General features: G+C 45.0%; 1 protein-coding gene and 1 pseudogene across 1 annotated transcript; one reads left to right on the forward strand and one right to left on the reverse strand.

The window, feature by feature from the left end:
• LAPTM4B (lysosomal protein transmembrane 4 beta) lies at positions 3,519 to 86,003 on the reverse strand. The gene is made up of 7 exons (XM_005655356.3): positions 85,643 to 86,003; positions 56,264 to 56,375; positions 38,213 to 38,286; positions 37,723 to 37,845; positions 32,775 to 32,873; positions 28,129 to 28,224; positions 3,519 to 4,675 (listed from the first exon to the last, which is right to left on the reverse strand). Exons 1-7 carry the CDS (start codon positions 85,739 to 85,741, stop codon positions 4,598 to 4,600), a joined length of 681 nt encoding a protein of 226 aa, XP_005655413.3. The 5' UTR covers positions 85,742 to 86,003; the 3' UTR covers positions 3,519 to 4,597.
• Positions 55,319 to 65,056, forward strand: LOC106507424 (annotated as a pseudogene).

The following is a 122,821-nucleotide window of genomic DNA, read 5'->3' on the forward strand; positions in this document are numbered from 1 at the left end:
GCAGGATCTGAGCCGCATCTGCAAACTACAGCACAGCTTACGGCAACGCCGGATCCTTAACCCACTGAGCAAGGCCAGGGATCCTTAACCCACTGAGCAAGACCAGGGATCGAACCCGAAACCTCTTGGTTCCTAGTCAGATTCGTTAACCACTGGCCCACGACGGGAACTCTGAGTTACTTTTTCAATAGCTTGGTAGAGTCACCTGCTCTCCCCGCTCCACAAGCAGGCTGCCTGCGTGACCTATAGCAATATTATTTAATGACGTTTTCAAGTTGGTTTCCAGACTGGCTGCAAAAGCTAACATGTCTTTTATGGGAAAATGGGGAAAAGTTAAGGTTTTCATAGCATAATATGTAAGCATGTCTTCATAGCCTTGTTGGTTTCCATCTATCACAAAAGGTGGGTTGAGCTGGCACAGGATTTTTATCTTCAATGATGACTATTTCCAATACAATACATTCTCTATAGAGGACACAACTTTAAAGGTTATATATAGTCTCTAAAGGTCTATTGAGATCATCTCTAAGAAGTACTGTTAGTTAACAAACAGGGTGGAAAGGAGTTCCCGTCGTGGTTCAGCACTGAAGAACCGGACTAGTATCCATGAGGATGTGGGTTCAATCCATGGCCTGACTCAGTGGGTTAAGGATCTGGCGTTACCATGAGCTGTGGTGTAGGTCGCAGGTGCAGCTCAGATCCCACATTGCTGTGGCTGTGATGTTGGCTGGCAGCTGCAGCTCCAATTCGACCCCAACCTGGGAACTTCCATAGGCTGAGGGTGCGGCTCTAAAAGACAAAACAAACAAATAAACAAAGACAAAACAAAACAAAAAAACAGGGTGGAAAGACAAATGCACGATGTGGTGTGGTTTGGTTAAGCAGTGAAACAAAACAAATGTTTAGAGCCCAAAGAGAGGGGAAAAAATTGGGAGGGGCAGAAAGGAAGGGAGAGGGAAAGTGTCTGGCCTTCTCCAAGATAATAAGAAAGGGAGGGGGTTGGGACAAGACGTCACTCAAGGGAGATGCTGCAGATGTGTTTATATAGGAAGGAGGTGGAGGAAGGGGAGGGAACTACTCTACTGGCTGGAGACCGCTTCCATATGACTTGGCATTCTAGAAACCCCACTGGCTCGCTCAATGGAAGCTTGGCTTCTAGGGTGAACAGGCCCCCATCTAAGCCAAAAGTTATGTTTTCCCCTCGCCTCTGTCCAGCAAGCAGACTTCCAACTCTTCCTCCGACAGGGGCTGCTTATTGGTGGGCCCACTTGCAGGTCTCGTGGTACTGGGCTGGGCGTTCAGGACTTGAAAATAGACTTTAGGGATTAAGATGAAAACCCTCGAGGAGGAGTTTCCATTGTGAATCAGCGGATTAAGAATCTGATTAGCATCCATGAGGGTGCACGGTTGACCCCTGGTCTCACTCAGTTAGTTGGCTAAGGATCTGGCGTTGCCCCAAGCTGGGAACTTCCATATGCCGTAGGCCGTTAAAAAAGAGAGAGAGAGAGAGAGAGAGAGAGAAATCTTGAGGAGCTCTCATCCGTCAAGGAACCAGGAAGCATACACACAGGAAAGCAACTGAGGAAATGACTCTTGTTTCTCTGCAGACAACAAAATAGGGGAGAAGAGCTAGATATTAAAGTGCGGGTGAAAACACACAACAGAGAGAGGTACGAGAGTTCCCATCGTGGCTCAGTGGTTAACAAATCTGACTAGGAACCATGAGGTTGAGGGTTCGATCCCTGGCTTTGCTCATTAGGTGTAGGATTCAGTGTTGCCATGAGCTGTGGTGTAGGTTGCAGATGCGGCTCGGATCCTGCATTGCTGTGGCTCTGGCGCAGGCCGTCAGCTACAGCTCTGATTAGATCCCTAGTCTGGGAACCTCCATATGCCATTGGAGCAGCCCTAGAAAAGGCAAAAGGACAAGAATAAATAAATAAAGTGCAGGTGAAAACATATTTAAAAGAGAGGTACGAGAGTTCCCGTTGTGGCTCAGTGGTTAACAAATCTGACTAACATACATGAGGACGCAGGTTCGATCCCTGGCCTTGCTCAGTGGGTGAAGGATTCGGTGTTGCCATGAGCTGTGGTGTAGGTTGCAGACGTGGCTCAGATCTGGCATTGCTGTGGTTGTGGTGTAGCCCCATGGCTATAGCTCTGATTCAACTCCTAGCCTGGGAACCTCCATATGCAGCTGGTGCAGCCCTAAAAAGCAAAAAAGAGGTATGTATGTGGGTTTGCAAGGAGACAAGGGCACAGTGAATTGCTGAGTGTGCTCTGGAGGATCACTTTAACCCAGGCATCACCTCCTCTCCATAGTGGAGACAGAGACAGTTCCTTACTTTGCAGAGGTTAAGTACAGGGGCAGCTTGGGCGCTCAGTCTGAGGTGATGTGTCAGCAAAGCCCTGGCATCAGCACCTGTGGGGTCTCTTGCCATTATGAGGTGATATCCTGGTGTCTGTGGTGCTATTCGTGTGTCACATGAACGAGATTGTCTCCGAGGACCCCGCAAAGTCTCAGATCAGCACTTCTCTCCACTTGACCACATGCCATTTTTTTTTTTTTTTTTTTTTTTTGGTCTTTTTCTAGGGACGTACTCTCGGGCTAGGGGTCTAATTGGAGCTGTAGCCGCCAGCCTACACCACAGCCACAGCAATGCCAGATGCGAGCCGTGTCTACAACCTACACCACAGCTCACAGCAACGCCAGATCCTGAACCCACTGAGCGAGGCCAGGGATCGAACCCTCAACCTCATGGTCCCTAGTTGGATTCGTTCACCACTGAGCCACAACGGTAAGTCCCCATTTTTCATATCATAAAAAAATTATTAAGCAAAGAGCTGGAAAATCCTGGGGAGCAACATAACCAAGAAGTGTGATTTCCTCTGTGCCTCCCACGGGGATCCATGCAACTACCTCATGGGCCTTTTCCGTCCCTAACAGCCCTTCAGGTGTTCAACTTTGTGTGACTCTCATGGGCAGAAAAAGCCTTGAGGATCAGCATTTCAGAGGCTGAGTTTATAAAGAATACTAGTGAGACACACCTAAAGGAAAAAAAAAAATGACTCGGGCTTACTGTCCGGGATCAAAATCACCCCCTTCACCTCATTTTATTTTCTGTACATTTCCAAGTTGTCTGAAATACCTGATCAGGAACAAGCCAAAACCGCTCCTTACATAGTAAAATCTGAACTGCGTATTAAGAGTGCACCGTGGACAGAAGCAGTCACACCCGAAGGAGCTGAGCTGGCAGAGCCTGGCAGAGGCAGGGTCAGGAGTGATGCAACCTTGTCTGTTCCTCTCCATTTCTCTTGGCCTAAGATGCTCAGATTTTATCAGCACTGCAATATTAAAAAACACACGTGTGTGAGACAAGCTATAACACCTCCTCCTCAGGCCCAACGGTATGTGTCTGTGCAGCCCCCCATGGGTGGGAGGGGGTGGGGGGTCGGGGGGAGAGTGAGAGGGGGAGTGGCAGGGGTGTCCCAGGCCCAATCACCACAGAGTCACAAGGCTGATTTCTTGGATGTGGCCAAATGTCATTTTTAATTGCAAAAGCCTTCATGTATATAGCACATTCAAAGATGAACCAACAGGAGAGCTGTGGCTTTTGAACACAGGAATATATAAAAGTCCCCCAAGATACAGGTAGTCCAGATAAGGGCATTTCACAAGGAAAGCACCCTCCCTCCCGTTATTCCGAGAACACTGTTTTATACTCATTGTAAAAGAAGACGAGGTGTAATTATTAGACGTGCAATGAGACGTGCCTTGCAGGAGAGAAGCCTCTCCTTATATTGCTAGGTAAATATGGACCAGAAATCCCGCTGAACAAAGGATGCCGGATGTCCTGAGTCAGGCTAGGGCAGAACGTTTAGTGAAAGGGGGCTCTGAAGGGGGATGGGAAACCAGAAAGGGGGGGGGAACCCCGACACCATGCACTACCAAACAAAAGAGTTGCCCCCCCAACACGCCATGCCACGACCCCAGACACAAGTGACAGGAGCGGCCACTGGGAAGGGGTGACTGCTGGCTCTCACTGCCCGGGATGGTCAAAGGGTCTCAATTTAGCCTGTGGCCAAAATACTCGACCAGCAAAATCAAACTGCCACCGAATTTAAATCATAAAGGGATCTGAGGAAATGCCTGTTTTATTAATGTATATACATGGCCTCCTTCCGTAATTAACATCCCTGGCTCTCCTCAGGGTTTGTTCTATGCACTGGAATGGCCTAAGAAAAGCACTGTCTAATTTTGGTTTTCTTTCACACTTGCAAAAGAGAAAGAGGGAACAGAGAGAAGGGACACAAATTCTTGGATGCTGGGGGTTCAGTGTGGATGCTGAGGGGACACCAGGGGAGCCCACCGCTCCCACCCCCCACAGGGAAAATGCTACAGTTACTCTAATACAGTGCTCTAGCTAAAAAGCATATGTTTCGAACTACAGATAGTTTCAACTTAACATCTAACATTTTAAACTGGAGCATCTCTGCAACAAAAAAGCTCAGAGAGCTCATCTCAGAAGTGAAATTAAAGAACTATTGCTCTGATGTCTGAGAGGCAAGCTGTCGCTCTCAGCTGTGCCCACTTCCAGGTCTAGGCAGACACGTAAGGTGGCGGCGGCTCCTTGGCAGCGCCATTCGCTGGGGCCTCATCATACGGAGGCAACAGCACCTGGGAAGAGAAAAGAAAGCAAGAGTTATCGTTTAAAGGGGCATATATGGAGTTCCCATCGTGGCTCAGTGGTTAACGAACCTGACTAGCATTCAAGAGGACGCGGGTTCGATCCCTGGCCTTGCTCATCAGGTTAAGGATCCAGCGTTGCTGTGGCTGTGGTGTGTAGGCTGGCGGCTACAGCTCTGATTTGACCTCTAGCCTAGGAAACTCCATAGGCTGCGGGTGCGGGCCTACAAAAAAAAAAAAAGATGCACAGACATTCCCCTGAGCTTTGACTTTAATTGAACTTTTCCCATAACATGTACTCATTTCAATTTTCCAGCAAGTGGCTGGACACTGATGAAGAGACTTCTTGAATGCTTAAAGAAGCAAAGAGAAGAGACTTTGGGGCCTTTCTGAGTTTTCCAAGCCCTGGCCATTTGCACCTGGATGTCACGGCGCCTGTGTGTCTCCAGGACTAGGAAGGAGGCAGGGGTGGCTCTGAAGAGGCAAAAAGGCTCCTGGGTGACGGGTATGTTAATACACATAAACAGGGCAGGTCTCTGATCGACGCAGAACACTCAGGGGCGAGATCTGGCCGTAGAGTGGGAAACATCAGGGCTTTGCTATCAACCTGGACGCCAAGGCAGGCTCAGCCCCATCTCACCAGCATCACCTTGGGTAGGTGAGCCAATCTCAATTTCTACATCTGCACAATAGGGACGCCTGAGAATCGGAGGTCTGTAAAATACCTAACCCACTGCATGGTGCACCCCTGACACGGCAAATGGTCTCTGTAAGTGTCTGGACAGGAACAAACAAGAATCAGCATCAAGTTCACCGATAACCTCTCTGTACACAGTAGACAAATAAGCGCATGTGACTGTTTATGAACTGTCAACATAAGAAAACACTGGCTGACTTTGACTCTCTGGAGTATATTAAAAAACAGCGAGAAGAGCAAGCTCCACAGCCTCACTGAAAAAATTATCTGATTCCTATCGGTCATTATCTTTGGAGGAATTACTTCCAAAACACAGGGGAGCTACTTAGAAGGGAGTGAAATCAATCACCAGATCCAATTTTTCCCCCTAAGCAAAATGCAACAGTCAAAGTCTCTAAAATGTTCCCAAGTGATGAAACACAACATTCTACCTATCTATCTATCTATTTATTTATTTATGTCTTTTTGCCTTTTCTGGGGCCGCTTCCTGCAGCATATGGAGGTTCCCAGGCTAGGGGTCTAATCAGAGCTATAGCCGCCGGTGTATGCCAGAGCCACAGCAACACCAGATCTGAGCCACGTCTGTGACCCACACCACAGCTCACGGCAACGCCAGATCCGCAACCCAATGAGCGAGGAGGCCAGGGATCAAACCCGCAACCTCATGGATCCTAGTCGGATTCGTTAACCACTGAGCCACAACGGGAACTCCACACAACACTCTCTTTAAAAAGGAAAAAAAAAAATTTGCCTTCTGCTTGTCAAAAATTTATTTGCACATTAGCTTCGGTGGCGGGCCACTATTTGTGGCTCTTTATTTTCAAACGTGTTTTAAAGTTTCATTTCACAAGATTAACATCCACATGGCTTTTCTCTCAAATGTCCTACTGCCTTGGACCCTTTCTCTAAAGTCAAGATGCCTGCTGAAGGGTGTCTCCTTCCACTGCAGTTCCTGACACCCTCACGCTTGTCTTCACCTCGCCATTCCCACATACTCAATAAATACTCTTCACACTCTGTGCTCCTGAACTACTTTCGATGAAAAGTTCTCCAGAGGGAATTGGTTTTACATTTGGAAAGGACGGTATCATCTTTTTTTTTTTTTTTTTTCATCTGAATGATGTTAACTTTGAGGATGATCTCCAGGATGGGTTGGCAAAGTGAGGCTCACCATACTGTTTCCATTACAGTCTGTTATTAGTAGCTAAAAGCACTTGCTATTGTCCTTTTCTAATAAGATCAAAGAAGGTCTTGGAAATCAGAGAAAACTACTGTAGGGTCAATTAAGACTGAAGATGCCAAACAACAAAACTGATGAAAAGGCAATTATTTTGATGTTTTCAGAAGCTGCTACGTGGCTAAGCAAACACTTTTTGATTTTAAAAAACTTAATCTTTCATAATGACCAAAAATGACCTCCAAGGACTGCAAATAAAGGTCAGTTCAATGTCTGGTAAACAGCTGCCAACCAATGAATAGATAAACACAAATCATTATATATCTCAGCCACACACCACTCTACTTCAAGCAATATTCAATACAAATTCTAATCTAAGTACGACTCTTGGGAGTTTGTCGATCTCAGTCACAGAGTGACTGTTTGATAGTGTAACTTCCCTTCCTCACAAATGGAAGATCCTTCTCGTCAATGACTCCAGAAGGCATCTGTTCATTAGGAAGATTAGCATCTATCTACATACAGTGTCTATCTAATCGGGAGCTTTCATGATAGGTGACTTGTGCTGGTGGGAATCCGACTAGGAACCATGAGGTTGCAGGTTCAATCCCTGGCCTTGCTCAGTGGGTTAACGTTCCGGCGTTGCCGTGAGCTGTGGTGTAGGTTGCAAACATGGCTCGGATCCCGTGTTGCCATGGCTCTGGTGTAGGTGGGCGGCTACAGCTCCAATTCGACCCCTAGCCTGGGAATCTCCATATGCCGCAGGAAGCGGCCCTAGAAAATAGCAAAAAGACCAAAAAAATTAAAAAGAAAAGAAAGAAAGGGAATGTCCATGACAGAGCTCTGCACTGAATGATACTCACCTAATCAAGGTAAACCCTACCTGGTGATGTAACTGAAAAACCTGACTGTATGCGGAGATGAAGGCAGTGGGGCAGATGGGGAAGAGGATGAAAGTTAAACTGGATTCAACAAGAAGTCAAAACTGACCTCAAACCGATCGTCGAAAAATTAGTAAGGTAGGAGTTCCCGCTGTGGCTCAGCAGGTTAAGAACCCGACTAGTATCCATAATGACTCAGGTTTGATCCCTGGCCTTGCTCAGTGGGTTCAGGATTCAGCGTTGCAGCAAGCTGTAGTGTAGGTCACAGACAAAGCTCGAATCCAGAATTGGCAGTTTTGAAGCAAGCCCCAGCCTGGGAACTTCCATGTGCCGTGGGTGTAGTCCTAAAAAGAAATAAACAAAAAACCAAAACCAGTAATGGAGATCTATTATTTACAATATGGAGGTAAACACCAAAAGAAACAAATAAAAGAGTTGACAGTGTTTACTACTAGGGTGAAGGGTGGGAAAGAGAAGAGAAGAGGACCACTGAGAAATAAATCTGTCACATGATTTTTAGCTATGCACATGTAATACTGTTTTACTTATGTATGTATTTTATTTTGCTTTTTAGGGCCATATCTGTGGCATATGGGAGTTCCCAGGCTAGGGGTCAAATAGGAGCTGCAGGGGCTGGCCACAGCCACAGCCACACCAGATGCTTGACCGACTGAGCCATGATGGGAACTCCTGCTACTTTGTTTTGTTTTTGTTTTTAAAGTAATGTTTAGGAGTTCCCGACGTGGCTCAGTGGTTAATGAATCCGACTAGAAACGATGAGGTTGTGGGTTCCATCCCTGGCCTCGCTCAGTGGGTTAAGGACCCAGCATTGCCATGAGCTGTGGTGTAGGTCGCAGACGTGGCTCGGATCCTGTGTTGCTGTGGCTGTGGTGTAGGCCGGCAGCTACAGCTCCGATTCGACCCCTAGCCTGGGAACCTCCATGTGCCACAGGAGAGGCCCTAGAAAAGGAGAAAAAAAAAAAAAGTAGTGTTTAAACAATAAAATAACCACTAAGGTCCTGAAGGAAAAGATGAAATGAATCATCAAGGGGCAACTTTCAACCTGGGGCGGTAGGCAGGGTCACAGCCACCTCACTGCTGGCAGGGGAGCTCTGTATAGGACACGAGCTTCTGCAGGGACCTGGAAAACCAGCCCAATCTGCCCGTGATGCATCTCTCTTTGCAAGGAAGGATGATGGGGGCTGGACATGTGCAGGAAAGACACTAACAAAGCTACCCACAAAACCACCAAGTAGATCTGAGATCACTGCCTAGAAGGTTGAAATGTGTTCTCATGGAGCAGCTGGTCAGGACCAGGCCCTCGCCTTCGGGAGACCCTCCTCCAGTCCTGTGAGACCCAACCTCCACATTAACACATGACCTAGGGTACCGCAAAGAGCAATGGGAACTGGAGAATCATGCTGCTGCGAGGGACCCCAGGAAACAGATATGAGCACTGGGAAACAAACACCCCCTCATTCATTCATTCATTCATTTAGCTTTTCAGGGCCAAACCAGCAATATATGGAGGTTCCCAGGCTAGGGGTCTAATCAGAGCTACAGCTGCCAGCCTACACCACAGCCACAGCAACAGCAGATCTGAGCCACATATGCAAACTATACCACAGCTCACGGCAACACCAGATCCTTAACCCACTGAGTGGGGCCAGGGATTGAACTTGCAACCTCATGGTTCCTAGTTGAATTCGTTTCCACTGCGCTGCAACAGGAACTCCTATCCTCACATTTAATACACAACCTTCTTCATGCCACTCAGGCCCAGGCCAACAGCAGCCCACTGTCCCACCTAATTTATTTCCATGACTCCCAGGCACGGCAAGCTCACTACCAATCAGCCTCCTTTTCCCTGAGATTTTCTCTCCTCAAATGTTTTCCTTTCTCAGGTCACTCCATGCAAAGCCCAAACAACCCTGGGCTCAAGTAAAAAAATCACTTTCAATGTGGAGATCTGAAATATTAGAGCCTCAATCATTCTCTTCTCTTAATTACGCTGTGCAGATGTAGTATAATAGATACATTTGTTTTGTTTTGTTTTGTTTTCTTGCCTTTAAGGCCCTTACTCTCGGCATATGGAAGTTCCCAGGCTAAGGGTCATATTGGAGCTGTAGCTGCTGGCCTACACCACAGTCACAGCAATGCTGGATCCGAGCCACGTCTGCAACCTACACCACAGCTTGTGGCAGTGCCAGGATCCTTAACCCACCGCGTGAGAGGGATTGAACCCGCATCATCATGGATATGAGTCAGGTTAGTAACCTGCTGTACCACAATAACGCCAATAAATACGTTTTTGAAATTAAAAATACAGTCAGCTATTTCCATATCCTTTATAGATAATATGAGGTCTTAAGAAGAACAGCTGAAATGGCAGTAATTACAGCACAGTGCTCTGAACTCAGACACCAAACCACTCCCCTGGGGCACTTAGGTAACTCGCTTATCAATTAAATTATATGCTGTCTTGAACTATTAACTGTCTTGCATACATTTACCTTTCTCCTCTCCACAAAGTTTCTAAGAGGCGAGGCGTCCACAGTCCTTTCTCAGTCCTGGTTCTAGAATCTGGTGCGCCCAAATTCTAGAGGCCATGCGGTGGGGGGGATAATCAAACGGTGACATGAGACGTGGGTTCAAATGCCAGCTCTGTGATGATCTCTGAGCCCTGAGGTCCTGAGAAAGTTGACAGATTGACCTGAACTTCAGCTCCCATACGTGTAAAATGGAGACCAGGATGGATATGAAACACTCCATAAAACACTGTTTAAAGACCTGAGGGAGGTGACACACCTAATGCACCAAGCTCGGGCTGGGTGCTTGGGTGCTTAACGAACAGCAGCAATTCCCCCACTGCAGCAAAACAACCGCACAGTGCTAGTCTGTCCCACTAGTTCAACCACACGCCTTCCTTAGGAAGTGACATGGACTAACACTCCACTCAAACTGACTCACATAGGTTAGACACGGAGTTCCTTTCCCCTCTTTGGCTCTGGTGGTTGTACGAAGTGGGAGAGGCTAATATGTTTAAGCTGCTCTGAGCCACCCGGGTTGAAGCAAGCAGATGGCAGGATAAAAGCCTACAAGGGCAGGTCACTGCACTACCTCCCTGTGTGACACAGACCGACTCTGACTCTCAGATCCTGAAAATATTTTGTTCTTGACTCTGACAGGTATGTCCTAAGATCCTGCTGAGCAAATGTGAGGAACCCCTCTGGAAAAAGCCTTTGAGGCTGCAATTCCTTGGACCTCAAAAGATGAGCGTGGAACACGACCTCTGTCTCCCCCATGGCTCACTTCCCAGCCTTCACCCCAACCTGAATATCATCCTTTACCAAACTTAACAAAAGGAACTGACTCACAAGAAAGGAGGCATCGTGGATGACTTTTTTTACTGCAGGCTGTGGAGGCACGGGCATCTCTTCTAAGGTATAATTTTATTTAGTTTTTTGTTTGTTTGTTTCCTTTTTAGGGTCATGCCTGCGGCATATGGAAGTTCCCAGTCAAGGGGTTGAATAAGAGCTGCAGCTGCAGGCCTACACCACAGCCACAGCCACGCAGGATCCGAGCCACATCTGCCAGCTATACTACAGCTCATGGCAACACTGGATCTTTAACCCACTGAGCGGGACCAGGGATCGAACCCTCAAACTCATGGTCACGAGTCAGATTCGTTTCCACTGCACCACGACAGGAACTCCCACAAGGTTACAATTTGAAATTCCAAAGTGAGTGTGGCCGAAACACCATGTCCGTTCGTTCACTCCTCACCCGGGACACCTAAGCACCCATCCGAGGCCAGCTGCTGAGGAGGCAGAGGTGAAGACTGAAATCTGGAGGGGGGTGCCCATCCCAGGACACGGGGAGTGCAGCGAACCGTCCCCCAAGACTAAGGCACACGTGCAAAGGTGTGGATGCTTTGCTGCAGCTGCAAAGCCGGGTGCGTGAGTCAGGATTACAACAGATGAGTCTGGGACAACGATCCCAACTGGCCCCGAGAGCAGTGCCAGGGAGTGGTACCTTCCTTGACTGTTAGCTCTCCTCCCATTTTAGGGAGTAATGTTGAGACTTGAGAGTCTCCTGTGGGCGTACACAGGTTTGTTCTCACAAAATCAACTGCGCTTCTCTCCCCTCAAAGAATGGAAAAATAAAACACCACCATCCATGGAGACTTCTTTTCCTTCCTATTTCCTGGCTCCTTTTGGGGGTGGCGGGTGGGAACCTGGGGCATGGTATTCATGAAAGCCCAACAGCTCAGGAGACCCAGAGCTGCTGATCACACATCCAGTAACAGTCTGAAAGCGGCTGCAAAAATGAGGTGGATTTGGCAGGAAGCAGTATCAGTCCATTCCCCCCACTGGCTTCAAGAAAGTACTAGAACACCAGCAGCTGAGACTGATGTAGTCATCTGTCTAAATCTAAATCCTAAATCTGTTCATATTTATTCAAAGGACAAAAAAAAAGAAAAAGAAAAAAAGGCAAACCCCCATCTCTCTCCCCATTTAGAAATGAGGAGGAATTCCCGTCGTGGCTCAGTGGTTAACGAATCCAACTAGGAACCATGAGGTTGCGGGTTTGATCCTTGGCCTTGCTCAGTGGGTTAAGGATCCAGCGTTGCCATGAGCTGTGGTGTAGGTTGCAGATGCAGCTCGGATCCTGCGTTGCTGTGGCTCTGGTGTAGGCTGGCGGCTACAGCTCTGATTTGACCCCTAGCCTAGGAATCTCCATATGCCGTGGAAACGGCCCAAGAAATGGCAAAAAGACCAAAAAAAAAAAAAAAAAAAAGTGAGGAAAGTGAGGCTTAAAGAGGGCTCAGAGTTGGGGAGTTGTCAGGCAAATGAGATTTAACTATCACCCCACAAGTCACAAGTGACTGTCTCACAGCAAACTGAAGTGACAGCACAGCTGAGAAATGCCACAGTCATAAACAGAAGAACCCCTGAAGACTTTTAAATCCAGGATGACAAAACCCGATTTATGTTGTAGATCAATCTGTCAGCAATAGAGGGAAAAAACTGAAGAGAAAGGAGAGTTCAAGACACGAGGCTGAAAAAAGTCTAACTCCAACGAGTTCAAAGATGACTCCTCAGTTATGGGCTCAGGTGGCTAAGGGGACATTGCTACCACTCCCTAGAATCTAAAAAAAAGCAGGTATGGAGATGTGGAGTGACCGCCCACTGGCCAGGGCTTGTGGGCATGGGGCTGACCTGGCTCACATACTCTGAGCTACTTCCTTCAAGTGAGATCCCAAAACAGAGCAAGACAGATGATTTATTAACTACTGTCCATTCATTTCATCCACAGCCGTACCGTGTACCAGGCACCGACGCTCACCTGAAAGGTCTGAGCCAGCAAACAGCTTAAGAATGTGTGGACGAGTCTGATACCCAGCTCTTATCTTCCAAGGCCAAGGGCAGAGGTTCTCAACCAGCGTCTCTTCACAACAGTGTGCTAGACAAATACTGCAATGTTGTGGGTTTACCACCACACTGAGAAGACTGGGGACCCTGGGTGGTGGCCGAGGGCATGGGCTGTGGAGTCGACCATCTGGGCTCACCAACTCCCCAACTCTGAGGCATCTTTAAAAGCCTCACTTTCCTCATCACTAAATGGGGACATTACTGGAGTTCCTGTCGTGGCTCAGGAGAAACGCATCAGACTAGCATCCCTGAGGATGCAGGTTCGATCCCTGGCCTCGCTCAGTGGCTCAGATCCTGCATTGCTGTGGCTGTGGTGCAGGCCAGTGGCTACAGCTCCGATTCAACCCCGAGCCTGGGAACCTCTGTATGCCACAGATGTGGCCCTAAATAAATAAATAAACAAATAGGGAGGATACTAGCCTATCTCACAAGGTCAAGGATACAAATAAGCCCAAGTAATGTGCTTATTTAGCACAGTACAGTGGCATGTGCTGAGGCACAGTAAAGCTTTATTTTTTTATTTTTTATAATTTTTTTGTCTTTTTGCCTTTTCTAGGGCTGCTCCTGTGGCACATGGAGGTTCCCAGGCTAGGGGTCTAGTCGGAGCTGTAGCCACCGGCCTACACCAAGCCACAGCAACTCGGGATCCGAGCTGCGTCTGCACAACGCCGGATCCTTAACCCACTGAGCAAGGGCAGGGACCGAACCCGTAACCTCATGGTTCTTAGTCAGATTCCTTAACCACTGAGCCACAATGGGAATGCCAGTAAAGCTTAGTTTTATTCCATACATTTGTGGAAGAATGAGATGGCTTGCAGTACTGAACATAACGCAAAATAAAACAAAGGAATGTTAAAATGATCCAGAAATAAGGCAAAATAGAAATGTATTGGGTCACCAAGTTGTTATTTCTTTTTTTTTTTTTTCCTTTTTACAGCCACACCTGCAGCATATGGAAGTTTCCAGGCTAGGGGTTGAATCTGAGCTGCAACTGCCGGCCTACACCACTGCCTCAGCAACGCCTGATCCCTAACCCACTGAGAGAGGCCGAGTAGCAAACCTGCATCCTCATAGACACTATCCTAGGTTCTTAACCTGCTGAGCCACAGCAGGAACTCCAAAGTTTTTATTTCTGTATTTGGATGGATGGACAGGTACATACCACATGGACAGACAGATATAGGGAAAGGAGAGGGAGGTGTGTGTTACTTTTTTCTGGTAGTAAACTAAAAGGGGACTTCATAGAATCAATCTTTGTATAAAAGATAGTTATCTTTGGAGTTCCCATTGTGGCGCTGTGGTTAACGAATCAACCAGGAACCATGAGGTTGCGGGTTCAATCCCTGGCCTTGCTCAGTGGGTTAACGATCCGGCGATGCCGTGAGCTGCGGTGTAGGTTGCAGATGCGGCTCGGATCCCGAATTGCTGTGGCTCTGGCGTAGGCTGGTGGCTCCAGCTCCGATTCAACCCCTAGCCTGGGAACATCCATATGCCGCAGGAGCAGCCCAGGAAATGGCAAAAAAAAAAAAAAAAAGATAGTTATCTTTGTGACTAAGAGTTTTGGCTGCTGTTTTCTCAACATGTTACCAACTATTTTGCAAGCAAATTGTTTTCTTACTGACTTCCATGACAGTTTAAGTATCAGCTTGATTTAGATCTATTGGCCGAATAATAATTATGGGAGAATTAACACTTTTTCAGGACAAAAATATCCTTAAAAAGATTAGATGCTGCTGTCTTTGCCATCCCACTTATTGGGGTGGGGGGTGGGGATGGGAGAGCTCTACCCAGGCCCTAAATGGGGGGCTACTAAATTCCCCGAGGTAGTTCAAATAGCTACTCTACAAATGCCCAGAAAATGTGGCTTAAATTTCCACAAAGTCAGGGATCCTATGAACCACATGGGCCAAATCTGGTTCGCCACCAGTTTTTTTACGGCCTGAAAGCTAAGAATTTTATCTTTAAGGGCCGCACCCATGGCATATGGAAGGTCCCGGGCTAGGGATCAAATAGGAGGTGCAGCTGCCAGCCTACACTGCAGCAAGGCCAGATTCGAGCCTAATCTGTGACCTCAGCTCAAGGCAACGCCAGATCCTTGAACCGTTGAGGCCAGAGATTGAACCTGAGGCCTCATGGGTACTAGTCGGGGCTTGTTACCACTGAGCCACAATGAGAACTCCCATTTTCTGTTTCTTAATACATTAAAATTATATAAAATTCAAATTTCTGTGCTCATAAGTAAAGTGCTGTTGGAACACAGCCACACTTGCTTATATGTATTAGCTACAGTTGCTTCTGTACTACAACAGCAGGGTTGAAGAGTTGTGACAGAGACCATATGGCCTACAAAGCCTAATATATGCTATCTGGCTTTTACAGAAAAAAAAAAATCTGCCTCCGCCTACACAAAGCAAAAGTATGGCTCTGAAATCCAACCTTGGAAGCTGTCCTAGTGTCAGATGTGAAAGTCCACATTCCTCAAACAACTGCACCATTCAGAGGCACTCAGATCTTCCAAAGGTCCATTTAAATGACTCCCAAGTAGCCAAAATATTTATACTTTTCTTCACCATTTGGGACACCCCTAATCATTTACAATGTACCTTGTTTAAAACAGGCAGCCTTTACATTAAAACTACACTTGCCGATTTATTTTTTATTTTATTTTTTTTATTTTTTATTTTTTGTCTTTTTGCCTTTTCTAGGGCTGCTCCCGCAGTGTAGGGAGGTTCCCAGGCTAGGGGTGCAATCGGAGCTGTAGCTGCCAACCTACGCCAGAGCCACAGCAATGCGGGATCCGAGCCGCATCTGCAACCTACATCCCAGCTCACGGTAATGCCGGATCCTTAACCCACCGAGCAAGGCCAGGGATCAAACCCGCAACCTCATGGTTCCTAGTAGGATTCGTTAACCACTGCGCCATGACAGGAACTCCTACATTTGCCGATTTAGATAGAAGCTTTCTTTACTCAGGCCAAACAGGAAAGGGGGTGGGTGACAGGTGAATTGTGAATCTCTGGGTGTGTGGTATAGGATCATCTCAAACAAAGTTTGGGCTTATCTTTAAGGCACCTAGAATAACCATTTCCAAACTTTTCAAACACCCTCAACTATTTTTCAGATGTATATGTATCTCACAAAACCACACACTTTTTATTCTAAGGTACACATTTTTGTGTAACTTGACATCTGAAGTTAGGCTGTGCCTTGCCACTGACAGCATGCCACCTATGCGGCACCTAAAATAATGGTGCGATTTACAACCAATGACGTCGTGTAGTTGATGAATGAAGCACACCAGGCGTCAGGGAGAACAAAAACGCATTCAGAGAAGTCTAGTGAGAAATGTTCCCCTGCCTACAGGAGGAATAATTCCCCCAAACAATTAAGATAGAAAGATGTGATTTTATCCTCAATTCACTGCAGGAGGAAGTCGTTATTTCCCCTTAATTCTCAGCAGAGAAGCTACTCAAATCCTTTCATAGATTATCTTCATAATATAGGATCATACTTCAAATCTTCCGAATTGGGTCAAAAATCCTCCCTGGTGAGATTATCTGGGCAGGAAACACCAAAATAATATAGTAGCCAAACTGAAAGTTAAAACAGTTTGGAGCACTTAAATAGCTAATGTTCAAATAAATGTATCTAAAATAACTATGTCTAAATTTATGGATATCGAACTTCATCAAAATAAATACATCTAAAGAACTCTATTTTCTCACTCTTGAGGAAGTGGAGGGCATGGACTGTGAGCTGTCACTGCAGTAACCCCATCGAAAGCATCCCAGCTGCTTCCTCTTAGTGCAGCCAAGCCTGAAAACGTTACGCCACCTACTGTGCACATCCCCTGGGGTGGGATTCTACTGCATGTGCTGTGGCTCAAAGGACGTCTCAGAACCTCAGATCTCAGGTCCCCCCCACACTTCCCTCCCTCCCTCCCCCCAATTAATAGGAAGAAATATCTCCCACTTTGCTTTCTAGTATCCAACAAGTAGACTGCTTGATTTTCTATTACAAGCTGATGTGTCTACAAGCTTTGATACAAACATCTATATTCGTCCTTTTAAAACATCATAAGCCTGTCTTCTGCTGTTGTACCGCTCATAATTTTTATGGCAATAAGGAAAATTTATCAAGTGGACATACCTTTCATCAAACCAGTTCCCAATTAGACAATGAGAACGGACACTTTTGCTACTGAAGAGCAATGCTGGGAGCTCCTGCTGTGGCACAGTGGGTTAAGAATTCAACTCGTGGATGGAGTTCCCCGTTGCGGCTCAGTGGTTAACAAATCCGACTAGGAACCATGAGGTTGCGGGTTCGATCCCTAGCCTCTCTCAGTGGGTTAAGGACCCAGCGTTGCCGTGAGCTGTGATGTAGGTTGCAGATGCAGCCTGGATCCCGCATTGCTGTGGCTCTGGTGTAGGCCAGCAGCTACAGCTCCTATAGCTCTGATTAGCCCTCCAGCCTGGGAACCTCCATATGCTGTGGGAGCGGCTTTAGAAAAGACAAAAAAAAAAAAAAAAAAAAGAATTCAACTAGTGGTGGCTCCAGTCACTGCAGGGGCTAGGGTTCAATCCCTGGCCTAGCACAGCAGGTTAAAGAATCCAGAGTTGCCACAACTGCAGCATAGGTCACAGCTATGGCTAGGATTCAGTCTCTGGGCCAGGAATGTCCATATACCAAGAGCACAGCCATTAAAAAAGAAAGGAAAAAAAAGAAAAACAATGCTGCACAAACATCTTATACCTTCTTAGGTACCTCCTTAAGATATAGTCCCAGAAACCTCAGAATGTTAAAAAATAAAAAATAAAATTCAATGTCTCCGTTGTCTCTTGAGTAAAATCAATAAGGATTCTATTCTGGACACATGGGATAAAATAAGTCAAGTTCTGAGTGTGTTTTAAAGTAAAACATTAATAAGAATAAGAGGGTGGTTTTATTCTTGGTTCACTGCAAAGCTACCATAAATTTCTCTTATTTGCTGTTATAGGAGGATTAAAATTTAACAATTGATTAATCAGTTTCACAATAAAAACTGAGTTTATTTGAACTGTTCTTCCAGAACTTTTAGGTGTCAAATATCTATGTGTTGATTTGCTCCAGATGTTCTCTGGATGAAATAACTGGAAAGTGATACGGGTGAGAGATAATTTCCAGCAGATTAGGAACATTTTTTTCAAATGCTATATTTTACTGAAGGAAGGAAAGAAATACGAGCTGAGTTAATGTCACGCACTGTCAGCTTGAAGCACGAAAATACATTAAAGCAGGGGAAACGCTTTCCAGAGGAAATCTCAGCAGGCAGCCAGTCCAATCATATCCACAAGACTTTTTTATTTGAACCAATAGACAAGTCCAGCTGAAGCCATGTGCACACATGAAGATAGGAGGAAAATGCGTGGGGTTGAGTTAGAGGAAGCAGGGCTGTTTAGCACAACTTTAAATAAGGCAGCTGCCTTGGTGTTACCAAGTGGAACTTTCCTTCCACCTCTTTCTTTAAGCCACCCTCTCATTCTTTCTGTTTTGCTACAGAACAAAAATAAGTAAACAGGAGTTCCTGTGGTGGCTCAGCAGGTTACAAACCTGACTAGTATCCACAAGGATGCAGGTTCGATCCCTGGCCAGTGTTCAGTGGGTCGGGGGTCTGGCATTGCGTTGAGCTGTGGCAGTAGCTCATATTCAACCCCTAGCCTCTGATACAACTCCATATGCCACAGGTGCTGCCCTAAAAAAAAAAAAAAAGAAAGTAAACAAAAGTCCCACTGCTTTGAAAGTATGTAACTTGACTTGAGAATTGTCTGAGTTGCTTTCCTACGTCACTCCTTGTCCTGGTCAAACCCCCGCCAGGCAGCTGCAGCAAGGAGAACACAGGCCCTGACTGCAGTCTACACGGACGGCAGTCTAGACGGAAGGTGGTGGGTAAAAGGACAGACTGGATGGAGCCAGGCTTCGGGGGTTGTGATGTCCCTGCTGCTGCCTACCGGCCATGTGATGTCAGGAGGTTACCTGCTAGGTGCCTCGATTTCATCTGCTGTGTGCAGGGATCTAGTTCAAGGACACTTGTGAGACTAAGTGAGTTCAGAGTAAAAGCACTTGGCACAGAGCCTGGCAGATGGAGACTTAGTGCCTGGGGAGAAACCCACACAGCAAAAGCCACAGAGCAGGAGACGGGACAGAAGAGTGGCTTGTCACAGGAACTCTTCAGCCCTCAGCCAGATGTGGGAAGATGAGAGCTGGCCGGTTGCCTCGCTGGGTCTGGACCCACCCTTCAGGTAAGTGATTTGACATGTTCAGTTACAGGCATAGACTGGAGACATCCTGGAAAATCCAGCCCAGTCCACGTCCCCTCATCATCCACTATCTCCCTACCTCCAACAGCGCTCTAACCCTCCCCCCTTCCTCACAGTGTGTGCTGCCGCCCTGCATCCAAACTGCGTCACTGTCCCCATCATTGTTCCATCTTGACTGTGGACATGGTCTCCTGGCTGCCCTCTCTGCTCATCTGGAGTGTTGCCAAGTTTGTATCAACCTCTTTTTTTTTTTTTTTTTTGGCTGGGGTGTGCAGCAGCTTGATGTGAACCCAGGCTACAGTGGTAGAAACACAGAGTCCTCACCCCTAGACCACCAGGGAATTCCCAACCTCTCCCATTTTTTTTTTTTTTAATTAAAAAGGAAACAGAGAGCTTAGAGAGATCATACAAGATTACAAGAGAAAAGAGATGCCTAGGAGTTCCCATCGTGGCTCAATGGTGAACGAATCTGACTAGGAACCATGAGATTACGGGTTCAATCCCTGGCCTCGCTCAGCGGGTTAAGGATCCGGTGTTGCTGTGAGCTGTTGTATAGGTTGCAGACTCCGCGTGGATCCCAAGTTGCTGTGGCTCTGGCGCAGGCCAGCGGCTACAGCTCCGATTACACCCCTAGCCTGGGAACTTCCATATGCTGCGGGAGTGGCCCTAGAAAAGGCAAAAGACCGAAGAAAAAAAGAGATTCTTGAACTGCAAGAGAAAAAAGATGCCTAAAATTGAGCCATTACAAACAAGACCTCCCTTTTGTTTTCCAGCACTTAGTAGTTGGAGTTTCAAACCCTCCAGAAGTCCTATTAGGGAGAACCTTCTTCTTCCCCGCCCCCCACCGCCCCCACCGCCTCCTGGACCCTTTGGTTCATACAGACAGATGACAGCAGTCAAAGGTCTGTTTCATCTGTGAGCTATGTCTAATGTACATGCATCTGAAATGCCCAGGACTGAAAGAAATCTTAAGAGCCAGCCTGGTAACGAGCCTTCAAACGAAGCCTTCTTCACACCATTCCAGAAAGTCAGTTATGACTTTTCTGAAGCATCTGCAAGATGATGGCGGCACAAGCATCTTGGTAACAGTCTCTCAGGTATGAAGAATTCTGAAGTCTAAGGAAAAAATCTCTCCTGCTGTCAAGTTAGTTCATTTCCTCCTCACCCCCCCCTTTTTTTGGTCTTTTTGCCTTTTCTAGGGCCACTCCCACGGCATATGGAGGTTCCCAGGCTAGGGGTCGAATTGGAGCTGTAGCCGCTGGCCTACGCCAGAGCCACAGCAATGCAGGATCAGAGCCGCATCTGTGACCCACACCACAGCTTAGGGCAATGCCAGATCCTTAACCCACAGAGCGAGGCCAGGGATCAAACCTGCAACCTCATGGTTCCTAGTCAGATTCGTTAACCACTGCGCCACAATGGGAACTCCCACATCCTCCCCTTCTGTCTCTCTGGGAGTGGGATGTGGGAAAAGAGTAAGAAGCACAATTCATGTTACCTGGTCAAGAACTTGTTTCTAACCACACCCAACCTATACCTAGGACGTAGCAAACAACATAATTGTTATAAACAACAAAAGGGGGAAAAAATGGCATCAGTTTTGCACAATTTTTGAAAGTCACTGGGACCACTACTAAATCCACCCTACGTCCAAGAATTTGTTTTGTGGCTTTTTTGACAGCCCACAGTCAGCCTTAACTAATTTCAGTCCCTCAAGGAGTATCTACTGGGAAATGACTGCTGGGGAGATAATCTGGCGTTCGCCAGGTCACTGACTTTTCTCTTAACTGAAATTTTTCAAGCTATTGGGCTCAAAAGGCAGTTCCACACAGCAAAACGCTTTTTGAAGATCAAAACAGCAAAGCCCATATATAATGTTAACCAAGACCAGCAGACATGGCCTAACAGACTCCCTAGAGAACAAAGTGTTCCTATGAAACCCTAAATCGTTACGAATGTTCCTACAATGCCCAAGACTATGATTCTTGCATCCAGAATCACAATTTCAGATACTATTTTGTGTTAATATTCATCCCACTGCTTTGAAAGTGCCTCTGTTCTAAAGAACTTTGGTTCCCTGCTCATGGATTTAACAAAATCCTAGGTACTGCCACAATGCAAGTCTTCGCAGCTATCAGCACAGTAAGAGCTTTTTAAAACCTCCACTTGCAAAAATTTTAATGTGAAAGCCATCTATAATCCACATGTTTAGTATTTTAATAGAGGGTGTGGTAATATGTAATATGTATCCAGAATGGGATTTCCACAACAATATTCTAAAGGGAAGGTTTAGGTACCTATGACCATCTACCCCAGTGACTCAAATGGACACACCGGGATATTTTTAAGGAAAACCCAAGGAAACCTGTTAGATACGACACTAACTACTACTCTTAAGTTGTCTGGACCTGACTGCTGGGTATTTCGTTTGTCCTAAGGGCATCAAGAAAAAAAATACTATGACCTTACAGCATAATAACTAACAGTTTGTGACCTCTCCATCTTAAGATATCTCTCTTTTTTTTTTTTTTTTTGTATTTTCTAGGGCCACACTCAAGGCATATGGAGGCTCCCAGGCTAGGGGTTGAATCTGAGCTGTAGCCTCCGGCCTACACCACAGCCACAGCAACATGGGATCCGAGCTGTGTCTGCCACCTACACCACAGCTCATGGCAGCACTGGATCCTTAACCCATTGAGCAAGGCCGGGGATTGAACCCGCAACCTCATAGTTCCTAGTCAGATTGGTTAACAACTGAGCCACGACGGGAACCCCTTAAGATATTTCTTTCTAAGGTTATTTGCTTTGGTTTAGTTGGGAAACTGGAGAGATTAACCCATAGAATGATCTCCAATATCGAATCACTCATCTCTTCTCCGAGTCATATCAGGAAAAAAGGTCAATTATTTTAAATAATAACAATAAGTGCTCTGTTTTGGAAAAGAAAAAGGCACATTTACTTTCTATCTACATGAGCCCCAGTTCTTTTCAGAGGTCATCCTGAGACTCTTTGGCCTGGGAGAAAAGCCATCTGGCTTAATACTTGATAGGAAGTAAAAGACAGAATGTGTTATTATGTCCATGTGGATTCCCAGTAAAGACAAGGACAAAAGAGACCACACATCATTACACACTATGAGGATCTAAATACAGCTACGGAGACGAGGGAACATGATAGAACTAGATCATTTCAGCCCCCACATGAGGTCTCAGAGTGGTTTTTTTTTTTTTTTAAGTTAGAAAGCTAACTAGAACTCCTTTACAAATAGTCAACCACAACAATCTTGAAATGTGCGGAGCCCTACCTTAAAAAAATAAATAAATAAAAAGATCAGAGTTTCTACTGTGGCACAAGGGGACTGGCGTCTCTGTGGTGCCAGAACATAGGTTCAATCCCTGGCCTGGAACAGAGGGTTAAAGGATCCAGTGTTGCTGCAGCTACATGTAGGTCACAATTGTGGCTGGGATCTGACCCCTGGCCCAGGAACTCCATGTGCCAAGGGTGGCCAAAAAGGAAAAAAAAAATCTGGAGTTCCCATTGTGGCTCAGAGATGACGAACCTGACCAGGATCCATGAGGACATAGGTCCAATCCCTGGCCTTGCTCAGCGGGTCGGGGATCTGGCCTTGCTGTGGCTCTGGTGTAGGCCAGCAGCTGCAGCTCTGATTGGACCCTGAGCCTAGGAACCTCCATATGCCTCGGGTTCGGCCCTTGAAAGCAGGGGGAAAAAAAAATCCATTCTCTAGCCCTGGAAATACAGATTATGGACTCTCCTGAAAGGAAGCAGGGCTCCTTGGAGAAATGGCTGATCCCAGGTCTGGGACAGGATATGGACAAGATGAGCCTAGAAAAATGTCGAGCCAAAGATGGAACAATTTGAGCATTAATAAGGACACTGACTAGGTCCTAGCTTTTTTTTTTTCTTGTCTTTTTGTTTTTTCTAGGGCCACACCTGTGGCATATGGAGGTTCTCAGGCTAAGGGTCTAATCAGAGCTGCAGCAGCCGGCCTACGCTACAGCCACAGCAATGCCAGACCCAAGCCGTGTCTGCCACCTACACCACAGCCCACCTCACTAAGTGAGGCCAGGGGTCAAACCTGCAACCTCATGGAATTCCATTTCTTTTTTTTTGGCCACACCTTTGGCATGTGGAAGTTCCTGAACCAGGGATCAAACCTGCACCACAGCAGCAACCCAAGTCACTGCAGTGACAATGCTGGCTCTTCAACCCACTACACCACAAGAGAACTCCTGTGCTAGTATTTAAGAGACAGATTTTGCTTTTCCCCTTACAAAGTCCTAAAATAGGAGTTCCCGTTGTGGCGCAGCAGAAACGAATCTGACTAGTATCCATGAGGAGGCAGGTTCAATCCCTGGCCTCGATCAGTGGGTAAGTTATATTTAGGTTTACTGATAAAACTTACCAAAATAACTGTACTTTTCAACATCCTTAGCTCTTCTAATAATGGGGCTCTTTTCATTAATTATTATTATTACTTTTTTTTTTTTTAGTTTATTATTTTAAAAGAAAACCTCACTGGTCACCACTAGCGAAGGTTACACCAACTTGTCATTTTGAAAACCGATAAATAAGGAGAAGAAAACCACATAGATTTGTGCATGTCTCAAGCACCACTGTGTAACCAAATACACGAGGGAAAGTTTCTCTTTATGGAAAGAGTGCAGCTAATAAATGAAAAAGAAATGACAGAATGCCACAACACTGCAATTCCTAATGGATGGATGGTATCAACCATTGCTGACATGCCAGGAAGACAGATCAACCAGACATTATCAACCTCCTCATGGAAGAAAAAATTATCAAGTATAATCTTGGGGAAAAAAGGGAAGAAAAGGCATATGGGAATATGTGTATGGGAAGCCTCCAGATTCAACTATTAATTTACTGGAAATGCAGAGAACTACATATTATAGGTATGGAATCAGTAAAGTCTAGTTTGTGTGTCAGTTTCCTTGGGGGGGGGGAATCATAAAGTCTTAAAATACATACCAACCCACAGATCCTGTTGCAAATAAACTGCTAGGAAAATTGACAAGAGATGATTGGAAATCTGAGGCCTTACTGGATAGTTCATATTAAGGAACTGCTATTTTAGACATAATAAAAGGACTCATTAGAAAAGTACCTACAATGCCTTTTTTTTTTTGGCTTGGGAGGAGCGGGGTATCATGCCCACAGCATGCAGAAGTTCCCAGACCAGTGACTGAGCCGGTACCACAGTGACAACCTAAGCCACAGCAGGGGCAATACCAGATCCTTATTTAACCCACTGAGCCATGAGCCACTGGAGAACTCCCACAACACTATTATTTTTTAATTAATTAATTAATTTGTTTGCATTTTATGTCCGCGTGCGTGTGGCATATGGAAGTTCCCAGGCTAGGGGTCTAATTGGAGCTGTAGCCGCCAGACTACACCACAGCCATGGCAATGCCGGATCCCTGACCCTCTGCTTGAGGCCAGGAATCGAACCTGCACCCTCATGGCTACTAGTCATGTTCGCAGCTGAGCCACAGCAGGAACTCGACAATACTTTTTTTTTTTTTTAATTCTTTAAAACTACTGTCAGAAGGCTAAGACTTCCCCATTTTGTTTTTGTTTGTTTTTTAGGGCCGCACGTGTGGCATATGGAGGTTCCCAGGCTAGGGGCTGAATCAGAGCTGTAGCTGCCAGCCCACACCACGGCCCCAGCAACGGCAGATCCAAGCCGAGTCTGGGACCTCCACCACAGCTCACAGCAACACCTGGATCCTTAACCCACTGGGCGAGGCCAGGAATCGAACCTGCCATGGATGCCAGTCAGATTCGTTTCTGCTGAGCCACAACAGCAACGCCAAGACTCCCCCATTTTGAAGTGGACCATCAAGGCAAGCAAACTATGAGAAAGGATAAATCTCCCTTTCCCAGGAATACCATTCTTTTTTTAAAAAGAGGGGAAAAGGTTCACTGGGAACTTTGAGAAAGAAGAAACATATTATCAGTTTCCTTATCTAAAAAATGGCAAGTTGATACAGGATGACTTAAGAAGATACTGGCCAATAGCCATTATCAAGCAATTCCCCAAGACTTTCTGTCAACACACCAGGAAAGAATCACAGTTGGCACCAGTCCATAGTCCCAAATCCTAGTAGTTACTACGAATTACTGCCAAGCTGGAAGCTTTCGGAAGAAAAGGCTATTAATAGAAGAGCTGGGGTGTCCAGTTGAAAAGCGCAAATATTTCTGAGGGCATATAAGCCAAAATAAAACAATGTGTTATGTGCACCTAATTTTTCATCTTTCAAAGAGAGAAAAATAAAAGCTTCCCCTGAAAAACGAGTGGGATGCACTTTAAGAACGCACTCATGATTCTTAAATTCTCTAAGTGTCCCAATTTCTACAAATTTCAGAATATCCTTCGATTTGAGGTAAATGTACACACCATGTACCTTTTTCAGCCCTTCCACCTTGCTTCCTTCCACTAAAAAAACACCTTCAGAAAGCACTGAAAAACCACCACCAAAAGTACATCAAAGCAAACACGTACCCTAAGGGTAGCATCATCTCTGAGATACTTTTCAAAAGTGGTGGCTTGGAGTTCCCGTCGTGGCTCAGTAGTTGACAAATCGACCTAGGAACCATGAGGTTGCGGGTTCGATCCCTGGCCTTGCTCAGTGGGTTAGGGATCTGGCATTGCCGTGAACTGGGGTGTAGGTTGCAGACGGGGCTTGGATCTGGCATTGCAGTGGCTGTGGCGTAGGCCGGCGGCTACAGCTCCAATTCGACCCCTAGCCTGGGAACTTCCATATGCCAAGGGAGCGGCCCTAGAAATGCCAAAAAGACCAAAAAAAAAAGTGGTGGCTTAATAAATCCTATACATCATACTATTTTGGATGAGATGCTGACATATTGTTTGTTTTATCAGTGTTACTGGTTTCTCAAACTTTTTAGATTTTTCATTAGTTTGGCAGGACAATAAAAAGATGTCTTTTTAAAGAAAAAGCAGATACTTAAAGATATTTAAATACCCAGACACTCAGAGAGAAAGGAAAAAATTCTTTAAGCCAGTAATGTGAGCAAAACTACAATAATTGTGACAGCTATCTCCTTAGAGACATACTGACCCAAGAGGAATTCTTTAAAGGGTTGCTAGACAGAACGCTTACTGTGGTCAGAGTCCAGGAGGCTGCAGGTTCCCCAAAGGGCTTTCTTAGCAACTGGGAAGCGGGGTTTTATGCATCTGAACATGGCAGACCCTCTTCTTAAACTGCTCAAGCATTTCTTTCTTTCTTTCCTTTTTTTTTAGGGTCTTTTTAGGGTCGCTCCCTTGGCATATGGAAGCTCCCAGGCTAGGAGTAGAATGGGAGCTGCAGCTGCCAACCTACAGCACAGCCATAGCAACGTGGGATCTGAGCCGCATCTGTGACCTACACCACAGCTCATGGCAACGCCTGATCCTTAACCCACTGAGCAAGACCAGGGATCGAACCTGTGTCTGCATGGATCCCAGTTGGGTTCGTTAAACGCGGAGCCACAACGGGAACTCCTGCTCACATATTTCTGATTCAAGTCAAGAACTGCTTGCTGAGGACTTAGGAAGACTATTCACATGTAGCATGCTTTCTCACAGAAATCACACATTTGTTTTCTCAGGGATAGCAGCTTGCACCTGTGTATTTAATATAAAGTCTGAAGTTGTTTTATCCCCATTTTATATGCAAAGAAGGCAAGTCAGGGTCAGGCTAAATAAATTATTTCAGTAAGGCCACAGAATGAGCAAGCCACCACACTTTAAAAGGACTTAAGACTCTTAACATGAGCCAGGCAAGATAATTTACATAAAGTACAAAGGATTTTTGAGGACTCTTCCAGAGAAGGCAAGCTTCCCCAAATCACATTTGATAGGTTCAAAAAATTTAAGTGATGATCTAAATTCTTTTACTAAGGTTTTCATATGCAAGGCAAGTTTCTTTTTGTTTTTGTTTTTTTGCTTTTTAGGGCTGCACCCCATGACATATGGAAGATCCCAGGCTAGGGGTCCAACTGGAGCTATAGCTGCCGGCCTACGCCACAACCACAGCAATGTGGGATCCAAGCCACATCTGCCACCTATACTACAGCTCACGGCAATGCCAGATCCTTAACCCACTGAGCAAGGGCAGGATCAAACCCACATTCTCATAGATACCAGCCGTGTTCATTACGGCTGAGCCACCAAGGTAACTCCTACAGGGCAAGTTTTAAGGATACGTGATCTCTGCTATTCTTATCTTTCTGCCTATAAAGTCACATTTCTTTTAAGTTTAATTTCACATGTCAAATGAGATAGTATGGTCATACTATGAACAATTTACACCTAGAATTATTTACCATGGTTTAATAATGCAAGTTTAAGATACAAAATGTGAGAGCTTCCTGATGATCCAGCAGTGACTCTGTATTGTCACTGCTGTGGCTCAGGTTCCACCCCTGGCCTGGAAACAACTTATGCATGCCACGGGCGAGGCCAAAAAAGAGATAACCATAAAAATTATGGAGAGAAGCATATATTATCCATCTGTAATATTTTTTTAAAAATGAACCAGAATTTGAGCCATGGAGACTTTAATATTCCATAAGAAAAACAAAACACCTTTCATTCAACTATGAATCAATCCTTCGATGACTCAGCAGCTCATGAATATGTTTCAACAACAGTTTAACAACAAAGTAGCACACACTAGGAGTTCTCTCGTGGTGCAGCGGATGAAGGATCTGGCGTTGTCACTGTAGCATTATGGGTTTAATCCATGGCCTGGGAACTTCCACATGCCATAACAGCCCAAAAAAAAAAAAAAAAAAAAAAAAAATCCACAAAACTCAAAAGCACACAAACAAAAAAGTAGCTAACAAAACAGTTAGAAGCCATCATATGGTGGATGGGTAGAAATTCCCATGTTAAGTGACATCACACCTACCGTAGTGTCATTGCTGGTAACATAAACCAGGACGTCGGAGGAATTCCTGCCATTGATGTATCGGTAGCAGTTCCAAACACAGCTAATCAAGTAACCCTGTAAGTGAAGCAGTGATTATTAGATCTTTGGTTTTCAAAGGCAGACAATTTAAAAACATCACTGTAGATAAAGCCATACAAAATGTTTATATAAACTATAAATACACACATTGACTCTACAAAACCAAAAAAGCCTTTAAAATTACAAATGTGTGGAGTTCCTGTTGTGGCGCAGTGGTTGGCGAATCCGACTAGGAACCATGAGGTTGTGGGTTCGATCCCTGCCCTTGCTCAGTGGGTTAAGGATCCGGCGTTGCCGTGAGCTGTGGTGTAGGTCGCAGATGCGGCTCGGATCCCGCGTTGCTGGGGCTCTAGTGTAGGCTGGTGACTACAGCTCCGATTGGACCCCTAGCCTGGGAACCTCCACATGCCACAGGGATTGGCCCTAGAAAAGGCAAAAAGACAAAAACAAACAAACAAATAAATAAATAAATAAAATAAAATTACAAATGTGGGTACAGGAACTTTCTGGCGAAGGATGATACTGTAGCTTTATTTTATCATACCACGAAGAAAGCAGTGGGGAGGGGAGGGCTGAAAACAGGAGCATTTCCAAGAAGAAAAGGGAGTTGAAAGGAGCAACTGCCACATGTATTGCTCCCCAAAGTCACAAAACCATCAATTCATTCACCCAATTCTCATCACAATTTAACTCTGTATCTTTGGAATTTTTATTCTATATAATTCTACATAATTCTATTATATGTCAACTTTACTAAAAGTTGTTCATTGCACATGAATTTGCTTCATGGTCAATAAAATTCACATTTCTATTTTTATAACAAAATATCCAAAGAAGAGAATCAAAATTAAGGTCCAGAATAAAGACAGGCTGGAAATAAAGCATGAGCTCATGGGAGATGTTTTTAAACTCTGAACTCTTCCCACTTTCATTTTGATCCTGTGTAATTAGATTAGAACTAAATGATTTTAAAACCCTTTACAGCTTTGAAATTCTTTGATTACAAGAAGTTTAAATAGGAGTTCCCATCGTGGCTCAGTGCTTAATGAATCCAACTAGGAACCATGTGGTTGCGGGTTCGATCCCTGGCCTTGCTTGGTGGGTTACAGATCCGGCGATGCCATGAGCTGTGGTGTAGGTCACAGATGCGGCTCGGATCCTGTGTTGCTGTGGCTCTGGCATAGGCTGGTGGCTACAGCTGCAATTAGACCCCTAGCCTGGGAACCTCCATGTGGCATGGGAGCGGCCCTAGAAAAGGCAAAAAGACAAAAAAAAAAAAAAAAAAAGAAGAAGAAGTTTAAGTATGCAGAGAAAATGGAGCCCTCCTACATTGCTGGTGGGACTGTAACATGGTGCCACCATGGAAGCCAGTCTGGAAATTCCTCAAAAGGTTAAAGTTACTATTTGTATGGCCTGGCAATTCCTTCCACTCCAAGATATACAACAAAGCAAAATGAAAACACATGTCCAACACAAAAACTCATGCACAAGTGTTCGTGGCAGCATCATTCATCACAGCAAAAGAGTAGAAATAATCCAAACGTCTGGTGATTTAGGACTGAATAGACAAACTGGTGTATTCATAAATGGAATATTATTCAGCAATTAAAAGGAAGTCCTCCTTACACCAGCCAGAATGGCCATCATCAAAAAGTCCACAGATAAAAAATGTTGGAGGGGGTGTGGAGAAAAGGGAACCCTTTTACACTGTTGGTGGGAATGTAAATTGGTACAACCACTGTGGAAAACAGTATGGAGATTCCTCAAAAACAAAATGACCATATGATCCGGTAATCTCACCCGTGAGCATCTACCCAGAGAAAACCATGACTCAAAAAGATACACGCAGGAGTTCCCGTTGTGGCTCAGCAGGTGAAGAATCAAACTTGGAACAATGAGGATGCACGTTCGATCCCTAGCCTCGCTCAGTGGGTGAAGGATCTGGCGTTGCTGGGAGCTAAGGGGCAGGTCGCAGATGCAGCTTGGATCCTGCATTGTTGTGGCTGGGGCACAGGCAGCTCCAGCTCTGATTTGTCCCCTAGCCTGGGAACTTCCATATGCCGCAGGTGTGGCCCTAAAAAAATTAAAAAAAAAAAAAAATCACAAATAAAATAACTATTACTGGAAAAACTATAAATGGAGAAACCAAGACTCTGGTCACATTGATAGCTATAGCAGTAACAGAGGCTAAATCTAGGTCCTCTGACTCAAAAATCTCTCATAAGCATTTCCAACGAAAATGTAAGGGCCTACGAAGCTCAAATGCCTTTTTTTTTTTTTTGTCTTTTTGCCATTTCTTGGGCTGCTCTCGCGGCATATGGAGGTTCCCAGGTTAGGGGTCGAATCGGAGCCATAGCCACCAGCCTACGCCAGAGCCAGAGCAACGCAGGATCCGAGCTGCATCTGCGACCTACACCACAGCTCAGGGCAACACCGGATTGTTAACCCACTGAGCAAGGGCAGGGATCGAACCCACAACCTCATGGTTCCTAGTTGGATTCGTTAACCATTGCACCACAACAGGAACTCCCTCAAATGCCTTTTTTAAGAGCAGTGGGAGGTTCCAGCTACTGAGCTCCTGGGTAATGTCGCCAGGCAGCTTTTTCAGACTAACATTCTTGCAGGTGAATCTGAAATAAACACACACACACACACCCCATTTGAATGCGTGGCTGAAGGACCACACACACACACACACACACACACACACACACCCCATTTGAATGCGTGGCTGAATGACCACACACACACACACACACACACACCCCATTTGAATGCGTGGCTGAAGGAACACACACACACACACACACACACACACACACACACACACACACACACACACACACACACACATTTGAATGCGTGGCTGAAGGACCAAAAACAGGCAGCGGCTAAAGGTAGACCCTTGAATGGCAAACTGCACCAAGTTGGATTTGAGAGTCAGGGGTGCTGCCACCTCCAGGAGGCCTGGGTGGTCTGGGGCTGCCTGCGCAGCCAGGAAGTTGGGGTCGGGGAGTGGGAGCAGCAGGGGCAGGAAGCCTCAACATCTGTGGGTAAAATGCATCCAAATTTGTCGACCACTAAACCACACAAGCAATATCCAAACATGCAGACTGTGTACTTTTCAGGGGGGAAATTGCAAACTCAAATGACTTTCAATGAATCATTTTCCTTCTGCTCCTCCTCAACAAATGACTATTTAAAATGACTTTTCTCCTTAAATGCGGCTTCTTCAAGCTTACTGAGGCTTGATTTTTAAAGAATTGGGTAACTTCATGTCAAATCACAGTGAAAGACAGTAAGCATGAAAAGTTCAAAGCCTAATGATGATTTGAGAATTTTCTACTTATTAGCAGCACACCAGTACAAATTATACCATTTTTATTTTCAGGTTTACAAAGGTGAAAAAGAATAGATAAGCACTCAATTGATGAGGGCAAGGGAAATGGTACAGGTTATTAGTCATTCAACTTTGGGTAATCAATTTGACAACCTTATCAAAAACCTTCAAATGAAGCAGACCTTCTAATTTTAAGAAATACATCTTGAGCAGTTCCCTTTGTGGCACAGTGGTTAACAAATCCATGAGGTTGCGGGTTCGATCCCTGGCCTCGCTCAGTGGGTTAAGGATCTGGAGTTGCCGTGAGCTGTGGTGTAGGTTGCAGACTTGGCTCGGATCCCGAGTTGCTGTGGCTGTGGTGTAGGCCAGAGGCTACAGCTCCAATTAGGCCCCTCACCTGGGAATCTCCATATGCCACGGGAGCAGCCCTAGAAAAGGCAAAAAGACCCCCCAAAAAAAAACAAAAAAAAAAAAAGAAAGAAAGAAACATATCTTGAGAAAATAAATATATAAGAATTTAAGATTGTATGAGTAGAGTTCCCGTCGTGGCGCAGTGGTAAACGAATCCGACTAGGAACCATGAGGTTGCAGGTTCGGTCCCTGCCCTTGCTCAGTGGGTTGACGATCCGGTGTTGCCGTGAGCTGTGGTGTAGGTTGCAGACGCGGCTCGGATCCTGCGTTGCTGTGGCTCTGGCGTAGGCCGGTGGCTCCAGCTCCGATTCAACCCCTAGCCTGGGAACCTCCATATGCCGCGGGAGTGGCCCAAGAAATAGCAACAACAACAACAACAAAAAAGACAAAAAAAAAAAAAGATTGTATGAGTAAATAAGTAGAAACTGTCGCATTGTCCAACAGTAAGTAATTTATAAAAATGATAAATTCACAATACACTGTTACAGAATAATGTTCAAAATCTATTACATTTGTAAAAGCAAATTACAAAAGAATGTTTACAGAGACATCGTGATGGATGCTATGGTAAATAACACATACTACATCAAACACAACATTATATTAAACAGATTTTGGAACATCCAAACAGATTTTGGAATAACCCTAGGTTGGCCTGTGGAAGTTTGGTTAGTGTGTCTCTCTCTCATATAAAGAGAAGGAACAGAATTGCTAGGAAATCAAAAGGCAGTTCGGAAATCTAAAGCAAGATAATCAATCAACATTTGCTCACTTCTTCAGCAGCCACGGATACATATAATAATATTTAGACCGTAGATAAAATCTTTATGCTTACCTTAAAAGTCAACATGATGCTGATAAACAGAAGAATAATAAGGACCAAACAGGTAGGATTCACCGCCATGATATCATCTTTGTAAGGAAAATTAGGAGGCTGCGAAAGAAAAGTGCCTCATTAGCAAACCCCATTAATCATCCAGGATTCTATACCTTAGGCATTAACCAGATGCGCTTATTAGAAAGCAATTAGTGAAAGCAGATAGTTATTATTTAAGGACGCTGCAACACTTCTAGCCTACCTCTACTAATGAAAAAGCCATAAATGGTGTGATGGGGAAAGGCTAGTCTGTTCATATTCCAGGCAATAACTCTCAAAAATAAAAATCAGAGCAAGATGCATGAGTGAGCCACGAACACTTAAAGTTTGAAATCACTGCTCTCTAGAACACCTTGATATTTGGATTTTCTGCAAATTCTGGACCATTCTAATGGGCTTGTGCAAGGGCAGGAGGAAGAAACCTATGAAGACAGTGCCTTCTTTATATAGAGCATTTTTGCTGATACTACTTTCTCTTCAAAGGGCAGGGTCTTTTATTTTTGTAGGTATTTACAGCATTTAGAAAAAAAAGAATTCCAGGAGTTCCCATCATGGCTCAGTGGTTAACAAATCTGACTAGGAACCATGAGGTTGCGGGTTCGGTCCCTGCCCTTGCTCAGTAGGTTAAGGATCCGGCATGGCCATGAGCTGTGGTGTAGGCCAGTAGGAATTTGACCCCTAGCCTGGAAACTTCTGTATGCCGCAGTTATGGACCTAAAAAGGACAAAAGACAAATTTTTTTTTTTTTTTTGTCTTTTTTCTTTTTGTTGTTGTTGTTGTGGTTGTTGTTGTTGCTATTTCTTGGGCCGCTCCCGCGGCATATGGAGGTTCCCAGGCCAGGGGTTGAATCAGAGCTGTAGCCACCGGCCTACGCCAGAGCCACAGCAACGCGGGATCCGAGCCGCGTCTGCAACCTACACCACAGCTCACGGCAATGCCAGATCCTTAACCCACTGAGCAAGGGCAGGGACCGAACCCGCAACCTCATGGTTCCTAGTTGGATTCGTTAACCACTGCGCCACGACGGGAACTCCCCAAATTTAAAAAAAAATTTTTTTTAATTAAAAAAAAAGGAATTCCAACCATGGTGCAACAGCATCAGTGGTGTCTTGGAAACGCTGGGACACAGGTTCAAATTCCAACCTGGCACCATATGATCTGGCACCACCATAGCTACAGCTTAGGTCTAGACTGCGGCTCAGATCTGATCCCTAGCAGAAATGAACCCGACTAGTATCCATGAGGATGGGGGTTCAATGCCTGGCCTTGCTCAGTGGATTAAGGATCCAGCACTGCCATGAACTTCAGTGTTAGGTCGCAGACGCTGAGATCCCCAGTTGCTGTGGAGTAGGCTGGCAGCTGCAGCTCTGATTTGACCCCTAGCCTGGGAACTTCCATATGCCTTGGGTGTGGCCCTAAAAAGACACCCCCCCCAAAAAAAAACTTAAAACCAAGTCCTACCACCTGACCATATTGATCAGCAGGTCAAAGGAAACCCTTTTAAGAAGGATAGAAATCTATTACTATGGCTCATGGTAATGATGGAACTTCACTGTGAAACACGTGTACAGCACTGACGGAAGCCCTCCTTCTAACCAGCTTAGACTGTGCGTGAAAGGCAGCCTCTCTCCTCTCTCCTTCACCACCCAATACTCTGTGCTTGGATCCCACATTAACAGGATTCTGAGACATAGCAAAGGAGAAAACCCATGGTTCCCGTGCTTATCTTCTCCTCCCCAAGGGGATCAGAGCCTCCTTTTCCTGTGGGCAAAAGACTTGAGAAATAAAATCTAAATCACTCTTTATGATCAGCTCATGAAATCAGCCCCATCAATATTGTTCACAAAAGCAACCTAAACTGCTATTATTTCCGTGTCTAACAAACCAACCAGGATGAAAGTGGAAGTCTGTGACCCTTTCCATAAAGACCTTTGCACATTTCCTCAGAAAGATGAAGGTGATTACTACATGCAGTTGAGAAATAGAAAAACACATGCACAACTTATTTTAACTGCATTTCCAAGCCTCCTCATAAACAAAACAGGCATTAGGATTAAGTGGTGTCCTTCCCCAGCCTTCTCAGACAAGCCTCTCCAGACTCCCTCTATCCCAACTTATCCACATGGGCCTCTGTATCAGTGGGGCTCCAACCTTCCCTCTCAACGCTGCCCCTTGGGCACTCGGATGACCTGTTGGCCTTGCTCTCTCAGCCCAGACTGATCTTTAAGGAGAACATTCAGAAGCTACTCACTTGTACTGCCTGGTTTATAATTACAAATAAAAGTAAATGGTGATTGGAGTTCCCGTTGGGGCTCAGCAGAAACGAACCCGACTAGCATCCATGAGGATCAGGGTTTGATCCCCTGCCTCGCTCAGTGGGTTAAGGATCCACCGTTGCTATGAGCTGTGGTGTAGGTTGCAGACGTGGCTGTGGCTGTGGCCAGCAGCTCCAGCTGCAATTCAACCCTTAAGCCTGGGAACTTCCATATGCCACGGGTGCAGCCCTAAGATAAATAAATAAATAAATAAAGTTATTATTTTTTACTGATATTAGGATTATTGCCAGCATCACCAATATTAGCATTTTACAACTGGTGGTACTGAAGTGAATGAGCACGGGGTGCCTGAACAATGTGGGTGGAAGAGAATGTCTAGGTAGCACGTTGAGTGTTCGAAACGTGTGCCGGCACTTTAGCCTCTCTCCTCCTTATAAATCTCTGAACACATGGCAGGCAGTATATAATAGATCATCAAGTAGGCAGGAGCAAAGTTCCCGTCATGGCGTGGCGGTAACGATCCTGACTGGTATCTACGAGGACTCTGGTTCGATCCCTGGCCCCACTCAGTGGGCTAAGGACCCAGCGTTGGCGTGAGCTGTGGTGTAGGTCACAGATGCAGCTCGGATCTGGCGTTGCTGTGGCTGTGGAGGAGGCCGGCAGGTGCAGCTCCAATTCGACCCCTAGCCTGGGGACTTCCCTATGCCTCAGGTGCAGTCCTAAAAAGACAAAAAAAAAAAAAAAAAAAAAAAAGTAGGCAGGACTGTCAAGAGGCTTGCCTTAGCGTCTCCTTACTCAAATCAGCCTTTCCCGGCCCCTCGTGTGACAGGCTACGTGGAGATCATGTCGCCTCAACAATTCCAGGATGCCTTTAGGAGCTCAGTGCCAGCACATCATCACAGAGTAAAAACACAAGTCCTAAAAGACAGTGGTACTGCTACAGCCTGCTCATCATGTATAAACACCTTCATGCAGAAACACTTAGCTGTATCCCAAGGGATAATAATATATAAAATTAGCACAGGGAAAATACGCTAAAACTGACTTGACACTACTACACTCTATGAAAACATAGACCTGTTTTCTAATAAACAAAAAGAAGCTACTTCTAACAAGAATGACAACTCCAATAACAACAACCTAGTACTTTTAAGGAGCTAAACACTAGAGGCTTTTCATACTAGGGCTGCTGAGCACTAGTTGTGTAATCTGGGCTCTTCTGTCCAAAAAAGCACAAATCCCTGTGGCCTCGCTTCTTTCCTGCCTCCATCCCCTCTATCTCTCCTGCCACTGAACTTTCTGACCTCCGTTCTCCCATCAAACCTCCAGGCTGTGCCTCCCAATCCAGGAAAACCCTGTTCCTTCCCCCATGCTCAGAAACTACTACTAAGGAGTTCCCACTGTGGCCCAGAGGAATCAAATCTAGTAACCATGAGGTTTTGGGTTCGATCCCTGGCCTAGTTCAGTGGGTTAAGGATCCGGCACTGCTGTGAGCTATGGTGTGGTTCGCAGATGCGGCTCGGATCCTGCGTGGCTGTGGCTGTGGCCAGCAGCTACAGCTCCGATTCGACCCCTAGCCTGGGAACTTCTATATGCCTCGGGTGCAGCCTTAAAAAGAAAAAAAAAAAAAAAAAAAAGAGTAAGAAAGAAAGAAAGAAACTACTATTAAAACCTCTGAAGAATGAACATTTTCTCCATTTAAAACATTCTAAGATTTTGAAGAACTTACATTTTAAGGTATATTCGTAATTTTTAAAAGCAAAGATTAAAAAATGCAAAGGCAAAGGCTATTCTAGTCCCACACCCTCTATAAGCTTCTTAATAGGCAGCCACCAATATTCACTCCTATGGTCACAAAGAACACTTAACAGAAAACCAGTCCCTAAGAGAAGCTTGAGGAAGAAAGGGGTTCTACGGCCAAAGAAGTCAGAGAACCAGTGATTAGTAGAGTTCCACTTTTCCCAGAGCCAGCGGAGGCACAAGGCTATCCTCTGCTGATAACGAATTGCCTTTTACAAAAATAAGACAATTAAACTAGCTTGTAATTTAATTAGGTAAGCATATTGAATACCGTCATTTCAGCCACCAAATTATCCAGCTCAGGAGGCTCTATTTTCCCAAAAAGCATCCTACGAAATAAAAAAATCTTGTCTCTATTCAGAAATCACTCAAGGAGTTCCCGTCGTGGCACAGTGGTTAACGAATCCGACTAGGAACCATGAGGTTCCGGGTTCGGTCCCTGCCCTGGCTCAGTGGGTTAACGATCCGGCGTTGCCGTGAGCTGTGGTGTAGGTTGCAGACGCGGCTCGGATCCCGCGTTGCTGTGGCTCTGGCGTAGGCCGGTGGCTACAGCTCCGATTCAACCCCTAACCTGGGAACCTCCATATGCCGAGGGAGCGGCCCAAGAAATAGCAACAACAACAACAACAACAACAACAACAACAAAAAAAAAGACAAAAAGACAAAAAAAAAAAAAAAAAAAAAAAGGAAAATCACTCATCAGTGACTCAGATGCACGTTGGAAATCCACAAATTAATATGCATGGGAATGTCGATTTCGACATCTCTATATCCCTGACTTGACCAGGTCCCCTTCACAAAGAAACACAGTAACTGGGAAGGCCACATACCAGCTGTCGTATGTATTCCTGGATGGAGTTTGGATACACAAGGATGGTGATTGCAACCAAGGTGTTCAGGGCAAAATCAAAGATCTGGTAGCAGAAGAAGGGGATGATCCAGGCTGCGTGTTGCTGAGCATAAGAGAGAATAAGACGTTAATATGTTCGATAGTATAAAACATTATTTTTTTTTGAAATCAGAGATCTTTTCTTGATCTGAAGGGAAATGGAAGAGTAGAAATTCATTAAAGCAAGTAGGTCACGACGGCAGCTTGGTAAACCAAACAGAAGCAGTCAACCAGTGGGGAGCCCTGGGGAACCCGTTTCAGAGACTAGCCCCTGGTTTTTCCTGGTAATATTAACAGGAGACTTAAAGCGCCCAAGATTCTTACAGGAAAGTGAGAATCATCATTTCTGCCCTCTTACAGACAGCTGCACAGGTTATACATGTGTAGGGGAGAGACAAAAAGGCCCAGGACCTTATTGCCAAGCTGCTTACCTTGTATGCTCCGTAAGTCGCCATCGCACAGATCAGGATCATGAGAAGAGAAATGGCGATAGCAATGCACATGTCTGCCGAAGAGGTGTGTAAAAAAGAAAGTAAAAAAGAAAATCAATAGTGGCTCCGATGTTTTACCATTTGTTAGTCTCTCCTCAAAGGCCTTTTGTTTATAAACCAGTTATAAAAGGGAGAATTATACTAAGTAAGCCAGCAGTGTTCTTTTAGAATTTGAGAAAATGACTGCTTCTTTTTTTTTTAATGAGAGTTGCAACGTTTATTTCAGGTTCTCTCTTGTTTTGTTGTTGTTGTTGTTGTTGTTTTTTGTATTTTTTTTTCTTTTTTGCCACACAGGCAGTATGTGGGAATTCCTGGGCCAGGGATTGAACCTACACCGCACAGCAGCAACCAGAGCCACAGCGGTGAGAACACAGGAGCCTCAACCCGCTAGGCCATCAGAGAACTCCCGAGAAAATGATTGTTAATGAAAGCAAAGCGCCCAAAGGATGCTCTCCCTAAATCACATATGGCTGTATTATCTATGTGTCTATGTATATATTAAGAGGTTGATTTAAAGCTAAGTTTATTTCAAAATGGAAAAGGGATATTGGTGACAGATACTCAATATATCTATAAATACATCTATACACACATTTAGTTAAAAGTTTAGTCTTCTGGTCCACCAAATTTTACACACACACACACACACGGTCTTCTTTTAACATACAGGTATCTAATATGTATTTTATAAATTCATGTATGTCTCATGTCCCTACTAAAACCCCTGGATGACCTCCCATCTCATTTAAAATAAAACCTCAATTTCTTATCAGGACCCTTATGTCTCTGCTTACTCTAGAGCATGCAGATGCCTCTAAGCTCATTTCACCTCATCCCATGCTTTCTTGCTCATGCTAATCCAGCCATGCCATCTAGCTCACTAAACACAGCAAACTCATCCTATCGTAAGGCCTTGCCTTTGCAGTTCCCACTCAACAGAAGTAACATGGCTCACATTTTTTGCATGAAGCTCTGCCTTTTTAATCATTTAGCTCTCAGCTCAAATATCAACAGAACCTCCAAGAGATCCTCCCTGGTCCTCCTAAGCAACGTGGGGCTCACCCACACATCACCATGCCACAGTTTTATTTTTTTTCTTTTGGTCTTTTTTGGGCCCATCCTCGGCATATGGAGATTCCCAGGCTAGGGGTTGAAATGAAGCTGTAGCCGCTGGCCGACGCCACAGCCACAGCAATGCCAGATCCGAGGCATGTCTGTGACCTACACCGCAGCTCACGACAACGCCGGATCCTTCATCCACTGAGCAAGGCCAGGGACTGAACCTGCATCCTCATGGATGCTGTTCAGATTTGTTTCTGCTGAGCCACAACAGGAACTCCAGACAGTTCTATTTTCTTTACAGCATTATTATCTCACTTCCATTTGTTATTTGTGTGCTGTCTGTTTCCCTCTGCTAGAGGAAGCTTCCTGAGGAACAGGGGTTTCTGTCTCACTCACTACAGCAACCTCACCATGGAGAAGGTGACAGGTGCCACACAGGGGCACTGAGCCCTTGAAATGTGGCCAATCTGAATTGAGATACGCTGTAAGATTGAAATGCACCCCAGATTTCAAGGACTTGGTATTTTTAAAAATGCAAAATATCTCATGAATGATTTTTATACAGGTTGTAAGCTGAAACAATATTTCGGATATACCGAGTTGAATACATGGTTAAAGCTAATCTCATTGGTTTATTTTTACCTTTTTAAATAAGGCGACTAGAAAATTTGAGGTTACTTCTGGGCTTGTATTAGATTTCTGTTGAACTGTGGGGCTCCAGAACAAAGCCTTTATCACAGGAGGTGTAAAGTGAAGATTAATTCAAGAGGTCACATTACCATATCTTTAGGCGATTCTGATGAGAAGTACCCAGGATGGCTGGATTTATGACTGGGTTTCTAAAGGTAGCCTGCAGGGTTATCATCAGGCTAAGGAGAATACAAGAACCCTTCCAACAAAATATCTGTACAGTGCTGCAAGTTTCCAAGGCATGTTCAGATAGCTCATTGAGTCCACCTAACTCTAAGGTAGGAGTTACTGTTCCCAGGAAACACATTACGAAACCAGAGCTCAGAGGTTATACAACTTGCTGAGGTAGCGTCTGCATCAAAATGCTAAACTATGACTAATCCCACTAGGGTTTTTTTTTTTTTTTTTTTTTTTTTTTTCCGCTTTTTAGGGCTGCCCCCACAGCATGTGGAAATTACCAGGTTAGGGGTCAAAATGGAGCTACGGCTGCCAGCTTACACCACAACCAAAGCAACGAGGGATCCAGGCTGCATCTGTGACCTACACCGAAGCTCACGGCCAATGCTGGATCCCCAACCCACTGAGAGAGACCAAGGGTCAAATTTGCATCCTCATGGATACTAGTTGGATTTGCTTTCCGAAGTGCCATGAAGGGAACTCCCTATCTAATCGCACTCACAGGGATTAGACAGGGTGCTACCTAGCTGTGAAGGAGGTAGATCAAATGCAGCAGCGGAGGTCAAAGTCCCAGAAAAATCACAGAGCCTCCCTAAAAGGACTTGGACATCAATATGCGCTTGCTATGTGCAAAGCCTGTTAGAATTTGTTGCCATCTCTGAAACTTGAATCAGGCAGTTTACTATTTTTTTTGTCTTACTTTAACAGTTTCCAAATTCTGTTCAAGCACATTTTGTAATGAAAAAAAAAAAAAAAATGAATTTAGAGTTCCTGTTGTGGCACAGGGAGTTAAAATCCAACCACAGTGGCCTGGGTAGCTGCTGAGGCACAGGTTCGATCTCCAGCCCAATGCAATGGGTTAAAGGATCTGGCATTGCCACAGCTGCAGAGGTTGCAGCTACAGTTGGATACTAGCCCAGGAATTTCCATATGCCTTGGGAACAGCCAGGAAATAAAATCTTAAAATTCTTTTAAAGTTAGGAGTTCCTGTCGTGGCTCAGTGGTAATAAGCCCAACGAGTATCCATGAGGACATGCGTTCAATCACTGGCCTTGCTTGGTGGGTTAAGGATCTGGCATTGCCATGAGCAGTGACGTAGGTCGCAGATGCAGTTCGGATTTAGCATTGCTGTGGCTGTGGTGTAGGCCAGGAGCTGCAGCTCCAATTCAAACCCTAGCCTGGGAACTTCCATATGCCACGGGTACAGCCCTAAAAAGACCAAAAAAAAAAAGTTAATTTTATAGAAGCCAGCACAGATCTTAAAAGATGTGAATAGACAGAAAAGACAACAAGCAAACAAATCAACCCAAGGCTTTATTCAAAATATTAAAACAGTAATAACCTTTATATTACTAGATTATAATACATAAACTATATAATTAGAACCTTTATTAATTGAAATATTAATACAGAAAAATCCCAAAATCTTAATAAGTATTATATGCCCTATTCTGGAAAAAAAGAAAGTCACTCCAGAACTAAATCTCACATAATCATTAAAAATTTTTTTTAGGAGTTCCCGTTGTGGCTCAGTGGTTAACAAATCCGACTAGGAACCATGAGGTTGCGGGTTCGATCCCTGCCCTTGCTCAGTGGGTTAATGATCCGGCGTTGCTGTGAGCTGTGGTGTAGGTTGCAGACGCGGCTCGGATCTAGCGTTGCTGTGGCTCTAGCGTAGGCTGGTGGCTATGGCTCCGATTCGACCCCTAGCCTGGGAACCTCCATATGCCGCGAGAGCGGCCCAAGAAAATGCAAAAAGACAAAAAAAAAAAAAAAAAAAAATTTAATTTTCGTCTTTTTTCAAAGAATATAAAACTCAGGAGAAACTTACCTTTTTTTTAAATTTTTAAATTTTTTTGTCTTTTTAGGGCCATTCCCGCAGCATATGGAGGTTCCCAGGCTAGGGGTCAAATCGGAGCTGCAGCCGCCGGCCTACACCACAGCCACAGCAGCTCAGGATCTGAGTCGTGTCTGCAACCTCCACCACAGCTCATGGCAAGGTCGGAGGCTTACCCCACTGAGTAAGGCCAGGGACTGAACCTGCATCCTCATGGATACTCATCGGGTTCATTAACCACTGAGTCACAACGGGAACTCCAGGAGAAATTTAAAAGGGATAAATAAAATGAAGTCTCCTATCACCGCTTGCATTGCGATAGCAGAGAAAAATGTTCCTTTGAGAGGACGAATATATCATAAGCATGTCAAAGAGATAAGAGAAAACAAATAAAAGCAGGTGAAATGAGCCCAAGTGTAAAGCAAATAAAAATGCAGAGCCGATAAGATAAAACAGACTGATAAACCTTGTATCTCCTGGCCATCTAGAGCACACAAACAGGTGTACCATGGTAAATAATATAATACACTGTTACTCTGAGGAATTAAAATTCATCCCTTTTAATTACATCACAGGCAAATGAGAACTGGTTCTGGGAACAACACAGGGGTTCGGATAACAACACAGGGATTTTCACAATCCGTGAAGTACTGGTCAGGGACAGGAATACCCTTTACTTACTGTTTGCAAAGTAGCTCAACCAACCCAAAGTCTGAGGACACCAGCGTCACGTGTTTTCTTAAGTTAAATTCCTGACTTCTTAACACAGTCCTTTGTTGAAAACGATCCTGAGAAAAGCTTTACCACAGGCCACAAAAGGCATAACGAGAAAAACGTTTCCTGATAACTTAGTCAATTAATCATTGAAATAAAACAGGCATATAAAGGAGTTGCCTGAAACGCCCTTGTTAAATAATCCACTTCTAATTCTGTTCTCCCTTTGCATTGCTTGGATTTGTTTCCTCATAAAACTGGTCGCTAGGTAGGTAACTACCTGATTCACGTTCCCATATCTCACTTGCCTCATCGTAGAGTCATTCTTTTTTTTTGGCTGTGCCTGTACCATGTAGAAGTTCCCGGGCCAGGGATCAAACCTGCGCCATCGCAGTGACAATGCCGGATCCTTAATCTGCTGCAACACAAAGGAACTCCTCAGAAGCAATTCTTTTTTTTTTTTTTTTTTTTTTTTTGGTCTTTTTTCCTCTCCTGGGGCCACTTCTGCGGCATCTGGAGGTTCCCAGGCTAGCGGTCAATCGGAGCTGTAGCCACCGGCCTAGCCAGAGCCACAGCAACTCAGCATCCAAGCCGTGTCTGCAACCTACACCACAGCTCACGGCAACACCGGATCCTTATCCCATTGAGTGAGGCCAGGGACCCGAACCTGCAACCTCATGGTTCCTATTCGGATTCGTCAACCACTGCGCCACGACGGGAACTCCAGAAGTAATTCTTATGATTCAATTTCCTCTAATTTTTAGCCATATTTCTAGCACTGCCATTTATGAAAAACAACACGTGTGAGGTGTACTCTCGCCGTTAAGTCTAGAGAACTATTTTCAGATGAATTCACAGCAACAGCATGATGAGCTAAACACAAAGCCCTTGACCCCTATGGGGGTAAAAAGAAAACCCAGGTAACTCCTTCCTATGGGAGTTTGAAAGCTTGGGGGAGGATAAGCATAAGGTACTAATTTTATTCCCCTAAAACAGAGGGAAAGTTCTAATATACTCTTTATTATTTGCATTGCAAGTTTTTATAACTTTTTTTTTCTGAAGTATGTTCAAACAGAAGAGGGTTTTTGGGTAACTTGCTAGTTTATAACTTTATTCTTTTTTTTTTTTTTTCCTTTCTTTTTAGGGCCACACCTACGGCATATAGACGTTCTCAGGTTAGGGGCTGAATTGGAGCTAGAGCTGCTGCCTCAGCCAGATCCGAGCCGCATCTGTGACCTACACCACAGTTCATGGTAATGCCAAATCGCCAACCCACTGAGCGAGGCCAGGGATTAAACCTGCATTCCCATGGATCCTAGTCAGGTTTGTTACCACTGAGCCATGATGGGAATTCCCTATAACTTTATTCTTAAATCCAAAATTTCTTTCATGAATACTAAATAGGTGTGTAACATGGGATAAAAAAATTTGAGGCTGGAAAGATTGACAGGACATAATCCTTGCTCTGATGCTAAGAAGCTACTAGGGGAGTTCCCGTCGTGGCGCAGTGGTTAACGAAGCCGACTAGGATTGCGGGTTCGGTCCCTGCCCTTGCTAGTGGGTTAAGGATCCGGTGTTGCCATGAGCTGTGGTGTAGGTTGCAGACGTGGCTCAGATCCCGCGTTGCTGTGGCTCTGGCGTAGGCCGGTGGCTACAGCTCCGATTAGACCCCTAGCCTGGGAACCTCCATATGCCGTGGGAGCGGCCCAAGAAATAGCAAAAAGACAAAAAAAAAAAAAAAAGAAGCTACTAGGAAGAGTTGGAAGAATTCAACAGGAGGTGACAGATGACAAGCTAGGGGAGTTCAGTGGGGATAATATTATTTTCAGCCAAGAGGAACAAAAAAGAATTTATGGGAAAACATGGTTATTTGGGTGGGGTCTTTTTTCCTTCATAAATTTTCTCTTATTAAGATATAACTCCCGTACGATAAAATTCACCTTTCAAAAAGTGTCTAATTCGGGGGTTTTTTTTAGTACACTCAGAAAGCTGCACAGCCATCACCGCTTATACCAGAATATTTTCATTCTCCCAAAAAAAAAACGCTTAGTAGTGACTCCCCATTCCTCCCTCCCTTCAGCCCCTGGCAACCACCAATCTACTTTTCATCTCTACGGAGTTGCCTACTCTATACATTTCATGTGAACAAAATCATATGATATGCAGCCCTCTGTTTGGCTTACCTCACTTAGCATAATGTTTCCAAAGTTCATCCACATTATCAGGCGTTAAGATTTCAAATGGGAGTTCCTGTTGTGGCGCAGTGGAAACGAATCTGACTAGAATCCATGAGGATGCAGGTTCGATCCCTGGCCTTACTCAGTGGGTTAAAAGATCCAGGTGTTGCTGGGGCTGTGGTGTAGGCCAGCAGCTCTAGCTCCGATTCGACCCCTAGCCTGGGAACCTCCATGTGCTGTGAGTGCGGCCCTAAGAAGAAAAAAGAAAAACAAGCAAGGAGAGTTGAGATGTCTGAACAAGAAGGTAGGGTTAGCCTTATACACACGAATTTGCAGAAGGGATGGAGAATCGGCACCAAGCTTTCATTCCCACCTTCTAATGTGGCTTCCTATTCTGCAGAGGCCAGAAAGCTAAAACCTAAATTTTCTTGCAGCTGGGTGCTAGAAACATATAGGGTTTCTCAATTAGATGTGGACATATAACAAAGACTCTCTCCTCTGACTAAACAACTGAGGCCCTGTCTTTGACCCCTTTGGTCAAGTTTTGGCAAGAATCCCACTAAGTCAGTATACTTCATTCTTGGTATCTGATGACTCTGATATCTGGTCAAATCTCGTATCCTCCACCCTCAAGAACGTATCATCCTGGTCTGCATGCAGTAAGAATCTTGTTGAGGGAGTTCCCGCTATGGAACAGCAGGTTAAGAATCCAGCATTGGGAGTTCCCGTGGTGGCTCAGTGGTTAGTGAATCTGACTAGGAACCATGAGATTGCGGGTTCGGTCCCTGGCCTTGCTCAGTGGGTTGAGAATCTGGCGTTGCCGTGAGCTGTGGTGTAGGTTGCAGACTCGGCTCAGATCCCTCGTTGCTGTGGCTCTGGCGTAGGCTGGTGGCTACAGCTCCGATTCAACCCCTAGCCTGGGAACCTCCATATGCCGCAGGAACGGTCCAAGGAATGGCAAAAAGTCAAAAAGTCAAAAAAAAAAAAAGAATCCAGCATTGTCTCTGAGGTGGCTTAGGTCGCTGCAGAGCCGAGGGTTTGATTCCCTGCCCAGAACAGTAGGTTAAGGATCCAGTGTTGTCACAGCTGTGGCTCATATTTGAACCCTGGCCTGGGACTTTCCACATGCTGTGGGTGTGGCCAAAAAAAAAAAAAAAAGTCCTGTTATCTAGCAAGTATCCCCCCCTAGTCTTGATGTCTTCTCTTAATAGTTTTTTTTTGGTTTTTTGGTTTTTGTCTTTTTGACTTTTCTAGGGCTGCTCCCTCGGCACATGGAGGTTCCCAGGCTAGGAGTCTAATTGGAGCTGTTGCTGCCGGCCTACACCAGAGCCACAACAACGCGGGATCTGAGCTGCGCCTGCAACCTACACCACAGCTCACGGCAACACCAGATCCTTAACCCACTGAGCAAGGCCAGGGAACAAACCCGCAACCTCATGGTTCCTAGTTGGATTCATTAACCACTGAGCCACCATGGGAACTCCTTCTCTTAATAGTTTTCCATGCACCGACTCCACCTTGATCCTTGGCTATAAATCCCCACCCATCCTGGTAAGAGGGAAAATTGAGCCTGATCTCTCTCTCCTGCTATAAAGCCCCCACTGTAGTAGCCTCTCTTGAATAGAATCTTCCTAATCACCTTTATCAAATGTCTGAACAATTTTTGTTCATTAACACAATAAAACTGAAAAAGGCTCAGAAAAAGGCATACTGTGTGAACCCACAAATTTCAAGCACATGAAACAAATGATAGATCAACTGGTGACACAAATGGCTGTGGTAAGTCTACAAAGAAAAGCAGGAGGTCCCATTGTGGCTCAGCAGGTTAAGAATCCAACTAGTATTCACGAGGATTCAGGTTCAATCCCTGGCCTTACTCAATGGGGTGAGGATCTGGCGTTGCCATGAGCTGCAGCATAGGTCAAAGACAACAGCTCAGATATGGCATTGCTATGGCTGTGGCTTAGGCTGACAGCCACAACTACAGCTCCGATTTGACCCCTAGCCTGGGAATTTCCATACACTGTAGGTATGAACCTAAAAGCCAAAAAAAAAAAAAAAAAGAAAGAAAGAAAAAAATAAACAGTTCGGAAGAGTGGCATCAATCTCTGAGATCAGAGGGGCTCCTTAGAAAGTTAAGATAAAATTCAGTTCCTCAAATCAGGCTGATACACACAAGTACTTGCAGTACGATTCCTCAATTTACTTTATTATAAATATGGTTTTGTACCTATTTAAGAGTTAATAACAATCCTAAAAAGAATGAGGAACTCCAAGTTATTGTTAACGGAAAAAGCAAGCTAGGTGTTCATTGCATAGGATACTTTTCTGAAAGGTTTGAAATTTTTCAAAACGTAGATGTGGAGGGGGTAGGGAATGATCCTAATTCTAAATCTACGCTAGGTTGTAAATCACATCCTGGTTTCAAAAACACTGAAAGGCAAACAACAACAAAACGCATCATCAGAGAAGCAGCACATGACAAACAGCAGGGACACCTGGACTAATTTAGTTCTTGCTCAGCCACTGCCAACTTAAATATGGGATTCTGCAGGCTTGATGTACCTTGTTTTAAAAAGACACTTAGGGAGTTCCTGTCGTGGCACATGGAAACAAATCCAACTAGGAACCATGAGGTTGTGGTTTCAATCCCTGGCCTCGCTCAGTGGGTTAAGGATCCGGCGTTGCCGTGAGCTGTGGTGTGGGTCACAGACACGGCTTGGATCCTGAGTTGCTGTGGCTCTGGCATAGGCCGGTGGCTACAGCTCGGATTGGACCCCTAGCCTGGGAACCTCCATGTGTCCCAGGTGCGACCCTAAAAGGACAAAAGAACAACAACAACAAAAAAAGAAGACACTTAGCAAAGTATTTTTTCTGGTTTTCTTGGAGGCAAAGTGGGGGAAATGTGTACCAAACAAAACAGTTTGGTTACATGGATCATCTAGATGAGGAGGTAAATGATTCTATCAGACATCTTCCATTTGCCTTTCCCAACCCAGCCTTCCCCGTTCAGCACGCAGACCTGGATGGACCATTGTCAACAGAGCTCCTTTACCCTCTGGCGTCAGCTGAGTTCAGCCAACCAGGAGCCCAGGCAACGGATCAGACAGAGGAAAGAGGCACCCTTGGGTTGGCACTCGTAGGTTGGCCCTAGACCAAAGTAGCACGATTCCTCATCAAGAAGCAAACTCTGGCGTTCCCGTGGGGCTCAGGAGATTAAAGACTCAGCCTTGTCACTGCAGCAGCTTGGGTCCCTACTGTGGCGCAGGATTGATCCCTGGCCCAGGAACTTCCACAGGCTGCGGATGTGGCCAAATATCAGATAAAATAAAGAGGCTACCTCTACATGACTCTTATTTCTAGCTCTAGGGACCACCACCACCCATCCCTCCCCTTCAGGTCTGGGAATAGTAACAGCTGGCCTCAATTAACCAAATTACTTCACCATTCACAGTGGTCATCTTACTCCTCCATCTTTACAAAAAGATCTTGAAAATAAACATTCGTTGAATTACCCTTTAAAAAAAGATGTGGGAGTTCCCATCCCATTGTGGTGAAGGGGAAACTAATCCAACTAGCATCCATGAGGATGTGGATTGCTCAGTGGGTCAAGGATCCGGCATTGCCATGAGCTGTGCTATAGGTCACAGACATGGCTCAGATCCCACGTCATTGTGGCTGTGGAGTGGGCTGCAGCTGTAGCTCCGATTTGACCCCTAACCTGGGAACTTCTAGGCCGCACCTACAGCCCTGGGGAAAAAAAAAAAAAAAAAAAAAAAAAAGGCAAAAAAATTAAAAAAAAAAAAAAAATTTTTTTTTTTTTTGGTCTTATTGCCTTTTCTAGGGCCGCTCCCCACGGCACATGGAGGTTCCCAGGCTAGGGGTCGAATCAGAGCTGCAGCCACCGGCCTACACCAGAGCCACAGCAATGCAGGATCTGAGCCAAGTCTGCAACCTACACCACAGCTCACGGCAATGCCGGATCCTTAACCCACTGAGCAAGGGCAGGGATCGAACCCACCACCTCATGGTTCATAGTCTGATTCTCACTGCGCCACGACAGGAACGCCCTAAAAATTTTAAAAAGACGTAGTCAAGGTGTAGAATATGCAACTATTTTGAGTCATGTGATGAAAGCATGGGAAGGTGGATGGAGGAAAATAAAGGGCCAGGATGGTTCCCATTGCTCAGCTTCCCCTGCTATTGCATACGTATGTCCATTTCTTCCAGATGTTGGGATGTTATGCACAAGTGGACAAGCTCTGCAGATGCACTGCCAAGCTGGGTAGGGGTATGTGAACAGAGAGCAAGTAGGCAGCCTGGGCCTTTCTCTACGTGGTGCCAAGAGCCATACAGGAAAGCCCCAGCCGATCTTTTTTTTTTTTTTCCTATTTCTTAGTTTTTAACATCAAAAGTTTTAAACACACTCTATAAGCATACACAGAGCCATCTAATGAATCCCTAGCACCCATTTTGCTTGTTCTGTTTCATCTTGGATCACTCAATTTCTGTCCATTCTACCGCTGGTGGAAATCTGGACTGTTCCAGATTGGGGCTATCATGAAGAAGGGCCATTTTTACACATGGCTTATGACGGACACCAAGCATGCATTTCTGTAGGGTACGTATCCAGGAGCAAAACTGCTGGGTCACAGGGTGGGTGTATACTTAGTATTTAGTTTTCCCGAAGTGGGTGTACAATTACATCCCCAGTTGTAGCAACAAAATCCCGGTGGTTGAAGCCACATCAAAAGGTGTCATTGTCAGTTCTGTTCATGTTGCCATTTTAGAGGAAGTGATTCACCACTGTATTTCTTTTTGCCCTTTTTTTTTTTTTTTTTTTTTTTTTTTTTTTGCTTTTTAGGGCTGCACTGCAGCATATGGAAATTGCCTGGCAAGGGGTCGAATCAGAGCCACAGCTGCCAGCCTACACCACAGCCACAGCAACACGGGATCCGAGCCGTGTCTGCAACCTACAGCAGAGCTCACAACACTGAATCCTTAACCCACTGAACGAGGCCAGGGATTGAACCTGCATCCTCATGGATCCTAGTCAGATTCATTACCATGAGCAACGACGGGAACTCCCTGCATGTCTTTTACAACTACTCAGGAGATTATTTTCATATGCTTATTGGTCATACAGATACCTTCTTTTGTGAACTTATCTGTTTTTCTCTTCTTGATTTCACGCAGAACCATTTACTATAAAGACTATCCTTTCTTCAATAAATGTAGTTTTCTCTTTTTTTTAGGGATTGAATCTTTATTGTTGAACAGACCTTTGGAAAAATTATCAAAATACAGAATTGCCTCTATTACTGGGTGTGGGTTTTTTTGTCTTTTGTTTGTTTGTTTGGAGCAGTGTTTTTATCCTAAATCAGCTGCCTATATGTAGTAAACAAAAACTCTAGATTATTTTTATGGCCATTTCCTTCCCAGACCACGTATATGTATCTACCCAGTGAATAAAGTTAGTTTGGCTTAAAAGACAATTCTGCTGCAAGATTTATCAGAAATTAATTTGGATGATCTGCTGTTTGGCATTATGCTTGGCTCTGACACTTTCTGTTACAGTTCTTTGCCAGTCCATTAAAATTTCACAAATAAAATTACAATAAAGTCTACTTATTTGAATTTTACCTGTTTCTGTTCTCCCCTTAATGTCCTTTACCTGTTTCAAAATCAAATCCAGGCTCTCATTTTGCATATAGTTGCATCTCCTTTGTTTTCTCCAGTCTATGACAGTTTCCCATTCTTTCCTAGGGTTTTTTACGTATTTCTATATACAAAAATTCATAATAATATTTATAAATGTAGATTGATGACATAAATGTTTATTTATAAATTATACTATGAATTTTTGTGTATAGAAGTATGTAAAAAATACAAATGGTAAGGAGTTTGCCTTTTTTTGGGGGGGGGGGCCTATGTCCATGGCATATGGAAGTTCCCAGGCCTGGGATGGAACCAGCACCACAGCACCAACCACTCTGGATCCTTAAAACCACTAAGCCATCAGAGAACTCCTCTAGATTTTTTTTTTTTTTTTTTTTTTTGTCTTTTTGCCATTTCTAGGGCCGATCCCACGGCATATGGAGGTTCCCAGGCTAGGGGTTGAATCAGAGCTGTAGCCTCCGGCCTACGCCAGAGCCACAGCAACGCAGGATTCGAGCCGCATCTGCAACCTACACCACAGCTCACGGCAAAGCCGGATCCTCAACCCACTGAGCCAGGGCAGGGACCGAACCCGCAACCTCACGGTTCCTAGTCGGATTTGTTAACCACTGCGCCACGACGGGAACTCCTCTAGATGTTTTTAAAAGAGAAATCTTTATATTTTTTCTTTATCTCAGTGGATTCTTCTACACATCCCCTATCCCTTTTTTTGTTTCTTTAAGGCCGTACCTGCGGCATATGGAGGTTCCCAGCCTAGGTGTCGAATCAAGAGCTGTAGCTGCTGGCCTACACCACAGCCACAGCAATAAAGGATCCAAGCTGTGTCTGTGACCTATACTGCAACACAAGGCAACACAGGATCCTTAACCTACCAAGGGAGGCCAGGGATCAAACCCACATCCTCATAGATACTAATCGGGTATATTACCACGGAGACACAACAGGAACCCCTACATGCCCCATTTTGATGTAAATAACAGGTATGTGGCTTTCTTCTACCAGATCATTTTAGGAAAAGATCAGATGGAAAAGTAAGATTTTATCTGCTCTGTCTGGATAAAATCTTTTTTTTTTTTTTTGGCTTTTTAGGGCCACACTCACGGCATATGGAGGTTTCCAGGCTAGGGGTCTAATTGGGGCTGTAGCTGCCGGCCTAGGCCACAGCCACAACAATGCAGGATCCAAGCCTCACCTGCAACCCACACCACAGCTCACAGGAATACCTGATCCTTAGCACAATGAGCAAGGCCAGGGATCGAACCCGCATCCTCATGGTTCCTAGTCAGATTGTTTCTACTGCACCATGACAGGAACTCCTCCTGTCTTGATAAAATCTTGAGATGGCTACCACCATTCCAAAAATATACCACCTTAAAATTGATATAAACCATAATTTGCACAATTCAAAGCAACTGATTACACCCATTTCAAGGACTATTTAATCCTATTTAATTTATGTGTGTTACATGCAGAAACGTTTGTCAGCCATAATGACCTGTGACATACAAACTTCTTTTTAAAAAGGAGATCAGGAAATTCCCACTATGATCAGCAGTAACGAACCTGACTAGTATCCATGAGGTTGCCAGTTTGATCCCTGGCCTTGCTCAGTGGCTTAAAGGATCTGGCATTGCCATGAGCTGTGGTGTGGGTGGAAGATGGGATTCTGATCCTGCTGCTGTGGCTGTGGCTGTGGCTGTGGCCAGCAGCTATAGCTCTGTTTCAACACCTAGCCTGGGAACTTCCATATGCTGCATGTGCAACCCTAAAAAGCAAAATAAAATAAAATAAATTAAAAAATAAAATAAAATAAGATCAGAACATATAAAAAGGGTATGTCAGAGAAAAGAAGTTAAAAAAAGATTCACTCAAGTGAACGAATAGTCATTCTTCTACACCTTTTTAGCCATGCAATTTAAACGACCAGTCGATAGTCCTAAAAAAGTAATGACAAACTATTCATTTCTTTCAAATATATAAAATTTCAGAGAAACTGCAAATGCACTGGAATTAACATCCAGGACACTGCAAAACAATTACTATGGTAAGTCTAAAGTACCAGCAAGCCTTTGAAGTCAGCTAAATTAAGCCTATACTGTCAGATACTCACTACCCAGCTTAATCTCCAGCAATCAGAATAAAGCAGGCAGTGTCAGTATTTGATTCGGATACAAAGCTTTATCATTTAAAACTTCTTTCTCTTACCTTAATTACTTTGAAAAGGAATCCTGCTACCGGGAACAGTAAAAGATAATTTATTTTTAAATGTCAACCGAACATATTTATAGCTTATATAGTCTTTTAATTCAGGGGAAGGATGGCAGAGAGAGATTAATTTAATATTAATGGAACTCATTATCCTTTCCAGAGGAATTCATCGGCGCAACTGGGTTATTGAGAATACAGAGAATGAGCAATGTTCACAGCAGAAGTCACGCCTCAGTCTGATAAGGTCCTGAACCCCAGGATAATCTAATGTCCTGACTTGGTATCTCTTACGAAGGACACGAAGCATCTCCTGGTTTTCCAGTCCCTTCACTTCCAGCTCTCGTCAAGCTCCTCCTCCCGACAGATAATGTTGGGTCAGGACCCGATCCTTCCCTGTGCTCTTTAGTATCTCATGCCACAAATACCATGTTGAAGCTGATGTCCTCGAATTTACTTCAGCCCTGATGTCTGGGTTACAGATTCACATATCCAAGGACATATAAAGGCCTACACTTTTAATACAGCTCACGCTTCCATGATAACATCTCTAAATAGGAACAGCTAGTAAGGAGTTCCCGCTGTGGCTCAGCAGTAATGAACCCAACTAGTTTCCATGAAGATGAAGGTTCAATCCCTGGCCCCACTCCGTGGGTTAAGGATCTGGCAATGCAACTCTGCCTTGAGCTACAGTGTAGATTGAAGATGCTCAGATCTGGTGTTGCTGTGGCTGTGGCATAGGCTAGCAGCTGCACCTCTGATTCAACCCCTAGCCTAGGAACTTTTATATGCCACAGGTTTGGCCCTAAAAAAACAAAACAAACAGGAGTTCCCGGTGTGGCACAGCGGAAACAAATCCAACTAGGAACCATGAGGTTGGAGGTTTGATCCCCGGCCTTGCTCGCTGGGTTAAGGATCCAGCGTTGCCATAAGCTGTGGCGTAGGTCACAGACACGGCTCAGATATGGCGTTGCTGTGGCTGTGGTGTAGGCCGGCAGCTGTTGCTCCGATTGGACCCCTGGCCTGGGAACTTCCATATGCCAGTGAGTGCAGCCCTGAAAAGACAAAAGACAAAAAAACAAAAACAAAAAGAACAGCTGGTAAAATGGTGAAATATGCTGAGCCCCTATTATGGGCCAGAGCCCATTTGAAGTATGTTTCACGTACTAACTTATTTAATCACCATAATAATCCCATCCGGTAAATACTTCGATCATCCCTACATCTAGAGGGGGAAACCAAGGCACACAAACAGAAGCAACCAGCCCAGTGGTAGCACATTTCATACACGGCAGGGTCAGGATTCAAACTGCAGTCTCTGGCTTCAGAGCCAGGCTCCTAAAAACCATGCTAAGTCACTTAAATCAAGTTTTCTCCCCAAGGTGACCCTAGACTTTCTTATCCCAGTAAAGATCCGGTTTTCTTATCCCAGTAAAGATCTGGGTCATACACTCAGCTTGGAAAGTAGGAGTCATCTTTGATTCCTCTCTTTCCCCCACTGCCCATATCAGCAAGTTCTGTCCATCCCATCTCCAAGCCCACCCTCTTCCCCATCCTGTGTATCCTGGATTGCAAAGAAATACCCCCAAACCAGCCTCTAGTCCTCTGTACTCAAACACTCAGGCCCCTAAGTGCATTTTCTACTCCGTGACAAAAGGGATCTTCTGAAAATGCATTATCAGGTCATAACCACAGAACTACCAAAAGCCATTGGATGGCTTGTTCCCACTGTGAGAATAAATTCCACAGGCTTCACCATGTCTGTTGAACGCTCCTGGTCTATCTCTAAAATTGCATCTGCAGGAGTTCCCGTCGTGGCGCAGTGGTTAACGAATCCGACTAGGAACCATGAGGTTGCGGGTTCGATCCCTGCCCTTGCTCAGTGGGTTAACGATCCGGCGTTGCCGTGAGCTGTGGTGTAGGTTGCAGACGTGGCTCGGATCCCGCGTTGCTGTGACTCTGGCGTAGGCCAGTGGCTACAGCTCCGATTGGACCCCTAGCCTGGGAACCTCCATATGCCGCGGGAGTGGCCCAAAGAAATAGCAAAAAGACAAAAAAATAAAAAAATAAAAAATAAAATAAAATAAAATAAAATTGCATCTGCAGCCACTACTCCCCACCCCAACTCACTTTTCTCCAGACCTACACTACAGCTCACAGCAAGGCCAGATCCTTAACCCAGTGAGCGAAGCCAGGGACTGAACTCTCATCCTAATGGATACTAGTTGGGTCATTACCACTGAGCCACAAGAGGAACTATTTTTTTTTTTGTCTTTTAAATGCACTTAAAGTTCTGCAAAGCCGGAGTTCCCGTCGTGACACAGTGGTTAACGAATCCGACTAGGAACCACGAGGTGGCGGGTTCGATCCCTGTCCTCGCTCAGTGGGTTAAGGATCCAGTGTTGCCGAGAGCTGTGGTGTAGGTCCCAGATCCTGTGTTGCTGTGGCTCTGACATAGGCCAGTGGCTACAGCTCCGATTAGACCCCTAGCCTGGGAACCTCCATATGCCACGAGAGCAGCCCAAGAAATGTCAAAAAGACAAAATAAATAAGTTCTGCAAAACCAATGAAAAGAGAATTTGCATGATCTCTGGTTTGGGACTGTACACACGGCACTGCCCCTTTCAGTTCACATGGACACAGCTTGACTGTAGTTATAAAATGTTGAGGTTTTCATGATCTTAAAGTAGGGCCCTAGCCTCCTTTCTGCACACCCCACACCCACAACCCTATGCACATTTCTATTCATCTGGAAAAGGCAAGAAAATAACCAGCAACAGGGTTTCTAGAATGGAGAACGACCCCCTCCTGGAGGAAAGGTAAACACTGAAACACAGGAGAAGACATAATAAGATCTGTATTATCGTTTGAACCTTCTTTCTTGCCACTGGCTTCCTGTCCTCCAAAAAGGGCCAAAGGCCCAGGGTAAAAAGATTATGCAGGAGTTCCCATTGTAGTTCAGTGGTAACGAACCTGACTCCTATCCATAAGGACGCGGGTTCAACTCTTGGCCTTGCTCAGTGGGTTAAGGATCTGGCATTGCTGGGAGCTGTGGTGTAGGTCACAGACAATGCTGGTCACAACGCGGATCCTGTGTTGCTGTGGCTGTGGCTGGAAGCTGCAGCTCCGAGTTGACCCTTAGCCTGGGAACTTCCATATGCCGCAAGGGCAGCCCTAAGAAGGAAGAAAAAAACGGGGTGGGGGGGGGTTAGATAAAAGAAAAAAAAAAAAAAAAGACAAAAGAGAACTTATGGAGACTCTTGCACTTGGAACAGAGACAGAACACATAAATATTTGTTGTTCTGATTTGTAATGATAGACAGAGGGTTAGGGCATCCGTTTAAATAGGCCCATGAATCAATATTTGTAATTTAATAGGAAGAACTGGCAGCTGGATTCCCTGCCCTTGAAAATACCGCAATATCTACCATCTCTCGCTGATGTACTTACTGGCATCATCCATGAACTCAAAGTCACCTCCTAGTTCAGAACTTGAAAAGTGATACTGATCGGGATCAGCCAGGGCGCTCAGCAGAATCAACAGCACCACTGCATTGATGATCTGCAAGAAGAAAGGGAAAAAAAGGTGAGGAACCCCAGTGGACAGTCCTCTGCATAGAAAAGGAGGCCTGACTACAGGGAGTTCAGCTTCAACAGCTGCTGATCTTTCAACACAAAGTCCCACCCACGGAGGGAGCAGGCACATATTTCCAAGGCAGAGACATGGCCAGCCCATTCACGCAGCCAAGGGCACAGGGCTTGGTGCACAGGTGACAGCTGGCTTGCACCTCACTGTCCCCAGGGGCCCTGGCACCTTAGAGCTGTGCAGAGACAGGCAGCAGCCTTGAGGCCAGTGGCTGGAAAATCTCCCCAGTTAACGATGCACACTTTATTTATTTATTTTTAATTTATTTTGTCTGTTTTAGGACCACACCTATGGCATATGGAGGTTCCCAGGATGCAGTTGCCCCCCCCACCACCACCACAGCCACAGCAACCTGGGATCCGAGTTGCATCAGCGACCTACACCAAAGCTCACGGCAACAATGAATCCTTAACCCACTGAGCGAGGCCAGGGATCGAACCTGCATCCTCATGGATAGGAGTAGGTTCGTTTCTACTGAGCCACGACAGGATGCACACTCTAGTTTTCTCAGGTAACCAAACATTTTTCACAGGTTCGGGGAACAAGAAGCTTTGAGACCACCCAGGAAACAGTGTCGGAGAAGGAATACAAAGCTCCTCAGTGGCAGAGCCAGGGTCCTTTATTTTTTCCTGCAGTAGCCCAGGTCAGCCCCTTTCTATCCCAGGCCCCCCATTTCTAGAAACTGCTGAATGTGTGCTTCCGGTGCTTCAAACTCGGCCTGTCTAAACGGAAATCATCTTCCTTAACATCTCCCACCTGTTCCTCCCTTTCTGGTCTGTTTCAAAAAATAGTATCACCATTAATAATTAACAGTGGAAACAAACACTCAGGCACTATGCTAAGTGCCTGCTTCGTGTGGAGTCTCTCTCATACGCCCCCCCAATAACCTAATGAAGCAGGTGCTAAATCATCCCTGCTTTATTTTTTATTTTTATTTTTTTGTCTTTTGTCCTTTTAGGGCCACACCCACAGCATATGGAGGTTCCCAGGCGAGGGGTCTAATCGGAGCCACAGCTGCCAGCCTGCACCACAGCCACAGCAACACCAGATCCCAGCTGCGTCTGTGACTTGCACCCCAGCTCACCGCCACGCTGGATCCTTAACCCACTGAGCGAGGCCAGGGATCGAACCTGCAACCTCATGGTTCCTAGTCAGATTCGCTTCCACTGCACCACAACGGGAACTCCTATCCCTGTTTTACAAATGAGAAAACTGAGGCTCGGCGATTAAGAACACTGCCCAAGATCAGGCAAATAACAAACTGCCTGTGCCAGAGGGTGCTGTGGAATGTCTTCTTCAATAATGAAAGTGCTGGGAGTTCCCTTCATGGCTCAGCGGTTAACGAACCCGACTAGGATCCATGAGGGCTCGGGTTCAATCTCTGGCCTTGCTCAGTGGGTTAAGGATCCGGTGTTGCCATGAGCTGTGGTGTAGGTCAAAAATGTGGTTTGGATCCTGCATTGCTAAGGCTATGGTGTGGGCCAGCAGCTACAGTTCTGATTCTACCCTAGCCTGGGAACTTCCATGTTGGGCAGGTATAGCCCTGAAAAAAAAAAAAAAAAAAATCACGTTTCCTTGGCGTTTTATCCCCTCTACATTCTTATCTTTGGAAAAGGCAGTCCAAAGATTACGAACTGAAAAAAGATCAGATGAAATAACCTAATAAGCATTATGTTTTGAAAAGTAAAGCAACAGACAAAACCAAAGCATTCACTACTGTAATAACAATGGGGTTGGTTTTAAGGTTTTAGGGTAAAAAACAAAAAACAAAACAAAAAAATCCGAAAAACAACCACATCAATTTGGGATTCAAGGGCAAAGCTGTAATGAAGGAAGGAGTGGACCAGGGCAAGAAAAAGATGGGAGGATGAGGGGGCAGGGGGCAGTGCAGTGAGTCTGATTAGGAAACATGTGCCCGATGCAGGGATCCTATAGGGCTAGTTACAGAGCCTGGATTTTATTCTAAATTTAACAAGAAGCAAATGGAGAATATAAGGAAGGGAAGAATGTGATCTCATTGGGGTTCCAATGAATGAATTATGTAAAACACCAAGAAGGGTGCCTGGCATATACCAGCCACTCAGATTAGTTCCCTTACCTCTTCAAACCTTAACAGAAAGAACTGAGACGCTCTTGGCTGGCATCAGAAAATTACCTGATTCCAGATCTTCTGAGACAGTATGACCCAGCTGCTTTTCTTTCAGGTCCAATACACCTGTCGGCTCTTGATCAACTAATCATCTCCTCGCCTGGTTTATTTATCATAATCCTTTTACTAACTGCCTACACCAGAGTAAGCACTTTGCCAAGAGCTTAGAAAGAACCCTCCAGGATTCAAAATAGGAGGTTAAATAAAACATGCCCCCAACTAACACAAAGCATAAAGCGGTAAACGTGATAAGAGCTTGGAGAAGGAATTGTGGAAATTCAGAGAATTATAGTACTGAAGCCTGAGGCTGAGGTGCCGCGTGGCACCAGAGCCTTTGGATGGGGCTGGAAAGATGAGAAGGTTTTGGAACCTGAGAGGCATAGAAATGAACAATTTCAAGTACAGGTAAGGCCAACTGGGGGATGGGGCCTGCACTGAAAATAGCAAGTAGCTGGATTTGTGACAACACTGTAGACAAAAGAGGGTGCTAGGGAATGAGAAATGCTGGCTGGGGCCAGGGGGTGGTGAGTCCTCAAAACCAGGATAGGAATCTGGGGCTTTACCCAAACAGTTAATGAAGAAACTTTAAAAGGGTTTTTTTTTCTTTTTATAGCCATGCCTTCAGCATATGGAAGTTCCCAGGTTAGGGGTCAAATCAGAGCTGTAGCTGCCGGTCTACACCACAGCCACAGCAACGCCAGATCTGAGCTGCGTCTGCAACCCACACCACAGCTCACGGCAACACCAGATCCTTAACCCACTGAGTGAGGTCAGGGATCAAACCTGCATCCTCAAGGACACTGTGTCGGGTTCTTCACCTGCTGAGCCACAACAGGAACACCCAAACCGTAAAGGTTTTTGAGAGGGATAGGACATGATCAGAGCTACCCTTAAAAGATCAAGCTGGAAGAGGCCTGGAGGCGAAAATGGAGGCAGGAGAACAATCTGGAAAGTACCACAGTGGGGAGTTCCCATTGTGGCTCAGCAGGTTAAGGACCTGACGTTCTCTCCATGAGGATGCAGGTTTGATCCCTGGCCTTGCTCAGTGGGTTGAGGATCTAATGTTGCCGTGACTGTGGTGTGGGCCTGCAGCTGCAGCTCCAATTCGACCCCTAGCCCAGGAACTTCTATATGCTGTGGGTGCGACCCTAAAAAGACAAGCAAGGACAATGGTCTGGCTGCGTAGTAATGAGGGTCTGATCCACTTCAGCTCTGACTCTCATGACAACCCTGTCTGACTGCCTCTTAGGGTTAGTCTGGGAGGTTGAGTGACATTGTCTTAGCGTGTCCCTTAGTTAAGTCACTTGGTTAAGTGACTTTGACTACGTGTGGAAGAGCCAAGGTTTAAATCTCAAGACCTTTCCATGTGGAGGTGGAATTATTAGAGACATAGGAAGTGACCAGATGCGAAGATTAAAAATGAAAACTCCGAGGAAGTTCCCGTCGTGGCTCAGTGGTTAACAAATCCGACCAGGAAACATGAGGTTGCAGGTTCGGTCCCTTGCCTTGCTCAGTGGGTTAAGGATCTGGCATTGCCGTGAGCTGTGGTGTGGGTCGCAGGCGCGGCTTGGATCCTGTGTCGCTGTGGCTCTGGTGTAGGCCAGGCTGCTACAGCTCCGATTCAACCCCTGGCCTGGGGACTTCCATGTGCCACAGGAGCGGCCCAAGAAATGGCAGAAAAAGACAAAAAAAAAAACTCCGAAATTTCAAGCCTGGGTGACAAAACCTTGTCGTTATCAGAAATCAGGAAGACTGTTTCAAGGACAATGATGAGGCTGATTTGAGGTAGGAAAAGTACTTGCAGGCTCTTGGAATAATCGTGTTACATCTTGTCCATCTGGCCTCTAAGCCTTTGGTACTCAGGTCCCCCACCCCGCCCCGCGTGTCTGTTTGCCTGTCCCAGATCTGACCACCTGCTACGCAGTTCCTGTGTGCTTTCATGCCCTCTCCTGTCTCTGAACATGTCACACTGCTCCCGACAGCAGAGTTCTGGCTCCTGGTCGCTATGCCGGGCTGTGCTCCAGCTGCTCCAGGAAGTGTCATTCTGCCCGCCCCCACCCCCCGCCAGGTCCCTGTGGCCCTTCTTCTCTCTGTGCTCCGGAGCCAGGGACCACAGTCCAAGGGCCAAGGTCCCTTCCAGCTGTCCTTGTTCTTGAAAAGACAGTCCAGAGAGAGGAGACAAAGATAATACAAAGATATGATGGTAAGGTCATTACACATCACCAATGAGTCACCATTGAGTCCTTTTAACAAGAGTAAAATTTTCATAATAGAAGGTCTGTGTGTTGACATGCACTTACTGTGTTATGAGGAAACCTCAATTGTTGGATGGGAATTTGGCACACCCTAGAGGATGTGAATACAGAAGGGTGACATGGTGACCCATGAGGACCAAGGTCTATGCAAAGGGCTGGGGGGCAGGACTAGCCAGAGTAGATACTAAACACAGTTGGATGCAAAGGTCAACTACAAGTCAAAGTCCCCAAGAACACTGGGAAAGTACTTCCTGAAAAACAGAAAATGGAAATCAACCTATCCATCAATTCTGAACAAGAATAAAATAGCACCACAAATGAGAACCAAGAAGATGGCAGCATTTGCCAGGAGCAGATTATGTAAGGATCACAGCTCATCTAAATGTAAAAGGAAAGAGAAGGCATAAGTTCGCATTCAGCTAACGCTCACTTACATTTGGGCTTTCTGTCTATTTTGGTAGGTCATGCACAAACTGTTCCTATTCTATTTTACAAAGTGTTCCTGTAGTGTCACATATTTTTCCCTTGTTCTTGACAATGATGACTTCCACATGTAAATAAATTCAATGTTTGTCCAATTACTTAAGTGGTGTCAGGCCCTTGAACAGTCTCCAGGCATCCTCAGCCCTCTTTACCCTTCGATCATATATCAGATCCTGAATGAACAGGGAGGCTGGCAGCTTGAATCCAAACAACCGAAAATGCAAAATGTAATTCTCAGCTTGCTTTTGAAAAGCCTCGCTAAAAGAACTTTAAGAATGCTCAAACCCACTGAGATAATAATTACACAACAAGCAGAATTCTGCACAGAGAGTTGTGTCCAAAAAGGATCATGCACTTATTTATAATAATGAAAATTGAAAACAAAAGTAGAATGATGAAATAAAGAGTACAACTAAGTAGGCATTAAAGATATTTAAAAAATTAATGACAAGAAAATGTTCACATTATAATGTAAAATGAAAAAGATGAGGGGGGGAGGGAATGGGATGGACTGGGAATTTGGGGTGAATAGATGCAAACCATTGCCTTTGGAATGGATAAGCAATGAGATCAATAAGACCCTGCTGTGCAGCCCTGGGAACTATGATGACCTAGTCACTTATGATGGAGCATGATAATGTGACAAAAAGGAATGTCTATATGTATGTGTGACGGAGTCACCTTGCTGTACAGTAGAAAATTGACAGAACAATAAACCAGCTAAGATGGAAAAAATAAAAATCATTAAATAAAAAAAGAAAAAAGAAAAAGATATTAAATACTATCTGCAATATACAAATTTTTATTCCAATTTATCATTTATGTTCACAAGTACAAATCACAGACTAAATACACTAAGATATAAATGTTATAAACTATGAGATAGGTCTGCAGATGTCTTATACCTTAAACTATCAGTATACCCTTTTTGTATTTTTCAGAGTATCTAACATGAGTATAGTTGCTTTTATAGTCAGGAAAAATTATTTCAAGAGCCAACAATATGTTTAGTGAGTTCCCACTGTGGCTCAATGGGTTAAGAAGCCAACTAGTATCCATGAGGATGTGGGTTCAATCCTTGGCCTCCCTCAGTGAGTTAAGGATCTGGTGTTGCCATGAGCTGTGATGTAGATTGTAGATGTGGCTCAGATAATGAATTGCTGTGGCTGTGGTGTCGGCCAGCAGGCACAGCTCCGATTCAACCCCTAGCCTGGGAACTTCCATATGCCGCAGGTGTGGCCTTGAAAAGCAAAAAAAGAAAAAAAAGAGAATATAAAATATGTTATAGAATATTATTATTAGAGTTCCTGTTGTGGCTCAGTGGAAATGAATCCGACTAGGAACCATGAGGTTGTGGGTTCAATCCCTGGCCTCACTCAATGGGTTAAGGATCGGGTGTTGCCGTGAGCTGTGGTGTAGGTCACAGACATGGCTCGGAACTGACTGGCGTTGCTATGGCTGTGGCGTAAGCTGGCAGCTGAAGCTCCAATTAGACCCCTAGCCTGGGAACCTCCGGGTGCAGTCCTAAAAAAAGACAAAAGACAAAAAAAAATATTTTTTTAAGAATATTATTATTAAGCCTGACATTCTAAAGCAAGAAGATGGCCAATAACAAGCATATCTGGCTAGGCATTCAAGTTAAAGCTTGGAAACAGGCATAGCAGAGGAGAAAAAGTCAGTAAAATAAAAAAATAACAACTAAGATCTGCCACTTCCAGTGACAGTGAACTAGGTTATACAAACCAATCTTTGCAGTGAGGACAAAGAGACAATTTGGACATAATAAAAACAACATCTGTGAGGAGGCATTCGCTAGCAAGGCAATGAAGACTTATGGGACCAAGATCCAGGAGCAGATAGAATCACCCCTGAGGGCATTTGTGGATTCCAGATGGACAAGAGCTAAGAGCTTGAGAGCACCTTGTCAGGCTTGCTGGGCCAGAGTTAGTAAGAGCTGGAGTACAGGGCACGCTGGGTGGGTGTGGAGGGCAATAATCCACAGGGCTTTGCCACAAGACCATGAAGGCGCCTCACCACTGGAGTAAGGTGAACCAAAGACAAGTCTTTATTTTTCTTTTTTTTTGCCTTTTAGGGCCGCACTCGCGGCATATGGAAGTTACCAGGCTAGGGGTCCAGTTGGAGCTGTAACTGCTGGCCTACCCCAAAGCCACAGCAACCCCAAGGTCCAAGCCGCGTCTGCAACCTACAACACAGCTCACGGCAACGCTGGATCCTTAACCCACTGAGCAAGGCCAGGGATCGAACCCGCAATCTCATGGTTCCTAGTCGGATTCGTTAACCACTGTGCCATGACGGGAACTCCAAGAAGACAAGTCTTTAGAGAGACACAGCCCGGCTTTGCATCCTCCAAATCCTGAAACTGGATTGAGGGGATCACCAGCTAATAGGCCCCTGTAAGAAACTGTCAAAGGCCTTACTGAAGAAAAGATACCATCTCGTGCTACGAATTATTTCTTCAATTATTCAAATACAATGTCCAGAATACAAGAAAGAGAAGAAAGGATACTAAGAACAAGAACCAGCAGAAACAACAGACAACAGAAACAGACCACAGGTACTCTAGATACTGAAGTTAATGGGATTCCCCCTTTAAAGTGACTGTGCTTACAATATTCAAAGAGATGATTTAAAGATGTCCCATCATGGCACAAGGGAAACAAATTCGACTAGGAACCGTGAGGTTGCGGGTTCGATCCCTGGCCTCGCTCAGTGGGTTAAGGATCCGGCATTGCACTGAGCTGTGGTATAGGTCACAGATGCAGCTTGGATCCTGCATTGCTGTGGCTGTGGCGTAGGCCGGTGGTTGTGCTCAGATTAGACCCCTAGCCTGGGAACTTCCATGAGCCAAGAGTACATAAAGAAGAACAACAAAAAAGAGAGAGAGAGGATTTAAAAAAAAAAAAAACACAGCAGCCCTCTCCCTCCTCCACCGCTGCCACCTCCTTCGGCTGCTCCTGGTGCTGCTTACATGCTCCTTCGGTGTGGACCTGGTACCTCTTTTGTGAAGCGGCAGCTGAGGAGACTCCAGCGCTGGCCATGCCCAGTCAAATGCCCAAGAAGTCAAGACTAAGAACAACAATCATGTTAGTTTGAAAGTGGCAGGGCAGGATGGTTCCGTGGTGCAGTTCAAGATTAAGAGGCATACACCACTTACTAAGGCAATGAAAGTCTATTGTGAACGACAGGGCTTGTCAATGAGGCCAGTTAGATTCTGATTTGACAGGCAGCCAATGAGTGAAACAGACACACCTGCACAGTTGGACATGGAGGATGAAGATACAACTGATGTGTTCCAGCAGCAAAGAGGAGGTGTCTATTAAAAGGGTACCTGCTACTTTACTCCAGAATTCTACTTCTCCAGACCCAGAAGATAGTCTCAATTAGAAAACCACAATTTAGAGTTTCCGTCATGGCTCAGTGGTTAATGAACCTGACTAGTATGCATGAGGATTCGGGTTTGATCCCTGGCCCCGCTCAGTGGGTTAAGGATCCCACATTGCTGTGGTGTAGGCTGGCAGCTACAGCTCTGATTCAACCCCTAGCCTGGGAAACTCCATATACTGCAGGTGTGGCCTTAGAAAGACAAAGGACAAAAAAAAAAGAAAGAAAGAAAGAAAACCACAATTTGGTTCCACCACATCCTGGCTACTAGAGTATAGTTTTCTCTATTCTTTCATTTTCCCCTTCCCTGTTCCTTTATTGTACATGAAGTAACATATGAATGTGCATAAGCATATCCCTTTTTTGTTTAACTAAATGGCCAGTGGTATATTTTGATAGACATCAAAGGGAGATAGGATAAGGGAAAAATACTGGTTCTGTGAAAATAGGCTCTTTCTCCATTAGTGGCGTGCTCATTCACTTCTCGTCTCTATATTCCAGGAAGTTATTGTTTGCTCACTGTTTAACAAAAAAAGAACATAAAAATCCTTGCTTGGAGTTCCCGTTGTGGCTCAATGGTTAATGAACCTGACCAGCATCCATAAGGACATGGGTTCGATCCCTGGCCTTGCTTGGTGGGTTAAGGATCTGGCGTTACCATGAGCTGTGGTGTAGGTTGCAGATGCGGCTCGGATCCCATGTTGCTGTGGCTCTGGCGTAGGCTGGCAGCCACAACTCCAATTCGATCCCTAGCCTGGGAACCTCCATATGTCACCAGTGCAGCCCTAAAAGACAAAAGAAAATAAAAAAAATTTTTTTTAATTTTTTAAAAATCCTTGCCTATCTTGTTCAATTGGAGAATTTTAATGTTTTTCATTTATCATTGTAAAACCAAGGATAATTTTATAAATTTTTGTACATAGCTGTTACATGTAGGGCAATCTGTCTTTAAGTAGGGATAAAATACTCTAAAAGAAATGAACCGTAGATAGTTTTCCCTTCAAGCGTCTTATTGTTTAAATAAGCTTCTTTAAAAAAAAACAAAAAACAAAACAAAACAAAACAAAAAAAAAAAAAACAGAATAAGAATTTTGGCAGGGAACTTGAATTACCAAAAAAGAGATAGGAGAGATTTTTTAAACAACAGAAACTCTAGAATGTAAAAATACAGTAGCCAAATCAAGAACTTGCTTGATGGGCTGAACCCAATAAGACAAGAGTTATAAGAAAAACCAATGAGCTGGATAAGACAGAAGAAATATTCAGATAAGCTGCCTTTAATAAAAACAAAAGAAGCCATGGGAGTTCCCTGGTGGCTCAGGAGGTTAAGGTTCCAACATTGCCACTGCTGTGGCATGGGCACGGCCAAAATGAAAAAAAAAAAAGCAGCAGCAGCCAGAAGACAATGTAGTTACATCTTTAAAATGCTAGGAAGGAAAAGAACCACATACAAGTTTATACCAAGCAAAAACAAAACAAAAAACAATCCTTCACGGATGAAAATGAAACAAAGATGTTTTCAGACAAAGGGGAATTTGTCATCAGTAGCTCAGGAATAAAGAAAGCATTAAAGGGTGTTCTTTGAGCAAAAGAAAAATGATACCAGATGAAAGGCTTAAGGTGTACAAAGAAGTTAACAACAAAAATGATAATTATGTTGACAATGGTAACACATAATAACAATAATGACTTAGGAGGGCAAAGTACAAACATAATCAAAACACAATAACAGCATACAGATCACGAGAGGATAACTGGAACTGAACTGATCATAGGTCCTTGCATTGTCCAGGAAGAGAATTAAAGTACTTTTTTTTCCTCTCTCTCTCTAGGTCAATAAGAGTAGCTTTATTCATACACACTTATCTTTGTTTCCAGGCTTATAAACACTTTCTTTTAAGTACCTTTTAATGTGAGATTTTTAAAAGTAGCCTCTGTCTACACGGCCCTGTTCTGATAGGAAAATAAATGTCTGACATTTGCTATTTCAATTCAAACAACCGTGGTAAATACATTCCAGGGAAAATCAGATTTACCCACCTGCCTAAGAAGTTGACTAAATTAGTTCCTCTACTCTCTGCTCAACACTCTGCTTAAAACTCATATAAAGATGAAGAAGGCACAGTGCCCACCGTAGGCCTAGGGGCAAGCACACATCAGCAACCAAGTAAAATGTAGAAAAAATACTGTCACATTCATTAATTCATCTACTGATTGGTTCAAAAATTAACTATTAGGTAACAAATATATGCCAGGCACCATGCTAACATCAATACACACTATTCCAGAGTTCCCGTCGTGGCTCAGTGGTTAACGAATCGACTAGAAACCATGAGGTTGCGGGTTCGATCCCTGCCCTTGCTCAGTGAGTTAAGGATCCGGCGTTGCCGTGAGCTGTGGTGTGGGTTGCAGGTGCAGCTCGGATCCCGCGTTGCTGTGGCTCTGGCGTAGGCCGGTGGCCACAGCTCCGATTAGACCTCTAGCCTGGGAACCTCCATATGCTGTGGGAGCGGCCCTAGAAAAGGCAAAAGACAAAAAAAAAAAAAAAAAAATACACACTATTCCTCTCCAAGGTATTGTCTAGTGGGAAAGACAGTCAAATAAATGAGCTGTTGTTCCATTTAAAGTGAAAAGGAATTCTGCTACACTGGTGGCTGGGGCGAAGGGGCTGGCAGGTGAAAGCCTCCGCAGGAAGAGGATTTTCTTCCTCATACCACAAAGTAGCAGACTTCTGGAACTCTTTAGAGACCAAGATTACAGCTCATCCTTTGAGGTGGATTATAATTAACAGCCAGCGTTTTCAGTTGTAGAAGCTATAAATCCTCTAGGTTATACACTGGGCGAGATAAACATTAAGCAGTAAAATGGAAGTGCTGTCTTTTCTTTGTGCCCCACTTCAACCGGCCAATTTTAAAAATGTATTACGTTAGGAGTTCCCACTGCGGTGCACTGGGTTAAAAATCAGACTGCAGCAGCTCGGGTCACTACAGAGGGGAAGGTCGGACCCCCGGCCCAGGGCAGTGGATTAAAGGATCCGGCGTTGCCACAGCTGCAGCTCGAATTCAATGCCTGGCCCAGGGTGCAGCCATAAAAAAAATTTTTTTTTTAATTTTTTGTAATGTGTTATTGGGAGTCCCCCCACCCCACCCCAAATGCATTCAATGAGGTCCTTCTCATTCACCCTGCAGCTCACAGTGCCACCCTTCCAGCATGTCTTCCCCATGGCTAACAGATTAAATCAAGAAATCACCACCGCCACGCACGGCTGTATATTACTGAAGCGGGTCTGCCTCCGGGGTGGGGTGCGATTGTTATTACACCATTCTACAGATGCGAACTCTTGGACTTCAGGGGGAACCGGCACCAGGTCACAGAGTATTCAGCTGAAAATCAATCACGGGTCCTCTGATTACAAATGCCACACATGCTCTTTCCGGCAACCCAGGTTCTGTCCCAGAAGCCGCCACACCCGGTTCCCAAGTCCTGGCGACTCTGCTGACCAATCCCCTGGCAGCAGGCTTGCAATTCTTTTCAAGGGAGTGTCCTAGACAGCAGCTTGCAATGTGACAGGAGGCTGGCAGCGATATGAAACCCGACTGGCAAGCCCAGCAGAAGCAATCCCAGCTTCCCTGGACAGACTTGGGTCGGGCTGACCTTCAGCCTCAGGCCGAGGCACCACTCCACCCTCAGAATAATGAGAACGATGCCTGGACAGTGGACCGAAGGCCAAGGACGGTCCTCTAGCAGAGGCCAGAAAGAGGGCTGTCCAAAAAGCCACTGGGAGACTTGGGAGTGGGGAGGGCGTGAACGGGGAGAACAACTGTGTTCCCTTTTCTGGCTGAAAGAACACTGGCTCTCTGGATATAAAGAGATAGGCCTCCCCTGGGGCCGAGTTTGGAATGGCCTATGGAGGCCTCAACTTTGTGCCAAAAGGATCAAGTATTAGAGGGCCAGAAAGCTGAATGTGGAAGAGAGAAAACACGAAGTGCAAAACGGCTAAATTAATTTTTCAGTGCAGCCAAATTGGTGTTCTTTGTGTGCCGATATATTCCATTTATTAGGTCTGTTCCTCCTTATTTGTTTTGTTTTTTTTTTTTTGTCTTTTTGCCATTTCTTGGGCCACTCCCGCGGCATATGGAGGTTCCCAGGCTAGGGGTCGAATCGGAGCTGTAGCCACCGGCCTACGCCAGAGCCACAGCAACACGGGATCCGAGCCGCGTCTGCAACCTACACCACAGCTCATGGCAATGCCGGATCGTTAACCCACTGAGCAAGGGCAGGGATGGAACCCGCAACCTCATGGTTCCTAGTCGGATTCGTTAACCACTGCGCCACGACGGGAACTCCTATCCCTCCTTATTTGTAACCATCCTACTGCAATGACTAGGATTACCATTAAAAAAAAAAAAAAAAAAGGCATTCCCATCTTGGCTCAGTGGTTAACAAATCCAACTAGGAACCATGAGGTTGCAGATTCGATCCCTGGCCTTGCTCAGTGGGTTATGGATCCGGCATTGCTGTGAGCTGTGGTGTAGGTTGCAGATGTGGCTCGGATCCAGTGTTGCTGTGGCTACAACTCCGATTCGACCCTCTAGCCTGGGAACCTCCATATGCTGTGAGAGCAGCCCTAGAAAAGGCAAAAAGACAAAAAAAAAAATAATAATAATAATAATAATAACACTTTGAAAGACTGTTTATAAAGTGATTAGATTTCTTACTTCCTCTTTAGCTTCAATACATAAAAGAATACTTTATTCCTACAGCTATTCTCCAAAGACAGAAGAGAAACTAATAAAACAGAATGTCTTTACTGACGAAAGTTAAGAGGCAATAACGGACTTAACCATTAGAATGTAATTTTGTGTTCCACTCAACAGTGTGGCTACACTGAACTTTAGAGTGAAATTTTTTTCCTACAAAGCAGCGACACATAATATAATACGATAAGGTGTGTGATGTAAACATTCATTACTGTGAATCTAGGTATTAGAACTTTCTTGAAAGGTGATGTTAATATCTGACATTTTACTTTTTTTTTTTTTTTTTTTTTTTTTAAGGGCCACACTTGCAGCGTATGGAGGTTCCCAGGCTAAGGGATCAGAGCTACAGCCGCCAGCCTACACCACAGCCATGGCAACGCCAGATCCTTAACCCACTGAGTGAAGCCAGGGATTGAACCTGCAACCTCATGGTTCCTAGCTGGATTCGTTTCCACTGCACCAAGTTGGGAAGTCCTGACATTTTACTTTTAGTTAAAAGGAAAGAGTCTTAGATTTCTTAAAAAGCAAACAGCCTCTGAAGATCATTGTTCTTAAGCTATCCTCGAAGTAAACTAATGAAAAGATTATCCAGTAAATTATCATCCCTAGTGTAAATACATAAATAGCTAAGATCCTACTCCTGTTTACATACCTTAGAACAAATATTATCTGAGAGACTTCCACTTAGTTTCTAAACAGCTAGTAAGGAAAAAACAAAAACTAGGCAAAGAAATATTCTCAGGTAAATAAAAGAATCAAAGAAAGCACCTATTCAAATTTAAACATTTTCGTAAAAGCTCTGTAGTGTTTCTGCTATTAAAGTGTGTTCCTTTGAGTCTATACTTTGAGTCTTTATCACCAAGCCTTCAGTTACTTGTTCTGTTCCATACCTTTCGAAGGAATAAAAATGGTCAAAAGTTTTAACTACAAAGGCAAGATTCTAAGAAAAGGCAATTAGCAAAAAGAAATGTATGAATCCACAAACCGCTGCCACCAAAAGTGTTATCAGCAGACCTTCAGCTTCAGTGTCATCCCAGCAAGTTACTAAGGCAGAACCAAGAGACCAGCTCCAGACCTAATGAATGAGACCAACTCCAGACTTAATGCATGAAAAGCAAAGGTCAACAAGACTGACAACTGACTTCTCAGCAGAAAAGCAGTAATCAAAAGAGAATGGAAGGACAGCTTCAAAGTGTTACACAAGACAATAACTGTGAACCAAGGATTGAGACAACTTTCAAGAATGCAAGCCAGGAGCTCCCGTCGTGGCGCAGTGGTTAACGAATCCGACTAGGAACCATGAGGTTTCGGGTTCCATCCCTGCCCTTGCTCAGTGGGTTAATGATCCCACGTTGCCGAGAGCTGTGGTGTAGGTTGCAGACGTGGCTCGGATCCCGCGTTGCTATGGCTCTGGCATAGGCTGGCAGCTACAGCTCTGATTGGACCCCTAGCCTGGCAACCTCCATATGCCACAGGAGCAGCCCAAGAAATGGCAAAAAGACCAAAAAAAAAAAAAAAAAAAAAAAGAATGCAAGCCAAATAAAGTTATTTTCAGAGAACAACTGTCAGGGAGTTCCTGTTGTGCCGCAGCAGAAACGAATCCGACTAGGAACCGTGAGGTTGCAGCTTCGATCCCTGGCCTTGCTCAGTGGGTTAAGGATCTGGCGTTGCCGTGAGCTGTAGTGTAGGCTGCAGATGCAGCTTGGATCTGGCGTTGCTGTGGCTGTGGTGTAAGCCAACAGCTACAGCTCCAATTAGACCCCTAGCCTGGGAACCTCCATAGGCTGTGGGTGCGGCCGTAAAAAGACAAAAAAAAAAGACAAAGAACAACTGTCAGAATTCCACCAACAGATCTCACTAAAGGAAATTTTTAAATATGTACATCAGACAGAAGGACAGTGATCCTGGACAGTAGGTCTGAGGTGAAAAAGAAAATGACAGATCATGGACTTTCCACATTCTGGGTATTAAAATATCCATTTTTCTGGAGTTCCCTGGGGGCCTAGCAGTTGAGGATCCAGCATTGTCACTGCTGTGCTCAGGCTACTGCTGTGGCAAAGGTTTGATCCCTGGCCTAGGAACTTTGACATGATGCAGATGTGGCCCTCCCCCCAAAAAAATCCATTTTAAAATAAAAACATTTATAATGACTGCAAAAAAGAGAGAAAATAATGAACAAAGAAATGTAAACAGGTGGATATTTCTAAGTAAACATTGATCATATAGATCAATGTCTTAGGGAGCTTTTTAAAAAGACACTAAAATACAAAGAAATAAATGACTGCAGTCAAGGAACTCACATTTTTCAAAAGAAAGACAAAAAATATCATTAAGTATAGGGAGTTCCCGTCTTGACGCAGTGGAAACGAATCCGACTAGGAACCATGAGGTTGCGGGTTCGATCCCTGGCCTTGATCAATGGGTTAAGGATTCAGCAATGCCATGAGCTGTGGTGTGGGTCACAGACGTGGCTTGGATCCCTCGTTGCTAGGGTTGTGGCATAGGCCAGTGGCTACAGCTCTGATCAGACCCCTAGCCTGGGAACTTCCATATACCGCGGGTGCAGCCCTAGAAAAGACAAAAAAATATATACATATACAGACTTTAATAAGCGCACGTTAAAATTTCTTGAGTGAACCACTTAAAATAATAGAAATAAAAAACAGCAGGAAGGCAAAAAAAAAAAAAATGGATAAGAAAAAACTCTGATAACACAATACGTGGCAACAAAGGAGAGAAAAACAAACAATGAGCAAAGTAAGTTGCAATATATTAATCACTGTTAATGTTAAGTGGGCTGATTTCTCCAGTTAAGGACAAAAGATTGCCAAGCTCCCGACATGGCCACTAGTCCCCACATTCCCATATGCCTTTTTTTTTTTTTCTTTTGGTTCTTTTATTTTAGGGCTGCCGTGCTGCATAGAGAAGTTCCCGGGCTAGAGGTCCAATAGGAGCGACAGATACCAGCCTACACTACAGCCACAGCAATGCCAGATTCAAGCTGCATCTGTGAACCACATCACAGCCACAGCAACACCAGATCCAAGCTGCATCTGCAACCTACACCATAGCTCGCAGCAATGCCAGACCCTCAACCCACTGAGCGAGGCCAGGGATCAAACCTGCGTCCTCATGGATTCCAGTCAGATTCATTTCTGCTGAGCCACAACAGGGAACTCCAACTCCCATACACCTTAGCACACTGCCCCACATTCTCCTTCGCGGCACTTATCACAATTATGTTCCAATATTTACTTGTGTGACTACTAATCAATATGTATGAATTACTGCTCATTTCCTCTACTAGACCATAGATTCCATGTGCACAAGGATAGGGTCTGCTTTGAATCACCACTGTACTGCCAGCACCTGGCACAGTTCTTACACCCAGGAAGTTCTCAGTCTGTCAAAAGGAGGAGGAATGAAGAAGGCAGGAGGGAAGAAAGAAACCGGATTAAGCATCAAGGTTCCTTCTAGGCTTAAATTTTCTACAATTATTTTCTTTGGAGATGGGCAGTCCTTAAGCCGAAGCACAGCTATAGTTTTCTGACCTATAAGCTAGCTACGTTTTATGTCTTACGTGGATGACTGTGTGTTTCCACTGAAAATGCTATTCTTGTATCCTTCATTTTAATCTTAAAAAACTTTTCAACTATCAATTAAAAACTCCATTAATGCAGCACCCCTTGGGGAAAATGCATTTGCATTTGAATACACATAGTGGTATCCAGAGTTCCGTTTCAGGACTTGTTTCAATTGTTTGCTTTGTCTTTTTTTTTTTTTTTTTGGTCTTTTTGCTATTTCTTGGAGGTTCCCAGGCTAGGGGTCTAATCGGAGCTGTAGCCACAGGCCTACGCCAGAGCCACAGCAACGCGGGATCCGAGCTGAGTTCGCAACCTACACCACAGCTCACGGCAATGCCGGATCGTTAACCCACTAAGCAAGGGCAGGGATTGAACCCGCAACCTCATGGTTCCTAGTCAGATTTGTTAACCACTGCGCCACGATGGGAACTCCTGCTTTGTCTTTCTAGGGCCGCTCCTGCAGCATATGGAGGTTCCCAGGCAAGGGGTCAAATTGGAGCTGTAGCTGCGGGCCTATGCCAGAGCCACAGCAACGCCGAATCGGAGCCGTGTCTGTGACCTACACCACAGCTCATGGTGAGGCCAGATCCTTAACGTATTCGTTGTATTTGTTTCTGCTGTACCACGACAGAAACTCCCTAGGTGGAGGTTTCATCACCAGCACTGTGTTTGTGTTCTGGCCTGCTGGAAGGGAGAAGGGCCACCTGGAGGACAAGTAGCTTCAATTTTTTTTTTTTTTTTTTTTTTAAGAATGTGAAATGGAAATTGTATATGTTTGCCTTCATTTTTATCCCAGTAGCCAAAAATAAGACATATGACCTAGCTGCAAGGGAGGCTGGGATACATAACCTTTTGCAGGGCATCTCTGTATTCAAGTAAGTCTATTACTCTAAAAGAAGGTGAAAACAGATTCTAGAGGCACCTAGAAATCTGACATAACACGTTAACGGCAGCCTTACTGCTAAGCCTCCTGTGCACTGGGCAACAGGTACTACCTATGGGAGGCTTTAACTTCAGTCTACAAAACAGTGCTTTTTAGGTCTCAGTACTTTAGTTTTCTTCTCTAAATTGGAGTTAATCATTCTGGCAATAAATAATTATAGTTATTGAAAAGTATCACAGGAGGTCCCTGGTGGCCTATCTGGTTAAGGATCCAGCAATGTCACTACTGCGGTGTGGGTTCCATCCCTGGCCCAGGAACTTGTGCATAAACAATGTAAACAAGGAGTTCCCGTCGTGGCTCAGTGGAAACGAATCTGACTAGTATCCATGAGGACGAAGGTTCAATCCCTGGCCTCACTCAGTGGGTTGGGGATCCGGTGTTGCAGTGAGCTGCAGTGTAGGCCGCAGACGTGACTCGGATCCCACATTGCTCTGGCTATGGCAAAGGCCAGCAACTGTAGCTTCAATTCTACCCCTAGCCTGGGAACTTCCATATGCCGTGAGTGTGGCCCTAAAAAACAAACAACAAAACCAAAACAAAAAACCTCCAACTGTGCAGAGGATAAAGGAAGCAGCCCCTGGACCAGACAGAGTTGGCACACTCAGGATGGCACAACTGCCCCACCAGCCTGGGTCTCTGGATGGCCCCACGGAACAAAGTTTGCTTATCTTACCCCCAGCTGTTAACACAAGGGAGAAATAAACTGCATTTTTGCATCTAAGTTATAGCACTTTATCTATACCATAGCAAATACAGAGGTTAATGTAGGTCTCAGCACAAAGGAGAAAAGAACAAATTATCAGCGAATCCAAGGACACCTTCCTTAAATGGAGGGGGGGGACTCGTGCTAGATCAAAATTGAGACCTTAAAAAGGACCACCCAAGAAGCAAACCCTTTGGAGTTCCTGTCGTGGCTCAGTAGTTAATGAATCCGACTAGGAACCATAAGGTTGCAGGTTCGATCCCTGGCCTTGCTCAGTGGGTTAAGGATTCGGCGTTGCTGTGAGCTGTGGTGTAGGTTGCAGACACGGCTCGGATCTGGCGCTGCTGTGGCTCTGGAGGAAGCAGGCGGCTCCAGCTCCAATTCAACCCCTAGCCTGGGAACCTCCATGTGCCGCGGGAGTAGCCCAAGTAGCAAAAAGACAAAAAAAAAAAAAAAAAAGAAGCAAACCCCTCTTTAAGCATAGCTCGAAGAAGACACAGTGTCCTGGCCTGGAGACCTGCTTTCTTTTAGTCCTGGATGTTATCTCTTCTATGAAGTCGGCCTCACCAGACGGTCTTCATGAAAATCTATGAAGTACTCAAATCACTGACAATCATAATTTAGTGTCCTCTACAGGAAAAGATGACATAGAATATTCATCTCCATGAGGGTTTTATTTCTCCATCGAATATTCATACACTGGCATTCTGGCTTTATGTGTCAGCCAGTGTCAATCAGCCATTCAACTTTACGATGCAGACAGGATCCCGTCTCTGGCCCAGCAAGGTTGAGAGCTCACTAAGAAAAGCCCCAATTCTGATGTATCCCATCTGGCCTTCCCTAAGGGGACACCCTAAGGGATTCATCTTTTCCAACACCTCCGTTTCTGCAACCCCAAGCCCTCTACTGTTAGCAAAGATGTCAGCACCAACTTGTGTCAAGTGTGACTGCTTCCCCATCGCTCACTGGGGGAACCAACGATGTCATTTCAGCTGCTCAAGGATAATAAAGGAAAGAAGAAAGCTCACGCTGATTTTTAATAACTAATATTCCTTGGAAGTACAATTGCCAAGAGGCAACTTGAAACCTTTAAACGCTTGTTGGGAGCAAATGAAGAAGTCTGATCTTTGTTTAATTTTTATTTCGCATCAAGTAAAAAAAAAAAATCCATTTATAGCTTTTAGAGAATATTCATCAAGGCTCCAGAAGCTCCATCAAGAGCCAAGAGAGCTGGGAGGAGGTGGAGAAAGCTGTGAGTTATGCTAGGGCTCACCCATTATTCCCACCAGCATCCTTTTACCAACAATAATATATACATCTGCCCCAAAGAGGGTACCAGTTGGGAGGGAGAAATGCGACCTCTGCCTTCACTGCATGAATCAAAGTTGACACAACAAATATATTACACATTTAGTCATTACACACATTGCAGTGCAAAATTCATGTTAACCACTTTCATACGTGATGCTTTGTTAAGTCAGATGTATCTAAAGTGGGTCCTGGAGAGACTGGCATTATAAAACGCTTTGCTGGCAGTCTTTATTCATTTCTTGGTCAGCTTGTCTTTACAATGGCCCAATGAACATCTATCATAACATGCAATAAAAGCTGTAAAAAGTATTAAATATCACTGAACTCTTCACCAGAAAATGTCATAGAACTTCCTTTGATCCTTTATATTTCGGGGTTGGGGAGGCCTATACTTTTAAAGGAGGGCCCATTAGACATCTCTCAAAAAGCCCGTATCAGGGTTCCCATCATGGCTCAATGGTTAACAAACCTGACTAGGATCCATAAAGATGCAGGTTCGATCCCTGGCCTCGATCAGCGGATTAAGGATCCGGTGTTGCCGTGAGCTGTAGTATCAATCACAGACGCAGCTCGGATCCCAAGTGGCTATGGCTGTGGCTGGCAGCTGTGGCTCCAACTGGACCCCAGCCTGGGAGTGCTGTTGGTGCGGCCTTAAGCAAAAAAAAATAAAATAAAAAACTTAAAAATTCTAAAAATTAAATTAAAAAAAAATCCAATATCCCTTTTCGTCCAAATCTGATCGATTCCTGAATTCAGATGGAGAAAATCTGGATGGCAAGAGAGATTTGTATCAATGACTAAACTGGTAAAAGTTCTCTTCCGCACCATGTGCACCCTTAGCAAATGAGAGACTGTATGCCAGGGAGAGCTGACACTGCTGCATCTCGCATCTAGAAGGCTGTACCACACCTTCCTGTTTTCCCAGCCAGCTAAAACAGCCTGCCCTTTCAATCATCCTCAAAAACTGCTTTCACCCCATCACCCCTGTTCATAATTCTTCAGTGCCTCCCCACTGCCTACAGAATAAAATCCATACTCTTGAGCTTAGACTTCTAGTCTTGTGCAATCTAATATAGTAGGGAAAACAGCTAAGAAGGATTACGGAAGTATTATAAATTAGCCCTTATGTTGCCCTGGATTTATAGACCGAGTTATAGAATCTGACATCTGGAAGGAAACCATTCATCTTAAACAAGCATATCACCACCTATCGTGCCTGATCCCGGGGTTGCTTTGAGGGCTAAATAAGAACAAACGTGAAAGTCCTTTGAAAACTATCAATCACGCAACAAATGCAAGATGGCAGTTTTACTACCCAGTATTACTATCCAGACAAAAATCAATAGTTATTGCACCAGAACTCCTAAGGATACAAAAAGAACCCACCAGGCCTGGGTCATAAGCAAGCTGTGACTTTCAAAGTGAACCAGTTGATTACTTGACAGGCCAGGTCATAAAGCCAACGAGACCAGCTACTCTGTGCTCTTTCATCCTTTATAATCTGATATATGGCCAACTCCCCTGTGAATAGTGTCTGGCACAAAGAGGCTTTCAGTATGTATTTGCTGAATGACTAGCCTCCTAAAAAACACTTAGATGATGATAAAAAGGATAAGATGCACTAGGGGGGACCCAACCCAGGTGTCAATGACAAATTCTTCCAACCACCAGGACTACTTTTTAAAATACACTGAGAAGGTGCTCTCTTGTGGCGCAGTGGGTTAAGGATCCGGTGTTGTCACTGTACTAGCGTGGGTTCAGTCCCCGGCCCAGAACTTCCACATATTGCAAGCGTAACCAAAAAAACATGCGCACACACGTGTGCGCGCGTGAAGAAAATCACCTGATAAAATAATGGAAGAAATGACCAAAGAAAAGGTACATTTGAGTGTGCAGGGAGAAATGCAGGTCCTGATAGCAAAATCTATTCCAAAGAAATGGGGGCTTTGGCATTAGGAGTGCAGCAGGGATCTTGTCACTGCCCTCCAAACATTCTTTCCTCCACCTCTACAACTTTTTTTTTTTTTAAATAATAACCAAAGTGACTTTTTTTTTTTTTTTTTTTTTTTTTGCCTTTTTCTAGGGCCGCTCCCACAGCATATGGAGGTTCCCAGGCTAGGGGTCTAATCGGAGCTGTAGCTGCCAGCCTACACCAGAGCCACAGCAACACGGGATCCAAGCCACTTCTGCGACCTACACCACAGCTCACGGCAACGCCGGATCCTTAAACCACTGAGCAAGGGCAGGGATCGAACCCGCACATGGTTCCTAGTTGGATTCGTTAACCACTGCGCCACGACGGGGAACTCCAACCTCGACAATTTTTGATGACTCATCCCTCTGCTCTCAACCTGGTGTCTTAAATTAATACCACCACTGGCTCACATCCCTCCTAATCAACATTTCAAGGGCCGAATATCCCAGGCCTAAATCCACTGTACATTCTAGTACCACAACCTTGGCCAACTTGGTTCAGAGGTGGGCAGATAATTTAGTTTGTCTCAAATCTGGATGAATCTCAGGCCTCAGGGTTTAAGTACTGGTGGCTGTTGGTATCCTAAAGAAGATAATCTGGGAGTTCCCGTCATGGCTCAGTGGTTAATGAATCCGACTAGGAACCATGAGATTTTGGGTTCGATCCCTGGCCTTGCTCAGTGGGTTAAGGATTCGGCGTTGCCGTGAGCTGTGGTGTAGGTCCCAGACACGGCTCAGATCCCACGTTGCTGTGGCTCTGGCATAGGCTGGCAGCTACAGCTCGGGTTGGACCCCTGGCCTGGGAACCTCCATATGCCATGGGAGTGGCCCTAGAAAAGGCAAAAAGACAAAAAAAAAAACAAAAAAAGGAGATAATCTGAAAGGGGAAGGGATGGGAGAAATGGGGAAAGAGATGTGGTGGAAACCACTGCATTTGTTAAAGGTGTAAACCAATTTGAGCCGACCTGAAACACACAGGTCATGAAATACGCACATCTCCCTGGGATAGAGAGTCTACATTTTTAGGAGGAGGACAACAAGCTCATATTTGTGTTTGAAATACCTCTGGGAAGAGCATCTGGAATAGAATGGGGCATGCAGGGGGGAGGTTAAAAGGATTATTGATGGCAAGGCTACGAGCAGAGAGACCAGTTATGCTACTTTTAAAATAGCCAAGTGAGTGCTACCGGGAGCCTAAAGGAGGGAAATGGTAGCAAGAATAAGAACAGGCAGAATACGAAGGAAATCAGGAGGCTGAGCAAAAATCCATAGGATATGGAGATGGAATAAAGGAAGAGATTCAGATGGCAAGGGGAACAGAGGCATCCATCTGGGAGTTAGAGATAAAACAAATTTCGGGAGGAAGTTAATAGAGTCAGGCTTAGCATATTAAGTTTTGCTGAAGAAAGAGAGGAAACCCCAGAAGCCTGCAAAGCAATCATTCAGCTTCAAGTATTTCTCTTCATATCATGGTTCCTCTGGAAACCAGGACAAGGTCCTCATTCTGTAAAGTTTAAGCATCATACTTCTCTTTCTCAAAACGTTTGCAGTTATTAAAGGTTATATAATAAAGCAACTGTTTTTAGGTTTGATGGTTAAACTTTTTTGTTTGTTTGTTTTTTTTTGGCTGTGCCTGCAGCAATATCGAAGTTCCTAGATGGAACCTGTGCTACAGCAGCGACCCAGAAGGTGTCACGGAGCAGGACACTTTGAGGACTTCTGGAGCCAGACCCCTCCCCCATATCCTCTGTTTTAGCTCCTCTCTCAAGTGTAACATGTATCTTGTTGGAGGTTTCCCAGAACATTGCAACCTGCCCTCTGTGAACTGCTACAAGAACAAAGGATTTTTGCACCAAGAAGTTTGCAACAATCAATCACGCCCCTCCCTCACTTTGCCTTTAAAAATGCTTTGCAATTTTGGTTTGGGGCACTGGGGATATTTTAGGGGCATGAGCCACCCATCTCCTTCCAGGGCCTACAATAAACCTTTCTCTGCTGCAAGCTCTGGTGTTCTGGTTTGTTTGGCCTGTGTGTGGAACACATGGACATGAATTAACAGCCGCTGCAAGCAACAAGTGACAACGCCAGACAGTTACCTGCTGAGGCACAAGAGAACTCCTAACATGCTTTTAGAAATAAACACAAACCTCTACCTCACATCATAACACAAACTTAATTTGAGATAGATCACAGGTTCATTTACAAAAGCTAAAACCATAAAACTTCTGAAGAAAATATAAGAATAGCTTTACAATTTCAGGGTAGGCAAAGATTTCTTATAACACAGAAAGTACTGACCACACACACATACAAAGACAAACTGAACTTAACTGAAACTAAAAACTACAGTTCACTGGAGTTCCCATGGCGGTGCAGCAGAAACAAATCTGACTAGGAACCATAAGGTTGGGGGTTCGATCCCTGGCCTCACTCAGCCGGTTAAGGATTTGGCGTTGCTGTGGCTATGGTGTAAGCCAGCAGCTACAGCTCCAATTGGACCCCTAGCCTGGGAACCTCCACATACCAGAGGTGCGGCCCTAAAAAGACAAAAAAAAAATCTAGTTCATTGAAGTATACCATTAAGAAATTGAGTGGGTAAGCCACGCACTGAAAGAAAATATTCACAAAGTACATATTTAACAAATGAGTGACCGCTTTCCAAAAATACACAGTTCTTACAAATCAGTAAGAAAAAAAAAAAAAAAAAAAAAAGACAAAACCCAATTTAATAAATGGCTCAGTGGTAACGAATATGGCTACTGTCCATGAGGATTCGGGTTTGATCCCAGACCTTGCTCAGCGGATTAAGGATATGGAGTTGCTGTGAGCTGTGGTGTAGATTGGAGACATGGTTTGGATCTGGTGTGGCTGTGGCTGTGGCTGGCAGCCACAGCTCTGATTTGACCCCTAGCCTGGGAACCTCCATATGCCGCAGGTGCAGCCCCAAAAAAAAAAAGGGCAAAAAAAATTAAGAATACATTAAAAGTTAAAAATTTTAATGAAAGGGCAATTGGAATTCCCATGATGGCTCAGTGGAAAAGAATCTGACTAGTATCCCTGAGGACACAGGTTCGACCCCTGGCCTCACTCAGTGGGTTAAGGATCTGGCATTGCCGTGAGCTGTGGTGGAGGTCACAGACCCGGCTCTGATCCTGTGTTGCTGCGGCTGTGGCATAGCCCAGCGGCTACAGATCCAATTTAACCCCTGGCCTGGGAACCTACGTATGCCATGGTGCCAGCCCTCAAAAGACAAAAAAAAAAAAAAGGCAATAAATACCACTTCACAAAGGAAGATACACAATTGGCCAAGAAGCAAAGGTAAACTGTTTCGCCCTAGTAGCCGTAAGGGAAACATAAACTAAAGCCACCAGGAGCTACCACTACACGCCCACTCAAACTCCATACGCTACTGATTGGAGTATAAAACAGCAACTTGGAAAACCTCCTGGCCGTTTCTTGTAAAGTTAAACACACATCTGCATGACGACCAGCAATTCCACCCTTAGGTATTTATTCAAGAGAAACAAAAACATATGTCCACCAAGTCTTTTGCAAGAATGTTCAGAGCAGATTTATGCTTAACAGCCCCAAACTGGAAACAACCCAAATGCCCATTCTCTGGCAAATGGATAACCAAACTGCAGTATATTCATACAATTAAATAATATTCAACAATAAAAAGGCACCATCTATTGATACACTCCAAAAACATAACTGAATCTAAAAGACATCGGACTAAGTGAAATAAATCCAATACAAGAGAATATATATATCACTTCTCAGCCTTCTGGCTAAAATCAAGTGCAGTACCTTATCTGTTCTTACAAATATCCCATCATGGCGCAGTGGTTAACGAATCTGACTAGGAACCATGAGGTTTCGGGTTCAGTCCCTGGCCTTGCTCAGTGGGTTAAGGATCCGGCGTTGCCATGAACTGTGGTGTAGGTCGCAGATGCGGCTCGGATCCCGCATTGCTGTGGCTCTGGCATAGGCCAGTGGCCACAGCTCCGATTCAACCCCTAGCCTGGGAACCTCCATATGCCGTGGGAGCGGCCCTAGAAAAGACAAAAAAAAAAAAAAAAAAAAGAAAAGAAAAATATATATCTGATATAACCTGTAGCCAAGGACTATATAGTAAATGCATTTTTGGAACTAGCAGATGGAAACAGGAGCTTGCTCTGTCCGCTCCACACATCAACCTGATACTGCAGTCCTTCCAGGAATGGTGCACCAAAAAAAAAGAAAGAAAGAAAAGAAAAGAATACACAGTATAATTTCATTTATATGAATAGGCAGAACTCACCTCTGGGTGGGAGAGTCTATGGGGGGGGGATATATTAGGAAGAGGCACAAGGGCGCTCTCTGGGAAATGTTCCCTACGGGTGTAGGTTTCAAAGGTGCATGCATTTGTCAAGTCAATGAACTGTACAGTTAATATCTGTGAATTTCACCATTTGTAAACCACGCCTCAATAAAAGAAATGAAAAAGTATAGCAAAGCCAAACGAAAAGTGATCCTTAATAAAAAATACCTGAAATCGATACGCTTTTTTACTGGACTAAAGGAAAATTTATAATTCAAAGGCAAATCCAAAACATACACACACCTTTTAAAAATAGTGGAAACTGAGTGACTAAGTCATTACTCAGACCAAAAGCCAAACTTATCTCTTAGCCTCGGTTTTCTCATCTATCAAACGGGAATAAGAAAATCCAGCTCACTTAGAATATGTAAAAATCAAGCTTCTGCAGGCATGGTAAAGAAAAACGCTGTCTGCTACTTCCGTTCTACAAGGATCAAGCCACTAGCCACTGCAGTGGCCCAGACTGTGGGCCTGAGGGGAAATCAGGATGGAGAAAAGGAAAAGCATTCTGGACTTTGGACACCTGCCCATAACAACGACCCCAGATCGTTGCGTCTTCCCATACACAGAAAAGCACTAAGATCATTAACTTTTTTTTTTTTTTTTTTTTTTGGTCTTTTTAGGGCCGAACCTGGGGCATATGGAAATTCCCAGGCTAGGGGTCTAGAAATGGAGCTGTAGCTGCTGGGCTACAACACAGTCACAGCAACTCCAGATCCAAGCCGCATCTACGACTTACACCAGTTCACACTTCACAGCAACACTGGATCCATAACTCACTGAGCCCTAACCCACTGAGCGAGGCCAAGGATAGAACCTGCATCCTCATGGATGCTAGTGCGATTCGTTCCTACTAAGCCACAGTGGGAACTCCAAAATCATTAACTTGAGATCCCTGTCCTTTATGATTAGCAGGCATCTTTTGATGTTCGACTACATCTTTTTTTCCAGCCAAAAAGGAAAAAAATACATATTTATATTACGTATCCTGGCTCCTTTACCTCTTTAGAAGTTTCTCAGAAATGAATAAACTCAACACACAGCATCCATGTTGTGTGGTTTTTTTAAGCCGACATATCTAATACAGTGCCTGCCACACAGGACCCTAACAAAAGGTCTGGGCAGGAAACAATGAGAAAAGGCATTAAAAAAGATCCACTTTACCTGTCATGGCAGGCCTCTATTTAAAGAAGACCCTTTCTAGCAGACTCTTTTTTTACTATCTCCTTTTTTTTTCTTTTTTTCCCTGAAAAATCTCCCCCTTTCCGGTAAGTGACTCCCATCTCACCCAGGGGTCTGGTAGGTGACAAGTTAAGGGACAGAGGAAGGGATGCCTTCTCCTCAGTGCCCTCATCCTAAAAGCATTTATGTAAATCAAAAGTTTTGTATAACCAAATTATATTTAAAGCTACAAGGCAAACACTATTTATTTAAAAAAAAAAAGCTTAAATTGTTTTCTGAAACGCAAAAGACTTTTTATAAAGATTACCAATCCTTAAGCCAGGTTTCCCATATTTCAGAATTACCTAAAGCGGCAGGCTTATTCACATCTGCCAGAAAGCTTCCTAATTATCTTTCAAAAAGCCCTAATTTCCAAATGCTAAAACATGCAAACCAACAACTACTTTCCCCAAAGAGCAAGCTCCAACAGGAGACAAAGCAGGCAGGGGACCCTCCTTTTATCACACCAAAGCTGTCTGGTTGGATTACGGCCAACAACACAGCTCAAGTAGATTTATCTTTCCTGTAGATCATGTTGTACATTTGCCTAATGCAGTGCCCTAGATTTTACAAATTACATTTCCTGATGGGCTTGCAAGTCTGCAAATTTAAACATTTTCAAGGAGGACAAGAGGATAAAATTGTCTCTCTCAATCATCAATAAAAGCACTATTTTGAGGCCACCCATGATCCGTTGGCTGTAACTTTTAGTTTTTGCAAAGATTTCTCAGCTTTTAGCAAAATTAGGGTTGAACCAACACACAGATGTTCTATCTGCATTCACACTACACAGTAAGAACCCACACATACCAAAGATGTATTTGAAAGTTTTTAAGGCCAAATATTTCTATTGTGTGGCCTGTGATAGGCACCCACTAAAGAAAACTTGAAACTATAAATAGCACAGAGAACACCATATGCCCGGGAGCGACATGTTTTGCTTAAAACGGCATAACAAGAGAGTACACAATTTGACATAATGTCCATATGATACCAAAAAAATGAATATGACCCGAGTGAAAAATCCTGATGACGAAGAAGACAAGCATTAATTGCCACTCAAAAGGGCTATATGCCATCTAACGACTCTTTTTAAGGTACTCCTTCATGATGCAGAGGTATTCACTACAAAGTGGCTAGGGTATAACTCTCCATCCCGATGTGACAAAAACCAAAATGCAGTGGAATCCTACTCAGTGTTGGTGCAGTCTTGGGGTGCCAACAATCAGACACCATTAGATTTCCTCCCTGTTCCTGATAATCACTGCTCTCCACACAAATAATAAATGAAAGCTCCAATTAAAAAAAAAAACAACAAAAAAAAAAACAAAAAAACGGATCTGCCTCCGGTGTCGGCGAAGAAGGTATAGGGATCACCTGGAAATGGGCAGCAAAGTGGGTGGAAAATGGCTGCCCCGGGCAGATTGCAACAGTAAATCCCTTCCTAGAATAAGGGCTTTACAACAAACGTGTGGGTCATTTCCACTGGGATGCGAAAGTGCGCAGGAGACTGGACAGCAACTCCGAGGCCAGGTGCGGGCAGGAAGAATGGGCACGCGAGTCCGCAGCCCCGACCGACGACTGGGGGGAACACAAGGAACCCAGTGACCGCCAGGCTGTTGGGACTCCTAGAAACACAAAGCCCAACCGATGCTAAGAAGAAAGGAAAGAAAGCACGTGCTCCGAGGATAACATCAGAGTTCTCCGACCAAGTGCACTTTCACCGGAAACCGCGGAGCTCCCCTGCTCTGCGCGCCCCAGGCCCATCCGCACCCCCGAAAGGTCCCGAACTCTGGGCCCTGGGCGCACCCCCGCCACAGGTTGGCCGAGCAGGGGACATCGGGACAGGCTCGACCAGAGAATTAAGTTTCTAATAATATAACTTTAGGCGGATTAGCGTCGGCGTCACCCAACCCCGAAGCCGCGCCGGGACCCAAACAGGGGGCATGAAGACTGAGGTGGGGGCGCGGGCTTGGGTCCCAGGGGCGCGAGCGCTCCTCCCCCGCAGGTGCGCCCCGGGACTCGCCGCGCTCACCAGGTACCAGACGCCCAGCAGGATGGTGCCCGTGCGGACATGGCAGCACAGGCAGCAGCTGTTGGAGTAGAACCGCGTCCAGGGGGCCACCATCTTCATCGCTCCGACCGCCGGCCCACTGGCGTGAGCGCGCGCCCAAGTTTGCAGGAGCTTCGGCCGCGTAGCTCAGGGCCGCCGCGCGGTTGCTGGGGGCTCCTCGGCCGCTCCCGCCAAGACTCCGGCTCCTGGCCCTTCTTGCCGCTGGCCCGCCCTCGCCCCGCGCTTCGCTCGAGAGCTCGGAGTTGCTGCAGCGACCGGACCCTGAGCTCCGAAGGCTGCGGGAGGAGGCGGAGCAGGAGGGGGCGGGGCGGCCAGCGAGCCACGTGACCGGCGCCCGGGTCCCGTGATGTCACCGCAGGGTCCGGCCAGCTGCTGGCGCCGCCGGCCGGGTGTAAATAAATATATCATCTTGCGCACCCCCCCTCCCCGGGCCGGTCCCCAATGGAGGCCTAGGTCTTTCCTCTTTCACTTGGTCACTTGTGTAACTATCACGGGTTTGAGGTTCTTCTGCAGTTGGATGTGGTTTTCTCCCTATCTGCTTGTATCTTGTTGAGAATCTGTAGATGCAATGCCATCACTTGTTATCTTGCAGACGGGATGGAGGAGGGAAAACCGTATGGATGGTTCCGGTCAACTGCAATACTTTGAACCACTGCTGAAGCCGCCAAGAGCAATTTGTCTCTGCTTCCCACCTCAATTACTGTGGTAGCAATCTTTTCCCAGAAAATAGGATGTGTGTCAAGGACATCTTGGCAGTGCTTCCGGTAGCATTTTTAATCATGACTGCAGCTCTAAAGAAATCTTCAAGCCAATTACTGCCACAAGGGCTCTGTGTGCTTGCACAGATAAAGTTACGGAGACCCGGAGAAAGAGAACCAGGTGCGTGGCTTTCTTGACCCAAAAGAAGCCACTTTTGGCCTAAGCCATTTTGTGATGGAAGCCTGGCTGCCATGCTTTGTCCTGGAATAGGTCTCATTAATTAATGATCTTAAGGGAACAGAAGAATGTAGAAAGAAACCTCGGTTACCAGGCAAGAGAAGTAACAATAGTTAAGATAATGTATCAGTTGTAAAGACTCCCCATTCTGTTTCAGTGGTAAAGATTAGCCCAAAATGTCTTACCACCAAATCAACTGGAACCTAAGTGTTGATGATGTTGACCCTTTCTGAGCCTCTTGAATTAATGCTTGGATTCTGTTGGAGTTCCCATCGTGGCGCAGTGGTTAACGAATCCACCTAGGAATCATGAGGTTGCGGGTTGGATCCCTGGCCTCGCTCAGTGGGTTAAGGATCCGGTGTTGCCCTAAACTGTGGTGTAGGTTGCAGACTCGGCTCGGATCCTGAGTTGCTGTGGCTCTGGCGTAGGCCAGTATCTACAGCTCCGATTCGACCTCTAGCCTGGGAACCTCCATATGCCTCGAGAGCGGCCCTAGAAAAGGCCAAAAAAAAAAAAAAAAAAAAGCTTGGATCCTGTTAACAGCATAAGCTGGATATGCGCGTACCCTTAGCTTAAAAGGTCCCCAATTTTGCTTTTCAGGGAGACAATGCCTTAGGAAAGATCCCCAGTGTTCTCATTTGCTGCAAGAAGTAAATCTTTCCTTCTCTGGATCTTTGGCTTGATTACCTTGCTCTGCTCCACACCCACCAAGAGGCAACCCAGTTTTTCAGGTAACATCTGCAAGACACAGCACAGAACATTAGAAGATATTGAAAGAGGAGTTCCCATTGTGGCTCAGTGGTTAACGAACCCGAATAGCATCCATGAGGCGGCAGGTTCAATTCCTGGCCTTGCTCAGTGGGCTAAGGATCCGGCGTTGCTGTGAGCTGTGGTGTAGGTCGAAGACGGGGCGGGGATCCAGAGTTGCTGTGGCTCTGGCATAGGCTGGCGGCTACAGCTCTTATTCCACCCCTAGCCTGGGAACCTCCATATGCCGAGGGAGCGGCCCTAGAAAAGGCAAAAAGACAAAAGAAAAAAAAGAGAGAGAGAGAGAGAGAGACCTTGAAAGATAGGACTTCAGTTTGGGGTTATTTCCTCCCATCTGGTGTTTTGTCTGGAAGTGCCCTTGTCCTAAGTTAGCCTTGGTTAATCACTGTTTAAACCAAGCATCTCAGACAAAATTATTATAGCACATGTCAAAGTTTTATTTCAGACTTGGAGAAAGAGAAAAACTGGTTGGATTTAAATTTCTTACAGACAGATTATACAGGAAGGAAACGAAATGTTAGATAAGGCTGCTTAAGTGCAAGACCAGTTAGTTTCACCAGGCAGTAAAGCTGTAACCTTCCTATTGTGTAGTTTTTTGTTTGTTTTTTGTCTTCTCTAGGGCTGCACCCTCGGCATATGGCATATGGAGGTTCCCAGGCTAGGGGTCGAATTGGATCTGTAGCCGCCAGCCTACGCCAGAGCCACAGCAACTCTGGATCCCAGCCGCTCACAGCAACAACGCCGGATCCTTAACCCACTGATCAAGGCCAGGGATCAAACCTGCAACCTCATGGTTCCTAGTCGAATTCGTTTCCACTGTGCCATGATGGGAACTCCCCTATTGTGTAGCTTAAACCTGGATCCTAATGATACAGAATATTAATTCAGGTAGTCCGAGTAAGAACCTGGGCTTGGATACATTCTTTTGATATGGATGTTGATTAGCATTTGTGGTTTAAGGGCTCCAGGGAGTAACACCTCCACAGGCCTTGTTTTATTATAAGAAATGCACATTCCCCATAGGCTTTGTTTGCTGTAGGAAGTGCGAATCTCTAGCCGCTCCTCAACTGATTAAAAGAATCAGGAGGACTGGTGACTTAATCTAAGGAAAGAAAAGGACAAAAAAAAAAACCCCATAAAACTTAAAAGGACATTTCCAAACCAAAAACCCCTATTGGACAAGGACTGCTGTAGGTAATTAAACAAGGCCAGTGGGAGAAAACCACATCTTTCTGGACCCCACGTTGGTGCCCCTCCCCACCTTTCAGAGATAAAAATCCCTCTAGGACAATAGAGAAGGGGGCTCTTCTCCCCCCTCCCAGCAGCCCTGGGAGCTATTTGTTTTTCTTTAATAAAGACTTTGCTAGCTTGCTGCCTGTGTGTTCACAGAGTTCTTTCTTCGACTGCCGTGAACAAAAACCCGGATTCCGGTATCACTAAGGGACCCCAGAGTCACCCCGATAGATGTCAGGTGTGGGCCCTTAATCAGAAATAAAAATTAACTTGGAAACCCAGCAGGACCCTGCAGGGCCCTCCTGGGTACCAAATCCCTCCGTGTCCCCCATTTCTAGTTTGTAGAAAAAGGCTTAAATTTTAAAAATAAAATAAAAAGAAGAAAATAAAAAGGCTTTAGTCTGCTAGGTCTTCCCTGAGTTCCAAAGAGCAGTTACTAAACTAGGGAAGTGAGAAAATGCAGAAACAAAAGGAAAGCAATTAAGTAAGAAAAGCAATAACAGTTCAGTGATAAAACAATCCCAGTTCTTCCTCAAGGGATAGACAAACAATCTAACACGTATCTTTGAGTTGTTATGCAGAAGCTAGGGGCCCTCCCTACCCCTCCCCCCGCTCCCATGGAGGATGGTGACTGCTAGAGCCCAGACCATTAGTATTCCTGAAACATCACCTAGCTCCCCTGCCACTAACCAATTAGAAGGTTATGCTGGAGTTCCCGTCGTGGCGCAGTGGTTAACGAATCCAACTAGGAACCATGAGGTTTCGGGTTTGATCCCTGGCCTTGCTCAGTGGGTTAACGATCCCGCGTTGCCGTGAGCTGCGGTGTAGGTTGCAGACGCGGCTCCGATCCTGAGTTGCTGTGGCTCTGGCGTAGGCCGGCGGCTCCAGCTTCGATTCGACCCCTAGCCTGGGAACCTCCATATGCCGTGGGAGCAGCCCAAGAAATAGCAAAAAGACAAAAAAAAAAAAAAAAAAGGTCATGCTTTCTGCAGTGCTCTCCCCACCCCAAATGTTACCTTAAAAAAAAACCTTCCCTGAAGAGATCCCATCATGGCTCAGTGGTTAACAAATCTGACTAGGAACCATGAGGTTTCAGGTTTGATCCCTGGCCTCACTCAGTGGGGTTAAGGATCCAGCGTTGCCCTGACCTGAGGTATAGGTCATAGATGCAGGTCTGGTGTTGCTGTGGCATAGCCACTAATTGCAGCTCTATGTGCCACAGGTGAGGCCCTAAAAAAAGGAAAAAAAAAAAAAAATTCCCTGAAAAAGCCATCAGGGGGAGTTCCCGTCGTGGCGCAGTGGTTAACGAATCCGACTAGGAACCATAAGGTTGCGGGTTTGGTCCCTGACCTTGCTCAGTGGGTTAACGATCCGGCGTTGCCGTGAGCTGTGGTGTAGGTTGCAGATGCGGCTCGGATCCCGAGTTGCTGTGGCTCTGGCGTAGGCCGGTGGCTACAGCTCCGATTCAACCCCTAGCCTGGGAACCTCCATATGCCGCGGGAGCGGCCCAAGAAATAGCAACAACAACAACAAAAAAGACAAAAGACAAAAAAAAAAAAAAAAAAAAGAAAAAAAAAAGAAATAGCAAACAAGAAAAGCTTGGTTTTCATTTTGTTTTCTCACTACATACTGTTTTCTCATTTTGTCTCTGAGATCTTCCATTTAATAATTAATCATAGCCACTTTTAACCAGCTCTAGGACAAGCACTAGTGCCCTGAGAAGGAATGGAAATAGAGAATCGGAATCAACTGTAATAGAAAAAACAAATTTTTTTTTTTTTAAGGGCTGCATCAGCAGCATATGCAGGTTCCCAGACTAGGGGTCGAATCGGAGCTACAGCTGCTGGCCTACACCACAGCCACAGCAACCCGGGACCCGAGCCGTGTCTGCCACCTACACCCCAGCTCAGAGCAATGCCAGATCCTTAACTCACTGAGTGAGGTTCCTAGTCAGATTTGTTTCTGCTGTGCCACAATGGGAACTCCAGAAAAGAAACTCATGTACTTGGAGAATAGACTTGTGGCTGCCCGACAGGAGAGGGAAGGAGTGGGAGGGATCGGGAGCTTGGGGTTATCAGACACGACTTAGAATAGATTTCCAAGGAGATCCTGCTGAGTAGCATTGAGAACAATATCTAGATACTCATATTGCGACAGAACAAAGGGTGGGAAAAAAAAAATGTATACATGTAAGAATAACTTGATCCCCATGCTGCACAGAGGGGAAAAAAATAAAATAAAAATAAAAATAAATAAATAAAAACAAAACATAAATAATAAATAATAAAACTACTGGAGTTCCCGTTGTGGCTCAATGGGTTAAGAACCCAGCATAGTGTCCATGAGAATGCGGCTTCCATCCCTGGCCTCGATCAGTGGTTTAAGGATCCTGTGTTGCTGGCAGCTGAGGCAGCGCAGGTCGCAGTGGTGGCTCAGATCTGGCATAGCTGTGGCTGTGGTGTAGTCTGGCAGCTACAGCTCCCATTCAACCCCTAAGCTGGGACCTTCCATATCCTGCAAGTGCAGCTGTGAAAAAAAAAAAGAATGAAAGTACTGCTCTTCTGGGTGAGACAAAAGGAAACCTCGTATGTCTCCTCATGCATTCTCCACATGAACCAGGGACCTGTTCATTCATTCATTCAATGAGAGATTTTGTTTGTTTGTTCTGGCCACACCTTCGGCATGTGGAAGTTCCTGGGCCAGGGATTGAACCCTCACCACTGCAGCAACCCTCATCACTGCAATGACAACCCTGGATACTTAACCCGCTGCACTACAGTGGAATTCCTGAGAGAGAACTTATTGGAGCTGAGCGTGGCTGCCCCCTCAGAACATGAAATAGTCTCTGTCTATAAGGAGTTTACGATTTACTGTGGGAGGCAGAAAAGTAAATTGAAAAAGCATAATAGCAAGAAAAGTGTTTGGATATGTTGAGCACAGGGTCCTAAACCGTACTTTTCCAGCACTTCCTTTTTTTTTTTTTTTTTTTTTTGCTTTTTAGGGCTGTACCTGCAATATATAGAAGTTCCCAGACTAAGGGTCAAATCAAAGCTACAGATCCTGGCCTACACCACAGCCACAGCAACACAGGATCCTAGCTGTGTCTTCGACCTACACCCCAGCTCACGGGAACACTGGATCCTTAACCCACTGAGCAAGGCCAGGGATCGAACCTGCATCCTCCTGGATCCTAGTCGGGTTTGTTAACCGCTGAGCCACGAAGGGAACTCCCAGCACTTTCATTATTGAAGAAGACATTCCACAGCCCCCTCTGGCACAGGCATGTGGATTCTCTTTCCAACACATCTTGGGAAGGCCTGGACCACACTTTTTCCTTTCCAGGAGAGTTAGGGCGTAGCTCAGCTTTGGGAAAATCAGGGAGGACTTCCCAGAGGTGGTGATGTCTAAATTCAGAATTGTAGGTTAAGTTGCAGTTGGCCAGGGAGAGAGACAGGCCACTCCGTGAAGGATTGGAGCAGGATATGCAAAGGCCCAGTGGCTGGTGAGATCACAAGCTTAGAAAGAGCAGGTAGTACAATAGAGGTGCTTAACATTTGGAGGGAAAGAGGGCAGAGGAGAAAGGGATGAGGCTAAGGGAGTTTAAGGGGTATCACCACAGATAGAGGAGGTAACCAAAGATGAAAATCTTTTCATGCTGTGCCCCACTGAGAGGTTGGGAGTGTATTTCCTGAGGAAAACTGAGAACTTCTGAACCACTGAGGGTTTCATAAATATTAAACCATATGACTTGAAAAATTGAAGTCACAGACCTAAAGTACATACAAATGAGATAAGCAGAACCTACTGCATAACTTGGGGTGGGGGCGTTGTCCAGTGCAAACTGAAAAGGGACGACTCTTGTTTAAAGAGTATTAAGAATTTCTTTTTCCTTTTTCTTTTTTTTTTCTCTTTTGTCTTTCTAGGGCCACACCAATGGCAAATGGAGATTCCCAGGTTAGGGGTCAAATCAGAGCTACAGCTTCCAGCCTACGCCACAGCCACAGCAACACAGGATCTGAGCCATGTCTGCAACCTACACCACAGCTCACGGCTATACCAGATCCCTAACCCACTGAGTGACACCAGGGATCGAACTGGATACTCATGGATACTCGTCGGGTTCATTAACCACTGAGCCACAATGGGAACTCCCAAAGAGTATTTAGAATTTCAAGGAGTTCCCATCGTGGTGCAGCAAAAACAAATTCGACTAGGAACCATGAGGATAGGGGTTCAATCCCTGGCCTCTCTCAGTGGGTTAAGGATCCGGCGTTGCCATGAGCTATGGTGTAGGTCGCAGATGTGGCTCGGATCCTGTGTTGCTGTGGCTTTGGCGTAGGCTGGTGGCTACAGCTCTAATTAGACCCCTAGCCTGGGAACCTCCATATGCTGCAGGTGCAGCCCTAAAAAGACGAAAGACAAAAAAAAAAAAAAAAAAAAAAAAAAAAATTTCAAGATGACAAGAGTAGAATATTAAACCAAGCCTGGGCCTTTGGAAGCACAGGACCTCATGCTACTGCCGAGGTCACATGCCCATGAGTGGCCCTGGGGATAGGCCCCATATTTCTCTTAGAAATTAAGGGAAAAAAAAAAAAAAAAAAAAAGCAAGGGCTGTCTCTTGTTTCTGTCAACTAACAAAGAACTGCTTCATGGAGGCTGTGATCCATGCCAATTTTATGGGAGTGTGTGGAAGCAAATGAGTAGGATGCCAGATGATTCATTAAAGAATCTGGTTCTCGTCCCAGTCAGAGGTCAGGACAGTGAAGGTCAGAACGGGGAGCTGGCTCCAGCCTTGAATTGCAGCCAAGGTGGAAGTCAAAAATCATGATTGATGCACTCTGAAACTCATGTCATGAATCATATATTTATTAAAGCACACGTTGGGGGTTTGGTCAGGTTCTGGCTTGGGGGATTGTGACAAGAGCCTAAGACACAATCCTTGCCTCTAAGAAATTCATAAAATCATGAGACACAATGGACAGAGGGAGTCATAAGTGGTGGAGAGGGTGGATAATAAGGCAGCAACAGTCTTCTGATTAATAGTGGTGTTAACACGGCATGCTCTAAAGTTGATCACTGTTTAAGGATTTGGATGCAACCAAATGCATCTGTACATTTGTCAGGAAAAATAGAAGCCATTCTCAATATACATATAATTTTTTGTTTTTTGTTTTTTGTTTTTTGTCTTTTTGGCTGCATCTGCAGCATATGGAAGCTCCAAGGTTAAAGGTGAAATCAGAGCTGCAGCTGCTGGCCTAGGCCACAGCCAAGGCAACCCCAGATCCCAGCCACATCTATGACCTGTGCTGCAGCTTGCGGCAACACGGACCCCTAACCCACTGAGCAAGGCCAGGGATTGAACCTGTATCCTCATGGATACTAGTCAGGTTCTTAACCCACTAAGCCACAACAGGAATCTAGAAACCATTCTTCTTTTTTTTTTAGGGCTACACTCATGGCATAGGGAAATTACCAGTCTAGGGGTCAAATCGCAGCTACAGCTGCCGGCCTACACCACGGCTCATGGCAACTCTGGATCCTTAACTCATTGATCAAGGCCAGGGATCGAACACACATTCTCGTGGTTTCTAGTTGGGCTCATGAACCACTGAACCATGAAGGGAACTCCCAGAAACCATGCTTGACCCAGTTTTATTAATTTATTTGTAGGGCCACGCCTGCGGCATATGGAAGTTCCCAGGCTAGGGGTCAAATCGGAGCTATAGTGGCCAGCCTACACCACAGCCACAGCAACACTGGATCTGAACCACATCTTCCACCTACACCACAGTGCACGGCAACGCTGGATCCTTAACCCACTGAGTGAGGCCAGGAATCGAAGCCAAGTCCTCAAGGATACTAGTCAGGTTCGTTATTGCTGAGCCACAATGAGAACTCCAACCCAGTTTTAAAGCTATAGCTGAAAACGCTCAGTTCATCTTTATAGGCAGTTTGCTAAGACCCCACCCAAACTACTACCTTTATCAGGCTCCAACATGCCTGCCTTATAATACTCACTTACCCAAGGCCAGAGGCGCCAGATACCTAACAGCTGGGGTGGCACTTTCTTCCTTGGGTCTGCAGAGTCATTCAAAATATCCAATCTCCAGGAAGCCCTCTAAACCTTGGTAGCCTCACTCTGCTTGTCATACATAAGCCACCTCCCATAGGGCAACTCCCTGTGACCCTGTCCTCACATGGCCCTGTGTCTCTCCTTTGGAGTTCTGCCTCTCATCTCTCTTAGTGCCATTGCGTCATGTCCCACCAGGAAAAGAAACCTTAAATCGTTGCACCCAGGTAAGAAGTCAGACAGATATTGGCAAAAATGGGAAGGAAGCAGTGACCATAGTGAGAACGGCTGAGCAACACAGGTGGCACAGATGCCCTTAGAGATGTTGCTGATGTTGGAAACGCCTCCCAAAGTACAGAGAGAAGGGGACCGCCTTGGCCTCTCCTCTCCTCCCATGCTCCAGGCTTTTGCCAGAGCTTTCCATTGGCCAAACGCCCAGAAACCAGCTGACAAGAGGCCTGGGAGACATACTTTCCAGCTTACAAAAACAGCAGAGGCTACTCTGTGTTCACAGCAGCATTATTCACAATGGCAGAAAGGTGGGAGCAAGCCAAGAGTCCACTGAGATGAATAGATAAACCATATGTGGAGTATATGTATATTATAAATATATAACGGAATATTATTCAGCCTTGAAAAGGAAAGGAAATCATGTCGCATGTTACAACACACACTTCAGGGATGAACCTTGAAGACCTTATACTGAGCAAAATAGACCAGTCACAAAAAGACAAATACTATCTAATTCCACTTATATGAGGCATCTAAAGTAGTCAAATTAATAGAAATAGAAAGTAGAATGGTGGCTGGGAGGGAGGAGGAAAAGGGGAGATATTTTCCGTGGGTGGAGAATTTCAGATTTTAAAAAAAGTTCTGGAAAATGGGATTAAGATGGCAGAATAGAAGGACTGGAGCTCACCTTCTCTCATAAAAACAACAAAATTACAACCAAATGCTGAACAACCTTCAATCAAATGGACTGGAAACTTTTAAAAAGATACCCTACTCCAGAAGACAAAGAAGAGCCCACATCAAGAGGTAGGAGGGGCAATTATGCCATGTAAGCAACCCCACACCTGCCAGGTGGGAAGCCCCACAGACTGGAAAATAACTGTATCATGGAGACTCACCTACAGGAGTGAGAGAGTTCTGAACCCCACATCAGGTTCTCACGCCTGAAGATCTGGCATCAGGAGAAAGAGCCCCTGGAAGACATAGATGACCAAAAAACACAGGAAAAGATGTTCAACATCACTCATTATTAGAGAAATGCAAATCAAAACCACTATGAAGTACCACCTTACACCAGCCAGAATGGCCATCATCAAAAAGTCTACAAACAATAAGTGCTGGAGAGCGTGTGGGGAAACAGGAACCCTATTACACTGTTGGTGGGAATGTAAATTGGTGTAACCCCTCTGTGCAAAACAGTATGGAGATTCCTCAGAAAACTAAAAATAGAATTACCATTTGATCCAGCAATCCCATTCCTGGGCATCTATCCAGAGAAAACCATGACTTGAAAAGACTCATGTACTTCAATGTTCACTGCAGCACTATTTGCAGTAGCCAAGACATGGAAACAACCTCAATGTCCATCGACAGAAGAGTGGATCCAGAAGATGTGGTACATATACACAATGGAATATTACTCAGCCATTAAAAGGAAATAACAGCATTTTCAGCAACATGGATGGACCTAGAAATTATCATCCTGGGTGGAGTTTAGTCAGACAGTGAGACACCACCATCATATGCTATCACTTACATGTGGAATCTAAAAAAAGGACATACTGAATTTCTTTGCAGAACAGATACCAGCTCATGGACTTTGAAAAACTTATGGTTTCCAAAGGAGACAGGATGGGGGGTGGGGGCATGCACTGGGGGTTTGGGATGGAAATGCTATAAAATTTGGTTGTGATGATCGTTGTGCAACTATAAATGTAATAAAATTCATTAAGTTATAAAAAAAATACATATTAAAAAAAAAAAAGTAAGAAAGAGCCCCCAGAGCACCTGGCATTGAAGGCCAGTGGGTCTTGTGTGTGGGAGCTCCACAGGATTGGGGGAAAAGGAGACCTTATTCTTGAAAGGTTATGAAGGCTTTTGTGTGTGCTGGGTCCTGGGGCAAAGCAGAGGTTCCATGGAAATCTGGGTAGGATCTGACTGCAGTTCTCCGAGAATCTCCTGGGAAAATGGGGAGTGACTGTGGCTCTATATGGGTAAGGCCGTTGGAGGCAAGGGTCTTGGGAGAATTCAAGTGTGTTCCTCTAGAAGGGGCCATTTGGGGAAAACCTGGCCTCTCCCATCAGCGCTGAGAAGCCCCAGGCCAAACAATAATCTAGGTGGGATCACAGCCCCACCCATCAGAAAATGGGCTGCCTAAAGACCCCCCAGGCACACAGCCACCTCTGGTTTCACACAGAGACAAAGCCCCACCCAGCAGAGGGATAGGAATCGGCCCCACCTACCAGTGGGCAGTCCCTCCCATCAGGACGCTTACAGCAAGCCCCGCCCACCAACTTCAGCCACAGGGGCAGCAGACCGCAGAAGAGAGGCTACAACTCTACTGTCTGCAAAAAGATGACCACACCAAAAACCTACAAAAACGAAAAGGCACAGAACTATAACTCAGATAAGGGAGCAAGAAAAAACCCCAGAAAAACAGCTAAGTGATCTGCCGATTATCAGCCTTCAGGAAAAAGACTTTAGACTGATGATGCTGAAGATGATGTAAAAAAAAGTTCTGGAGATCTATTTCAAAATAATACAACATGCTTAACCCTATTGGACTATGCAGTCAAAAATGGTTAAGATAGTAGATTTTGTGATATGTGGTTTTATTTATTTTTTTGTCTTTTTTTTTTTTTTTTTTTAGGGCTACACCCATGGGGGTTCCCAGGCTAGGGATCGAATCAGAGCCGCAGTCACAGCAATGCCAGATCTGAACCGTATCTGCAATCGACACCACAGCTCGCAGCAATGCTGGATCCTTAACCCATTGAGCAAGGCCAGGGATCAAACCTGCAACCTCATAGTTACTAGTCAGGTTCATTTCTGCCGAGCCACGAAAGGAACTCTGCGTTATGTGATTTTTACCATAAGAAAAAAATTGTTTTGTTTTGTTTTTGTCTTTTTGCTATTTCTTGGGCCGCTCCCACAGCATGTGGGAGGTTCCCAGGCTAGGGGTCGAATCGGAGCTGTAGCCACCGGCCTACGCCAGAGTCACAGCAACGCAGGATCCGAGATGCGTCTGCAACCTACACCACAGCTCATGGCAACGCCCGATCCTTAACCCACTGAGCAAGGGCAGGGACCGAACCCGCAACCTCATGGTTCCTAGTCGGATTCGTTAACCACTGCGCCACGACGGGAACTCCCAGAAAAAAAATGTTTTTTAAGGAATGAAATTCTGAACAAAACCCAAAATTTGTTGAAGAAAAGAAATGATAAAGATCAGAGCTAAAGTGAATAAAATAGAGATGAAAAAAAAACAGAAAGGATCAATGAAACAGAACCCTGATTCTTAGAAAAGATAAAATTGATAAACTTTTAGCCAGACTCTTCAGGGAAAAAAGGAGAGGATTCAAATCAAGAAAATTAGAGATTGGAGCTCCCGTCATGGCACAGTGGTTAACGAATCTGACTAGGAACCATGAGGTTGTGGGTTTGATCCCCGGCCTTGCTCAGTGGGTTAAGGATCTGGCGTTGCCATGAGCTGTGGTGGAGGTCACAAACGAGGCTGGGATCTGGCGTTGCTCTGGCTCTGGCGTAGGCTGGTGGGTACAGCTCCGATTTGACCCCTAGCCTGGGAACCTCCATACACCATGGGAAGCGGCCCTAGAAAAGGCAAAAAAAAAAAAAAAAAAAAAAGAAAGAAAAGAAAAGAAAATTAGAGATGAAAAAGGAGCAGTTACAATGGACACCACAGAGATTCTGATACCTGCTACAACATGGATGAACCTGGAAAATACATTAGGCTAAGTGAAATAAACCAGTCCTAAAATGACAAATGTAGTATGATTCCACTTAAATGAGGTATCAAGAGTAGGCACATTCTGGCGTTCCCTTTATGTCTCAATGGAAACCAGACCAACTAGGATCCATGAGGATGCAGATTCGATCCCTGGCCTTGCTCAGTGGGTTAAGGATCCAGCGTTGCCGTGAGCTGTGGTGTGGGTCGAAAATGAGGCTCAGATCCCGAGTTGCACCCCAGTCTAGGAACTTCCATATGCCGCAGGGGTGGCCCTAAAAAAAAAAAAAAAAAAAAAAAAAAAGCTGGCAAATTCTTAGAGAAGGTAGAATAGAGGTCACCAAAAGTTAGTAGAGGGAGGTGGAGGGGGAGTTAGTGTTTAATGGGTACAGAGTTTCTGTTTGGGATGACGAAAAAGTTCTGCAAACAAGTAGTTGTAATCATTATACAACATTGTAACGTTACTTAAGGCCACTAAATTGTGCACTAAAAAGGGTTAAAAGGCTAAATTTTATGCTATGTATGTTTTCCCATACACAAAAGAGTGGGGGAGGGGAAGGGAATGAATTGAGAGCAAGTGACATCTCACCCTGAAACAAGCACAATTTATCTTCTTTCATGATCTAGAAAGGCAGAATCTTGCAATGTCTTAGGTCATGGAGTAGGAAGACCAGTTAATCTCCCCTTCTTCAGTTTGCAGAATTTGTAATAAGAGGGCATGAGTCCAAGACATAATTTGCCAATGATTCTATCTCTGTAGAATCGCTTAATCGCTATGATTTTTACAAAATATGGATAACAATTCTTCTTTTATGGTTGTTGGGAGGATTACAGAATAGAGCATGTAACTTGCCTGGTTAAAAGTAGATTTAGACAAAATTAACACTATGTAGGAAGTTCCGACTAGGATCCATGTGGACAAGGGTTTGATCCCTGGCCTTGCTCAGTGGGTTAAGGATTTGGCGGGCTGTGAACTGTGGTGTAGGTCACAGACGTGGCTTGGATCCCAGGTTTCTGGGGCTGTGGGGTAGGACAGCAGCTGTAGTTCCCACTCGACCACTAGCCTGGGAACTTCTATATGCCCATATGGGTGTGGCCCTAAAAAACAAAACAAAACAAAAAAAGAACCCAAAAACAAAACAAAACAAAAAAATAACCAAAAAACAAAACATCATGTAGCTAGTGTTTTACATGTGAAGTTCACAACAAACCCAGTAGCCGAGTGTTAAAATCCCCATTTTTTTTCAGATGAGTACACTGAGGTTTAGGGGCTTTAAGTCACTGGCCCCATATTTTTCTGCCAGGCAGTGTCAGTGCCAGGATTTGTCTTTTTTTTTTTTTTTTAGGGCCTCACCTGAGGCATATGGAGGTTCCCAGGCTAGGGGTAGAACTGGAGCTGCACCTGCCAGCCTATACCACAGCCACAGCAACACCAGATCTGAGCCATGTCTGCCACCTATACCACAGCTCACAGCAATGCTGGATCCTTAACCCACTGAGTGAGGCCAAGGATTGAACCCACATCCTCATGGATACTAGTCGGGTTCATTAACTGTTGAGCTATGACGGGAACTCCAGTGCCAGGATTTGTATCCAGGACGGTCTCACAACAGACCATGGGTGACTTCTGCTCTCCACGCTGCCCCTTAGATCCTATCCTCAGGGATTTACAATCTGAGGAATCTGAGGAGGCCGAGCATGTGCATAAAGAGCTAAATAAAAAGTCAGCCAGGAGTTTCCATCGTGGCTAAGTGGTTAACAAATCCGACTAGGAACCATGAGGTTGCGGGTTCGATCCCTGGCCTCGCTCAGTAGGTTGGGGGTCTGGCGTTGCCGTGAGCTGTGGTGTAGGTCGCAGATGTGGCTTGGATCCTGCGTTGCTGTGGCTGTGGTGTAGGCTGGCGGCTATAGCTCTGATTAGACCCCTAGCCTGGGAAACTCCGTATGCCAAGGTTATGGCCCTAAAAAGACAAAAAAAAAAAAAAAAAAGAAGTCAACCAATGCAGGGGGCCTTGGCATAATACATTCCTGAGAACATACCTCTGAAACTAAAATGTCCAAAAATGGTGCAATTACTTTCTGTTCCCGGAGAGTGAAAAGTGTTTCTCATTACAACTTTTAAATTCAAGCTTTGAGGCTAGCTTTTTACAAGTTTCTTAATTTGTTTCCTTCACAAATGAGCAGAGACAATTAGTTCAGATTGTCTGGGGAACCTGTGACTGAGACATTCTCAGCTCTGGCACACCCAAGGATTCCTCTCTGGCGTTTTAAGTTTATGAGACCCGTGCTCATTATGACTCATATCAGCACTTGAAATTTCCATTTTCCATCCATGGTTTTAAATTAATAAGGGCTAAAATGCAATAAAATATTTAAAGGCTTGTACAAATAGTTCCTTAACAGGGCAACACAGCTGAAACTGGCCGCATCAGCAGGTGAGATCACAGCAAGGTTGTTTGTCGGCCGAGAGAGGAAAGTTCAAATTCAGCCGAAGAAATGTTTCCTAAGAGTAGATTGTGTTACTGACCTGTTTACCCAGCAGTATGGTTTCCTCTTCTCTGCGCCCCTCCCACCAGGAAGATTAGACATCCCAGCTCTCTGGAACTCAAGAGTCCCCATGTGACTTGCTTTGGCCAATAAAACGTAGTTAGAAGCCAGGTGGGTGGAATTTCTTAGCGTTAGATGATGGTTACCAGGTTATTTCTCTCCTACTTGGAAACAGGGAACGTGACAGGTTACGGCTGCTCCATCAGCAAGCAATCCAGAGTGAAGATGACGTGGATCAGAGTCACAGCCAATCCACTGTGGACTTGCTGTGTGGACAAGAAAGGACTTGTGGGGGTGTTTGTTAGCACTGTGACCTCGCCCTTCCTGATGATACAGAGTATCAATGTGCCACGGATTGAAATGGGGGCTCTTCCACAAGCCAAGCATTGAAAAGTAGTGGATTAATTAAAGAATCTGGTGTTGCCCTAGCTGCAGAGTGGGTCATAGCTGTAGCTTGGGTACAATCCCATATGCCGTGGGTGTGGCCATAAAATTAAAAAAAAAAAAAAAAAAAAAGTAGTGGATTAAGTGCCCCAAAGGGGCACCTTGCAGCAAAGTCACCTGGCAATTGACTGAAAATTTCCACAGGAGACTGAGGCAACTGAAAGTCTTCATAGAGGGAGTTGGGACCTCATTTGAGCTGCAAAAGGCAAGGAGGACTTAGACAAGGAGTGGGCTTCACTCTGCTCTGTCTTATTTTTTTCTTTGTTTTTGTTTTTTTTTGTTTGTTTGTTTTGTTTTTTGTTTTTTTGTCTTTTCTAGAGCTGCACCTGCACCACATGGAGGTTCCCAGGCTAGGGGTTTAATGAGAGCTGTAGCCACCGGCCATAGCCACAGCAATGAGGGATCTGAGCGGCATCTGTGACCTATACCACAGCTCATGGCAACTCTGGATCCTTAACCTGCTGAGCAAGGCCAGGGATCGAACCCTAAACCTCATGGTTCCTAGTTGGATTCATTAACCACTGAGCCACAATGGGAACTGCATGCTCTGTCCTATTTTTAATTGGCTGACTGTGTGTTTTTACATACCAGATAATTAAAAGGCCCACAAAAGGAAAAAGGAGATGATAAGTTGTTTTGATTTGAAAGTGAAAAATAGGAGGAGTTTCCCTCGAGGCTCATCAGTTAACAAACCCCACTAGTATCCATGAGGATGTGGGTTCGGATCCCTGGCCTTGCTCAAAGGGCTAATGATCTGGCGTTGCCGGTCACAGATGTGACTGAGATTCTGAGTTGCTGTGGCTGTGGCGTAGGCCGGCAACTACAGCTCTGATTCGACTCCTATCCTGGGAACCTCCATATGCCATGAGTGCAGCCCTAAAAAGATAAAAAAAGAAAAAAAGAAAAAAAAAGTGAAAAATATTCACAATCATATGATGAACAATTTTTGTATTTGTCACTCAGATTTCATCGCATTCTAAGATTTTATCGTCTTTGCTTCCTGATTTTTTCTAAAGAAATAAAATATGACAGAAGTTTCCTGGTGGCCTGGTGGATTAAGGATCTGGTGTTGTCACTGCTGTAGCTTGAGCTTGATGCCTGGCCTGGGAACTTCACATGCCATGGGTGTGACCAAAAAAAATTACAGATACAGATTCAAGGTTTATTCATATTTGGAATCTAAAATATGGCATAGGAGTTGCCATCGTGGCTCAGTGGTAATGAACCCAACTAGTATCCATGAGGACGTGGGTTTGATCTGTGTCAGAGCTAGAGCTTTGTCTCGGCATAGCATTGCCTTCTGAAACTGGTAAGGAAGAGAGACTGGGAGGGAAAGGCCGGCGCTCTGTCAGTGTGGGGTACCGGGTGGCTTTAGGAGGTGCGAGAAGGGCAATCTTGAGGTGTTGGAGGCCATGGAGGGAAAAGGGAGCTGGCAGCCGTGGGAAAAGGGCTGGGCTTCCAGGGGGGCCTGAGACCCCGGAAGTTGGGAGGGGCCGAGGGACGGTGCCCCAGGCCTGAGGCTTCAAGTGGCTGTGGGAAGGCAGTGCTGCCAGCTGAGGTCACCCTGACATCTGGAAGGCAGAGTGGCCTTAGGACTTGGAAAGACTTCCAGTGGAATTGATTCCTTAGGGCCTCAGGGTTCAGAAGAAAGCTGCAGGTTGGGGAGGTCACTGCTTCTCCTCCATTTGCCTCTGACCAGATCATCCCTGGACTTTGTTATTGATTGATTGATTTTATTAGGAATTTTACCACGTACTTTTTTTTTTTTTTTGCTTTTTGCCTTTTCTAGAGCCGCTCCCGCAGCATATGGAGGTTCCCAGGTTAGGGGTCTAATCGGAGCTGTAGCTGCTGGCCTTCACCAGAGCCACAACACGTGGGATCCGAGCCATGTCTGCAACTTACACCACAGCTCACGGCAACGCTGGATCGTTAACCCACTGAGCAAGGGCAGGGACCGAACCCGCAACCTCATGGTTCCTAGTCGGATTCGTTAACCACTGCGCCACCATGGGAACTCCTAAATTTCATTTTCTTAAAATGAGGATTTAGATTAAGCAAATACCAGGGACATTTTCACTAGAGTATTTTCATTTAGTGAGTCAACCATTTTAGATTCCTTCAAGCAATCCTGTCTTATCTCTGCCAAGTCCCTTGCTACACAAAGGATTTAACACATCCCTGAGACTTGCTTGAGAAAAGGCTGAGGGCACTTGGTTTATGGAAATGTTGGCAGTCTTACCTGTTTTCTCCATGGGGAGATTTCTTCACTTTAAAAAATGCACTGCGCTAACACCCATGAGTCCATACAGAAATAAATGATTGAATGAATAAATAAAGAAATGAGGGAAAAAAGATAAATCCCCTGGTGCAGAAGATTCCAAAGTATTATTTGGATGCTTCAGCTGCAGGGAGATGCAGCATCACTCCCACTCTGTTACCTGTGAACTGAACGGAGTGACTTCAAAAGAGCACAGCATAGAAGGTGGGGGAAGGAGTTCTCGTCATGGCTCAGTGGTCATGAACCCAACTAGCATTCATGAGGATGCAGGTTCGATCCCTGGCCTTGCTCAGTGGGTTAAGGATCCAGTGTTGCAGTGAGCTGCGATATGGGTCGCAGATGTGGCTCGGATCCCACGTTGCTGTGGCTGTGGTGTAGCCTGGGTGCTGTTGCTCTGATTTGACCCCTAACCTGGCAACTTCTTTTTTTTTTTTTTTTTTTTTTTTGGCTTTTGTCCTTTTAGGGCCACATCTGCTGCACATGGAGGTTCCTAGGCTAGGGGTCCATTCGGAGCTGTTGCTGCTGGCCTATGCCACAGCCAAGCAACGCCAGACCGAGCCGTGTCTACAACCCACATCACAGCTCATGGCAAACCTGGGAGCTTCTATATCCTGCAGGTTTGGCCCCAAAAAGACAAAAAAAAAAAAAAAAAAAAAAAAAAAAAAAGGCAAAGAGCCCTCCTCCACAAAACTGAAGCAGCACTACATCGACCTGAAAGCACAGCCATTCTTCCCGGGGCTGGAGAAGTATATGAGCTCCAGAGTGGTTGTGGCCATGGTCTCATGGCCTGGGAGGGGGTGAATGAAGGGAAGATCGGGTGAGCAATGCTTGAGGAGATCAATCCAGCAGATTCGAAGCCAGGCACCATTCATCGGGACTTCTGCATTCAAGTTGGCAGGATCATCATTCATAGCAGTGATTCAGTAAAAAGTTCGGAGAAAGCAATGAGCCTGTGGTTTAAGCCCGAAGAATTGGTTGCCTACAAGTCTTGTGCTTTTGACCAGATCTATGAATAAGAGGTGGACAGAGCATCAGTCCCCTTTGGCCCTGCTTGATGTGTTCTGGGACACAGCTCTTCATTCCACTGACTTGGAAGAAGTAAGATGGATCTTTCCTAAAGCATATTTACCAATAAAGCCTTTGAAAACTGGAAAGAAAAAAGATGGGGAAGAGAGTCACTTGGAGAAACTGGACAGACACTACCCCAGCCAGGTGATCAAGGTCAATAGCAACGGCAATGAGTCGTGCTGATGGTCTGTGTCTGCCCTTGATATGATGTGCTGAGAAGGATGCTTTCCCTCTGCCATCGTCATCCCCCAAACTCATGACCCAGTCTCATCATGAGAGAAGTATCAACACATCCCAAAGGAGAGACACTCTACAAAATATACACCCAGTATTCCTCAAACCTGTCAAGGTCATCAAAAAACAAGGAAAATGAGAAACTGTCACAGCTAAGTGGAACCGAAGGAGATTAAATTAATATGGTACCTGGATGAGATCTTGGAACAGGAAAAGGACATCAGGGAGAAACTAAGGACATCTGAATAAAGTGTGAACTTTCGTTAATATTAAGGTACATTTTTTTTTTTTTTTGTCTTTTGTCTTTTTAGGGCTGCACCTGCAGCATATGGAGATTTCCAGGCTATGGGTCAAATCAGACATACAGCTGCCAGCCTACACCACAGCCACAGCAACCCCAGATCCGAGCTGCGTCTGCGACCTACACCACAGCTCATGGCAACACCAGATCCTTAACCCACTAATGAGGCCAGAGATCGAACTCACGTCCTCATGGATTCTAAGGTTTGTTCACCACTGAGCCACGACGGGAACTCCAATAAAGCACAAATTATGGGTTATTAGCTGTAAGAAATGTACCAGACTAATGCGAGATGTTAATAACAGGGGAAACTGAGTGTGGGGTCTGTAGGAACCTTCTGTATTATATTCATCATTTCTTTTGTACATCTAAACTGAAACTGTTCTAAAAAGTAGAGTTCAGGTGTTCTCATTGTGGCTTAGCGGGTTAAGAACCCAACATAACAACCATGAGCATGCACATGGGTTTGATCCCTGGCCTTGCTCAGTGGGTTAAGGATCCTGTGTTACTGCAGGCTGTGGCAAAGATGCAGCTCCTATTTGGTGTTGCTGTGGTTGTGGCGTAGGCTGGAGCTGCAGCCCTGATGTGACCCCAAGCCTGGGAATTTCCATATGGCACAGCTGTGGCCATAAAAATAAACAAACAAACCAAAAACAAAGTTCATTTTAAAAAGCCAAAGAATACAGCAGAAATTGACAGAACTTTGTAATCAACTGTAATAATAATAAAAAAAAATCTTAAAAAAAAAGCCAAAAAGGAGTTCCCGTCGTGGCACAGTGGTTAACGAATCCGACTAGGAACCATGAGGTTTCGGGTTCGGTCCCTGCCCTTGCTCAGTGGGTTAACGATCCGGCGTTGCCGTGAGCTGTGGTGTAGGTTGCAGACGCGGCTCGGATCCTGCGTTGCTGTGGCTCTGGCGTAGGCCGGTGGCTACAGCTCCGATTCAACCCCTAGCCTGGGAACCTCCATATGCCGCGGGAGCGGCCCAAGAAATAGCAACAATAACAACAACAACAACAAAAGACCAAAAAGACAAAAAAAAAAAAAAAAAAAAAAAAAAAAAGCCAAAAAGAAAAAGTGATGAGGAGAGGGGAAATTATTTTTAAACAAGATTAGAAAGGAGAAAAAGCGGGTGAGGGATAATTTAGGAGTTTGGGATTAACATACACACACTACTATACATAAAAGAGATAACCAGTAAGGAGCTACTTTATAACACAGGGAACTAGACTCAATCACTTCCTAGGCTAGAGGGTCACAGGTGGGCCACTGAAAACTCAGCTCCAGAAGCACAAGCATCTCTATGTATAGGCGGCATCTTCTCTCAGGTGGTGCTGAGGGGCCCCCTGGGATGGCCTGTCGGGTCTCTGTGAGAGGCCAAGCTGCTCAGCAGCCTATGTTGTTTGTGAAATTGATTGACAGAGGGTGGCTTGGGCCAAGGACACTGCTGAAGAAAAGAAGCTCAGGGTCATGCATTAGTTATCCACCTAAAGGAAGAAGGATCCAGGAGGTTGACTGGGAGACTGACACATAGAGCTGCTTTCCCTCCAAAAATAGCTCACAAAACTAGCTTATTTCTTTTTTTTTGGTCATGTCCCAGACATACAAAAGTTCCTGGGCTTGGGATCGAAACCACTTCACAGCTGTAACATGAATCACAGTAGTGAGAACACCATGCCCTTAACCCACTGAGCCACCAGGGAACTCCAAAACTAGTTTTATAGCCTCCAGATGACAAATGTTGATCCAAGCTTAAATCAACTCTAGTTTGAAAATGCATATGGGAATCCAAAACTAATCTTTCTTTCAAGACAGGGAAGACCTCTGTTGATTGTCTTTCTCTCATCTTCCAGCTCTGCCCTGTCCCCACCTTTCACTACCCGCTCCTCCTTACACAGCCCCTCTGGGGGGCCCAGGCTGCAGTCTGCTCTAACTTCCGCATCTTGCCTTCATTACAGGATTAGCACCTATGTGGATAGCCTGTGTTGTCTGGTTTTGCTGATGTACAATTTTGTCTTTGGGCTCCGTCTTTCTCTAAGTGTTTTGTTTTTTAGGGCCGCACCAGTGGCATATGGAGGTTCCCAGGCTAGGAGTCCAATCAGAGCTACAGCTGCTGGCCTACACCACAGCCACAGCAACTCAGGATCCGAGACGTGTCTGTGACCCATGTCAAATCTCATGGCAACACGGATCCTTAACCCACTGAGCGAGGCCAGGGATCAAACCCACAACCTCATGGTTCCTAGTTGGATTTGTTAACCACTGCGCCAAGACGGGAACTCCCCTGACTCCCCAAATTTTCAAGTTAGAAATTCCTGCTGGTGGAGCATAGTAGGCTTTATTTTATTATTTAAATTTTTTTTTTGGTGGGGGGGGACCGCACCTGCAGCATATGGAAGTTCTCAGGCTAGGGGTCAAATCAGAGCTCAAGCCGCAGCTGCTGGCTTACACCACAGGCACAGCAACACCAGATCTGAGCCGCACCTTCATCTTTTTTTTTCTCAGTGCTGCATAAGGAAGTTCCCAGAGTAGGGGTTGAATCAGATGCCCGCCACAGCCCCAGCCACAGCAATGCCAGATCCCAGCTGTGTCTTTGAACTGAACCACAGCTCACAGCATCGTCAATCCTTAACTCACTGAGCAAGGCCAGGGTTTGAACCCATGTCCTCATGGATACTAGTTGGGTTTGTTACTGCTCAGCCACAACGGGAACTCCCTGAGCCACATCTTTGACCTACACCACAGCTGGCAGCAACTCTGGATACTTAACCCAGTGAGTGAGGCCAGGGATCAAACATGCATCCTCACAGACACTATGTCAGGTTCTTAGTCTGCTGAGCCACAAGGGAAATCCTTTTCTTTCTTGGCTGCCCCTCGGCATATAGAATTCCTGGGATGGAACCTTCGTCCCTGCTCTCCAGAGAACCTTCGTCCTTCATTCCATGGTGCCACAGCTGGGAACTCCACTAGGTTTTAGACAAGCACTTGATGACAAGCGTTTATTTAACTGTGATTTCAAATGCTTAACGCTTGGAAGAAATCTATTGGTTAGATGTTGCTGAGGCGATTAAAACTGAATTAGCACGTTTCACACTGAATTCCCTTCCAACACATTTGTAAAGTTTATTGGGCCAACTGAGTGATGACTGAAATAAAATATCTAGGGAGTTCCCATTGTGGCGCAGCGGAAACGAATCTGACTAGTATCCATGAAGATGTGGGTTGATCCCTGGCCTCGATCAGTGGGCGAAGGATCCGGCATTGCCGTGAGCTGTGGTGTAGGTCGCAGACGCAGCTCAGATCCCGAGTGTAGGCCGGCAGCTGCAGCTCCCATTCGACCTCTAGCCATATGCCTCAGGAGTGGCCCTTAAAAGCAAAATAAATAAATAAATAAATAAGGAAATAAAATACCCAAATATCATTCGTCTCCTATTAAATCAACTACTCCTTCCGTTATTTATTCCATTTCTATCAAAACAATTCCAAAACAGTTCATCTCAAAGTCTTAGTCCAATTTTATTTCAAACATTTCTTCTGCACTATGGGTAATGTATTTAGTCACTTGACAGCAAACCGTTGTCATTCCCATAAAACATTTTGCTGCAGAGCAAAACCTTCTACCTCTGTGACCTTATGCCATTTCCCCCGTATGCTCTAGTCCTCAGATCCATTGCAGTTACTTTTCTTTTGGATTCCAGAGAATGAAGAAAACTTGAAAGAAAAATACCAATTAAACATTGTTCATCTCGAGACAGCTTTCCTCAAGAAATCCAGACATCTTCAGAGAAGGGTTATAAAATACGAGATGAGAGCCAGACAGACGGCAGCTGAAGCCAGGCAGAATCCCTAAGTGTTTGGTATCTGAGGTATCCACATCGATCTTATTAAAATATGGTCCATTATTGTGTTATTAGAACAGGAGGTCAGAATTCCTCTGTGCTTCATTCAGCTCTCGGTGTCCTGACCACACACAGGTCAAATGAGTCGAAAGAGGAAAATTGTAACGAGAAGGCAAGAAAAAGAGACTTAGAATATTGTTGTTTGCATCCACAGCAAAACGTCATTTTTTTTTTTTTTGAGAAAAGTAATTTTTTGGATCTTGACTGTCATGATTTGTCCTCCTCCTGGAATGTGGAGGCCTTGTAATGCTGGCCTACCCAGCCTTCTGTTCACAAAGTTCCCTGGTGTGATTTCTATCTTCCTCCCTCCATCGCTTTTTCTTCCTTTCTTTCTTTCGTTCGTTCGTTCTTTCTTTCTTTCTTTCTTTCTTTCTTTCTTTCTTTCTTTCTTTCTTAAAATTGAAGTATAGTTGGCTTACAATGTTGTGTTAGTTTTTGGTGTGCAAGCAAAGTGAGTCTTATGTGTGTGTGTGTATAGAATAAAGTTAAAAAAGAAAAAGAGTTTGGAGTTTCCGTCGTGGTGCAGCAGAAACGAATCTGACTAGGAACCACGAGGTTGCAGGTTCGATCCCTGGCTTCGCTTAGTGGGTTAAGGATCCGGTGTTGCCGTGAGCTGTGGTATAGGTCGCAGACTTGGCTCGGATCTGGTGTTGCTGTGGCTGTGGTGTAGGCTGGCGGCTACAGCTCCGATTCGACCCCTAGCCTGGGAACCTCCATAGGGCACAGGTGTGAGCCTAAAAAGACAGGGGAAAAAAAAAAAGAATAAAGTTCCCTGTGCTACAGTAGGACCTTGTTGTTTATCTATTTTGTATACACTAGTGTGTATGTGTTAATCCCAACCTTCTAATTATCCTTCTCCGCTGCCCTTTCCCCGTTACTCACCATAAGTTTGTTTTCTGTCTATGAGTCTGTTTCTATTTTCTGCAACCTACACCACAGCTCACGGCAACGCCGGATCCTTAACCCACTGAGCGAGGCCAGGGATCAAACCCGCAACGTCATGGTTCCTAATCGGATTCGTTAACCACCGCACCACGATGGGAACTCCTCGACAAGTCTCTTTAATTCTGCAGAAGAGTGCAGGTACTCCAGAAAGCATGCATGCCGAACAAAGGACCCTCCCCTATTTATCCCTAACACAGGCGATGGAGCTGTCCCCTTCCCATGGGTCAGGTCAGGGCGCACATTCTTCCTGGTTGGCTAACTTGAAACAAATTGCTACTGGGAGAAGAGGGGGGGGGGCCGAAGGAAGGCGAACAGGAGCAAAATGGAGTAACCAAGATTTCCTTTGATAGAAAAGACATTATGACTTTTGAGAACTATGTCTAGATACTCATGTTGCAACAGAAGAAAGGGTGGGGGAAAAACTGTAATTGTAATGTATACATGTAAGGATAACCTGACCCCCTTGCTGTACAGTGGGAAAATAAAAAAAGAAAAGAAAAGAAAAGAAAAGACATTATGTTACTTTCCACAACCCCCATCCAAGGACCCTCATGATCCAGGCTGACCATGGCAGTCATAACATCGACATTGCAGGTGCAAGTGTATGAGATTTTATATTTGTCTAACTGACATCTCTCAACCCTGAGCCAAAGCTAAAGACTGAAGATGTTGGCATCTCCCCTGTGATCCAGAGCCCATACTGGGAACCATTACCTTTATCTCACTCTCACACAACAAGCCAACGATTCCCCTGCCCTAATCAACCCAGGCCCAGGTGCCAGACAACTAGGACAGCCCCTTGGCCCCCAAGCCTGCTGGAATTATTCAAGGAGCTGATCCTAAGCTTGCGTTTCCCTGGGAAAACACAATAAAGACCTGTGCTTTCCCCTTGCTCCTGCTTCTGCATCCTGACTGGACCTGGGGCTTCCCCGCACGGCCCTGCATGGCATTGTATGCCCCCTCCTCTTGGGAACGGTGAGAAATAAGTTCTTCTTGCCATGGCATTAACCTCTCCAGGTCATCACGCAGTATCCTCTATAAACTAAGATGCAGACAGACATCACAGAGCCAGGTTCCTTCAAGCAGCCTTTTCTGGACAACCTTGCACTGCAGGGCATGGCCATGACTAGTCTGCTCCCCACAACTAGCTCCAGAGGTGGCTAGGAGGGGACAGTCTTGTCCCAAGTCAGTCAGGGTTCTGTCTTGGTGACAGGTGCTCTCCTGACTCTCTCTGCTCCTCCTGTGCTAGCCTTTATCCTCTTGTCCAATCATTACCTGCTTACTTGTGTGCTGACTCTTTAAGAGCAAGCCGGTAAAACGACGACATGATTTGTCATGGTTCCTTGTTGACTGTTGTACCCCTGCACCCAGCACAAACCCTTGAACATCGGAGGTGCTCAGCACTGCAATGGGGATGTCTAACTGTTGGCTTTCAAGTCAAGAAACAGAGGCGACACTTGTCTGCATCATGAGTGTAAGTGCGCCTTTTTTTTTTTTTTTGCATTTTTTTTAGGGCCACCCTGGCAGCATATGGAGGTTCCCAGGCTATGGGTCTAATCAGAGCTGTAGCCGCTGGCCTACACCACAGCCACAGCCACGCCAGATCCTGAGCCGCATCTGCGACCTACACCACAGCTCACGGCAACGCCGGATCCTTAACCCACTGAGTGAGGCCAGGGATCGAACCCACAACCTCATGGTTCCTAGTCGGATTCATTTCCACTGCGCCACGACAGGAACTCCTAAGTGTGCCCTCTTGATATCCATGTCAACACAATTCACATGGATCTGTTTACTGATGCAGCCATTGCCAAAACATTTTTGAGCACCTAAATCAGGCTGATTACTAGTTCTAGGGTCCAGAAATGCGGCAGTGAGCTAAATCGACATGGCTGTTTATTAGGTACTAAGTTTAGACTACATTCCTGGCAGCAGATCTAAGCCTCTCTGGGCTCACCTTCCTCTTTCCTTCGGAGTTTAATTCTGTGCTTTTTACACTAAGTATTCAATAAATCTCAGTGGAGCCGCTGGTTGGAACAAGGACAAAGTGGGAGATTTTAAATGTCCTCATTATCATCCCAATTTCCTCTCGAAAATGTTACTTGGTCATTCCTCCCTTTTAAGTTTTATGGCCCTAAAGAAAGGAACAATTGGATAATAAAGCCTGGATATAAATTTTAATTCTCTTTCCTGGAATGTACCTTTGTAACACTCTGTACTATTTCCTTTGAACCTCAGATGTTGTAGAAATTCATGCAGAATAGGTTTCTGGAGTGAGTTGAGCCATAGAGCGTTACACCGTGTTATCGTTCCTGGTCCCAGAGTCTTAAATCTAAACGACTTAAATCTTCTTTTTTTTTTTTTTTTTTTTTGCCTTTTCTAGGGCCGATCCCTTGGCATATGCAGGTTCCCAGGCTAGGGGTCTAATTGGAGCTGTAGCCGCCGGCCTACACCACAGCCACAGCAACACCAGATCCCAGCCGCATCTGTGAACTACACCACAGCTCATGGCAATGCCGGATCCTCAACCCACTGAGCAAGGCCAGGGATCAAACCCAAAACATGATGGTTCCTAGTCGGATTCGTTAACCACTGAGTCACGATATGGGAACTCCCTAAAAGACTTAAATCTTAAAGCCCTCAGCCACCATAATATTTCTCTGTGCAGATTCTTCAAAGACATTTTCCCTAAGCCTGATGCCTGAGAAAAAAGTTCACTTCCAACTATTTTTACTGGAATAAAAGTAATATTTTTATTTTTAATCACATATACATTAAAAAATGTTTTTCTCTGCTCACCTGCGTTTTAAAAATTATGCTTTTTTTTTTTTTTTTTTTTTTTTTTTGGTCTTTTTGCCTTTTTAGGGCCACACCTGTGACATATGGAACTTCCCAGGCCAGGGGTTAAATTGGAGCTGCTGCTGCCAGCCTACACCACAGCCACAACAAGGGACTCAAGCTGCACCTGCAACCTACACTGCAGCTCATGAGCTCATGGTAACACTGGATCCTTAACCCACTGATCGAGGCCAGGCATCAAATCTGTGTCCTCATGGATACCAGTTGGGTTCGTAATCACTGAGCCACGATGGGAACTCCAAGGCAGTTTTCAGGTGGGATTAACATTTAAATCAGTACATATTGAATAAAGCATTTTACCCTCCTTAATGTGATTTTTTTCCCTGTCTTTTTAGGGTTGCACTGTGGCATATGGAAGTTCCCAGGCTAGGGGTCTAATTGGAGCTACAGCTGCTGGCCTAGGTCACAGACACAGCAATGCCGTATCCGAGCTGTGTCTTCAACTTACACATGGCAATGCCGGATCCTTAACTCACTGAGTGAAATCAGGGATCAAACCCGCAACCTCATGGTTCCTAGTTGGATTTGTTTCTGCTGCGCCACAATGGGAACTCCTGGCTGCACCATTTTAAAAATCAGTTATCCCTTGGGAGCCCGAGGAAATGACTCTTCAGAACTTCAGGGTTGGTCCCCTCAGCTATTTCTGGCATGATCAATGTCTAGGTGATAATAAACTGTCCCCAAGTTTTCTGGTCTGTTATGCAGTAGCAGAATATAATGCAGAGACCAGAGCTTACCTAAGCCTAAAGCAAATTTACTTTTCATTTGTATTTCTTTTTTGTCTGCCCCTTGGCATATGGAGTTCCTGGGCCAGGGATCAGATCCAAGCTGCAGTTGTGACCTACACTGCAGCTGTGGCAACACTGGATCCTTTAATCGACCATGCCAGGCTGGGGATCAAACCTGCGTCCCTGATGCCTCAGAGACGCCACTGATCTCATTACACTGCTGATCTTGTTGCCCCACAGTGGGAACTCCTAAATCAAATTTCTTTTAATAAAACACTTGATTTTCAACAGGATTTGAATTCCTTTTCAAAGGGGCCCCGGTTTTAAAATTTTTGCTTTTAGGGAATAGTATATAGTCACTCTGGAAAATAGTGTGTTTCCTTTCGAAACAAACAAGCAATCACCATACCACCGCAATTCACTCCGGAACATTTATCACAGATTAACCAAAACTTGTGTTCACACAAAAATATGTACACAAATGTTCACTGCAGCTTTATTCCTCATGGCGCAAATCTGGAAAAACTCCAAATGTCCTCAACGGAGGGGGGTTTAAATAAACTGTGCGTGTACGTGCGTGTACCTGTGTGTACCTGCGTGTATGTGCATGTAAGTGCGTGTACATGCCACAGGATGCTGCACAGCAGCAACAACAGGAACGAGCTATTGATGTAACAGCTTGGATGGATCTGAAGGGAATCATGCTGAGAGAACAAGCCAATCCCCAAGGGCTGATACTGTAAGATTGCAATTCTGTAACATTTTTGAAATGACAAAATTATAAAGAATAGCTTACCTGTTGCCATGGGTTAGGGACTGGGATGGGGCTAGAGAAAGTGTGTGTGATTAGAGAAGTGAAGCAAAGGGGAGCTTTGTAAGATGAGGCTGTTGTGTATCTTAACTGGTGCTAATTACAAGAATCCACGTGTGAATAAATTGCATGGTATTAAATACACAGAGAAGGGCGTGTAAAACTGAAGAAATCTGAATAAGATGGTGCATCATTACAATGTCAATTTCCCACTTGCCATGTGGTAGTAGAGTTTGCAAGCTATTGCTTTTGAGAGAAACTGGTGAAGGGATCTGTATTATTTCTTTTCTTTTCTTTTTTTTTTGTTGTTAAAGCTGTCATTTATTCTTTCATTGGCATTTCCACAGTGTCAGTTGGTCAAGGCTCTATCGATAACCACTGGAAATAAATCACATCAATAGTTGTGTAAACATAAACACACCTAAATTGAGACTACAGCATCTTTCCAATCATATGTGGGAAAATCTTGCAGATGGTATATTTTCTTTTCTTTTTTTTTTTTTTTTTGTTGTTTGTTTTTTATTTTCCCACTGTACCGCAAGGGAGTCAGGTTATCCTTAGATGTATATATTGCAGTTGGGATCTGTATTATTTCTTACCCCTGCATTTTTTTTTTTTTTTTTTTTTTTTGTGCCCAGGGCATGTGAAAGTTCCCAGGCTAGGGATAGAACCAGCACCACAGCATCGACCTGAGCCACAGCAGTGATAATGCTGGATTCTCAACCTACCAGGCCACCAGGAAACTCCTTAGCACTGCATATGAATCTACAATTATCTCAAAATAAAAAAAAGTTTCAGAGTTCCTGTCGTGGTTCAGTGGTTAACGAATCCACCTAGGAACCATGAGGTTGCAGGTTCGATCCCTGGCCTTGCTCAGTGGGTTAAGGATCTGGTGTTGCCGTGAGCTGTGGTGTAGGTCGCAGATGTGGCTCGGATCTTGTGTTGCTGTGGCTCTGGCATAGGCTGGTGGCTACAGCTCGGATTTGACCCCTAGCCTGGGAACCTCCATATGCCGTGAGAGTGGCCCAAGAAATGGCAAAAAGACCAAAAAAAAAAAAAGTTTCATTGAGAAAAAGGCTTTGCTTATGAAGTTGAATATACTGCAGAGCAAGCAATTCTTTCATTTCCATAGATTCTTACAAGGCAAAGAAAGTTTTCATCAGTTCTTCCTGAGGAATGGCATCCATTGCAAAATAGAAGTATAAGCCTCAGGAAAGTTATAAATCTTTTCTGTTAGTGAGAAGGAAATTTGGCATCAATACCCTGCAGAAGTCAATGCAAGGATAAGAAGGGCATAGGATGAAAGCAACGTAGATAAATTCTCAATACATTCTAAACATGAGCTGCTGCTGCTGCTTTTTTATTTTTTTATTTTTTTATTTTTTTTGCTTATTTATGGCTGCACCCGAGGCATATGGAAGTTCCCAGGCTAGGGTGGAATCAGAGTTGTAGCCACTGGCCTGCACCACAACCTCAGCAACGCAGGATCCAAACTGCATCTGTGACCTACACCACAGCTCACGGCAACCCTGGATCCTTAACCCACTGATCGATGCCAGGAATCAAACTTGTATCCCTAGTCAGGTTTGCTAACCACCGAGCCACGAAGGGAACTCCCTAAACTTGAGCTTCTAATGAACTTTCTCATTCTTTAAGCTCAGAATTGGGCTCTGTACTGAGGCAAGACCAGACTGGAGATATGCATAGAAGCCAGTATCTGTGTTTGGATGGTGACAATTATTTTTGTTACACTTAAAAACTGTCTATCCTGGAGTTCCTGTCGTGGCTCAGTGGTTAACGAATCCGACTAGGAACCATGAGGTTGCAGGTTTGATCCCTGGCATCGCTCGGTGGGTTAAGGATCCAGCGTTGCCGTGAGCTGTGGTGTAGGTTGCAGACTCGGCTCGGATCCCTAGTTGCTGTGGCTGTGGTGTAGGGCAGCAGCTGCAGCTCCAATTCGACCCCTAGCCTGGGAACCTCCATATGCCATGGGTGTGGCCCAAAAAATGGCAAAAAAAGACCAAAAAACCCAAAAAAACTCAAAAAACAAAACACAAAAACTATCCTGTCTATTCAGCAAATGGCTGTTCTGGTGCTTCTCTGCAGAGGCTCTGTGGGGGCTGCAGAAAGATAATGGACAAAGAAAGTCTGAAAGAAGTACGGGAGTCTGCTGAGGAAGACAGGCAGCAGTGATGTGGAGTGTAATAGTGTGTATGTGTGTGTGTGTGTGTGTGTGTGTGTGTAAAAGAGCTAAAGAGCTATGATCCTGAGGTGATTGCCTATATGGCTCTTGAAAATTAAATGCAATTGAGTTATAAATTTGGGCATTCCTGCTGTGGCTCAACAGGTTGAGAACCAGACACTGTCTCTCTGAGGATGCAGGCTCGATCCCTGACCTCCCCCAGTGGGTTAAGGATCTGGATTGTAGGCTGCAGATGTGTCTCGGATCCAGTGTTGCCATGGCTGTGATGTAGCCCAGCAGCTGCAACCGACTCGACCCCTAGCCTGGGACTATCGTATGCTGCAGGTGTACCTGTGAAAAAGAAATCAAACGAGCAAACAAATGTGATTCCTCAGTTGCACTCATCATATTTAAGTGCTCAATAGCCTCATAGGCTAGTGGCTTCCATATGTGGCAGCACGGATATGGGACATTTCTTCCATCGAGGAAATTCTATAGCTTGTGGTCGCCTGGAATTCGACTGTGTAGCCAGGGAAGGGTAGTCTGGGCGGTCCAGGCGAAGACCGGTCAGGAAGGGGTGTGTGAAGGGGAGCAGTTCAGGGTGGAGGTGAACGGTAGCTTAGAATCAGATTGGGAAGGACCTGAATGGAGGGTTTAGGCGTAGGAAGAAGAGAGCGTCTTTCTTTGTTCATTTACTGGTATATCCTGGTGATGGTGAGCGAGCAGGAGGTGGAGATCTTCCTTCTTTCTGCAGCGGCAGAGAAGTCACTCCCTGTAATGGGAGTTATTCAGCCAGCACCTCTGGATGAATAGCTGGGCTATTCCCAGTCTTCCATGTTATAGGAAATACCCAGGATCGAAGATGTTTTGTATTTCAGGCATGTGCTCCGGAATTCAGTGCTTCCAGCAGTTGCCTCCTGGGGAGGAGGCAGGGATGAGGACAGGGTGGAGTGGGGAGTGGGAGAAAGGCGACCAGAAACAGAAAGCACCAGGGAGTTCCTCTGTGGCCACAAACACTTCTGCGTCTTTTTATTTTTTAATTAAAAAAAAATTAAGTATAATTGATTTACAATGTTTCTTCAATTTCTGTTGTACAGCAAAGTGACCCAGTCACACATATGTGTACATACTTTTTTTTTTCTTGCTATTTTTTTTTTTTGTTGTTGTTGTTGTCTTTTTGCCATTTCTTGGGCCCCTCCTTCGGCATATGGAGGTTCCCAGGCTAAGGGTCTAATCGGAGCTGGAGCCACCGGCCTACACCACAGCCACAGCAACTCGGGATCCAAGCCACATCTGTAACCTACACCACAGCTCACAGCAACGCTGGATCCTTAACCCACTGAGCAAGGGCAGGGACCGAACCCGCAACCTCATGGTTCCTAGTCAGATTCGTTAACCACTGCGCCATGACGGGAACTCCTTTTTTTGCTATTTTCCATTATGTTCCAACCCAAGAGATTGGACATAGGTCCCTGTGCCATACGGTAGGATCTCATTGCCTCTCCACTCCAAATGTAACAGTTTGCATCTCCTAACCTCAAACTCCCTGCCCACTTACTCTCTCTTCCCTCCCCCCTGGCAACCACAAGTCTGTTCTCCATGGCCATAGTCTGTTTCTATTTTGCAGATAGTTTTTTTTTTTTTTTTTTTTTTTTTTTTTCAGTGGCATCAGCAACATGTGTAAGTTCTGGGGCCAGAGAACGAACCTGAGCCACAGCAGGGACAACACAGTTCTGTATCTTGATCATAGCGGTGATTACACATGATAAAATCACATGTAAGTACGCACATACATGCATACTTAAGCAAAACCTGGTGAAATCTGAATAAAATCTGTCGTTTGTACCACTAGGATCTATTTCCTGGTTTGGATGTTGTACTACAGTTATGTAAGATGGTACAGCTCGGGGGGATTGGGTGAGGGGGACACAGGACCTCTCTGAACTATTTTTGCAACTTACTCCTGTTAGTCTGTGATTACTTCAAAATAAATCTTTTTTTTTTTTCTTTCTTTTTTAGGGCCGCACCTGCCACATAGAAGTTCCCAGGCTAGGCGTCGCATCAGAGCTGCAGCTGCCAGCCTATGTACACCACAGTCACAGCAATCCGAGCCACAACTGCGACTTATACCACAGCTCACGGCAAGATCCGAGCCACAACTGCGACTTATACCACAGCTCACGGCAACGCCGGATCCTTAACCCACTGAGTGAGGCCAGGGATTGAAGCCATATCTTCATGGATAGCAGTCAGATTCGTTACTACAGAGCCATGACAGGATCTCCAAAAGCTGACAAAATTCTCTGCAGTTAAAAATGTCTATCTTCTCTTTTATAGCTTCCAGGTTGCCAGTTCTTGGTTAAGAATATCTTCCCATATATAAAGTGATGTATGCCAATTATTTCTTAGTGAAACTGGAAGAAAAATTTCCTTGATTAAAAAAAGTAAAAAGGTACAACCATTATGGAGAACAGTATGGAGGTACCTTAGAAAACTATACGTAGAACTAACATATGACCCAGCAATCCCACTCTTGGGCATAAATCTGGACAAAACTTTCCTTAAAAAAGACACATGCACCCACATATTCATTACAGCACTATTCACAATAGCCAAGACATGGAAATAACCCAAATGTCCATCGACAGACTGTTGGAATAGGAAGAAGTGGTATACACACACAATGGAATACTACTCAGCCATCAAAAAGAACAAAATAATGCCATTTGCAGCAACATGGATGGAACTAGACTCTCATACTGAGTGAAGTAAGTCTGAAAGCGATAGACAAAAACCATATGATATCACTGATATCTGGAATCTAATATACAGCACAAATGAACCTTTGAACAGAAAAGAAAATCATGGATTTGGAGAATAGACTTGTGGTTGCCTAGGGGGAGAGGGAGGGAGTGGGATGGATTGGGAATTTGGGGTTAATGGATGCAAACTATTGCTTTTGGAATGGAATAACAATGAGATCCTGCTGTTAAGCAATGAGAACTATGTCTAGTCACTTATGACAGAGCATGATAATGGGAAAAAAAAGAATGTATACATGTATGTGTAACTGGGTCACTATGCTGTACAGTAGGGGAAAAATTGTATTGGGGAAATAATGATAATAAAAAAATAAAAAAAAAAGAAAAAGAAAAAGTCTTCTCCATTCCTGGGTTGTACATGTAGTTTCCTGTATTGTCTTTTAAGATTAAAAAAAAAAAAATTCTGACTTTAATCCATCTGGAATTGATTTTCCTATAAGGTATGATGGGTTCCAGCTTTCTTTTCTTCCAGTCAAATAAGCGGAGCCAGTACCATCTCATAAGGAAATCAACCTTTTACCAGTGAACTAAGACACCACCTACATTGTATACAAAATTCCCACCAATATAGGAAGGTATTTCTGGATTCCCTGCCCTGTTTTCCAACCTGTTTAACTATCCCTTTGTTGACAAATTATTCAATTGTATTTGTATAGTGCTCAATAAATTTTGGATGTGTTTGGAGTTCCTCACGAAGCCCAATTTTTTTTTCATTTTCCACTATCCCTTGCTGCTTGTCAGACATGGAAATGACCTTGACTCTGCCAGACACTTAGAAAGGAGTCCGGAAAGAGGAAGCCTGGGCACAACCCGGCTGTGGACACACAGAGGCTGGCGGGGCCTCCAGCAGAGCAGAGGCTGTGATGGTGGAATCAATTTAGTCATTTAGTCCTGAGCTTCCTTCCGATCAGGATGTTTTTCGCCGGAGCAGCCTCTGCTGAGGCCGGGATTCTTCCTGGTGGGTTAAGAGCATGGATCTCTTGTGCTTCCGGATTCTTTTTCTGCTTAAACTAGCCAGAGGGGATTCCAGGTTTCTAACACTAAGAACTGTGATGGATACAAGCCATTTTATATTTTATTCTGATAACTGATATTCATGAAATGGGGCCCCTGGCCCTTTTGTGCTGCTGCCTACTCCGTTTTCTTCCATCTTTTTCAAATTATTTTTCATGCCTTTGAAGTATTAAGAAAAATCTGTTGCACTCTAATTGGAACTGAACTCAATTTATATTTGGGAAATAGTGGTATTTTTGTTTTGTAAATAATGATAGTTTTTCATTTGTTTTCTGTCCTTCAAAAAGGCTACAGTTTTCATTTGGTCTTGTGTCTGTCTTTTTTGTTTTTGGTTTTTAAGGCTGTCAGTCAGCCTACACCACAGCCACACCAGATCCGAGCCTCATCTGCAACCTATGCACAGCTTGAGGTAACGCCAGATGCTTTAACCCACTGAGTGAGGCCAAGGATCAAAACCACATCCTCATGGATACCGGTCGGGTTCTTAACCCACTGAGTCATGCTGGGAACTCCAGTCTTGTTTCGTTTCTTTCTTTCTTTTCTTTCTTTCTTTCCCTATCTTCCTCTCTCCCTCCCTCTTTTTCTTTCTTCTTCTTAGGGCCGCACCTGCAGCACATTAGAAGTTCCCAGGTTAGGGGTCAAATCGGAGCTGCAGCTGCAGGCCTAAGCCGCAGCCACAGCCTCAGCAGATCCAAGCCCGATCTGTGACCTACACCACAGCTCGTGGCAACACCAGATCCTTAACCCACTGAGCAAGGCCAGGGATGGAACCTGCATCCTCATGGATACTGGTTGGGTTTGTTTCTGCTGAGCCACAATGCGAATGCCCAGATTTTTTTTTTTAAGGCCATTGTTCATTATTGTGGTCCCTTGAGTTCTCTTGAGAAATGAGAATAGCTCCAACTTTTTCAGGTACTATTTAAAACATTTTTGAAGACCCTTTTAGAAAAGAAAGAAGTCATTCATAATTCCAGTGTCCTAAGTAGCTAACAGCCTTTGCTGTTAAACACCCTTGTGGCATTTGTCAGAAAGTCAGCCACCAACAAAGTGCACAAGGGGTCCTCACCCTAAGCAGGAGGCAAGCTGCTTTTCTCAATCCTGGGGGGAAGCTCCTGAATAGAAAAAAGCCTTGCTATCCTCCCTCCTCGTGGAAAGGCTGCCAGGTAGTGTGTACTACAGCGCTGAGGGCACAATTCCTGTCCACACTCACTGTGCCTACTCATATTTGATACGATTTCCCAACAGACGTCAGTGGGATGACTTAAGAAAGGAGCACCAGTGAGGCTGCCGTGACCCCCCTCCAAGACCAGGCTTCGTGTCACCTGGGCCCCAGAGTCAGTTCTGGCATCAAAAAGGGCCTGTGCCACGCTGGGCCACTTGAGAGCAGCTACGTTCATCCACGCTTCCGCAGCCTGCCTCAACGGCCCACCCCTACCCCGATCCTGTTGCCAAATAACAATCGAGCTCACCCCCCCCACCCCATATCCCCTACTGGGAATGTTCTATTTCTTAAGCAGAATGGTGATTTCAGAGGTGTTCATTTTATTATGCTTTGTAATTTATGTACATGTTACATATATTCATTTTGAATACTTAACAATAAATAAAAAAGGAAAGCACACATACAAGTAAGAATGCCATTATCATGGGGACGACCTTGAATCGGCTTAAACTTTTCAAATTAGCCTATTCATGAACCTCGTCATTGTTAATTATTATTTGGTAGGTAGCAAACATCTTCCAGGGCACTTCACATACCTGTCTTGATGCTGGCTTAGAAATCATTCTCCTGTTAAAGTCCTTAGAATAGCAGCAATGCTTTTTACTTTTTCAAGTACATTATACACCAGAGTAACTCTTCTACTGAAACTCGTTATAACCTATCCTTGCAGGGTAGGCGTGATAGCAGGCTACTAAGTTTCTTTAAGCCTGGAATTTAAAGCAGTCATCGAGTGGCAGAAATTTCTTCCAGAATCTATTACAGGTAAGTTGAAACATCATTGGTTGCTACTCTGAGCAGCATCC

Source organism: Sus scrofa, chromosome 4 (assembly GCF_000003025.6).
Source record: "Sus scrofa isolate TJ Tabasco breed Duroc chromosome 4, Sscrofa11.1, whole genome shotgun sequence".
NCBI lineage: Eukaryota > Metazoa > Chordata > Mammalia > Artiodactyla > Suidae > Sus > Sus scrofa.

Coding starts and splice junctions, on each gene's coding strand:
- LAPTM4B (XM_005655356.3), bottom strand. CDS start 85,741: ATGAAGATGGTGGCCCCCTGGACGCGGTTCTACTCCAACAGCTGCTGC. Junction 56,376..85,642: donor TGCTGGGCGTCTGGTACCTG/GTGAGCGCGGCG, acceptor TTCTTCTTGCAG/ATCATCAATGCAGTGGTGCT. Junction 28,225..32,774: donor GCATCATGTTGACTTTTAAG/GTAAGCATAAAG, acceptor CTTCACTTACAG/GGTTACTTGATTAGCTGTGT.